This window comes from Tinamus guttatus, unplaced genomic scaffold, assembly GCF_059628265.1.
Source record: "Tinamus guttatus ecotype Peru unplaced genomic scaffold, ASM5962826v1 Tinamus_guttatus_pri_ptg000212l, whole genome shotgun sequence".
NCBI lineage: Eukaryota > Metazoa > Chordata > Aves > Tinamiformes > Tinamidae > Tinamus > Tinamus guttatus.
In genome coordinates, this window is record NW_028288746.1 from 561,396 (window position 1) to 705,574 (window position 144,179).

Here is a 144,179-nt window from a genome sequence, read left to right on the forward strand (position 1 = left end):
GGCAGTGAGGACAAAGGAGTCAGGTGAGCTCAGGTGAGAACAGGTGGAAGGAGGCAGGAGTTGGGTGCAGGTGGGCTGGGAAGGCTGTAACTCCTGAGTGCCTTGGCTAACGGGGAAAAGGAAAAGGCATCCTTCAGTCAGGAAATCAGGATAAAGGGGAGCTGCCTCCTCCAGCCATTGGAGTGACCCCACAGGGATATGCCTGGTGGCTCTCCCCTTATTCGAATACAGTTTTAGGACTCCTCTGTCTCCTTTTTGGACATTTGATTCTTGACAGTTAGATTTTCCGCACACAGGTGAGGGGCAAGGGCTGGGAGCAGCTGCTGTGGGATGTGATCTGTTAACAGCGGTGCTCAGTAGAGGGTCTTAAAAGGTTAAGCTTCTAAAAGAGCTACCCATATGTGCTTCCCCTCATCCCCTCATCTCTCCCGCTGCTTTAGGGAAATCACTTTTTCAGTTCTTTTGTTTATATATATATATATATATATATATATATTTTTAACTCCGCAGACTTCCCAGGTGGGCTACTGTAACCCCCACTGCCGATTGTTCCCCCCTCACTTCCCCCTGTTCACCACCAGCTTGTGGTGTGGCTGGAAGAGCCTCTGTTACAGTATTGTAAGCGCTTTACCATAAGATCAAGAGATACTCAAATTCACCATAATGTTGAGTAGTTACAAAAGCATGTACTGATTTATATATATTCATATATATATATATATATATGAATATATATGAACTCCTTACACCTCTACACTCAGGTTGGAGTTCTTTTAGTGCCATGGGTGTCAGGAAAACTCTGCTGGCTCTGGACAGTGGTGTCGTATGTGAGACTAAGATAAACTAAGTGGAAAACTTGCTATGAAGTGTCACATTTATTTAAAAAGAAGCTTATTTTGGCCACTTAGGTGCTACACGCTGGGGAGGGGGGTCTGAGCATGAAAATGCTGCATGTACGTGGCTGATATCGGGATATGCAGTTCTTGGGATAGTCATGATAAGACAGAAGTCCCTTTTAATGCTGGTTTTGATATTTCTAATGACTATAGTGTAAGTTTCATCCTATTAAGTAACCCAGCAAAAGCTATAAGAAATCTATATATTAAATTTATTATATAAACAATAAAAAGGCAGACTCCCATGGAGAACAGGCAATAATAGTATTTTTTTTCACAATATAGCAGTTTATCTGCTATATATCTGCTAAATTCATCATGTTTTGTATATCTGCACAAAGACTAACTTTTGTGCTTACATCCATAATTTCTGATAAAGAGTTGAATGGCTGCAGGATTATTTACTGAACACTTACTGTTCCCATATGAGCTGGAATTTAAAATGAAAACTTACAATGAACACAAAGCTATCTGAATAATTTATAGCAGAGTTGAATGAACTCTGCGGAGTGGTTTCAATCTTGAGATTTAACATTCAAAGTTAGATGTTTAACTTCCTGAAAAATTGCAATGGAGGCAGAAAGAACCTTTGGCACTTTGGCTTTGCCACGTCTGTTTTTCCAAATCTGCAACGTTTTGCATCAAGTTTCAGATCTGAGCCCTCCCTGGGTCTGGTGTTTGGTAGATTTTGAGTTTTGCTAGAAGAATCCATCTTTTATCATCAATTATTTTAGACATGATTTTCTCTGACCATTGGTCATTGATCTTTGCAAAGTGTATTGAGAACTTGTGACAACACAGACTAGTTGAGAATGTGGTGCCAGTGGCACGGGTTGTTGGTAACTGATTTATATTTGTGCATCTTGTTAAACCAGAGGCTTGTGGTTAGAGATTAGAGATGATGGAGGGCGAAAAATAAATCTTGTGTCCAAAGCAGAGAAGATGTTGAAGTGCCCGAGTGACTGCGTTTGATGTTGCCTTTGTGGCACAGGTGTTCAGCGATCCTGTTTGTGTTGAGGAGAAACATGGGAATGTTGTGGAGGAAGGGAAACGACACATCCCCAGGAAGATCTAGAAGAACATGTGGGTAGGAGATGTGCTTGAGCACGGCATGTGCTCACAGAGGAGAGGAAGGGAATGCCAGGAGACGGATGCTTGACAGACCGCAGGAAGCTTTCACACCTCTTAGAGGTAAGACTTGTTTGCTGCACTGAACTGTTCCCATCACTCACTGTCATCTTTCATTTTGTGGCTGCCAGTACTTTTCCCTGAATTTGTGGTTGATTTCCAACAGGTTAATAATGCACACACTTTCTCACTCCCTCTTTCTTTGGGAACTGCAGCTTGGTGAGTCGTGTCTGCGTGTCCGTCTGCCTCTCCCCCTCACAACAGCCTCACACCCCCCTCCGTGGGATCCCCTGCCGAGCCCCTCCCCTGGCCGACACAGGGGTTTGAAATAGGGAGCTCCTGCCTTGGGAAAGCAGTTTCCTTTCCCTGCTGTGCTCAGAGGTGCCCTGGAGAGCAGACCAGATGTGATTCTGTTAACTTCAGGCCTGAGGAGGTGATTTTTGTGGACATGAGGCTGCATTTGGTCATATTACTATGTGCCATTGTTGCAGGAGCTTCAGGGAGTAAGTAGCATAAACTTTTTCCTCTGCTAAGGTGCCAGTCACTTAATGTAAAATATTTCTGCATAAGAATGATCTCTCTAGCAAAGCATTTGAGATTATTATAAATTATGTGACTGCTTGCAGATCTGCAGTAATTATTTTTGCAGGATTGTCTTTATTTTTTTCAACACAGCATAGCAGCTTGCTTTACTGAGCTCTCAGGGCAGGTGGGAAGGCACCCTGTATTTAAATGAGTGCAATAAATAGTGCATCTTCCTTCAACATCACTGGGGAAAGCAGCAGAAAGAGTGAGATTGGGCCAGTTAATCCTTTTCTCACTTGAAAATAACATGTAAAATATTTGTGACAGTTTGGCATCCTGAAATTGTGCTTTCAGGTATTCGGACATGAAGGATTCTTGAAAGAGTGAAAGTTCATGAAAATGTTGTTCTTCTCGTTTGAAAAGAGATCAAATGCATGCTGCCTGTAAAACAAAAGTAAATGACAGAAGAAAATATAAAGCTTAAAATATCAAAGCAAAGGGCAGAAACTCTAAATGTAGACATTTTAGAAAGTGCTAATTGGCAGAAGTGCTCAGCCTGCCTAGGGTCTGTGCTAATCTTGCTCATGGCATTCAGGTGTGCATGAGGAGCTGAGAGTGCTCTTGGTCATGAAAACAGGTGCTGAACATCTTAAAATGAATGTCCTTTAGATATATGGGGCATACAAAATACCTGGAAGCACAGAAGATGATTAAAAAGGCACTTTCACCTCTTGTCCCTGGTGGGTGGCAAACCAAAGACTACCAAGGAGCTTCCTTAGGGCTGCCTAGGAAGGTCCATTAGCACACAGTATAGCAGAGATTTGGTAGGGGTGAACAATTATACTGACTATGGATTTTTCTTCCAGTTCAAGTACTTGTATGTTATCTAGTAGCGCTTGAAATAATCAGATGAATATAATTCTGTCAGGATTTGTTTCTTAGTCTGCTGGTGCTGGAAAAGATTTCCTTCAGCAGTAAAGCTTATGCTTTCTTTGGCCTGCTTTTTTGTTTTGTTTTTTTCATTTTTGATTAGGAATCCCTAGTTAAGTAGGTATCATTCACCATTGCATAAAGCAAAACCTTGCTTAGTTTAAATACTGATGAGAATATACAGAGGAAGGAGAATGAGGGCGTTAATTTCTTTCCTTTTCTTTGAGAATCCAGGTTATTACATTTCCATGCTCAGTAATATGCAAAAGCATGTCCTTCATTACTGTGTGCTACTGACATGGGAGGCGGTGGGAGCAAAGTCGAGTCCCAGTGAGCTCGGTAGAAAAACTCGGGGACTTTTTGGGCCAGGCTTTGTTTTCGGCCTGGAGCAGCTCATTGAACAGCTAAGGGAGGAGGAGGAGGGTAGAACTGCACTTAACCTTTGTCTCTAAGATGTTTCCATATAAAGAGAATATCTACTTTTTGTGTGTTTATTTCTACCTTTTCTATCTGGAAGCTATGGAATTAGGTTATAATAAAGAATAATGCTACAAAGATTTTTAGAAAGAGAATATGAAAATAAAGAATGGAGGCCGCTTTGATGAAACTCTTTCTTCCCTGCCTTTGCTTTATTTCCTCGTTATTTATTTTTTGTCAATGGATGTAAGACTTTGTTACTACAGGATACTGCCTCCTAAATGTTCTGGTGCATTAATCCCAACAAATATATTCACTGCTGGTTTCTCCTATCTGTATTTGTTCTCTTCATAGCTTAGATATAATCAGAAAACTTAATTTCAGTTATTTTTTTGGTTAGGAGGGATGTGGGATGAATGAAAACTGGAAAACAATAGCATAAAAATTAGGAAGTTTACCTAATTTTGTGGGTTTATGAAATTATTGGGATGTTCTGAAAGCCTTGACAGAGTTTATAAAAGTATTTGATCTTTTTTAAATTGTCATTATGCTTTAATAGTTCTTCTCTTTTATAAAGGAGAATTTTATGAGTGACAGGAAGTATCCTTGTTACTATTTCTTCTCTTCTGTGAGCTTTTCATGTGTTTAGGGCAGAAAGTGGAACAGGAGAAGAAAGGGAAATGATAGATATATGTCTATGTAAAAATACAAGTCACTGCATATTGCCTGAAACAACAACCTTGAGCTGTATCTGTCCTTCCTTTTCTCCCCTGATGAGCTGTAGTGGAACCAGCTCTGAGCACTGTGCCTGTCAGGGGCCCCAGAGCCTGGCTCTTGAAACTGCGTGTAGATGGTGTCACATCAGGGCAAGTGGTATCTCTAGTAGTACAGAATAGGTAAGAATCATTTGTAACAACTGCAAAGGCAAGTCTAAGCACCAAGCTGCGTGATGTGATCCTGTGATTTGCTCAGACATTTTAACCCTCATGATAACTATACATGCCTGCCCTAGGATATTCATATATTGCTTTTTTAATATTTCATGATACGTGCACTGTAACTGAACTGCATCAGTGTCTGTCATTAGGGCTCCACACAACTCTTCAATGTAATCTTACCTGTTGTTGCAGGATCCCTGGAGAGATTAGGGCATGGAGCTTCCTGTTTTGCAGAGTGTGGAGGTGAGTCAGGCGTGGTATTTAGATGGTATTCAGGCCCTAGGTGTGAAAAGGACACCCCCTCCAACAAGGGTGTTGTGTCACTAGGAGAATGTTACTTATGTCCAAGCTGGGTTTGACTGTCTGTGGAATGATCTGCATTCATTGTGACCTGCCTCAAGTTCACATGCTGTGAGCATTCATAACGCATAAATCTTCAAGCTAAATGAGCTATTAAACTAATGCAGGGCAAGGGAGAGTCATGTGGGAATGTCTGTCTTTGAGTACTCAGCGGACAGGCTCAAAACTTCTCTTTTGTAAAAAGGGGAGGAACAGACAGAAACATTGGATAGGAGAGTGACCTGGAAAGGTTTGATTAGGTTGTCTTGAGGCACGTGTAATTTAGGCTACAGAATAGACTACAAAAATGAGTTCTGTTGTTTGTTTGCTAGGACAGAGTACGTTGCACTTTCCCAAAGGAACCAGATACAGCTACAGGTATTCAACAGTCACCACCACATTCCTACTGGGAAGCATTTACAACAGCAGTGGTCTATCTCTGGAGAGCACAGTGACCATTGAGACACTGGGGAGGTGCCAGATGGCTTTGAAAGTGAGTATTATCATAACATCAGAGCAGCTGGAATGAGCTGACATGGAGCTGTGCCTTTCTTTAAGATGACTCATACATTTAAAATACCTTCCTCTCTTGTATTTAAAAGCCAATTAAATTCTTGAAGACATTTTTAGAGTTGTGGAATTGTTTTGATGCTATCGAGCTTCAAATTAAGTGTAAATATTAGCCTATTTTAAAGGTCAGATAACATGAATAATTTCTTTTTCCTAAATGGAATAACTGTTTCACTGGTTTGTCTTGTGTAGAGCTGAACTGACAATGCAACTAATCCCTTCAAAATAATTCACTGGATTTTCCTATGTGTAGCAGTAAATTAAAATATATCAAAGCTTTCAAAGAGAACTTGAGTAGCTTCTGGGATCTCTTGGATTGGTGCTATGGCTTACATAGTGTAAAATTCAGTTTAGTAACACTCCATTGATCTTGACGGGAAATATGTCCCATTGACAGAGCTCAGACCAGTTTTGCATTACAGACAATTTTTTTTTGGAGTGAGCGTGCTGTGGGCAAGTTTGAGCACTACAGTGTCTAGCAGGGAGAGTATAAAATAAGTTTATCTGCCTTAATTTTCCTTCAGGCTAACAGAGGGGCACGTTCCTAGGTTCTGTGCAGCAGAGCTGTAAAGGGTGCGTGTACATATATGCATGTATATAGGAGGCCAACAAAAATAGGATAGTTACCTGTGTAAAATAGCTGTGTAGATAGATAGATCTAACTGGCCAGTGGTCCCATAATTTTTATATGAAAGGTGAGAACTTGGGTAAACCATTTTCAGATTGAATCACTCTTGCTGCTTCCTTGCAGTACCAGTGGCCAGCCTGCTAGCACTGTATGTTACTTTGAGGCCTCCTAAAATGGACAAAAGAATGCACAGTTGCATGCTTGACTTTATTAAAATATATACAAATGTATATATATATAAAATATGTGTATATATAAAAGGAGAAGAAATTACTGACGATTGCAGTCTGTCTTGCAGGACATAGAGTCATCATTCTTGTGCTTTCATTTCTTCCTGACTACAGACAGTCAAGTTGCGAGTGCCTTAGGAAATTCTGTAATAAACACCAAATTACATTTTCTCCTCTGAATTCAGTAAGAATAAGCTATGAAATGTATACTGAACTTGGACCAGGTTTAGTCTCAAAATTGAACCAACTTGGTAGTCAGCATGAGTCTTTCCACCTCTGTAGAAGGGACTTTGATTCTGTGATTTTATCCGGCCGGGCTTGCTTTTTCCCCCAGAGTAGGTAACAGTGGCTTGAAAGAAAAAGGATATGATAATGCCATATAAAATGATTTAATAATCTGTGAAACTTTTTGTAGAGGAAATTATCTGGAAATATTGCAAATGTGCATCCTGCGCCTTTGGTAATGGCGATTTGGGGCTGTGGTGATGGTACACTTGTGACCTTTTTCATAGCCCACTTCTTCTATTTACATGTCCATCTGTGACAGAGTTCCTCTTACAAGTGATATTTGTTGCATTATAATCTTTGTTTTTAGGTGCAAGATGTACAAATCAAGAGAACCCTTGCATCCAGAGAGGAGTTTTTGAAGGAAATGGACGGTCTAAGGTAGAAGAACTTCTAATCTGGTTTGGTTCTTAGATTTTTTTTTTTTAATGATATTTGATTTAGCAGGATCTGAGCACCATTTACTATGAGTTTTGTACGCTTTTTCGATTTTAGTTATTTGTTTAAAAATCGAAGATGAAGCTAAATGAGGGCATTTGGTCAGATTTTTTTGAATCTAATTTTCATCCCTTTTGTCTATTCTCTGAACGTTTCATATGTAATTTAAATAATTAGGAATACAAATTACCAGCTATGTAGTGGTTCATGTGGATAGTTCCCTAGGTATCTGAGTTGCAGTTGTTACTTTGACAGACTCTTGAGGTTTGAAAGTCCATTTCAAAATTTTGGTTTGAGGGGCATTTTATTCCTCAAGATACAAAAAGCTCTTCTTTCTTCCAAGATATTTAAGTTGCACTTATTTTTCTAATGTCAACCTCCGCCTTTCTTGTTTTTGTTTTCTTTCCTTTTTAAGCTCATTCATAACAGTGTGTAGCCTTCTGACTTGCAAAGGTAGAGACACTTGTCAGGATGCCTGTTCGAAAAGGTCCCCTCAAATTGTGGAGGTCTCATATTTTCTCAGAGATCAGATGCTTCTTGTGTCTCAGAAAAAGCAGTTCTGTTGCCTGGTTAAGCTGAGTCTAGTAATCTCCCTCTTTGTCCTGCCACTTAGATTCTCAGCCTTTAAACAACGATGAGAACTGAGGTAATCGCCTCAATTCAGAGGGTCAAAAAGAGCAAGTTTGGAGTAAATTCATGGCTTTTTATATCCCTCAAGAAAAGCTTTGTGCTCTGCAATATGAGTGGTGCTGTCAGAGCTCAGATCATTTGAAGTTACAGACCCTTCTTCCTTTACAAATTTTTTTGCAGGATTTTCGTAGAAGAGCGAGCAGTGAGGCCTTGTTCTCTGTAGAGAAGCCAAAAAGAGAGGTAGCAAACAAAGCATTCAGTGAAGCTTGACTATTGAAAATGATTATTCAGACGAGCAAACCTTATTAGCATTTGCCTCAGCCTATTGTGAATATGCTGTGGTCTGGCTTGTCCTGTGAGCATGCATGTAATTTCCACAGATAGCAAGAGAAATGCCCCCAGTTGCCTAGGAGCAGAGACCCACATCCAGTGTGCAGTCTCCTGTTCAGCAAAGACTTCTTCCTGGGGTTGGCACATTATTATTATTATTTTTTTCCTGTTACGTTGCCTTTATCCCCCCATTTATTTACCAAATAGTTCCACAGTTAATATGCAGATGATCTGTGTATCTCCCTTCATAGGAACTGACTGTTGGGCTGTTGCAAAATTCTTTTCCTTCATCTGGGTGGTTTCTTTTCCCCCCTTTAAAATAATTCTTTGCAACCAAAATACATAACAGTAAGAATGAAAATCAGTGTAAAATGTGATTTTTTGCAAAAGTAGAACTGTCTGTACTCTCAATAGACAAAGCTACTGGGACAGAGAGTAAACTAACAGTGGGGGGATAACATCTGGGATAGGGACCAAGTGTGTATACTTAGCAAAGAAGGAAGATATTAACCATGGCTTGATTGGAAAGCAGTTGTGTTTGTGTATATCAAGGCTTATCAAAGCTTAAAACACCCTAAATCAAAAGACCTCCTTGTTAAATGGAGTTGCTTTCTTAATGACAAAGATTTTAGTTTAACACATAATGACTTGTAAAGATTTTCTGAAGAATTGGCCTAGTTCAGTGGTACAAGTATGAAGAGGCTGCTGTGACCTTTTAAAGGCATTTTAGAGTCAGAGTGAAGTAGTGAAGAGTAGAGTCTTGTTAAAAAGAACAGATAAAAATAAAACAGATTAATTGTGGGGAGGAACTGTTCAAAATTTTAAGTCATAAGTAATGTCATAAGTAATAACCTGACTTGCAGTCACTGTTTGAAGCAAGAAATGATAAACTGTTTTATTGCAGAGAGATACTAGAAGAGCATCCTCTTTACTTTTCTCTCCACGATGGGAAAATTCTTCAGCTCTGTCCTGTAAAGGGTGAACAGACTTGGGCGCTGAACGTCAAACGAGGCATCCTGAGTGTCCTGCAGACATCACAGGCACCCACTGCTGCTGGAATCGTTGAAGAGGTGAGAGTGTCGGTAGCATCGTGCTCTGGGGTTCCTGTTAGCCTTTGTATGTTTTAAATCTACCCTGTCTTTAAGCAACTGAAAATTATTGCCACTTGGTGACCAAGTCAGCAGGCTACAATGCTCTGATTGTATTTTTTCTGAAGTTATTAATTCGCCTATATTTTGCATTCTTGTTAGGAGTTTGTTCCCTGAGGAAGAGCTGAGGACTGCAGTTTTCTTAACACCGGAGCTTGAACTTTACCTGTGCTCTGGGGAAGGAACAGTGTTTGTAAAGGGGCTGATAGCTTCACCATTGAAGTAGCTGGACTTTTCTCATTGATTCCGAGAGGTTTAGAATCAGGCTTCTCCAAGCTCTTGAAACGTTGTTTAGAAAACTTAACCTCCAGCTCTGCAGTGTTACACTGAAATAAGTACCCCACTGTAGTCCATGTGTGTATGACTGTACTTGAGATATCTAAATGGCTCTGCTGTTGTGAAGAACAGTGACCATTGACAGAGTGTGCACCCTCATTTTTGTGCTTCTGTTACATACTCATGTTTACAGAGATGTTTCTCAATAGCATTTAGGACATCCATATGTAATTACCTTTTTTTTTTTTTTTTTTTTTTTCCTGAATAGAAATGCTTTTCTTAGCTAAGGCTTCTCTGGAAACCTGGAAAATATGAAGTGAAAAAGCCTGTATTTGTAAATGATCTGTCTTGGGATAGAATGAAGTTTAAAAAACAAGCAAGCAAAACCTTTCATCTTATAAAATATGACCAACATCCTTTGTCCTGTTTTTTGTGTCAAAGCCAGTTACTTGCTCGGGAGAACTTAGCTCTCTCTGCCAGTTACTACAACAAAGCCATGATTTTAAGTCCCTGTAATAGTCTATAATGTGTGTGTTCTTGTGTGATTCAACATTGTGTGTTTGTTACTAGATGGATATTCTGGGAATATGCCAGACCAGGTATCAGCGCAAAGGTCCTGCCCTTGTCAAGACAAAGGACTTAAACCTCTGCTCTCATCGCTATTCTGGTTTTGCTTCCGTGCAGTCTGTTCCTCTTCCTCATCTGTCAGTAAGTGGTGGGGAATTATGCTGATTCTTCCACAGATCCTCTTAATTTCTTCGAAGAGTCCAAGTACCAGGTTGGCCATTTCTGTCACGTACTTTTACTAGTGGGAACATTTTGATAATGTAGTCTTGTATTCTCAATAACATCTGTGTTGGTCTGACCTAACTGGAAGCTTTAGCAATGAAATGATGAATGCTATTGTCTATATAATGCCTGTTAGACATCCAACTTTTTTTTAATGTGAATTTGCATAGTAGTTAATGAACTAAAGTATAAGTGTAACACTTGGACACCTGGATTAAACTCCAGAAAAACAAACTTTTCTTTATAGAAAACTTGCAGCTTTCCACTGTTTGTCAAATGCAGTCAGTGTTTGTATCTTGTATGGTTTTTATTATGTGAAACTTACTTCCATTGTACTCTTTTGTCATCATCTACCAGCCTCTGTGTTCTTGGCTTTCTGCTGACCAAAAAGAGCTGCTTAACTCTGGAGCTTTGCAAATGGAAATCATTTGAGACAGTTCAACTGTTACATTTCAGTAAAGGATAGCACAGACAGAAAATAATGAGTGTATTCATGCTCCAGAGGCTATCAGAGGTCTGGGCAGGAGAATTCCCTTTGTCAGATAACTGGAATTCTCCAGGAAGTTGGGAAAGGCAGGCAGATTGACATAGGTGTTAAGGCATTCCCTGAAATACTTGTTCTTAGTCTGAGCAGCAGATCCTGTCATCCAGCCTGGAATGTGTTCAGAGCTTTAAGGATGGAATCCTGGCAGAGGCGGAATGCACCGAATCCAACCTCGTTGCACCGTTCTCCGAGAACGGGAGTGGGGCAAAGACACAGACACAGTCATCACTAAAACTCATTCAGGTGGAAGCAGAGACACTGTACAAATGGGGACCAAATAATTGTAAGTACTAACTGAATTCAAAAGAATGTGTCGTATCTGAGAACAGTATTGTTTTTTATTACATCTTCACTCACTATCCCTCACTTAAGAGAAAGAAATTTACTGATTGTAATGCGTGCTTGGGCAAAGGTTTAAAAACTGAGCTAGAAACTTTAAGAAACATTTTATGGATGTATGACTATAAATTCCTTGTTTTTTTTTTTTTCTTAAAAAAAGGAAAATCCTAATTTCCTGAGCACTTTTTGTAATGCTGATGTGTGATGACAATATTCTCTCTCATGAAGAAATTAAGTGCCCCATCATTTATTTCTCTTGGCACTTAGATCTCCTAGTGAGGTTTTGGTAGTTTGGGAGTGTGGGACTGGATGAATTGGTTGGAAGTTGGAAGGGTGATGAATATATAGCAGTAGGACCATTGTTATGGGCATGCTGGTGTAAAAGGGGATTTTTTTTTTTTTTCCAAGTTCATCTTTGTTTTGTTTTTCTTACTCTTTCTTGTCTTCTCTTTCTTTGTCTCCAAGCCAAATTTGCCTTTAGGCAGCATTCTCAAATTCAACCACAGTGCAAGTGTGTTTATTCATTCCCTATTTTTACTGACATTAGAGTGATTCTTACATGTACAAATAAATCCTGAGAGAATAATTTTTCCCTGTCATTTAGTTTTAGCCACAACAAATAGCCAACAACCAGACATGCGATTTTTCCCTATGTTTTTTCCAGTGGATTCCAAGGATCTGTATGTGACCAATATGCTATATGAAAAGGAACAAATTGAGAGACAATTCACTATAGAGGAAGCGACTGAATTAGTGCAGAAGCTCTGCTTAGCACATAATGTGGGATTGGAGGTAAGCTTTTCCAAATACTCTCAGATTGTTCTCTATGCTCTGAGAGTTCTCCTGCACACATAGGGTGACTTACTGTGGCACTATTACTGTTATCCCTTCACTATCATTCTGTTACCCATAGCAACAAAGTCTCGAGAGAAGAAATGGGCCCGCACCTGAAATTTAGGAGATCTGGATTTTCCTTCTTGAATCTCAGGGTCTGATATATAACCTTTGTACTACTTCTTATTCTTTTTTTTTTTTAAAAAAAAAAAAAAAATTTCTCTGGTGACCCTACGAGTCATGGTACAGCAAGAGAAAGAGGGAGTAACATAAGTAAAAAAGAATATAGTAACAGAAGGAGGAGGTACATGTTGAAGCCACAAATTTATAGAGGTCCCTTGTTTATTTACTGGGTTAATCCAAGTGTTGTAAAATAATTTGAAAAATAAATCAAGTACTCTCTGACTGACTATCTGGCTAGCTTCTTTCTGTTTACCTTTTTCTGTTATGTGCTTGCTTTCTATACTTACTACTGTTGTCCATCAAATGTGATCCATGAGAGTTAATTATGTGGGATTTAATTTTTTACATCTTTAACTGTAATATGCAGAAACTGTACCCAACCTCATACATACTGTCTGTCTTGCTAATTAGATTAATGGTGGCCTCCTTTATTTGGAATATTTGAAGGAATAACTGTTTTTTTTTTTTTTGTGTGTGTGTGTGAGGGAAGTTCAGACGCTTTGAGGCAGTAAACTTCATGAATCTATAGTTTAATGGTCATAAAACCTTAAGCGCTCTGGAGCACGTATTTTGTTCAGTTGAGTTATAAAATGCTTTTAAGATTATTGTGTTGGCTGTAACAAGAAGGACACGGGCTGTAGCTGAGGTCAGCTATCTTAAGATGATGGTTAAATAATACTAAACTGTTCTTATTGAGAGTATAAATCGTAATCAATATTTTGTTAATAATTGAAAACTGGGTTTTGGTGCTATGCAATTTGGAAGTGTTGATAGATTTGTGGTATGTTGTAGTCAGCACATTTGTTCCTTGTAAACGAGTCTTTTGGAAGAGGCAAACTGGTTAGTTATAACAATTCTTACTATCAACTTAATACGCAGGTGTTAAAAATATTATTATTTTCCAAAGTATTTATTAGCTAAAAAGTTTAAAAGCAGAAAGAGTTTATAAGATGGAATTTGTGCACAGGCAGTTGAAGTGTCTGCATGGCCTGTTATTGTGAATCAGGCTTTCAATCCTTGTTTGAGACTATTTGGAATAAAGGAAGACAGAGCAGAAATATGTCTCTTTTGTGCATTGCACAGGTAAAGCTTATAGTGAATAGCTACATTAGCATCTAAAACTGCCTTAAACTGTGATGTGATTTGCTTAGTTTTTTAGTGTTAAGTCTTTTACTGTTCTTCCTAGTGAATTGGAGTCCTGTCTCTGTTGGCAGATACATAATGATGTAGCAGAGGCCTGATTCTAGGCGTTAGCAGGAGTTTGTCCTGAGCAACATTACGTTTACCCTCCAGATCAGGTGCACACAGTGACATGTGATGAAGAATGTTTTTTCTGGAGAAATATTGGGAGTTACTCGGAGTTACCGAGCCTGTTAAATGGTGCTCACAGTTTGACCTTGTATCCCAGCTGAGCCGAGACGTGCAGGACAAGGCGGCGGGAAGCCTTTCTGGGTGGTGCTGTGGGGCAGATCTCTCTCTCCGAGCTGCCCCTGCCGTGTTTTCAGCAGCCTGCCGGGGAGGCTGTGGCAATAGAGAGCTAGCAGATCCAGGAAAGTAACTCTTGCTAATACAGATTAAAAGCAGAGGCTTTGGATATTATAATGCTTAATTCTATATGGCTGCCATTGTAGCAGCAGTATGTAAGGGTGTTTAGGAAAAGACTGTATGGGCTAAATACAATTTGGAAAGTGTAGCAAAAAAATTGTAATTGACCTGAGAAACTTGCCCTAAATCTTGCACGTTTTGAGCGCTTGTATTTCGATATCTTTGAAGGAGTGGGACTTGTTTCTTTCTCTCTCGCCACTATAGCTGTGGGATGTCCCTTCTGTCTCCAGAGAGGCCTTCTGCCTTCCTGCGTGGGAAATGTGTTTTGCAGGTTGCTTAGATGAACAAGCAGCTCCTGTCTGTGCCACTGCCCCAAGAAGAGGTGAATTATTCATCACATGCCTGTCCCAGCATTCAGACGGTGGGGAGCTGTTTTCACTGTTCCCCCTGTGTGACAGGATATTTCCAAGAGGATCTGTATTATCCCTCATTCCACCCAATAGTGCGTCCTTCGGGCAGAAGCTATGGGAATGCCGACTGTGTTACCTGGGAGACAGCCCTGCTATTAGGCACTTATAGCTTGTTTGACCCCTTTTTGTCTGTCTCTGAATGCAGCAAGATTATGCATTTTATTCGGGACACAAAAATAAGAATAAATGGAAGGGAAAATCCCTGGCTCCAGTGAAAAGAGTGAAGAGTGGAGAAAAGGCAGGGAGGAGACTGTGTCATTTCCAAGGAAGCAAAATTGTTTAATTTTCTAATGCTCTTAGGAGACAGGATTGAATTTCAATGTGCACGTAGATTAGCTAATGGACCATTAAGTGAACAAGCTGCACACTGACAGAATGGTGCACGGCATGGGAGGAGTGACCCACGCCGGAGAAGGGTTTGGAGGAAGCTGTCACACAGCCTGGAGCCCTTGGCTGCATTTTGGTGCTGGATTGGTAGCTTGGTGAATGTTCATTCAGCAGGAGGAGTGCGGGCCAGCATGCACGTCAGACCCACGCTGCCCTTCTCTGGTCTCCAGTCTGACCCCAAAGAAGGGATCTTGAGGGCATCGTCTCTTCTCACCGCTTGCTTTTTGGCTAAGATATTCCATGGCCTTGCTGGTCATGACTGCTCGTGTGTTGTTTTTGATGCTTCTAACTTTCATAAGGAACATAACAGAACTATTCCCAGGTGAGGAGGCTGTTCTGATTTTCAAGGTGAATAAAGGTGCTGTAGTTACATCAGTAATGCTGCTTTCATTAGACTGTTGTTTCTCTGTACAACTATGATAATGACTTTGCCAGGAGCAGAAATGTTTGCCTGGTATGAATTGGAGAATTGAATGTTGGGAATGGCCTGTAAGGTCTCTTAATTTGACTCATGACCAGCACAATTTCTTCTTACTATGCAGCTCTTATGCTGTGGATATTCCATGCAACAGAGCTGCTGCTGCTTCCATCAGCAGATTATGTCCTAGTACAACAGTCTGGGTCAAGATATTGAAGATCCCTTCAGTAGCTGCTCTCAGACCCTGAGAGAAGGTCCAGCTGGCAGCTGGCTCCCCAGTGCCAGGTCTCCCCAGCTGCTGGCATCGAAACAAATGACCTCCCAAGGCCTCCATGCCGCTGATATTCTAGTCTGCTTGCACACACACTGTGGATTGGATTGCTTTGGGGAGCTGACCATTTGCCTCAATATCCATAGTCAGTCTGGTAGAATCCCCAAGTCTTTTCATGTGGCCCATCGTGTGCTGTAGCCCTCTTGCTGACTAAACCAAGCCTTTCCCTTGGACTGAGCTTGCTGGGTTTCCCGCCTGGGCAGCACACGGCTCCTTCACCAGCAGTGACCCTGGGGGGCCTGGTCAGGGTGCTTGGTTTTCTCCAGTTAGCTTATTGGGGTTCTTTAACCTCTCCTTGTCCCTCTCTGCTCTTCTTTCTTTCTGAAGATGAGCCTGTAATCACATAACCTAGTGTGTATCACTTGGAAAAATCGATTTAAAGTAGTGTTTTGCTGTTAAGGAGCCAACTCTGCCAGTCCCTGTCTTAAGTTGCTGCTATTCTCTGAGCAGAAGAAATCAGGCAGCTGAAAACTACAGCTAGTATGGGAGAGAATTTTGTAACTCTGAAGAGTTTTAGTAAGTTTATTGGAGGTGATGTCTCTTATAAAGTACCTTAGTAATCAAACATAAATGTTCATGCTACCCTAGACCAATGGTGTTCCAGGTTTGGATTTTATTTTTAAACCATAAAGCTAATGCTGGAATACATGTTTATCAGGATGAAATTTAGCTATGAAGCGATAAATGTCATACAGGTTAATCCTTAGTTTCTAGGGCTTCATATGTAAGAATAAATTTCATTTTGGTGAAATTAGTATATTATAGTATTGCTAAATAAAAGTTCAAAAAGAACAAATCCATAAGCAGTACTTATGTTGGATCTGAAGAATGATTCTCTTGGCCTAGTAAACTGAAGATAGTAAGAGATTGGGCCATCTTCTTCCTGGAAAATGACTTCATTTTAGTGAAAGCCTTTTGGCAATCTAAAATCAAATGTTGGCACTAGCGTATTCCAATTTTGCAGTGCTGGGAAGGAAGGGCAGGAAGGTCCATTAGGTCTGTCCCCAGGTCTCGGGCACTCCGACTCAGTGGAATTAGACTTTGTTTGCTTGTTTTCTCTGTGATGAAAAATATTTGGGAGCAGAGTAGTAGTCTTACTTCTAAGCAAATAATTACATCTGAAGTAAATAATTGAAAAGAATCTGTATGAAACAGGACATGACTAAAGCTTGTACGTTATAAATCAATATACAGGCTACTGTATTTAACATTCTAATAACTTTTCAAGTGATGATAGCAATCTCTCAACTTATGCAACTATGGATAAAGTCTCAGAAGAACATATCTGTATTTTATTTAACCTTAACCTACCAAAGGCTTCTACTAAAAAAAAAAAAATGAGAAAAGGAGAAAAGATTTTTCAACAGAGCACAGATGTAATACAGGGCCTAGCTTGATTCAGGAATAGATTGACAAGCTTTTACTTAATAAAAATAGAAAAGTTTCTTTATTTGATAACATTCAGTGAACTCTTATGTGCATTTCTTTAATATAGACTATGAACGAGAAAAGCCTATACTAAACAAAATGTTTTAGCAACATAACTGCAAAACCCTGGCAAAAAGTCTGACATTTTTGAAAATTACTGCTTTCAACTGTAGAAAACTGATACGGACAGATACGTTGTGGACTTTGTTTTTCTTCTTTACTGTAAAGTTTAGTACAGGTAGCTGCTTCACTTATTTAACTGAAAAATATGGGTGGGTTCCAAATTACACTAAGTGCTTTCCACCATGCACATGCATATAAATTATTAAAACAAATAAAAAATTATTCAGATTAAGTGCCAATAACATCACCTCAATTAGTTATTCAGCCTGGTCTGTTTTATTTGATGAGAGCAAGAGGCAGCTTGTGAATCAGCACTTCTTTATGCAGCAAAGCGCATGGGGTAACACACTGTTCCCAAAGCAGCAGCGATGCAGCCCAGGCAGGCAGAACATCTCTCTTGCTGCTGTAGTTTTTAGCAGTCCCACCTAGTGGAAGGACTTTCCTGCAGGGCTGAGTGTGTGTTGAGCAGTTCAATGATCCTGTCAAGTTAGGAGTAATGACAGGCTGTGCGTGGGCCTTGTGCTTTCGGTGCTAAACTTGCATCCGTGGTGCTAGTGCTGGAGAAGGATCTTGCTGGGCAAATTCAGAAGAGGTGAGAGCCTTCTCTTCCAGATCGTACCCGCCGGGTATTGTTGCTTATTATTTGTTTGTATCAGAATGCTGTGCCTGGAGGTTACTGCATTATTGCTGCAGGGAAGGCTGCACATCCTCGGTGAAAGTCCTCGTCCCTACGTGTTTGCTGCCTGAAGAAAAAAAAGGGAGGGAAAGATGATGCTACAGGGAAGAGAGGAGGCTGTTGCTTGGGTTACACTGTAAAATCAATCCTTGTTGTGCTCTGTTCTCTAAAGCTGCTTTTCAGCACAGCTGCACCATTGCCTTTCCTGTTGTGCTCTTTTGCAGACTGCAGGCCTTTTCACGACGCTTGTGTTTGAGCTTCGGCATCTTTCTCTTAAGGCCTTAACAGCACTATGGCAAAGATCTTCATTTAAATGCAGAGATAACTGGTAAGGCCTTTGGCGGCTATACTTCTAAAAAAATTAAGGAAATAACGGTAATAAATGTTTTAAAATATTAATCTATTCAAAATATTTACAAGTAAACAAAGAAGTGCTGCTCTGGTGTTGTATTTTAAGCTACATTTAGAGCTGGAACACTTTAAGGGAAGACAGTATATTGCACATCTTGGCTATGTGACAGAGGATGATATTCTCTTCTTACTGAGTTAACAGTATATGCAGAATTGACTCTCCTGTCTCATGTCTTTTCCACAGACAGATTTCCTGTTTCAGGAACAATGTTAACAGGAAACTTGGGTCATGGCTTAGATGTGCATCAGGGTTGCTGTTTTTAAGCAATTTGTTTTATTGCAATTTGATCTGAAAAAGCCTATCTGAATTGGTGTCTTTAGGACTAAGGTTGCACCTTTGAGGTGGATTTTTGTGCTGCTGATGCAACCAAGCTGATCTAAAAGCTAGTGGCTACTGAAAAAGATGGTCCTGCTGACTAGAAATCCTGCTGTGCCTGTTTCCTGCCAATTCCTTGCTCGTTGCTCCCACTGCTAGCTTTGTACTGCTGCTGATGGTTCATCTCTTCCACCTTCTGTGCTTTGGTATTCATGATCGTGCTTGTGAGACATGATGTTGAGAGTGAAACTGGAGAAAAACTGATCTTATAAAACAGAAGTTGATGGGATGCTCCTCTCCTCCTGTTTTTGCCCTGTGTTTTGTAAGAAATAGTGTGCTGGCTCCTGATCTGACTGAAATCTAAACCTGCCAGAAGGAAAAGAACAAAAAGGAAGTGGTTCTGATTTGCTTATGGTGGCATGTATTTGCTTATGACAGGGGAGAAGAGACATGGAGGCCGTGGAACCATGCCTGTCAGCAGCAGCACAATCTTAGATTGCTTTATAGTGGTTATGGAAATGCAGTTTTTGAAATCAAGGGCCTTCTCTGCAGACAGGAAAAGTCCCGATTCAAGGGTTTGGCTCTTTCAGAAATACCAATGAGGTCAATTAACTAGAGCAGGACTTTTCTCTCTGCAAAATCAGAATTCTGGAAAGCATAAACAAGCAATTTTCTGAAGTATTAGAGCATAATCTAAAATACTCTGCCTCTTTCTGTTTTAGTTTTAGATTAACTTGGGACAGAGACACGTGTCTCTGCTACAAGTGTTTTTATTCTGTTTAGCTTAACAGCTTCCTAGTTAACACAGATATGTCCATCTACCTGTATAGGAAGATTTCACATTTACAGAGGGACTCCTAGGGATTTAAATGGGTACTCTCTATCATGCTGACATAACCTTCCCACGGATAAAATCTAAAACAGCATAGGAAATGAAAATAGGTTAACTGCGTTTTAACTGCACCAATAACAAATGAAAGTATTAAATAATGCAAAGTTAAGAATTCAAAGTACTGCAATGCTGCTTCTTTTTGTGGCTGAAGTGCTTGTCTCTTGGGCCACTGAACCAAAGGATAATGTAATTTCTAAAGAATCCAGCATTAGCTAGGGTGTGGGCTTTTATTAGTTGGAAGGTAGCCCAGCCTCAGTATATTTGCTGTTTGATTCTTGGGAATTGTGGCTATATTAGATTTCGTGTGCTTTTTTTCCTTGTGTTACAGGCAGCCCCTAATAGATGCGCTCCCGTCGTGTGCGACGGAGGCATGCGTTCTGCTAATGAAAGAAATCATATCCTCCGGAGAAGCCGAGGAAGACACAGTGGAATCTTTCCTTTGGTCATTTTCATTCATTCCTGAGCCCACTTCTGGCATGATCGAGTGCCTTGCTGTGAGCAGACCAGTTTTCTAATTTATCTTTAGATCTAGCTAGGTCATAATTTTTGTATTTTACAGTACTAGTCTTTATTGCAGAATTATATAAAGCCCCATCTGCACAGGTAGCTTGAACAAGGTAGAAGTGAAAGTACTGGCTAATTTAATCTTTATTCCAAAAGAGGAGACAGTGCCATTTGCTCACTGCATTTTGACACCATATGAAATTATGTAAAATATAAAAACTGTAAGAATATGTATCGAATGACAGATCTACTACAGTAAGTGTGTGTTTTCCCATTTCCTTTATGCCTGCATCAAAAAATGTATGAGATTGTTCCCAATCTCATACTTTTCTGATTTGGAATGCAAATGGTATTCGAAGTATTAATGTTTTTGGTCAAAGAAAAACAATTCTGGCCAGTTCCAAGAGTAAGTCCAGGTAAATAGCCCAGGCTGTTTGTGCAGCAGGCTGGGATGTCACGAAGTCTCTGCAGTAAAGCACAGTACTTGATCATTCCTGTTGAATACAGTTACAATAATAGAGTTGAATAGAGTCACAAGACTGGACCTCAGAAAAGATACATTAATTATAAGATATATTAAAGGGCCATAATTAATGGTTTATAAAAGGCAAATGCATTCTTTATGGATGATGTAATTATGTTACCAGATTCAAGAGCATGTTCACATATGAATATAAACATTTTAGTAGATGACGTTGACTATTTTGTATACTCTACTGTTGGACTAGAAAGTTAATCACAAATATTTTTGTTATCTATTAATTTTTTAAAAGTAGTGCAAGAGTATTATGTATAAATAAATCTTTATGAGAATCTTCATTAAAGCATAGTTTATTACAAACTTGTGCTTCCTTTAAATGTTTGTGATGAATGTGTGTGCCAGCTTTTGCTCCTTTTTCTTAGCTACTTGCATGCCACATTGAGGAACATTAATTTAAAACACTTCTGAGTGTTCTGGAAACTAGTTTAGATTAATTTTCATACCCCTTCCTAATCATGTAGGGTATGATTTCCTGTGGAAAAAAAATCAATTCTATGTCATGCTGATGCCTTTTTAGTCCTTGTGTATACACATGAAGGTAGAATTTTCAACCATTTCTCTTCAGAGTTGTCCTCTGTGTTTCTGAAATCATTCAAGGGCCGTTTGAAAATATGTGTTGTCCAGATCGAATAGTAGTATGCAAGCCTGCTTACCTTCTATGAAGTGTGTTACAGTGGTTGTGAAGATGACTCTCTTTTTTGAGAACATCCTCTTTTTGTGCTTGTTTACAGCCTTTGCTGCAATCAGCAGGAGCAAGGCAGAGCTCCTTCCTAGGAGTGAGTGCTCTTGTACACCGCTTTTGCTCAGCTCGCCAGCCCTGCGATGGTGTTCCCGCCGTGCAGAGCGTGATGAGGAGGCTCGGGGAATTTCTGGGAGGAAACTGCTCTGTGCAAGATTCGGCAGGACTCAGCCAGGTATTGGCTGGACAGAAGCACATGGCATAATGCTTTACCTCTCTGTACTAGTTTCTATTCTGACTTCATGGTGTAGAATTTCTTAGATGAAAACGGCATTCAGTAAATTTCCAGAAAGCTATGATAAAATGGTTTTTTTGAATTGTTGAGTAGTTTTTGATAGGATGAACATATAACCTTACGATTCAGCCAGTGTTCCTGACCTACCAGCATTTTGTTATATGGTGTTAAATAAGGAAGTTCTGCATCTATCTTCTGATGAAGCAAACCTCACAATCCTGAGGTTAAAGAACAGGTCCCCCTCTCCACTATTGACTGTACAGTTAGAGTTAGCCATGGTATCAGTGGCAAGTGAACCACAGTGCTCCTGTCTGCAAATAAGCCATGATATTGGGAGGCCTAGTGAGAGAGGGAAATCCTGTTAATTTAATTGCTCTGCATGATCCATTTCTTGGATTAGGAGTAATTCCTACCACAGTTCTGGGATTTTTAACTGCTCACTCAGTACTGGAAAAAATCTTCATATTTTCTGCTCTCTGATCTACTTAATCCTTTTCATGATTCGAATGTGGAAATCCCCATTATGGTGTACCAGATAAACCTAGCTCCTGCTATGCTATCTCGTGTAAAAGTGTGCAGGCTACACACATGGAATTTGTTCATCCTGCTGTTTGAGCAGTCTGTTCACTCTTAGTTCTTTGACCATTTATTGAAGGAATAACTTAAAGAAAACAAATTTTATGTATTGAGAGTCTCAAAATTTGATATAAAAATTCAATTTCTAAACTTTTTTTGTCTTCCCCCATCAGCTGTAGAGTTGTGGTTTGTGTGCTGTATGAAATTATCTAGATCATTCTGGCTTTTATATGTTTGGAGAATACCTGACTCTCATGGGAAGAAAATGGGAACAGAGTTTTATAGTCTGTGTTCTCTATCAGACAGAGGCACCGAGCATGGGTGAGTGGCCCAGAGGTGCCTCACTGGTCTTTACTAAGTTCTTAGAAGGGAAAAAGTATTTTGAAAATTAAAACAGGCTTTTAAAGTTTCTAAAGATGAACGTAGAGTGGGATTTTTCAAGAGAAGCTTTGAAATGAAAGCTTCATTAACTGCGGAAAAGAAGAAAACTGCGGTAACATTGTGGCATCTGTTGACATATTGCTTTGTGTTAGTCATTGTGTCCAAAAATCCACATTGGATCACTATAAAGATCAAATCAGGTGTGATCAAAAGGGTTAAAATGTAGAAATATTGGAAAATGCAGGTACTTCAATGATGCTATAATCCATCAAGTTTAAGCCAGATTTCATTCACAAATGTTACGTGACATTTAAACAGCAATCAGTGTTCATACAATCCATATTTATTCACTGTCCTTACGCCAAAGGCACTGTGTGGGCTGCAGTGGAATCCCCAAATGAGCCGTGATCCATTTTAAGTAGAGAATTTTGATGGAATTTTGACAGAATGTCTGAATGCTATAGCATTCCATGTACAGCTGGCAGGTTGTAGTTAATTTTTGATTCTGCCTTACTGTGTTTGCAGATGCAACTAGTGTTAAAAGCTATTGGAAATGCAGGACTGGCAGCAGTTTCACTAGTTCCTGTTTTGAGCACTTGTGCTTCCCTGAGGAGCAATCCCATTGAAATTCGTCTAGCTGCTATACAGGCATTCAGGCGTGTTCCCTGTTCTGTCAGGGTAAGTAATTTGTTGCCAACAGGTAACTGATGGCTTCCTGGTGGATAATTTAGTTTATGGATAAGGTAATCATGGATAAGGAGAATATATGCAATTATGGATAAGGAGAACATATGCATGCTTTTGTATACCGGTCGGATGAAGTGACTTTGGCAATGTAATTATAACAATGTCTCATTTTTTCAGAGATGAAACCCGAGTAATACCCTGAAGTGCATGCGTGAAGTATTTCAGGAGAGCAAATGCCATAATCCTGTTTTTCTTTCTCTGTAATCTATTTTTTTCTTTTTCTCTTAGAATGCTGTATTAGTTCAGCTTTATCAAGCAACCAGTGATGAAGTAGAAACAAGGATTGCTTCTTACTACATAGCAATGAAATGTCCAAGTGAAGAATTATTTAAACAAGTACAAAAGACTTTGCAAAAGGAAACATCGAGTCAAGGTTAGCAAGCAATCACTGAAGTCTTAAACCTTCCAATTTAACACAGTATCCCTGAATCTTGATGTTTTCTTTTCTTTGGTTTGATGTACCACCTATGTAATGTGCATAATAGACTTCTGTCTAACGAGTGTTCTTTAAGATATAGAGCACATGCTAGCTTTTAGTCACCTTGTTCACAAAAATAGTATGGAAAAAATAATTTGTTTTGTGGAAAAGAGATTTCTATTTAGTGGTGTGTGCTTTGAATTAGCACTGGAGCCTGACATTTGTTATCTACAGGGAGAAATAACTCTCCCTTCGAGAAACAGATTTCAAAGCACATGGAATATGTAGACCCCTCTGAGCAGCCCATATGCAGCCAAGCTATGACCGACACATCATCTTGCAGGAGGATTAATCTGGAACTCAACAGTATAACTGCTTGTGCTTTTTGTTTGGAAATCCTCATGGGCTGCACAGTGCAGATGGTTCTGTGTACGAGTATGGTTTGTTTGCTGCATGTAAATCACAGAATCATAGAATGCTTAAGGCTGGAAGGGACCTCTAGAGGTCATCTAGTCCAACCCCCTGCACACGCAGGGTCACCCAGAGCACGTGGCACAGGACTGTGTCCAAGCGGGTTTGGAAGATCTCCAGAGAAGGAGACTCCACAACCTCTCTGGGCAGTCTGTTCCAGAAAGAACCTCTATTGCCAGTTTTCTCTCTGTAATTCCATATCCGTTAGTGAGTTCCCAGAGAACTGATAAATCACATGCCAAAATTTATGCAGGAGATCTGTTTAGTGCAACTGTCTTATGTTTAAAGTTGCTGAATACCTGATGATAAGCAGCTTTGTGTACAGTTGCTTATAGTCTTTGATGTCGATTGCAAGATACTTATGTGCTTGCTGTCTATCTTAGACTTTTTTTTAAACAGTTCATTATACTGAATTAGAGATTTTTAGTAGCAAAAAAATGAGTGATGCTGCCAACATGAAAGTTTAAAACCATTTTTTTAAAGAATTCTGTTGCATCTGTTCTTTGAAGAAGGCACTTGAGATTTGGCAAATGTGAGAGTCCTACCTTAAGAGAGAGATCTAAGACTCTATGAAATCCTTCCAGTTCCGGTCAAGTTACAAGAATCTGAAAATTCACTGAGCTTGCTCATGTTCTTTAGAAATTTTTAGAGTGGCTCTTACAGCCCCATCCACTTTATCATTCAGGCTCCTAAATGTGTGTTAGCTGTGCAGCCTGCCTCTGCTTTGTGCAGTAGTGTTGTGTCTTTATTTGAAGCCCTCACTCGAATTTAACATAGACCCTTCACAAACAGTGAAGTACTTGAAGAAAACAGTGAGCCTTACTTACCCTTGCCTAGTTAATTGAGAACTATAAATGTGATAAATGAAATTAAGGAGAGAATTGCCCCTCACATGCCATATTGGAAAGCAAAAAGACAATATGAAGTTGATTATGGGAATGATAAGGATGCATCAAACTGATTTTAATGCTCTTGAAAATGAGCAAAGTCCCTTGCAGTCAAAGGAATGGTTTAGATTAATTCTGGTGTGAATAAAATGGTCCCTTGCATCTGTTTTAAAAATTCATTATTTTTTTTCTCTCATTTCCAAATGCTTTTCTTTGTCCAATTGAAGTGGGTTCCTTTGTTTGGAGTCATCTCTCCCAGCTTCTGGAGACAGAGGACCCGTTGAAGGAGCACCTTCGCGATGCCATTCCTGATGACATCCTTGGCAAAGATTTTGACTGGGAGTCATGGAAATACTCCTCCTATTCAGATGTCACATTCCACACAGGCATGTGCGGTTCTAAAACTTGATGCTTTGTAGAATATGCGTGATTAAAAACCTATGTTGCTTTCCTTGTCTATTACATCTTATCTTAATGACTTCAGAAAAAAATGTGCAAATGTAGACTTGATCTTGCTCTGATCTTGTTTAGAGCATACGAAAGCAACACCAGCAAGCCAAACAGCATGCAACTTGTCTCTTGTGAGAGTGGAAAATGTGAAGCTATTTTTGTGTTTTGGGGATGTTTTTTGTTTGTTTGTTTTCTTTTGATGTAAATTCTCCTTCCTAGTGTTAGTAAGACAGTATGCTTATTAAAGGCTTTGTTATACTAAAAAGTTAAAACATTCAGCCAAAAGGGGGTATTATTTATTTACCATCTTCTTAATGGGCATATTAAATTGCCTTTTTAATGGACAAATTTGCAATTTTGCAAAGAATAGAATGATGGATTTTGAACAGGTGTATGAGAAGACCTGATCTCCAAATGACCAACATCTGATATTTTATATTGCAGCTGGTGCAGGTGCAAATATGGAAGTGTCAGTGGTCTTTTCACCTACATCTTTTCTACCACGATCAGTTGTGACAAACTTGACTGTTCACCTTATGGGGCAGGCTGTCAATCTGCTGGAGGCAAGTTCTGTTTTTTTGTGTGTGTGGTGGTGGTGTTTTTAATAATCCCACAATTCCCATTACAGTCCCTTAACCAAGTATATATTTCAGTGCTATTGCAAAATTGCCTTCTGATTGACTGGAAGATTACTTGTTTAATGCACATATGTTCAAACCACTTTCACTCTGATAGTACTGTAGACAAGCCTAGGGAATTATATTCAACTGTAGTTTCCAATTAAAATAAAAATAAAATTCTGTGTTGCTAGCTTCTGAGAACCCTGATCTGTCTGTTGTTTACAAGTCAGCAGGATTCCATCATTTGACTTCAATGGAAACTGGATTGACTTGGATACACTGCCCCTTTACTATGAGAGGGAGAGTCATTCATAGCTGCTGGAACTCACAGTATTAGTCCCCTTGTCTCATGCCTGGGATAATTAAATGACCTGCTTGCAACGAGGAATCTCAGAAGCTTGTTCTGTACAATGGATGCATTCTTGTTTTACCTTAGTTTAACATACAACCAAAATACTGTGTGTGTCATCTCAGATGTTCCCTGATGGTGTGCATGAATTGTTATGAGATTAAGAAAGGATTTTTCTTCTATACTGAGTTTCACATGATCAACAAACTAGGAAAATAGCTAATACTGAAATACCCAGTATTGCATGCTGCATGGGGTAGGATACTAAATTTTATAAACTGCTCTTAGCTTGTATGGTAAATCTTTGTTCCTGCACAAAGCTAGAGGTTACACCCTTGATGTATTTTTAGTTGAATTTTGAACACTGTATTGCTTCTTCTAGGTGGGTGTGCGGTTAGAGAATGCAGAAGTCCTCATGAAGAAGGTTTTGGGACAAAAAGCTACTTTCAGTGACTATTTTTTTGCAAACACCAATGAAAGAAAGCCCAAGTCAGCAAACCCAGTGAAGACAGCAGGAAGGGTCAAGCGGAGGAAGCTCGCTTCGCAGCGGTACAGCTATGGGGATCATCTTGTGACTGAGGCTGGCAGGCCAAAGCCAAGAAGAGCTAACCACACTTGTCCTGGTAGAAAGTACACTAAGATGAAGGAGTTAGTGAAGAAGGTAACGAATTCTGTAGATGTTGGGATAAAACATGATGTTTCCCAGTTAACCTTAGAGCTCCATCTAGCTCCATCTAGCATTCCTTAATGCTCTGTAGAAAGTGTACTTTCCCCACTCATACAGCATAGCTGCACAAAATACAAAACCAGGAAAAGCCAAGTCTTCTTTTTTCAGGAAGACTTGTCTTGGGAAAGTGACTCTGTCAGGGGAATGTGTTGCCAATATTTGGGGGTTTTTCTGTCAAGTGTTATGTTGACCCTTTGTGCATTGACCAAAGAACAGACCAATGCTGGCAGGAGCCATGTTCCATGTATATGACAGGGAATTTGTGTGGGAATTGACTTTAACTCTTGAAGTAATTTTAACTCTTTTTCTACAAAAGTTGGAAGCCATGATTTCTTTTGGTTTTTTTTTTTTTAGTCTATCTTTCTTCTTAGGGTTTATCTCTCTTCTAGTGTTTCTTGTTACACCTTAAACTCATGTCCCATGGGCCATGGTGTATGACTCTTGTATGGATTATAAGGAGTGAAAATTTAAATTTTGCCTCTTTATGCGTTTGCTTAGCAATTGTGTGTCCATAATGGCATAAGAGTGGAAAATATATTGCCCTGTATCTTTCAAGATTGTGGGTAATCTGTTTATGCGTGAGATTAGCATTTTCCTGAATCATTTTAGGAAGACAAGGTACCTGTGTTAAGTGAAAGCCAGTTTGTGTGATATGAAGCTAAAGGTTAACTATTAAGGACAAATATTAATCCAGGGTCTTAAATGGACTAGAAATATTTATCAAGAGGAGCCTGAAATGTGTTTGCTAATAGCATAAGCAGCAGTGATGGAGTTGTTTGTTATAGGTCTGAAAGGAGTTGAATGTAAACTTCCTGTAAATCTTTCTGATTTATATCTTTACCACATGCCAGTTCACTGAGAGAATGGTGAGGAAGAAGGAGCTGAAATGTGAACTAAGTATAAAGATCTTTGGAAATGAACTTAGCTTCTTGGATTGTGCAGATTTAAGAAAGCAGCTGAAACATTATTCTTTAAATCTGGCTGAGCTGGCTGTCAAACTTCTGAAGGTAAAAGGAACCTTTCTGCTCTTTGAGAAACTACTTTTTGGCAGATATGTAGAAGATGCAGAGTATTTTTTCTCTAAACATAACTTTAAAAGACTGGCGTATGTTGGATTTAAATAACATTGGGTAAATTGTGCTTTGAATAACATTACAGTTTATGAGTCAAGGACTTGGTCTATTGTCTGATGGTTCTTATCTCTTGTTGTTCAAAAGTCTGCATGCGTAAGTCCAAAATAATTCCTTTTATTAACCAGGAAGGGACCGGTGTCTAAGCTCATGCCCTGGTCAGACACAGTCTTTGGGCTACTTTCTTGCTTTTTTCCACAATCAGCTCAGTTAAAAATACATTGAGGGAACAGAAATGCAATACATAGTTTTGGGAAAAAAATCTTGCATGCAAAAGCATGAAAAAGTATATTTTATGCATTTTGTTTGTTTGCTATTTTTACCACAGGGACAAGAAGTTCAGTTTAATAAAAGACTGAGTTTGGCCACTGAAGAACTGCAATTTTCAGCAATTTCTGGTTTTCCTGTTCAACTGGCTGTCAATGTCTCAGCAGCAACCAATGTAAAAGTCAAAGGGAATGTGGATTTTAAACAACGATCAAATTTCTTTGTAAATGGATATATCAAGCCAAGGTAATAGCAGCTGGAAATGTGTCACTTCCACGTATTCCTGCCATTAAGCAGCAGTTCCTGATATGCAATTTCTGTGGTGATATCAATTATAATTGGTTAGGAAATTTCTGAAGAAGTCAGCAGTTTCCAGGCGTATATTGCTGAATGGTTGCTGTGCTGCAAGGAAAGCAGCAGTTGCCTGTCCTGCCTGTCTGATTTTAAACTCTCCCTTGCTGTGATTTCCAGTCCTGCTTTAAGCTGACCGTTCTCCCCAGTCCCTAGGTCCCCAGGTCATTCTCCCCAGTCCCTAGGTCAGCTTCCTGCATGTTTGCATACAGGCCATCTTTCAAATTGCTTCACCTGCAACAGGGACTTTAGCACCAGACGTGCAGTTATGAACTCACAAACCAGCTGATGGTTTAACCTTACGTTTCCTTACTTACTTACTATAGTAGCTTTTACACATACCGAATTGTTTAGGAACCTTTGCTCAGTGCAATATAACTAAAAATGAACTTATGCTAAGTCACTCAGTTCCCTAATTTTCTCTGCTTAAGCTTGGGTTCAAATCCATTACTCAGAGCATCTCTCATAACACTTGCTTTTGCAGCAATCAATTTTAAAAACTGCATATATATCCATAGAATGTTTTCAATTAGTGTTTGAAACAAAATATTCATAATGATTTTGATGTTAGTGTTTTATTTTGTAAAGCATCAAGTGTTACGCGTTTATTTGAGAGGGTAAGGAGCCTGTAATTTAAATCAAGTGCTTAGAAAGAAAGTGCTTTTATAGAAGAGTGTGCCTCTGCATCTTTCAACAGTGCATTTATCCAGATTTCTGCCCAAATGGGTACTGTGGGGACTCTGGGAAAAGCTGGGCTACGTTGGGAAACAGGAGCAAGGACGACTACTAGCCTTGATGGGGGAATCCAGGTTAAAAAGGGGAAAGAGCTCAAAGTGTTTTTGAACACTCCAGAAGAATCTATGGAGATAATTAATTTCAGGTAAGATGAAACAAGGACATCTTCCTGCAAATAGTAACCATGAAAAGCTTCAATCACAGCTTCACTGGCAGGTTTATTAATAGTGCTGAAATATTTTATCAGGAAACAAACTCTTTCAGTCTGACTCATAGTCCAAATCTGCAATTCTGAAGAAAGGAAGTGGAAATTATTCTGTGCATTTTACATTGTTTTACCATAAATGAATCCTTCCAATGAAGCCAAATGGTCAAATCAAAACCTGACAATTAAAGACATAAATTAATTTATCATACTCTCCTCTTGTACCTTACTGAATGTCAGGGTTATTTGTGAAAGTTTAGTGTCCACTTTAGAATATTAAAATGATGGGGTGAAAACTTGGCATTGTTTCCACAGGTGGTATTTAGCAAAAAGAAATACAGAATGGCATTTAGCAAAACACTGCAGTAAGCTGGACTGCGATTTAGTGTTGCGCTCATACCCTCCTAGTGCATTTTTATTTAGATTCTCCAATGTTAGTGAAAGCTTTTAGCACCTCAGCAACTGCCAGATGTTAAGCAGATGAGTTGCTTGTGTTGATACAAGCTGGACTTTTTAGCTTTCTGCCAGCTCTCTCTGCTCTTTGCATTCCTAAATTTGATAGATGACACACTGTAACGAACCACGTGCCTCTCAAGACGTGACAGTGGATTAATGAAGTGTTTGCAGTATAAGCATTGCTGTTCCTCTATTTCTCTTGATTTGAAGCTGTAGGATATTCAGTCTAGGAAAATCTTAAGAGCTAAAAGACTGTGGACTTTAAACCATTTAAACCATCCCTTCCCTTTAGCACCCTGGGAAACTTGGTGATGTGATTTTGTTTGTTTTGTGAGTTGAGACGGATGACAGACTATTCATCTTTTAAAGAATAAGTGCCAAACTAAGCCATTTTTCTTTTTCTCTGTTCATTTTAGGATTTTAGTAAAATGTTGGCTACGTTAAATTATATACTTCAACATAGTGGTTCATTTTTAGGCCCAACTTTTTTTTTTTTTTCATTTTTAAGTCATTTTTCAATTAGTATTATTTGCAGCTGTGGTTCTTTATGTTTAGGATTTACATCAGGCTTTTTTTTTTTTTTTTTCCGATAATGGAGTCAACATGTCTTTCTATATCCATAGTAGCAGGTCATGGATCTGATAACTGTCACCTGAATAAACACAGTAAAAACTGAAATGGTTTAAAGGAGGAGGGCTTGAACAGAGAGCGCCACAGGCCATCACTGAAGTTTAAATCTCCTGATGAACTGGATTACAAACCCCTCCACTAGTCTTTTGCCCTTTTGTGTGTGGTTAAACTGGGAAAGTTATGATGTGGAAGGCCTTAGTCATGGGAATGCTGGAAAAGCTTGGGTTTAGTTTTGATAACTCTTCAGCTGAGGGCAGAAAATCAAAATAATTACAAAACTGTATTTCACATTGTTTGAAAAAGTAACTGTCAGTAGAATATATTTTAGTAGCCATTTTGCTTCCAGCAAGGCAGAAACCATGGTCCTTGTACAAGCAGTTCAGTGAAGTTCCGGAAGAGTTTATGGTTTGGAGCAAGATTGATATCCATATCATATTCTAAGGAAAATGTATAGAAACCAGTGGAATTAGTCTAATCTGATCACGGCAAACTGCTTAGAGCAAAGAGATCTATAGCTAATTGTGAAGCCTTTTGGAACCGTATCGTAAGAGTGTCAGATTAAACATGGAAATTACAAATAAAAATCAATATTGATTCATGGAGCTGTAGAATGACCTTAGCAGAATGTCACTTTTCTTGTATTTCTCATTTAGAAATAGATGGCAGCCGAGGACTTCTTTTAAAACTTGCCCTAGTTTTAGCATAACCATTTTAAAGTGAGTGTTTGACATCTTGGTTGTAGTTCTAAACTCTACTTCACAATGGTGGATGAGGCAGAAGATATTGATGTCTTCCCAGACCACACAGAAACCAGATCTTGCACTAGGGAAGAAGGTGAGTCTAGGTATCATATTTGTCTTAGAAAGCTTAATTCTGAAATAAGGGGCCAGAGCTAAACCACAACAGAGATTGTTTTACAGAATAGCATTTCTTCTGGTTTCCTATTTCTTCTGATGAGTCTTCAGTGCTCATTATGTGGTTTGTGCATGTATTTTTGTGCTCCCTGCATGTCTAACTGTTATGTTCCATCAGTGTCCAAGGTTATTGGCTGGCAGCTGTGCTCTTCAGTGCTGTATCCCGACTCAGCCAGTGCTTTGTCCTTCCCCTTCACTGGACCTCTGAGAGTGGCTGTCACATTGGATAAGCAAGACAGAGGCCTGCAGCAATACCTTGTGGAAGCTGCATATAACTATATTCCTCAGGTAATTCTTTATTGTGCCATGCTTCACTTCACTTGTTATTTTTAATTTATTTACACTGATAAAAGAATGGTAAATCTCTGTACCATGTATGTGTCTGAGCTAATTTTCAAGGTCTACACTGTTGTTATTTCCATTCCAATTACAGTGAGAAAAAATTTAGGAAAAAAATACTGATGCTGAATAAATATTACTACCTGCATACAAGAGAGATACATAGGAATATTAAGTTGCTTAGGTAAAACTGAGAGAGCTCTCACTTTGACTTGTTTCTGTCTGTGACAAAAAAACAAAACCCCTCAAAATCTATTTACATCAACCACCTTAACGAACAAAACTCCTTAAAATCTATTTTCATCAACCACCTTAACAACTGAAACGAAATAACTAATTAAGTTCAAGTGGAAGGAGTGGTTTTTTGTTTGTTTTATTTAAACCTTCTGCAGAGGACAGCAAGAATTTATGGCTTTTTCTAAAATGATACACAAGTAAAATGACACAGAAGGGGACAGTTTCTGGAGCTCCTGCTTTACTCTTTTGATGTTGCCTTTGAACTGGTTGACCTGAAAGCGTTTGTGGGGAAACTGCAAAAAGAAAGAAGGTGTGAAGCACCAAACTGATCATTCTGTCCTTCAATAACCTTATGTTTTAAACAGAACCAAAGCAAAGACTCACATCTGCCTGTCCAGTAGGAAATTGTAAGGAAGCTTAAGATGTGTCACGTTGTGTGTATTTGGTGTCACATGGTGTGTAAGAAGATAAAGAGAGTTTTATGTTTCTAACCTAACTGCTTTTTTGTTAGAAGAAGCTATTGATGGAGATGTTGCAACTGCTGCTGTCATTTAGGCCAGATGAATGGAGCTTTGCTTTGTGGTGCTGTTTCCAAGTTCTTCCCCTTACACTTTCTCCTTCCAGATTTCATGCAGTTAATTGAAACTGCAGACTGCAGTTGGTGTGTGGGTGTGGAGATGGCAGCAAGGGGAGGCTCTGAATGTCTAGAATCATTTTTTTGGATTGAAGAGGAGTACAGAGACTTTCAATGGCTGGCCCAGAATTTTTGGACTGTATAGTTGTGCTCTGACTGTTGTACAGTGTTGTCTGTCGTTTATCGGTTTATTGCAAGTTCATATAGTTTGTTCATGGAAATGCAACATGTATCATCTCCCTTTTGTATTTTAAGAAATGCTTATCTAATTATTTTTCCTTATATTAATTCATAACTTCTTATGTCTGTCCAATGCATTTCTTATGGTTTGAATTCTAAGATTAATATTGTAGTGTTATAATCTCCTGATTTATGAGAAACATTGACTTTTATGACCTTAAAGAAAGAACTGTAAAGAGTTGAACCTTAAAGAAAATGCTGAAAATGCTTGTGACTTAAGCCTGAACTGTAGAGCTTACATTTATAACAGAAAGCATGCTGAATTTGCCTGAATTTTGGCAGGATTCACCATAACCTCAAGATGAGTTCAGGCTGCTGTGACATCCCACGTGTTCAAACAGAGTTTTACAAAAGAGGCTCTATACGGAGAATGGAAAACACAGATTGAGATCGGGAGAAAAAGAGATTGGCTGCTGTAAAGTTCTAAAAGTTGAGGCGTGAAAAAAAAATGGTAGCAGTGAAGATGTTTGAGATTATGCAGTGTAATTCAGTCTGACAGACGCCGTTTTGCACATTCTGTACCCATCACAGATGTCATTGTCCTTTCTTCTTTCAGGAGGATTCTTGGATCCCAAGTGAAGCTGTCCTTCACTTCTTCATTGGGACTCCAAAGTCAGACTTGAAAAGGGATGTTGGTGTTGACCTAAATTTTAATGTCCCACAGAAGAAAATCAGGATCAAACTGACACAACCGAAGAAAAAAATCGAGATAGATGGTAGGTTTTCCAACTAAGAAGTTAATGTCAATTAGGAGAACTTGAGTTCAATCAGGAGTCTGCTGAAGTCAGACTGATTTTTTTGTTTGTTTGTTTGTTTGTTTGTATTTTTCCAAATCAAAAATAGAGACTTTTTTCCGTTCAGAATTCTTTTTCTTGGAGACAGCTTGGTTGCCTCTTCACACTTTGGCACATTCTTTCAAAATTAGATGTGTATTCTGAGGATGCTTTAACTCCTTTGTAATCTGTATTCCACTTTTTTTCTCCTTTGTTCTAAGATTTATTACATTTTTATATTGTTGCAGAATTATATCGTTCACAGAAATAGCAACTAGTGTATGGGGATACATTTTTATTAAGTATTAGTGAATTATATATGTCCAGGAAAAAGTAAACAGTTTTATTTTTCTCTAAGGGAAAGCTGAGTATTTGCAAAATTCACAAATGGGACACCTGGAGCTGATAGTAGATGACCAAGATGTATACTATGTTAAGGTATGTTTTCAGTCCGAATATTTTCGTGATATGATGAATGCTTCGATATAAACACCCAAAAACAATTCCGAAAGAAAGCCAATGAGATACACATGTATTGAAAAGTGTCTGTGTGAATAACCCATCAGAGAAATAATCAGTTCTCTTTATTAGTTATTTTGAGATGATCTGCCAGTATGTATTTGAATCTAAATTACTGGGTTTTAAAAGATTTAAGATGTGGCATCTGCATGTAATTTCAGACAATTTTGTCATATTCAGATGTTGTTGAAAACCTTTGGGTTGGTTCCAGTGTTAAGTCATTAAAGTCTTCTTGTTTTCAGCATGATTACAAACCTAAGCACAATTTAGCCTTGCAGAGTATTGGATTTGCATCTAGTCCAACCTAACTCTAGTTTCCTACTAGACAGCCAGTGTTTTCAATAACACTGTGTACTTTTTTTCCTCGGTGTTGTAACATTTTTGGTGATTTCAGTCACAGGAAGTCAGTGGGAGATGAAGGAAATAATCTCACACTGCTACGGTTTTTGTATAATTGGAAAAATAAAGCCATCCTTCCTCCCCCTTTTTGTTAACAGAAAATTTTATGTTTTTTGGAGGTATATAGAAAAAGCTTTTTTTCTTTTCTTCCCGCTTTCCTCATTTAATTCTCCAAGTGCCCCCATCTGTAGGATTGATTTATCCAAACTTAATGAACCTGCACTGTTGAGTAACAGTTAGGATTTTTGTGGGGATGTTTTTGTTTGGATTCCTATTTTTCTTTGTTTTTAGGGAATGACAGATTTGCACATGCTGAGTGGAGAACAGAGATATGTGACCCAGCTAGAGGTAAAGCTGATGAGAAAAGGCAGCCCCATCATTCTGTCAGGAAACATCACAAAACAACTTGGCAAGAAGATAGTGTTCTCAGTATCCCTGAAGAATTTATTGAAGGATGCAGTATTTCTTTCAGGTTGGAGAACAATAAGTATTTGCCATATAAATGTGAGTTCTGGAAGTCTGTCTGAAGAACATGTCCTTGTTTTGGACATGTGTTCCTAGAATCCCTTTCAAATCAATAAGATTGCTTTTTGAGATGATTGTTCTTGATAATTTTTTTCTGAAATGTATATTAGTACTGATGGAAATTATAGAACAAGAACTCTGAGGATGAGGCTGCATCAGTTCTTCCTTTACAAAGGCCACATCTTTGCCAGCTTAATGTAGAAGTTGCAGATCTCTACATCTGCCCTAGTTAATTAAAAGGGTTAGTCTCTTTGGTTAGATTTCTGTCAGGAAACTACAGGCAGTATCTGAGCTGACCATTAGCATTAGTGTAAGTAGAGTAAGACTGAACATGTTCCATCTTTTTTGGTTGTTATAGGGAGAGCTTGCCAAGATTTCATGGGATTCTTCAGTTAGATGGGATGAGACTGGTCACATAGGCTTTTTATCCCTGGAGTATTTTTTTTGCTAACTAATGTGCAAACACAAAGACCTTGGTGTGTTACCTCTGCATGCTCTACTCTACTTTTTTCATAGTGTTTCTGGAAAAGAAGCTGGATGATAAGCTGAAGCAGTACTTGCTTGAAGGGGTGACTCACATTCCAGGTGTTCTTGGAGCTCATGCCAGCAGTCTTCTCCAACAACGTCAGAGCTTGTGGTCACATGCTTTGAGGATAAAATATGGATTCCAAGGTACATTGACAATGAGAAAAAGCATTTTGTTTGTCTCTGATTCTTCTGCAAGCTGTATGACCAGGACCCTCTCTTAAAAAGAAGGATTACGTTTTTAATCTGTGTGGTCAGAGGCCTAGATTGAATTTCTCTTTCCACTAGGATAAACTTTGCTCTCTGAATCCACGTATTAAGATTTTCCCCTAATTAATTCATATTCCCAGATGTTTGTGCAGATGAACAAGTGCATACATTCACTTAAAACTGTGAGGGAATGTTTCCAGAAAATAATTAGCTGTGTTTAACCATAACATATAAACTCTATTAATTTTATTAGACAAACCTGCTTAAAAATGTGGGAGATGTTTAAGTTCATGTCCTGATCAGCAGCTGATATTGCACATTCAGGGAACGTATATACAATATGAATCTTCTTAAACCAGCACAGGTAGGGCCTATCATTTTGCTGAAAATTGCACACTGATTAGAATATCTTACACATGCAAACAGACACCCAAACATTTACAGCAATCATAAATGATGCTTGTATATAAGAAAAGCTATTTTGCAATTATGTTTTTGGAGCTTGAGTCACATCTTGATATATCTTCAGTTTGGCAACTATTCCACCTGAGGTAGTCAAAAATAATTCCATTTAAAACTACTGGATTAAAAAACATATATATAGTCAGTGGTTAAAACTCCAAATTCGTTATTTTAAGCTTTTCTGAGCGACCATGAGGGCTGCTTTTTTTTTTTTTTTTTTTTTTTTTTTTAACTGGATTTGGCTATTTTTAATAAAAGCTGAGATTCTCATGTAATGTCACGATGTCAGGAGCTGAGTGGTAGAGTGGTAACAGAAAATCTTCAAATATTATGAGGCCCAAGAAAGTTGCAAAAGTTGACAGTAATCAATCTGTAACATTCTCTCTTTACCTGGGTAAAATTCTTTTAAGGAATGAACCTCTCCTATCTTTTCTCCTACCTTTTTTTTTTGTTTTTTTTTTTTTTTTTAAACCCCCACAGAAAAAGTGAGGGAAACAGTCTGAAAATTGGTCAGAGTAAATAAAAGCAAAGTTTTAGATTTTCGTAAACAAAATCAGCCCGAATATTTGAATCGTTTTCATTTATTTCCTAAGATGGACCAGCTGTTTCCAATTTCTTAAACTTGAAACAATTTTAATTTTTAGAATGAAATAAACACAGACCCAAAGTCTTACAGTAAAGCTTATAACATGGATCTTCTCAGGAAGAAGTGCAGCTTGTGGAAAAAAATCAGAGTTTCTAATGTCTAGCCTAGTTTTTACTAACGTATATCAGTTATTTTCCCTCTAAAGCATGTCTGCAGTCTGCAGTGCAAAGTTACTGATTGCCAGTAGATTGGACAGCTAGCTGGAAAATAAGTTCAAACAGAAACTGCATTTCGATATCAGCCTTGAGTCTGTAAAATATTTCTAGATCTTGGGCAGAAACTGTGGACAGTTGTTGAGCTACACTTCATGGTGCTGCAATTACAGCACTCCTGGTATCAGTCTTAATGAATTTATTCAGTGCCTTTAGACTGCAGAACACATGTACAGATTATTGCTGTAATTGAGTGCTCGGTGATTTTGATAAAGTTTACATTATCCAAAAGTAAACTCTGATTAACTATGTGATTAAATCACATAACTTTGTGATTTAATTTAAACAGGAGATGCAAAAAAGCTTCCTCATGAATGCAGTACAGGACAAACAATTGAAGGGGAAACTGGTGCACATGAGGTGTACAGACTGGATGCTGGGCATGAATTTCGCTGCACACAAACTCCAACCTACAATCACAAGGTAGAGATACCGACAAAATCACTCGTGCATTTTTCTGAGGTGCTTCAGCAGAGCAGGGTGTCATTTTTGGATTGGTCTTCTCATCAACTTTTTCTGTCTTGATCTTCTGCGTTCCTGTGTAGACCAAAATCAGTTTGCTGATTTGTGCTCTCACTTACACTGTAAGTCACCAGAGCCTCCAGTGATGATATTTTTTAATGTATCCATTCTCAGAATTTCTGCAGAGAGTTTATGAAAATGTTCATAGATATGTAAAGTAATATTATTAACAGCATGGAGTGAGAGAGAAGACGTGGTGCAGAGAAGGGAGATGGATTTTCGTTCTTTAGGTTCACCTGAAACATGAAGCGAGTGCATCTTGGCTTTCCTCACAGCTGGAAGTGAACTATGGGAAACACTGGGATGAAGTAAACAACAAGAAGAAAGTTCTGATCAGCCAAGCATTTAAGAATAGTTCCAGTTCATTTCTAGTCAACTATTTCATGGAGGTAATCGTGGTAGTTTTTGTGTTACATCTTAGAAAAAAGGTCTTGCTCTTTAACAAAGGAAAAATAGAGATCCGTGCCATGTGTTAGTAATACAATATCCAGATGTGGTAAACTTGAGAGTTAATGGAGCTCTTCTCGTAAGGAGTGCCTGTAAGTATAGAATATTATCTGTGGTCTTGTGGAAAGATGAGGACTGGATCTAGCGTGGTTAATTTTTTAGCCAAGTAAATGGTCAAAAAATGTTGGAAATTTTCCCTTTTAAATCCCTAGTGGATATAACAAATGCTTATTAAAGAAATGGCTATCTGTAGTTGGTCAGCATGCAGGAAAAGCAAAAAAGTAAATGGCAACAACACAAAGCAGGGGCATTTGTGGTCACCTTCCCAATTCCATGTGTGTGTTGTCTTACACAGCACTGAAGATGGGATCCAGTTTTTATTTGTATTTGTTTCTCTTGTTTTCCAGTTTGCTGTGCAAGTCCTGGACAAGCGGGTGAATTACAGAGCCCAGCTGCAGCACTCGCATAGTTCTCAGGGTGATGCACAGAGTAGTACCAGCTTTAAGGTGCAGTGTAATGACCACGTGCCATTTGTGGCCGGACTGCAGTGGAAAAATGCATCTAGAAATGACGTTAAGAAATGGGAAGGTGAAGTACAAATCAGTTCCAGTTAGCTGGAAAAGTAGGCATGTAAAGAAGCTACTGGGATTTTGTGAAGTGGTTGTATGTGAGTGTCATAGAAATAACAGCAATATGGCTTGGAAGAGACCCTGGAGGTGTCTAGGCCATCTTGCTGCTCAAAGCAAGGCTGTTGCTAATAGTATGGCACATCTGGTCTGGTTTGTCCAGCTGTCTTGAAAATTGCCAAGGATGTATGTACTGAATGTATTGCAGAATTTATTTTCTAAATTGCCATATGCCTAAATGCTTTGATAAAGCCTTTATTGTAATCATGGGATTAACACTTGTAGAACCAGGGTTCAAATAAAGGTTCTATATTATCTTGTAGAGTGGAACCCCCTACTGGCACCTTGCAAGTACTGGGCTTCATGAAACTCCATTCAATAGGAGCCCTTTTTGTGGATTGCATGGGTTCCCAGCATCTATTTCATTCCCATCTGGGAATTTGGGCTGTTGGAGGAGAATAGGCTGATAATGGCATTTTACCCTCATTCCAAAACCCAGCTTCTTAGCGCATTTCTTGCAGAATTAGAAATTTTATAGCTTGAAATCTCACTTATCTTTACATTTAATTTATCTTCTTTCCAGGTGGGTTAAATATAGACACACCATGGCTATATCTATATGCATTTCACAAACTAACTCAGCCTCAGCCTTCTGCCTATTTATTGACTGTGGAAGTGACAGCCAGGAAAATTGTCTCTATTGAAGATCTTGTAGTGGAGCTATTTTGTAAAGATCAAGGCAATGAAAAAGAAGGGAAAATTCACATTTACACCCCAGCTACCACATATCTGCAGGTTAGTACCCTGATGCTTCCCTTTGTGTACCCTTGCTCAGCATACTGTGTGAAGTAATTTATTTGAGAAACTCTTGCTCTGTGTGTTAATAAGACAGTATCTTGCCATGCCTGTGTTTAGCTGAGCTTGGACAAAATGCTGTTCCTCCTCCACACTGGCTTCTTGCAGGGCCTCCTTGGCTTGCCAGCACAATCAGGGTCTATTTATTGACTTGAATAAATGTTAGGGCCTCAAGCTGTGTCCCTGTCTGGAACGGGAGCTGATCTTTCCCTCTCTGAACCCAATGCATGGTGTGAGAGGTCTGCCTAGGTGTCTCCAAATAACTAGCCTTCCTAAGTTCTGAATTTAAGCTGAAAAATCCTTGGAGAAGTAGGCAAATCAGGCCAACACCTAAGAAATGTTTAAAATGTGTTTCCAGTGTTGTGAAACACCTGAGTTGTGTGGTTTTGCTTTTGTTTGATTTTTAAGAAATGTGAAGAGCAATAGCCAACCCCCTTAATTAAGAGCCCAGTGACTACAGTATTCAGCTAAATGTGAGGCATCAGATTCTTGCCTGATAGGACACTGAATGGTTCAGTGGTTAGGAGGTAGTCCTAAAAAATGAAAGGTTGTCTGTTTCGATTTTCATAGAGTCTTTCATAGCTTATGCCATTAAATATAGATTTTAATCCTCATCGAAGTTGCTGTGCAATAACTGTGTACACTAGATTTTCTGCAGAGGAACTTATTTTATTTATATATTTATTAGAATCTGCTGCTTATGTGGTACACCTTCAGCTTAGGTTGATCTTGCAGGTGTTCCTTTATTTTGAATTGCAGCTTTTCCTTGTTAGATCAGTACTGGTGCAGGCATAGTGTGAGATTGCTGATAGGTTCTTTCTTTCTCATTCAAGAATGTTTCTCACAAAGTTCTCTCCAAATACTTAATCCCTCCCTCTCCCTCCCTCCCTCTCTCTCCCTCCCTCTCCTGCTCAAATGGCTCAAGATAAACATTTTTTGAGTTTTTTTTTTTTCAATAATCAAGATGTTGGTGCACTATTTCTAGTAGTTCTTGTAATGATCCTCTCTGAGAAAATGCCTTCTCTTCAGCCCTGTACTGTGCTGTTACCAGAGTGGGATTCGGTCTCTCCTATCTCAGGCAGACTAGCATGTTTCTCTTTGTTTTTCAGGCATCCACTTTTAATCACCTTGGGAGGAATGTCCTGCATAGCTATAGTGAAGTGATAACTGTGTGGAATCTGTTTGTGAAGAATGAGATTCTTATGGAGAATAAAGAACGAGACAAATTTTTCTGCTTTAAGATAAAGAGTACAAAACAGGAATTTAATTTGACAGCCAGCTATCAGAATCTACTAGTGGTAAGGAAGAAGTTCAAATGTAATTTTTCTGACCTGGCATTGTGTTTCTTAGGTCTGCCACCTTTCTGAGAAAGGTCATGCTTAGTGTCCAGGCCTGAAAACCTCTAATGATTCTTGTATTTCTGTCTGTCTTGGCAACCTGCAAAGTTAAACTAATTTCATTAAAATAAATAAGTAAACAGCATTGTGCAGTGTTGTTGCGAGCACTTCTCACCTGTTTGGGAAGCCACCTACAGATAGAAATGCAGGGAGGAGAGGGCAGAGAGGTAATATGGAACTGAGAATACACCTGTAGATGTGATTACTCATATTTTGATGCAGACCTAGAAGATTCTGCCATCTTGCAGAATCAACACATATTACTTGCAAGTGTGCATGTTAACAGGTTGGTGTTATATGTAATTTAAGCCCCTGCATTACTCTCTCTCTTTCAGAGTGTTTAAATAATTTCTACTTTGCTTGGTGTCTCTAGCGCATAACTAGATAATCAACAGTTTGTCATCTAAAGAGATACTTTGGTCAGATATTTTGGTCAGTTCTTAGTATGTAAAATAAAGCAAAACAGAGTTGGTTTTTTTAGTCACAGCATTCTATGCTTTGAAAATTCAATTGGTTTTAATGTTCAAATGTCTTGGTATGAGAACTACAGCTAGTTTTTACTGCAGAACTTTATGCTCAAGCTGTACAGTATAGGGCATTTGTCTGTCTGCTCATGAAGTGAGTGGTTTACTACTAATGTCACATTTGATCCTATGTGAGCTGAGATCAGGATTTTGACCTTGAGTAGACAGGAGTTTTGTGAAGTGACAGTCTCACTGTAGCCTGCTAAGCTATGTCATTTCTGAATATGAATCCAGTAAATCTGATGCAAATGTCCTTTCTTTTCCTGATCCCATGATTTGGGCTGCAGCCTAAAAAGGCAGACTTTTCTGTGAAGGCTGTATGGACAGACCATCAAAGTCTGCCTGTTGTGCTGCAGTTTGAAGGTCAGCTAGAAGAGCTGAAGAAGGAGAAGATGCTCTATCAGAAACGTGGAACTCTCCATTTCAGGTTCAGTAGCTGTTTTTTTTTTTTTTTTTTTTTTTGTCGTTGTTGGTGGTGGGTTGTTTGTTTGTTTGTTTGTTTTTAACTCTGAGGAATGTTTTGGCGTAATTCAGCATGCATATTGATGGCCATGGAAAAAAAATGTACAAAATTGAAGTGCCACATGCACAAAAGTTGTGCATCCTACTCTCTTGTCTAAGCTTGCTCTAGCTCACTGACTCCACTGTCTGCATCTATTTAGCCTTTGCCCTTGTTATTGAAATAATAATTTAAAAAGTTGTCAAGAGCAGTAGACTCTGTGTGCTGTGGCCAAGTGTGTTAGGAATCCTATTTAAAATACAGCCTCCTTTCATGAGGACAGCAGGACATATGACGTGGCCACACTAAGTGCTAAGAAGTTCCAGAATCCCAGTCTGACCCCTGAGGGTCAGATGCTTTTCTTCTACTCCTTAGCAATGATCTAACTATTCTAAAGCCAGATGTTTCCCTCTTAAAACACATAACAAATGTTCTTATTTACATGTGAGAATGTTTTTTGTTGTTGTTGTTGTTTTTTTTTTTTTGGTAAGAATGAGTACACTGGTTCTAGGTATTGGCTACCAGAATTTCTCCCTTCATGACTTATTATCAAAACACATCTTGAAATCCTCCCTAAACATGCATGCTCAGACCTGAGAAATCCAGATCATTGCTGAGGAGAGCTCAGCTTCCTTAAGACATAGTAAGATGAACAGGAGTGCAGAGCTGTCTTAGGAGCTGCTCTGCATCTTAGAGATAGCTAAATAAAACAAAACTCTGAGATGCCTTTTCCATAATGGAATAAGTATGTGAATGAAAAATGAAGAGGAAGAGCTGTGCTAGGTATCCTAACATGTATAAATGTTGTCCAGTGTCTAACTGTAAATATTACTGCATTTTTCCAGGCAGCTAAGAAAAGGCACAAAAGTATTTAATGAAGAACTAACATGTTGCACTTATATAGTTCTCTGAGCAATTTACTACTTACTAGCTGAACATATGTTGCATAGAATTATCATCATGTTCTTTATGCAGAAACAGAAAATGTCCTTGCTAGCTAAAAGTTTCAAAGCTGCCCTGAGTATCTGGACATTCTGTCCCTGTGTGAAATGAACTTTTGGCCAAGAAGGCCAAGTGTGTATATTAAGTCTGGCACCCTTTTGCATGCTCTCTCCAGCATTTCTGAATCCAGGATAAAGAATTTTCACTAGAAATTCTAATAAATGTGTGTAGTTTATATGAAGCTGTAATTACAATTACACTCTTAAGTTCTTGTAGGTCCTGGTCCTACCTGCTTTGCTTTAGTACCTGTCATACTAGTCACATTTGGAATTGAAAGTTTTGGAGTTTCAGCTGAGCTTTGTTTTCTCTTTGTGGTTGCCTACAAATCTTTTACATTTGTTCATTCCTTATTTTGTTCCAGGCATCCATTTAAACTCCTTGTTCCACAGAGTTTCCTTCTCCAGGAGACATTTACCATCGTCAAAATACAAAAGCATTACATTTTGGAGACAAAAGCTTTGATAAATGAGCTGGAGGAACTGGTTCAGACTTTGACACTTGGCTACCAACTTGAAAACCCCTATGTGAGTAAGACTTGGTCCAAAAATTTCCTTGAATATGACATACCAAAAACCAACTGGACAGAAAATTAGTAATTTACTGTACATATCTTACATTCCTTGCATTTCCTTTCTTTTTTTAAACTTTCAGATTTGTGCTGGTTTAGCTCATCCTTATAACTACAGGTGGTTACCTAAAAATGTTGAAATATGCATTTTAACTCGAAGTCACCAAATGGTGAGTGTATTTCATGCTAAATTTCATTTAGAAGACGAGATTCATTACCTGTCTGTATAAATTGGCAATTTATTGTCTTTTCGGACCTAGCTTGCTTATAGGTCTTTAGATCTCACCAGGTAAATGCTACAAGCAAAGTTCTCTTTCAACTGATGTTAAAGATTAATAGTATTATAAGTAGCAAACATAGGTTAAGATTAGGTCCCTGAGTCCTTTCCAATCTAATCATCTTGCTTACCAAATACAGTTCTTTTCTTTCTCTGCTTTGCTTATTTTTCATTTTGAGCCACAGGGTAATAATTCTCAACTTGGCAATAGCTTCTCTTATCTGTCATAATACCCAATGAAGTTTGCTTACATTCTTAACACACAGGTGAAGCAGGAAGTCGAAGCTACCTTGAAAGTCAATAGGGAAGATGTTCTCAGCTTTCTAGGAATATACCAGGACAAATCCAGTGAGGCAGATCTCAGGCATCTTTTATATGTGGATGTGACTCATTCATTCCAGGTACTGATGCTGAAACTGGTCTTTATTTTAGGGTACATGGAAAAAGAACTTCCTTCTTCCTTTCTAGAGAAAGTTTCTGTCTTAATTTATATTGTTTTGATTTTCATGTCTTGGTGGCTGTTTCTCTGCTTTGCATTTAGAACTAATTCTTCTGTGTTTGCAAAATTTGTTTCCTTTTCTTTCAATAAAATCCTGATGGTGACAAAGGCTCCCGCATATCACTCAAGGCCAAATAACAATCAGTATCAGTACTACCTTTGTAAGTAAAACACTAATCCTTTGTTTTCATACTCTCAGCAGTGACTTGTGTAAACTTTTATCCATGTTTGTTTCTAAATGTTACTCACTTTATGCTAAAAGTTCAGACAGCAAATAACATGAAGCAACTGATGTGAATGCAGTTATTTTTTCTACATTTTGCTTTGTCAATAGCTCGAATTTCCACAAGCAGTAGCCCTAAGTGGGGAGCTGTTTTCTAGACAAACCAAACCAGAAGACTTTGACTACGCTGTGAATGTAAAGGCCATAATCAACAAGAACGATTCCTCACAGGTCAGTTCCCTGATTCTAGCAGTCACGTTACACAGACTTGTGACTTCTGCAGCTCACTCACTGTCCATTAGGGTTGGAGTTCTATCTCGTTTGGAGAACCATTACAAAAACTCCATTCCTAAAGATCCATGTTATGTCTCTTGCTTGCTGTATGCATTTGGCACTCATTTCAGCCTGAAACTTTGTACTGTAAATTACTGTGGAACCACCTGCAAGTTGGGGGAACAAATGTGCGTATGTGTATATGCTGTAAAGTTGTCCCTAATGCTTGTAGGGAATCCAGTGAGCCATAGTGGAGAGGCCAAAATTGTTAGGATGGCCATTAACTTTTTATGGATGGAGCTTGTTCTGGGTAGATGGCTGTGTGCAATGGGAATAGGTGGCTTGTGTTTTGGCTGAAATTAAGAAAACTTTGGAAAAAAATCTCTGAGATTTGGGTAAAATTGTACTTGAAATGCAGTATAGTTTTTCCATTTTAGCAGTTTTACATATATTGCAGCAATGTTTTTTTTTTTCAGTTCAGCTGAAAGGTCCTGGGATAACAGGTTCTGGGAGGCCTGTTGGCCACTAGAACTATTTGAGGTAATTCTGAGCACTGTGGTTAGGATGAAGAGAGAGAAAGCCCAGAGCATCCCCTGGGGAGTGGGGATAGAAAGCGCAAGCCAAAGGCAGTGTGGCCCTGTACTGGGTCTGGGACAACACTTGCTGTTCAGCAAGCACTAGGCCTGGTGGCTGCAGCCTCCAGACTGCTGGTTTTTGATAGAGAAATTGCAATTGTGCTACTCCGAGTTGTGGTCCAAGCCAGTGGCTTCAAACAGCTCTGCCAAAGCCAGCCTTTTTGTAGCAGAACTGGGAGCCTACTTGTGAAAACTGGGGAAACTAAGTTTGACAATATTTATTCAAGAAAGTTATTTTTAGGAGCATAGTACATGAATGATCCACAAGCAGCCAGGAAAAGAGATCCTGTCTGAGACCAAAAAAAAAAAAAAAGATCAATTTTATTTTTAGTAATTTCTTAAAGGAATATGAGAGCCTCCCCAAGCCCATCTTTATCTAAGTCCTCAAACTTATGTTTCACTGTTTGCATTATGATTCCAGATTCTTAATGTCCTGTGCTTATTTTCTCTGTGTGTAGGTCCAAGCAGCCCTGAAGATTTATGGTGAGAGCAACCTCAATGGATCTCTTTACCTTTATTCCAGTGGAAGGGACATGCTGGTGCTGGAGGTTGATGTGACCCATGAAACGAAGAGGAATGCCAGAGCTGTCGGAGTGAGCGCTTTCTTCCATCATGCAATCTTGACAGAACCAGAGTCAATGCAGTTCCAGTTAAGGGGCAAAATGTTTCCGTCGAGGTAGAGAAATCAGTCTTGGTTAACAGATGTGAGAGGAGAATTGGATCTGCTATATTTAGTTTAGAAAACCCTTATTGTACTTTCAAAATACACACTTTAAATTAATGTACTAAATCTTCACTGTTATATAACATTTTAAAGTCTTGTCATATAAATGGAATTTTCCACTTTGTAGACTTTGTTCTCACAATTCTGTAATACAAATGCCTCCAGCAAAGGAGACACATGGTCACAAAGTGAAATACAAGAAATTCTGTTTAAACATAAAAAAATAGAACCCTTTTACTGTAAGGGTTGTCTAACTGTAGAACAGATTGTCCAAAAAGGTTATGAAGTTTCCATTCTTGTAGATATTTGAAGCCTGACCAGACGGTCTATCATAATTCACTCTCGCTGACCCTGCTTTGAGCAGGGGGTTTGGGCTGGACGATCTCCAGAGGTGTTTCCCTTAGCTGTTCCATATATAGAAATCATTGGAGTGCATCCGTGATCTCTGACATCCAGTTTCTGGCTAACAAGGCAGGGCAACAGGTGCAGAAGAACCATCCAAACAGAAGCCCTCAGGCAGAATCACCCTAGAAACTACTCTGGGTGCAGTATGGGCAGAAGCAGTGAGGCACAGATGTTTTTCTTGGGGTTCTCAGCTATGTGTGCTAGGCTGTTAGACCATTTAAGCACAAGTCTCCTCTTCAATCTCCTGTACTGATCTCTTGTAAAATCTACTTCTCTTTTGTTGAAATACAGGATATACACTGAATATTGTCAAACAAATGGGATGGTTTTACTACAGGTTGCCAGATAGACTAACATGAATTCAGCAGTACTAAGATGACTTTACTGGTTTTTTTTTTGTCTGTCTTTTTAGAATTTTGATATCTTCTGAGCTAAAGCGTAATGAAAACAGGCTACATGTGGATTTCATGGGAACTAGGGAGCAGAAAGTTGGTCTTGTCTTGTCCGTAAATGGAAAAGTCCAGCACACGTTTACTGAATTAAAGGCTGTACCTCAGCTGCTTGCTCTGAATGGATTGCTGAAGCGCAAAAGCAACATACATGATGGTATTTTTTTTATTTTCTTTATTATGCTTTATTGCCAGTTCTGCAGCTATCCAAGGAAATTTATGTATTATTTTAGGAAAAAAAAAAGACACTCATTATTTCCCTTAATGAACAATGCTAACAAATAGAAGACACACCTGCAGTGAAAATTGTAGCTTACTGAAATGTGTCTTCACTTGACTGATCAACAGTTCATTTTCCGTGCCCTTCTGTAAGGAATGCACTGTGAATAGGTAGTGGATGTCTTTTTTTTTCTGTGACAGCCTTTGAAATGCAGAGGGGCAGCAGCGTCACGGATCTCGCCCTTGCAAATGGCTCCATGGAGTAGGGGGTGTCACTGCAGAGCTCCAGAGGAATTATTTGTCCTGGAGCAATGCAAGGAGCCTTTGTGGAAGGTCATAATCCCTCTGTAAACTTGCCTTTAGAAGAAAGTGCATTGTACTTGTTTGGGCCTACAGGCCAGGACTTCTTTTGTGAATGAAAAGAAACAGCTGCCGTAAATGCTATGTATTCCTGTGTAATTTTTTCTCAACACAGGCATTTCTGCTAGTAGAGAAGCTGTTCTCTTAATAATAACCCATTTTTCTATCTGGATTACGCTAAATTCTCTACTATAATCAGTGGAAATGCATTTGCTTCTCCACGATACTAAATTAATGATTAATTTGTATGTTGCTCATTACATCCTGGTCATTTTCATCCCAAAGGGCTCTCTGCAGTAATCGTTTCTGTCTGTTACAGGTAGTATCAATGTGATGATCAACAGAGCGCTGTATGGACTACATCTCAGGAGCAGAAATGTGTTTGGCAATTCCAGCGTACACAATATCACTTGGGCTGTGTTCCAGAATGGCAGCCAGGCAATGCCCATGGAGACACAACTGAAAGGACACCTGGAGCTGAGTGAAGAGATCAAAAGGGGCTTCGTTAGTTTCCTGGTGGATGATGAAGCCCTTTCTGTAGATTTTTCCAGTGTCATGAGTCAGGAATGCATCAGGATCAGTGGGAATTTCACACATAATATCAGCTCTTTAAAAAATACAGGTATGAAAAAGCTCTGTGTTTGACATACAGTGTAACAGTCTAGAGGTGAATTTGTCTAAAGGGGTGCAGACCTGTGGAAGTTGCATTTGCAGGACTAAAAGTGGTCTGGTCTTAACTTCAGCAACATTCACTTTAATATCATTAAGAAAGTACAGTAGAGTGGATATGGGACTTGGACTTCCAAGGTACGTATCATGCTTTAATTTAACAATCATTTAAAGGTTTGCATATGGTAGGTAATGTTCTTGCTTCCTATAAATACACAGCAGATAGTACTGTCTGCTATTATGAAAAGTGATAAAAACTCTCTCTCTCTAATCTGTAATTTAGCTTTTATGTATTTTACAGACAGTGACAGCCCAGCAGTATCAGTTGTGCTGATGTTGCTTCCTTCCCTGTTGTTAGGATTGCCCTTGGAAGGCATTCTCACTGCCGTATGCAACCATGTCATAGCAAATCACACTGTTGTGATAGCCCTACAGAGTGGCAGTGAAAGGATTACTGCTGTGCTGGAAGGTCAGAGGCTGTCTGCAGAGCCTCCTAAATCCCAGCTGTCTGTGAGATTACAGCACAACATCTCCAAGATAAAGAACCTTGGGATCCCCTTTATTGTGGCAGCTGCTGGCTATTACCAGGTAAGAAAAGTTCTGCCTGTGATTGTTTAATTTCTAGTAGAACCATTTCTAATCACTTTAGGTTATTTCTGTGTGCTGTTAACCACAGGATTCACTTCACTCCTAAAGTGGCTGCATTTTTGAGATGTGCTAAATTGCTGTGTCTTCCCAGTGGAAGGTGTCTTCATGGCTTCTAGTCACACAGATTGTGTACCAGTTGTCTGAAGTCTTGGAACTGAATCTAGACCAAGATAGTACAGTCAGTTCAGATTTAAGTGAAGTGCCTTACCACTTAGGGATGGTAGTCTCGTCCAGTTCTATTTTTCCTTTATAATTGGGAAGTGGATGAGCATATGTGTCCATGAGTCTAGGAACTGCATTGCTGCTTATACTTCTTTTTCTAGTTACAATATTATCCACCATGTCTGCTAAATAGCCAAGGAATGTTTAATACGGCTCTCCCTTCGGATATCTCAAAGCACAGGAACATCATGGATCGTATCTGCTAGTCCAGTGTGGGTACAGAGCGTTCAGAAGGTCCATCATGATAGAACGATCTGTCTTTGAAATGAAGCTGCATTGAGGAATTTGTGCTTACCAGGGCAGCTGCTGTGACACAGACTGTCAGGTTCCAGCACTGCCTTTACTTACTGAAACATTTGCTGCCTTTACTAACCATAACTGGGATGTTGTCATTTGTATGGTTTCCCTTGTATGGTTTCTTTTATATTCAGAATTTCAGCAAAGGGATTGCTGCAGAAATAACAATCATAGTGGAAAAGGAACAATTCAAAGTCAAAATAGAGAAGAAAACTACTTCCAATGCAATGGACATTTCCCTTTTGCTTCTTCATGATGTGGGAATACTGATGAACATTTTTCCACAGACCATCCAGGTTAGCAGAAACCCTGTTACATGCTGTATTTGATGTCACTTTCTGCTGTTCATTCTCAGTTGTTCAAATCAGCATCTTGAGTGCAAGATAGGAGATCAGAAGAGAGAGACTTTTTCCCAAGCAAGACCGGCACAAGAAAGCCTAGAAACTGCTTGAAAACCTGCTCTTTATTGATAAGCAAAATGCAGCAGCTAACAAAACATACACACCCTGCAGTTTCATGCCGTGTATCTAAAAGGGTGCTTGTCCAGCCACGACAGCGTCCAGTCCCTTTCCACCTTGCTGAAGTGGGGCTCGCAGGTGGAGCATGGTAGCCCTGTGTGGATGCAGTGGTGTGAAATGGAGAAGGGAGAATAATGGCAGTAGTTTTTGTACAGCCAAGAGCCATTGCAGACTGCAACACAGGGCACAGCTGATGCCTTTTAAACCACTGAGCAATCTGCTTGCGACAGTGGTATTTTCCAGGTTAAACACAGGCAATACCACTGTCTCATGCCAAAATCAAAAGCCAGAGCATCAAAATCTGTTCAGCAAGTGACAGTTTCCTACTGTTTGAAGATACTCTTTTTGTTGTCTTTCCTGGTAATATTTGGGATAATAATGTAAGATTAGAGACATAATTTAGCCTCAGATCCATTAAACATTTTATCTTTTTGAGACTGATTTCTGAACTTTAATCAAAAAGCTATGCTTTAATATTTTCCTGCTCTTTCTCTTGAGAGAAGCCATTTAGTTTGTTACTTTGTATTTTTGCCCCTTCTAATTTTCTCCATGTTCTGAATGTGCTATGCTGATGTGCCAACAGGTTGCTTGCAGTGGAGAAGCCATCTACAAAAAACTTTCTGGCCTTTGCAATGGAGACATTGCAAATCATCATTCTGAGGTACTGACTTCGTTCTTAAACTTTGCTATTAACAACATACTCTCCTAATTACCACCAAAGGAATCTCAGTACTGAAAAGTGTCACAGATGTAGAAATGACACTGAATTTGCAGGAAGTTGTGTTGCAGAATTTCAGATATTTCCTTTCCGTTAATATCTCCAAATTCAAGTGGATCAGATTGCTTGTTCATCAAGAACTAGACAGATCCATGAGGGAGACAGCATTTAGTTTCATCATCAAACAGTGTAATTTTTACTTTGAATCTGAACTTTAAACTAAACCTGTATTTGGGTGATACAGATCTACATCCTTAGTGCACAACTCTGCACCAAGTACAAAACATGTAGCAAAGCTAATCTGACATTTTCTTAGGAATGTATTAAAAACATATTTCCTGTGAGTGACATGAGAAGATTGCTGTTTGTCATTAGATTAGCAGCAATGCCACTGACTGCAGTTTCCATATACATTGCAGTGGCAAAAAAACACAGATTCCAGTTTTCTCATGTAATGTGGGTCCAATCTACATAAATCTGGTCACTCCTACTGAAGTCTGTGAGAAATTCAGTTCATTCTCACGTGCTATTTTTATGTATAGTAAAATCAAAAGTGTTAATAAAAGCAATAGCAGTTGCTTTCTCATTAATTGTCTAACAGTTCAGGGGGAAACTGTTATTTTTGTTATAGAACTCTAAAAGAAGACCTTGGGCCCTCCTCTCCATTCCTGTAGGCAATTATGCAGATGTAAGGTGGATACCAAATGTGTTTTCTCTGTAATTTTATAGACGCCAGCAAAAGTTTCCCTGAATGGGTCAATGTTTACCAGCAACTCTACTGTTGGCTTTTTTGGACGCGTTTCTTTAAATGAGATGTTTGCCTGCCTGCAACTCCATGCCACCTTCAACACCCAGCCCAGTTTGGAGCTTGCCTTCAGGCATTCCCTGCCTCAGCTTCAGTCTCTGGGAGTTGCCAGAGAGAACAAAGTGAGGGTGACAGCCGTGAGGAGTGACGACAAGTCTAAAGGCAACCTCGACGTTGTCCTTGGGCACTGCAGTTTAACAGCAGATGGAGAAGTGAGCCTGGCAAGCAATGAAACACATGCAGAATGGATCCTTACTCTTCAAAACGAGTGTGGCAGTCTAGAGGTAAGAGTCTAGATGTGTGGTGTCGTAGTCTTTGTATTTTATATCACTGTGAGTCACAGAGGACTCTGTCCTGATGCTTTCCTTTATGAGGAGGACAGTTGTAGTTATTAAAGCAGTTCTGCCAGAGCAACAAGTCAAATATTTGCAAAGATATTATACTTAAAAATGCAAAGTTGGAGTAACAGAGTTGCATGTACATACAATACAATAGTTGCTTAATCTCAGCTTTTTTAATAAAGTAAACTTTGGTCCTAAAATATAATGAAAAGTGAATCCTTTTGTGCAAAACTTTAGGGATTTCCTTGGGGGTTATGAACTTAATGTTTTCATTAAAAGGCTTTTTTTTTTTTTCTCTATAGTATTTATTTTTGGGATCATTCTTGGTTTCAGAAAGAAGAAAAGCTTTATCATTAGTTCAAAACAAATTAGGAAAAAAAAATGCCTTACCTTATGTACTTTGAATAATATAATCCTTTCTGTTGCAGATGGTGGGACTGCCTCATGCAGTAGCCTTTGAGGGCTCATTCAAACAGAACATCTGCAACGCTGGCTTGTTGATGGTCCTCCAGTGTGATGGCAAAACAGCTGATATGCAGCTAGACACTTCCTGTGAGCATGAATACACAGTGCAAGGGCTGCTAAAGCATTCGGTTCCCTGGCTGGAGGAGCTGGGGCTGCCTCATGAAAACTCTGTGCAGTTCTCTGCAGCCACAGATGCCAGCACTGAAAGCATTTTGTTGCTGCAGACTGGCCGGTGCAGCCTTAAGGCTAGGGGAGATTTCTATATTCAGAGCAAAGCTGAATGGGCCCTGGAAATGGAAACAGAGTGTCAGCTTCTGCAGGTAAGTATTTAAGGCCTTTAAAGAAGGGTTTGGGATGAAATGAAGGTCTTATGGGGATTTAGTTAAAATAACAATGTTTGGGGTTTAACAGTCACTCTACATACGTATGACTTAGAACAGACACTGTGGATCTTGTGATTCATGGAAGTTCTGTATGGACTGAGATTAGTTTTAAATTTTTTGCCGCTTGTTTGCATTAGGAAAACATTGGTGTACATTGGTGTGGTCTGACTAGAGCAGACATGTTCAATAATTTTTGCCATTTTTTTGCCATTACATTGTAAATATAAAAGTTCTTGTAGGTAAAGAGGTTGTAGATTTGGTGGGCTAGTCCTAAAATCTTCCCTCAAATACTATTGAGCCAAAATTGCCACCTGACTTTTGGGAAGGAAATAAATGGCAGTGCTGTGACTGCAGTCTTTCTGTTTGTGGATGTAACACAAAGTCTCATTTTTCATGTGCTAAAAGGAGAAAAAAAAACCCTCTCTTTTAAACCTGTGTGTGTAATCTAAAGGATTTTTTTATATATATCTTGATAGAATCTCGGTATTCCAGCTCAGTCACAGCTCACAGGATATATTCAGAAAGACATCTGCCAAGCAGGGTTTCTGTGCGTCCTTGAAGCAGACGGCAAGGCTGCCCATCTCGAAGTACAAGCAGAGTGCAAGCCAAAGATGACCCTGGAAGTTCAATTCAGGCATGAATTTCCTCAGCTGAAAGAAATCCCAAGGGAAAACAAACTGTCTGTCACAGTGCAAAAAGAGTCAAAATATCACATGGACATAGGGCTGAATTCCGGTGCTTGTGAACTTCAAATGAATGGGCACTTTTACTCTGAAAAGAAGCTTCAATGGAAGATGTTTATAGAAAACAAATGCCAAACAATTCAGGTATTTGAAAGAATCTTTTTTCTGTATTCTTGACTTACTACATCTAATTCTATAACTGGGATCTTTCTGTTGCACATACTGAAATCAAAAGAAAATAGTCTGATTATTGCAATGGTAGCAGATTCAGGTCTTAGAAAAGCAATCTCTTCTATTTATGATCCACCTTATATTTGGAGCCAGTTGTTCACTCCTATTTGTGCTGGCAAGTAGATCAAAGATATGGCAGACATCTTTAAAATGCAAAAGAGAAAGAAATGTATAAACTTCTAGAAAATCTGAAGACTTCTGAAACACTGTGTGGACATGCTGCCTGAGATAATAGTTTTATGCCAGGTGCTATTGCACCTACTAATTAGGAATGCAAAATTTCATATATATAACATATTTGTGGGTAAATGTAGAAGTGTTTTGTTTGCCTTTCCATTTTTACAGGATCTTGGAGCACCATTAAAAATTGATGGTTCAGGCTATGTTTTGATGGATAAAATGAACCTAGATTCACAGACATTGATGATTGTTGATGAAAATAAATTGCAAGGGCTCCTTATACTGAAAGCCACTGAGGTAAGGTTTCGTATTCATATTACAGGTCATTAAAATGAATGTATGAAGTGCCAGGTGACATATTGTAAGCTGTTTTATTGGGAACAAATAGACAAGCTTTAGTAATAAATGCCAGAGTAAAATATAGATCTTTGAGAATTTGACTGTAAAGCAGATGTATAGGAGAGCAGGATACAACCTGTGGCACTTCCTGAATCATTTTCTGGTTATATTTTTTGTGTGCATTTTTTTTTTAAATTTTGTCCTATTTGATGTTTATTATGTTGTATAGTAAATATAATATGACATGCAAAAGCAGGAATGTTAATCTCATTCCAGATATACTACAGATCTTGTCTATATAATCCAGTGTCTATATAATCTAGTTTAGTCACATAAACTTGTATAGCAGTGGCCATAAAGAAAAAAAGGTTGTGATTTACACAGTGATTTACAGGGCAAACTCAGGGGCAGTGGTTAGCTGACGCCCTGCTTTGTTTCTTCAGTAAGACACCACCGTGGCAAAGGCTGCCAGACTCTTTCTTTGCTGACAGTTACAAACCTGCTTCTCTTCTCAGCAGTGCAGGAGGGAGAAGCACACACAGAAGCAGCTCCTTCCTATGGAGTATTCACTTGCTTGCCACAGCTGGTAACTTCTGGGTATTTGTGTGCTGTAGGAAAAACAAACAAACACCAAACAGCTAGCAGGAGTTCATTACCACCAGAAAGAGATGGCTGCACCTTTCCTTCTTTTAGCCGAAAAGATATACTTTGTAGTCTGTCAGCCCTATGCTTGATTTCTCTCTGCTTTTTTTTCTCCTTATGTAACTCTGCTAAATTCAGTGCAATTGGATTTAAATGCATTTAATTTAGTTATTTTACATTTTAGTTAATTAGGTTTAATGAAGGCAGGTGAATTTGCTGAGTTTCTGTTTGAACTGTGTATGGCTGCAAGCTTGGGGCTCTCCACACACCTTGTTGTATGTCTTGTGAAATACTAACAGGGAAGACAGGAGCTGGATGCACTGCTAACCCATAACATTCAAGGAGCTACTGACATGGGCATTCCTGCAAGGACGTTAGTTGATGTAACATCAGAAAGGAACGGGAGCCTCTATAAAAGATTTATCCAGTTCTCTGTGAACAACAAGCAGGTATGTGTCTCCTCTGTATTAGTGAGATGTGGAAGAGAGGTTAGAGTGAGCTAGTGGGTTGGAAACTGCTGCTCTTCCATTTGGAATAACTGTGCACGAGGCCCTTGCAGAAACTGTTTGTGCAGGTGCTGGTTTGCTTTTAAATGCCTTAGCTAAAGGAAACCTAAGGCCCACGACTGTATTGTATGCTCTGTGCACATGCTGAGTGCAGAATAGCATGAGACCACTGAAGAAGTGTCTTCACTGTGGGAATCCATCAGGAGGCTAATTTATTAATGGCCTGAAGCTGTAGAAGAAATTGAATGAAGTCATGGACCCAATATGGTACACAGTATGGTTAGAAATTGACTTATTTTGGCTCCACTGAGTGTTGGGCTGGCAGACTACTGAATACCAACTCCCGTGTATTTTCCAGTCACTCCTGCTGCATAATCCCTTCTAACAACAAATTTGATACCAAAAATGATGTGTGATTCCCATTTGTAAATTGTATCCAACCTGTCTCTTCCAAGTATCTTCAGTTAGAGCAGCATGCTCCCTGTTAGGGTTCATAGTGTGGTGAGGAACTAACTTTGGATAGTCACATTTTTGAAGTTTTTTTATTCAGTAGGACAGAAACAGTAATTGCCACTTTTCTGATTAACTGCAATGAGAGCTGCGTCACTGTTAAGTTTTGTCGTATTTTATTTGAACTATATAGATTACCGAAGAACTGAGTTTTGTCCAGAAGTTGGATGGTGTGTCCCTTAACTACAGGCTTACTCACAACATAGAAGCATTGAAGACTTTGCAAATAGAAGACAGGATCGAGTTGCAGGTAAGTCATCAAACGATGGCAGAGGAGATGGGCATCCAGTCTGGAATCAAGTCATTATGAAAGTGGAAACTGCAGAAGTTGAATGGCAACGAGTGGAGGTTGTAGATGTAACTTTGTAAGCACTTGTTGTGTGGGGGTAATTGTTGAATTGTTGTCTCGTTGTCAAAGAAATAGGATTTTACTCATTCTGTTTTGAACTTTGGCATCCTTTGCAAATTTTCATTTGCGGTATGCCAACTTGCATCAAATCACAGGACAGACTTAAAAAAGTGGGAGTTCTCTCCTGTGTCTGTGATTGTGTTATGTTACAAAATGAAACAAGGCAAGTTTTCACTGGACCTTCATTTGAGCTGGAACTGCCCAAACCAAAGAAGGAAGCCCGAATCGCAAGAACTTTACTTTTTACAAAGATGCTTTTTCACAAATTATCATTGTATCACATAGGCTGCCTTGGATCTGAAAGCGATCAAGCGCTTTAGTATTAAAGAGCACTATGGTAGTTACCTCATGGTTCTTGAAGGACAAATCCAGGAGTCTGAAACAACTACAGACATAACTCTGAATTTTCAGCACACTTGGCCATGGTTGCTACAAGCCAGAGTGCCACCATCTTTGCAGGTATTAATTTTATTAAAAAAATATATATATACTGTCCGTTATAGTGTAACAGCCCATGGTTTGAATGAGGACAACCATTGTGTACGGTACACACTGAAAGATGAGATTTTCTCCAGGTATTTAGAAACTGTGAATGGGTTAAATATTATCTACTAAAATAGTAAGAATTTATTAATTGGCTTATTTCTGAACAAAGCCATTACATTCTGATCGGTGCTAGTGCAGCACGTTACATGGGTATTGTGACTCCTCTAGAAATATAGTTTCAGTTAATTGTATCAGGAACTGGAATATTGTTACTGTGTTCTTAAATGGGAACTTAAATGTTGTCTTCAGGAAAGTATAGAAATAGCTTCAGTAAATATTAGCAGCGTGCATGGATCAAAGATCCTTTATATAACCATATATAGGGTTTTTTTTGGTGAGGGAAATGAACCTAATGAGAATTTGACTTAAATCAGTAAGACTAAAGCAATTTGAAATTCACTCATTTGAATGGATTTGATATTAGAAAGTCATGCTTGAATAATGAAAGGCTAAGATATTTTTGTTAATGCATGTGCCGTTCTAGATAGATGTGTGTTTTCAAGGAAGAAACACTACTCAAGAAAGACGTATGCTCATTGCAGCTGGAGAAACATCAGTCCTGTACATTATAAACTCTTACCATGTTGATCACCAAATGGATATTTTCTGCCAAAGTGCTCACAACAGTGAGACTTTGCAGGCCTCTGGCTACCCCAAGGCAGTCAGTCTGAACCTGAGCTTGCGAAAATTAGGTAAGTACAAGCTATTCTTTGGAGTTCCTGTCATATAATAGCTCTGTGAGGATGTTTTGGCTGTTCCTTTAACATCTACAAACCGATTCACTAAGATTTGCTGATACTACCTAAAAAGGAACAATTTTTGTTGTCTGTGAATAAAGCTGTCGTTCTTAAACTGCCTGTATTATTAGTTAGGTTGCATCACTTTTTTTATTCCAGAAAATATTTTATGTGATACAATGCCTCGTAAAATTAGGTGATGCCAGGATATTCAGCTGCATGTACTAAGAAACTGTATGTGAATTCCAGTGTAAATTTAAATTCCAAATGACATCGTTTTGTCATTGTTGTTTAGAAAACAAAGCCAAGACCATCTGTGAAGTCCAGTATGATGACAAGGATATAACTTTGACTATGGCTGTTGACACAGACTTTGGACTGTATGGTGCATTTGAATTCATGGCAGAGGTGAAGCATTCAGTACCACTTCTCAGTCATCTGGGACTACCCTTCTTCCTTAAGGTAATAAACCATGGATTTTTTGCTGTGCTTCAGTTATAGGAGTCAGCTGAATTACAATATGCAATAAGTCTGTTAGGATCCAGGGAAATTACACCAGCTTTACACAAGTGTAGATGGGAGGGGATCTGAATCTTTAACTTAAGTATACAGCTAATGGTTTGTTTCCAAGCATAGTCAGGAAGTATCTGAAATCCCTGTTTTTTCATGGTTAATCATTTCAGGAAGGAACTCATTTACTGTGACTTCTGATGGCCTGGTACAGGTTGCTAGTAAAGTAGAAAGCACTTTTGGTAGACAATTCTTTTCCTTCATGTCTTGGTTAAACTATTTGTAAAATAGATGCCTGAACTTCTGCTCCAGTGACGCTCAATGCATACAATTAATAAACAGAAATAATTTGTATTCCCAAACTGTGAAAGGAGGTCAACAAAGTCTGTGCCTTTTCATCCCTTGGGAGAAATACCATCTTTTCTTGAAATAAGAGGGTTTATAGCTAGTATACAAGCATAAAAACAGACTTGTCAAAAGATACAGCACTATGAAGCCTGCATATTACGTGGCTGTGTTTAAAATTAACATTTAATGTCAGCATTTTATTAGAAAATAATACATATAACCCTGCTCCTCCTACCTTCATCTTTAGTGAAATGTCCTTTTATCCTCCAAATGTTCCAATGAGGAAAGGAGACTAAAGATGATGTGCAGGGTACCAACATATTCATGGGTCTTAAGACCACTGTTCTCTCTGACTTTGGTAAACACAGCACGTGTTGATGCCCAGGTGGAAGAGGATGTTCACCCTCCGAGAGGGTTTGTGTAGCAGTGTCAGGATGAAACCTGATGAGCCAGCAGCTGTGAAAATGCTAGAAGATTTCTGGAGCTCAATCTGTTTTCTGGAGGGGAAAAAAAAAAAGGGCAGAGAAAAGGTGATTTTTCAATACAGCATGCAAAAAGAAGATAGGACATTAAATAGCTTCTTAATTTAGTGGAGAAGACTCTAGGGGCTCTAGACTTAAACTGGCCAAGGGCACATTGACAGTATGGCTCATATTTGACAACCATATAAATGGTGTCTGTGGAAACACACAGAAAAAGAAAAGGGGGGACATCTGTTGATGTGGATTAAGTCTAGAAGGCACCTATGAAGCCTGTCTGTCTGGAAGATGAACTCCAGTCAAGATGGTACTTTTTGGTAAGTAATTAGACTCCAGTTAACCGAGATGCTGGGTAGAAGCTATGGCCTGTAATGTTTTTCCTCTCCGCAGATGGCAATTCATGAAGTGATGACTGAAAATGAAATTATGGGAGCTCTGGGGCTGACGAGTAAACAAAACACAAGCTTTTTCATAGCCATCAATAGGAAAAATGATCAGCAAGGGTAAGAGGGTCTTTTTGGGCATTGAACAAATGTCATTAGGCTGCTGGGATTCAATGGGAGTTATTGTTCTTTTTGCCAAAGCACTGGTGAGTGGGATAATAAATCCTTGCTGAAATGCACGGTCCCATCACAGGGTCCGTCCGCTTCAGGCAAGGCTGTGAGAGCCTCCCCTCCTGCACCTGGAGTTTGGGGCATGCTTGGCCTTCTGCCCGCCTGCACAGAATAGATGTCCAAACAGAAAGATTTTATATGGCATATACAGAAAATTGTAGGCTTTTGGAGGTGTTTTAGAGGTGAAGTGTTTTCTGACATAGAGCCCTGAAAGAGATCTCTGAAAGAATATCTCCTAAATAAGCCACAGCAAAAAAGATTGTAGCACTGAAAATTCTTTGATCTTCTGTTAAAATGCCTAGTAATTGTTACAGAGCATTCCAAGTAAATTCTAAATGTGGAAACCATTGCAATACTTGCAGTCAGAGATTCCAATGTATAAGCCTCGCTTTAAAGAAGCAGATGTGTCCACTGTGCTGGTCAAAGTAACTTGTGAGCTCGTGTGCCACGTGTTGTCCCGGGAGCGCGTGGGCAGGGTTCCCAGCGCCGTCAGAGGTAGCGCTGCTCCAAAGGCTCCATGGCCTTTGCGCGTGGGCACCAAACAGCCTCAGCCGGCTCAGCGGCAGGGACTGCTCTTTGTAAGGCCAGACCTTGTCCTAGGCTTGAGGGCTGCTCAGCTGAACTTGTGCAGCCAGTGAGGGCAGAGTTTCTGGAACACTGATGAACAAACAATGTGTTTCTTCCCTTTAGTGAAGAACTGATCTTCAAAGCCTTCCAGAACCTTCCTTTCTTACTACAGTACTTCCCCAGTGCAGCAGAACTTTCTTGCAAGGTAACTGTGTGCAACTTAACCATCACATCTATAGCTACCCATTAGCCTCAGATGTGGTAGCTGAGCTGCAGTTTATCTAGTACTAGTGTCTGACTGTGGTGGTGCTGGTGGGGATGTTGGTGCTTTCCAAAATCACCAACATTCAGAAGCTTTTGCAGGGGAGTTGTTCTAATTGCCTCTTGCATCTACAGTAGAAACAAGATCTGTTTGACTCATTGTTGTGTTTAATTATTCTAACTACTGTGATAAGAGAGATTGGGTAGAAGACAGTTCTGGGTCTTGGTTTTGTGCAGTGGAGCAGGAGGTCAAACAAGGTTGGGTGAGGGTGAGCAAGATGGACACGTCTCTTGTCAGGCCCACACAGAACTGTTAGTCCTGCAGTAAGTGCTCACATACACAAAACACACATTTCTTGTGCTCCTCACTCAGTGTAGACTGCTTCATGGCTCTGCCTACTACAAAGGGCGTAAGGAAAATGATAAAGCAGATCTCTCTTAGGTCCTGAAAACCACAGAATCACTGAAGGGTTGAGGCTGGAAGGGACTTCTAGGGATCATCCAGTCCCACCCCCTGCTCCAGCAGGGACACCCAGAGCACTGGGCACAGGGCGGCATCCAGGCGGGTTTGAAGATCTCCAGAGAAGGAGCCTCCACAGCCTCTCTGGGCAGCCTGTGCCAGGACTCTGGCACCCTCACAGGAAGGAAGTTCTTCCTCACATGGAGATGGAACTGCCTGGGTTTCAGCTTGTACCCGTTACCCCTGGTCCTCTCACTGGCCACTGTGGAGAAGAGTATGATACATTACAGCAAAAATACAAAAAACAAAAACGCAATGACAATAATTTTCTCATCCCCACCCCTCCCTCTCTCTCTCTCTGTCTCCCCCTCTCTCATTTTTAACTAAATGTAAACTTTTAAAGGTAAATTATGATGTGAGTGAAGCAGACGGCAAGCTCTTCTTCAGGATGGAAAATAAAGATTTCAATTTTACAGCTAAGCTGAGTTTCTTTGGGACTAACTATACTAACGTCGTTGAAATGATACACACAATACCTCAGGTTGGTACCGGCAGCCCCAATGGCAGCAGTCAGGCTGTGACTGTCCTGTTTCTGAAGGGACACAGGTATCGCAGTGCTGACAAACCCTGAAGGTCAAGCCCAGCTCCAGCTGCCTATTGAATGTTTTGCCCTTGATTTCTCCAGAGGCAGGAGCAAACTTTTTGCATGTTGATTAGTTGGGTGTCCAGCAATGTTGAACTTTTGTGCGCTCCATAGACACTGGATACATAATATCCATCCATACATTAGATATATAAATATATAGGAAATAGTACAAGCAGAGCTACTGCCAAACTTTATGATGCAGTTGCCACACGTTTTTTTCTTTCTACAAATAAGGAAGGAAAGAGGTAGCCATGTGTATTATTGTTTACTTATCTACTGGATTTATTCTTTAATGCTGATGCTGTTGATGTCGTAAGGAGGATATTATTCAGTAAGCTACAGAAGTAAAATATGTAATAAGTGAAACCAAACATTGTAAAAAGAAACTCTGTCTTCTGCGCTTGTTATGCGAGGAGATGACTAGGAATGAAGGCAAAGGGAATGCATGGCTGCGTATCCCACATCAGTGATCGCTCAGTGCTGTGGGTGGGCTTCGGATATCGTAGTACACCCTTGCAAACACATTCCTGTAGGCAGAACCCTTGGAGTGCTCAGTAACTTTTAACATTTAGGTGTCAAACTTCTAGCCAGCTTAGGATTTAATGTGTTTCCCTTTTTTCTTTTCAGTTAAAAAGTCTGCCAAGGCAGCTCATGTTCATGACAGTTTACCAAAAAAATAATGGAAGCTGCGTGCTGAGACACGTTGCCCTCTGGGATGGCAAAGAGGTGAAGGTGACGGGCACTTACACTGGGTCGTTCCCAAAGCTAACTGGAGGCCATAAAGTTAATGGTAGGTTTCTGAAGTCTTTTGCAAGTGTTGAGAGCAGACTGTAAAATAAACAAAATCACATAAATCTGATTTTAAAAGGTACATTGGAAAGGTATCAGACCAGTCCTTAGCAGATCTTCCTTGCTTCAATCATGCCTTTCCTTCAACAGAGAATGAGCAGTCATCCTTACCTTCCTCTTTCCTTCCAGTGGAGCTTTTCCATCCTCTCTCCATCCCTTTCCCTTGGCATGCCAGGCTCGACATGTATGTGGAGCACTCGGCACAGAGTCACCAGGATGACCTAACTCTTGTTTGGAACAACAAGGACCGGGTAGGTGCCGCAGCTCAGGGGATACATGTGTCAGGAGGATTACAGGAACTAGCAAATGGTGTGTGCTTGCTTTCTTTCTCTCTTTTTTTTTTCTTTTCTTTTCTTTTCTTACAAATAATGAATGAAAGGCATTAGGCAAGTCCAGGAATAAAACAGGAGCCAAACTCTTCTGTCTGGGATGTATAGGATATAATGACAGTGGAAGATAAGCAGTGTGTATCCTTGGTCGAGGTATTATTATTAATGTCATAGTATTTTCCATGCAGTAACCCCACATGCTGCTGTGTAACCAAATGCAATTAAATACATATGGTACAAAGCACTGAATTATGGACATCCCCAACCCTGTGAGAGGCTCTCCTTTGAGAATAGATGGAAAGAACAGCATAAAGTCAGGCTTAAACCAGGGCAAAAAAAAATCTAAGACAAAGGAACAAGTTGTAAGGAGGTCACAGCAGGATTTTGAATTTCCCACACTGATACTACTTTGAGCTTGACACAGATGAAGAACTTCTGGCTGCTGTTCCCTCCCACGTGCAAAAGTGCCACCCACCGTGCTGAGCACTTGCAGCATTGCTGCATTACTGATTTAATCAGTTCTGTTGTCTTTTTTTTTTCTCTTTATCTTCTTTGTCAGTAAAATGACTCCTTTTGTATAAAAGTGGTGTAACAGATAAACTTTTCCTTTTCTAGAAGTAAGCAAGCATTATTATTTTAAAATATAACAAAAATGCAGGTAGACTTAGGAAAGCTTTGGTTAAAATTATTTAGAAATGCAGTCAAATTGGGGAGCTCACTGACTTGCAACAAATGGTGCCTACTTTAAGTAGAAGTCTGAAATGCAGAAGTATGAAGGCTGGTGAAATTTTATTCTTTTCTGAATAAAAGAATAGGTAGTCCATAAAATGTTATCCCAGAGAAACATAAATTTATCTATAAAAAGAATCTGAATTCCTTAAACATTTTCTGTTTACAAAGTGTTAAAATTCCAACTTTTACTTTAGAAGTAGTAAACCTAACTATTTAGATTAAAATGTAGGCAGTTATTTCAAGGGGTGTATGTTACCTGCCACCAACGCTACAGAATTTGCTTCAAACTATAGTCACGCAGGAAATTCAGGTAGCAAGAATGTCCTGGTTTGAACATTTATTTGTCTGGCTTCTTTAAGAAATTACACCATAACATACCTTTTTCGAGGGGGAAAAAAATACAGAAAATTCTTGTTGCGTGTCAGTATGTGAGAGGTTTCTCATGTTCCTTCTACCTCTGTTTGTGCTGCTCAGGTGTCAGCATCGTCGTTGCTCAGGTTGGGCAGCGAGCGCGCGAGCTGCAGAGCTGCTCTTTCCCACCCGTTTGATTTCACTCTGAGGCAGCTGGAGGTCCATTCCCTGTCAGAAAGAAGAGGCAAGAAGTACAACCAGCAGGTGAGATCATGAGAAAGGGCACAAAATACAAACATGTGGTACTGCTTTTGCTGCTTGCAGTGTAGCTTTCATCCCAAGCAACTGTAGAATTGGGTACCATCTGAAAAATGTGTGTGGAAAAAGTCCAACACACCAGGCCTGTTTCCTTTTTAAGCATATACATGTGCTTTTCTCAAGCATAACTCTGTACAGCTCCTGTTAGCTGATGACATCTGCCTTGCAGCTTTAGCACTGCCCCACCTTGGGAGGTAAGAAGCAAGAAATGCACAGGTATCTGCCAAGCAATTAATGAAAGTGCTGCCCACAGAGAGAAGAATAAAATCCTGTTCTACAAAATATGCTAGAAATTCTTTGATATAATTCTTATTTATAGAGCCAAACTAAATTTTAGGGTTTTTTTTAGAAATTTGTAACACAAATGGGAAAATACTATGTGAAGCCAGAAAGACTTTAAAATACAATTGTCAGGTGCGCTTGCAAAGCATGTATGGGGAAAAAAACTACATAAATCTTAAGTGTCAGAGAGTGTTTTCTGACTGAAAATTGTATATGCAGTGCAACATTTGCATTGCTGCAACAAGACGCTTGCACTTTAATCCAATAAGTGAGGGTGAAAACTTCCTGCCCAAGGATAAGCTCGCAAAATGCAGTGTTCTCCTTGCTCATCCGCAGTCTCTGGTTCCCGTAGTGGTGCCTCTCAGGGCTCTCCCATCACATTCACTGAAAATGCCTCAAGTATCATATTCATAGGGGCAAATTCTCATGTCCTGCCAGTAACTGTAGCACCAGATAACTGGTGACACTAATTACTGTGGACTATAACCCAATGCACCTTCCAGAGCAGGCGATGGAAAACCTGCCCCTTCACGAGTTCTGGAAGACAGTTGGGTGCGAGTCGTGCAAGGCGGCTGAGCTCGCTGCCATACTGAACTTAGAGGCATTACCTCTTCTTGCTAGCAGCTCTGACTGGTTCTCTTTTTCCCCACTGTATAAAGTTCTTCCTGCCAGTGTGTTCTGCAGGCTTTTCTGCTGTTTCCAGGCCTGTTTCCCTGGAGAAATCCATCTCTTCCTGTGCTAGATGCAGCTCGTGTGGAACGGTGGGCAGCCTTCTGGTGCCAGCGTGACCCTGGAAGATAAATCAGGGATGAACGTCACGGCCTGGGCCGCCTGCGCGACGCTCTCCCCCGGGCAGGTAGGAATCCTGGAGACAAGAAGGGCTGCAGGGAGCTCCCTCTCCGCCCCTCAGTCTCTAAGATTGGAAACTTCTTCCATCTCCTATCATAGGAAAAGCTTTTCCTTGACAACTCTCTTTTATCTATATTGGAGGAAGAAGAGTAAAAGCTCTGAAGAATCCTGCTTCTTGTTGCTGGATAGGTTTGTATTTAGGACTCTGTGTCAAGCAAACCAAAATCATCGGCACATGAAGTTTCTCTGTAGAGATTGCAGCAGACAAGTAGAAACCTTCCAGTGGTTCTCCCAGGGGACATATTTTTGCCCAGAAACATACTCCTCTAAAAAATGTTAATACTGAACTACTTAAAAATATATATTAATATGTATGTCCTTTCTTTTCATCACCCTCTTTCAGCTTCAGACAGTACTAAATATAGGACACTTCAATGCATGTGGGTCTCTAGAGCAAACTGCAGTGTTGTTTAAAGAATATCTGGATCTGAACTGGGCTGACAAAAAATTTAAACACAATTTGACTTACGAGGTAAGAAAAGTCCATTTTACTTGGTAATTCACCATACATGTTTTTATAGAAGCTGCTCTCGATAGATATGATTTTTTAATATAATTGTGAATTGATTTCAAGAAATCTTCTGTAAAGCATCTTTTTTAATGAACTGTTGATGAAATGTTTCATCTTGCAGATGATCACCTATTATATATTCTCTTTGCATAGGAAGAAAGCTAAATGTAGAAGAATGAAGAGTAAATTATTTTTTTATGAAACAGAGGCCTTGTTTTGGCCTAAAATTGGCAAGTCTGTTGAGGTGATTCTGCAGAGTGGGGCCCAGTAACTGTTGCCAAGTGTTATTTTAACTGTTATTTTAAATCCCGAGGCTACAGGGGACAATGTGAGAGCTGGGGAGGTGGATGAGGAGGAGTGTCTGTGGCTCTGCTGTCTTGTTTAAACTTCATTTTATTGGCATATTGCAGAGAAACAGCTTCTTATCTCCTGATAAGTTTCAGTTAGAAGCCACTTTGGAAAACATTTTCCTGACTTTGTGCACTAAACAGAATATTCTGGGTAGAATAGAAACAAACTACTCATCCTGGCTGGACTATTATATAAACTTTGGATTCTGCGACCTTCCAACTGTAAGTGTCTCATGAACGTATTGAATCTACTTCAGATTTAATTTAACTACTGTTTTGGAGCCTAGGTTTTCCTCAGATCCAGGTTTTCACAGGAATTGCCATTCTTCTCTGGATTAAACCATAAGTTAACAATGTCATGCTGCATGGTCATGTTTTCCACTTCACTGTGACATTCTTTTCTGTAGGCCCTATTACAGTTGCAAACATTCCCACTTCCTCTGTGCTCTTTCTTTTTTATTCCTCTCTCAAAGGTCTTTTAATTTCATGTTTCTGGAGAATATCAAAACAATCTCACGGGTGATCAGAAAGGAAACTAGAGAAGAATAAAAATGCTTTCCTTCCCCTGTAGCTGAAACTTTACTTTTTTTTTTTGCCTGCTGTGCTGATAGTCATGGATTTTTGAGCCTTAGTGTAACCCTTAGTTCTCATTTATTTTTAGATTACACACGTACACTGAAAACCCTCCTCCCGTGGGCTTCCTTCTGTGCAAATTTTGCCCCGAGAGTTTAATGTAGATATTGACAACCATAAAAGGTTGAACTGGTAACCAGCGTGGTCTCATTGCAGTTCCCAAGGGCTAAAACATATCTCAGTTGGCTGCCTCGTTTACTGTCAGAACAGCCAGGGCCCTGTTAGCAATGGAAACAGCAATCAAATTCTGATGCTAGTGACTTTCGCTCCAATATCAGGGTGTTAGTTATTGTGTTTAATAGGAAAAAAATGTATATTCATATCATTTCAAAATCAAGCGCCTCTGAATCCTGTTGTACAAGAGCATCCAAATGCTAGCTGGAGATGTTGAGAAGCACAGGAAAAATCAAACCGACTTGTCTTAATCGAATACAGTTGTAGGTGAGCTGTTCCTCTTGTCTTAGGCTGTGATCAGTGAACATGCCATGTTAAACCTCAGTGTGTGCCAACAACCTTATAAAACCTCTTGCTATTTTGTCCAGAACTTGTTTCTGTGGAAGGATTAAGCTTTAGCACCTTTTTCCATACTTAGGTAATTGCTTTCTCTGGAAAACATCAGCTCAACAAAGGAGATACTATTTTGCAATCAGAGAACAGATTTCACCTTGCTGATGGAAGAGATGGTGGGCTGATTGGAGTGTCCTTTAAAAATAAGAGCACAGCTGATAGGAAGAACTATTACGTGGAGATTGAAGTGAGTTTTTCTTTTAATTTTACTAGCATTTCTTTTTCTTTTAAAGACAGACTGCCATCTAGTCTCTGAACTGATCAAATGCAGCTAGCAACTTCTAAAACGGAAGGTACAGACTGCATGGGGATTTATTTCTGATTTCTTCAGAAATTTTGTTTTTACATTGTACACAAAGTATGATCAAGAGAAAGGAAGGCACCAACATTAGTTACCTGCTGAATTCAGTGACAAATACAGCCAGTGTTTATCAGCTGCAGTCTGTGCAGTTTTTCAGCAGCTCTGTTATATGGCTCACCTTCTTCAGCAAGACTGCTGAGGCATGGAAAGGCACTGCTGCAAAAACAAGGGGAATTAAACAGGAGATTCAAAGAAAATATTGCTTACCAGAAAAAGAACTGGTCATCCAGAGAAGGGCACCAGATGTATGGAGGCAAATCTCTTATTTTGCCTTTGTTCTTAATTTCCTGTGAATCAAATAAGGTAGAGAAGCTAATGGTAGCAATGAGAGTGGGATGGAAGAGCGATGTGATCAGTGCCACCCAAATTTAATGAGCAATGTGGGTAGTTGGTCATAATTGAGACAGTAGGCTGTATGTTTTTAAAAAAAAAAAAAAAAAATTAAACAGTTTTTCCAATATAAGTCACATAATGAATCCCCCACCCACCCCCAGCCTTACAAGGAATGCTGTTGAAAGGGGTATAAGCTGCTTTACCTGGGCTTCCTTGTCTAGGAGTGAAGGACAAATTAAGCGCTTGGGAGGGAGCTGCTCCTGGAGTGTTTCTGGCACTGCTGCTGTTAGCAGCCTGCCCGCAGGGCTGTTTCGGTGGTCCCCGGTGTGTCAGGTCACTCAGCTCTCGGCGAGCAGTGCCGTGCCAGTGCCAGCGCCAGTCCTGGCTGAAGCACAAGCACTGGAGAACATGTCCTTCACCCCCCCAGTGCTGGGGGAGGCACTGCTATTTCTGGCTTCATCTGTCTATGTGGCTTCATTCACGTGTGTGGCAGCTTCAAATAAATGTGTTTTTCCTCTATGGCTGCAGTTAAAAGCCTTTGAAGATGTTTGGCTAGGCCTGACGGGAACTGCTGCTTCTTCAGCTGCTCAGAGCCAAATCCTGATGGAGGGGATTATTGATCAGCAAGAGAAAGTAAAAGTGGCCGCTTCTAAAGGCGAGGGGTGTCTTCAGTCCTACGTGGGCTATCTGCAAGGTACGTACCTTCACTGGCGTGAGGAGGAGGAAGAAGGGCTGTGTGAGGAAGGCGCTGGGGAGCGCCCAGGTAGCTCAGTTCCACGGTGATTCAAGCTACCATTTGGGTGATGCCGCTGTGACTGCGAATGGCTGTGATGGGGGCTGTGGGTGGGTGACTAACACTTGCGTTTCTGGTCTAAACACTTTGTCAACTTCAGCACTAGGGACAGTAGAACTCGCGTAGCAAAAAGCCTGCTGGTCATGCAGCTTAGAGAATTATTTTGTCTTCTTATAAATCCACTCTTTTCTGTGCAGTAGCAAATCTGTATTTCTAAAGAATTTGCCGGGCATGCGGAGAAAATCAAATAGCAAATCTACTCTAATTTTCTCTGATTTATCTCCTCTAGTTTTTCTCTACAAACATGTAATGCTCACATACACTCACTGAATACCTATGTAATTAAAAATATGGCTTTCAGACAACGTCTGTTGATGTAGTTCCTGTAAATGAAGATCTCTTTTTCACTCTCCAAGGAGATTTGGAGGAAGGGATAGAAATCAGTGCTTGTACTTCTGTGCAACAGATGGCTGCTGTGAATGCCTATGTTAACATTAATGGTGAACGGCAAGAAGAACTGGGACAGCTGACCCTAACAGCTCTTAATGAAAGTTTGAGTTTCTTGGCTCATGGATGTGGGGATTCACTTCTTAAGGCTGAGGTGAGACCCTTCAGTGGCACTTAATTGTGGTGTGACTTTTCCAAAATGTTTTTTATTTTTTACTAGTTTCATGGAGCACTCTCCAGATGGGTTTAATTTGTGATTTTTGGTGAGTGACCAGGCAGATAGGAGGAGCTGGTAATTCTTAATAACATTATCTTTGGCTTTGGTATAAAAAGATACTATAATGTGAATTAAAAAGTTCAGCCATTATCTACAAAACTGAGAAAATAATGGGACCCTCTCCTAAAGTTTTTATTCTCTAAAGAGGTTCAGGAGAGCAGTAGGGCTAGTAATTTGCCATGTTGGCTACAAAACTAAAATTAGAAGTCTGCAGTCTTCAGAGTCTTTCATCCTTGGTTTCTTTTGTTCCCATTTTTAAGTAATGAATGATGTGAAGGTCATTTTCCCCCAAGAACAGGAGGTCACCAGGGATCTTTACTGGCATTTAGGCTAGTACAGAGTATTTTAGACTCAGCATAAGTAATTTTAAATCATAAAATCCTGATTTTTGATCATCTTTTTACAGTATAAACTTAATGAATTTGGGAGCCTTCTAAAAGCCAAACTAGTGGAAAAGATGACAAAGTTTGATGGATATATGTGGAGACTCAGAAGATCAGTAAGTAATGAACAGTCTGCTGTCCACATCTTGGGAAAGTCGTGTGGCATGAGACATGCAGCCTTGCAGCATCTGTGAAAGCACCAGAAGATGCTCACTCAGTGTCAATTAAGAATCACTCACGTTATATGCAGTTGTCTAGTTTACTCAGATATTTAAATGGTTAATCCTTCGTTCACCTGCTATTCATGTATAGACAAAAAGCACATTAAAAATGCCGTCCATCTGACCAAACTCTGAGGTATTCAGGACTATCTTGGAATGGTGGGAACTCTGCTTTTAGAGATTGATGATATCTGCCTTCGTTCCTAATAAACCTGATAGTTCACAGTATCAGTAATGGGATTATTTTGAGGTCGTCAGTAAAAACATGGCATCTTTGGAGAGCTAATCACAGGGAAAACATACTGCAAAGATCTGTTTGTGATCACTGCATATTTTGACGTTTCTTCTTTTTGGGGAACCCCTGCAGAAGCAGAAAGTTGAGTTCCTGTCTGAAGCGGCGGGCTGGCCTTGGAAAGCCTTGCAAGAAGCAGCAGGATTCCTCCACAGTGTGGGCAGCGCTGTCACCCGGGTGTGGCAGCAGAGTGGAATCAGGGAGACACTGGGAAGCAAACTCCCAGTTTACCTGGATAAAATTCAAGACATTGTCCATCAAATGCAGAATGAATTGCAAAGTAAGCAAAAGCCATCTAAACCGAGGAGAATGACTGCACAGGCAGATTGACAGGGACAATGTTGTGGAGGGGAAGGGAAACAGTATAAAAGATGCTGAACAACACAGAAGTTTCTATTTTGATGCAGCAAAAATGCTGATGTAAACTCTTAGCTCTTATTATTTATAGAGAGGGAACTTGGATGCAGTGAGCCTCTGAGTAACCTCAATGTGACAGCCCTTCTAATGAAATAATTGAGAGGAAGAATTGTCTTTGACTCAGGACTCTCAGCTCCATCAAACGTGAGCAGAGCCCTGATTCCCATGCTGAAGCATTTCTGCTAACAGTGCCCTGGCACACACTTCTTTCCAGAGGGCTGTTCAGAGCCCTCCTTAAGTTTTGAATGTTTCTGCTCATCAGACTTCACACATGCTTAGACTGTTTCCTTGTCCACCCATCTGGCTGATCAGGTGGACTATAGTCCATGCTGAAACCATGTATGGTCGGCTATGATTAACAATTAGCTTCCATTCTCACAGCAAGAGTAGAATCATAGAATGGTTAAGGTTGGAAGGGCCCTCTAGAGGTCATCTAGTCCAACTCCCTGCACATGCAGGGTCACCTGCAGCACATGGCACAGGACTGCGTCCAAGCGGGTTTGAAGATCTCCAGAGAAGGAGACTCCACAACCTCTCTTGGCAAGAGATGTCACTTTGTATCACAGATCACAACCAGATTCTTACCAAAAGTGAGATTTAGTTGTCTGACTGTGTTTGAGATTAGTTTTGCCCAGACTGTCCCGTTATTTGCTATTCTTTGGTCAGGGGCAGGCTGGGTGTGCAGCTCATTGCAAAGTGTTCCTTGGTTTATTTCAGAAAGCAGGACAGTACACACAGGAGTCAGAATGTGAATGCATCAGAGCTATAGCTAAATGCCTTTTGTTAATGGAATGTGTTTTGCCCCAGATCCATTAGCAACTTTGAAGGATGCCTACTACGATGTAACACTGAAGCCACTGGATGAGGTTTGGCAGGAGAAAACAGCAGAGTACGTGAAGAAACTCCAGGCTTTTGTGCCCCGGATTGTGAAACATGTTTGGCTGATGGAACCGATCCAGGTGGCAATACGGGTTGTGAAAACAGGCCTGGATATGGTTGGTACAAGTCATGTCTGCCTCTCTAATGGCTTAAAGGAAAAGGCCTACAGAGTGGAGTCTCAGCTGTGAACTATAGATGGACAGACTATAGATAGGTCTAGCTAGAGAAATAAATAGAAACCTTTACTGAAGAAGTTCCACACTGCACGCATTGTTTTACCCTGTGTGACTTACTTAATGCTATTACCGTCCTTTTTTTTTTCCCCTGGACCATTTATGAGGATTCTTAATTCAAGGTGTTGTCTAGTTTGTGTAGCTCTGCAGGGCCAAATACCCTCGTCTGCTCTCAAGTAAAACACAAATTGGCACGAGAATACTGTATTTTTTTTAAATGATAATCTTTCCCCAGAAAGGCAAATATATTGCTCTTGAAACACCTGGCCTGCTCTGACAGCAGTACTTTTCCAGCTAGAGGACATGCTTTGCTACCTCCAGCAGAAACCACACCAGCAGTGACCAGTTGTTTGCATAGTCTGTGCTTTCCTTCCCCAGGGAGGAGGGATTGTGATGCCAGTCAGCAGTGTACAACCAGGCTTGGGTCCTTGAGCTGTAATGAGGAGCTTAAATGATTTATCATGAAATTATATTGACAGAGGTTGCCATCCTTTGGAAGCCAGTGCAGTACACGAACTAGTCTGGGTGCACAGTAGTGTTGTTATTTAGGAAGGGTGTATTTCTGTGCACTGTTTGGTGGGGACTGATGTCTTGTCTGATGGGTAACATCTTGTCACCCAGAGACAACTTTCATCTGCAAGGGATGCTAAAATGTTGTTTTGCTGAATGTTTTGTTAAAACTCACTGTCAAGTATGAACCTGCTTGCAAGTCATTGTAAGGGTCAGTTCTGTAATCTGCTTTTTCTCCTTTTGCAATAGGCCACGCATCCGATGCTGAGGTGGGCAGAGGCCACATTTTCTAGAGGCTTAAGCAAGATACGGAAGCCCTTATTCAACCTTTACCATTTTTCAGACAGGTAGTTTTTTTATTTCTTTTTGGAGGAACTCTGCTGCTGTGTTTTTATCTCCGTGTCAGTGTAGGTGCTGCCCTTCGCTGCTTTAGGCACAGAGCACTTGCACTGTGATGTTCATTTAGCTAAGCTAACCAGACAGCCTGTGTTTCAAAAGCAGATGTTCAGCAGCACACAGAGCAACACTAGCTGTAGTGCATGGCCTTGTAGGGCTGCTTTTTTTTTGCAGATCCTAGCCATAGTACATCTTTATTTTGCAGTTCTAACTGACTGCAGTTCTGGTGAATATTTCACTTCCACATTTCTAATAATAAATATAGCAACATATTGTGAATCAGCTTAGCAGATAAGGGCACATGCTGTTTTGTTTGTATTCCACAGGAACTGTTCAGTGGCAGTAAGACTGCCAGTACTTCCTAAAGCAGAGCACCTTCTGGGCCTGGCAAATATTACTAACTATCTCATTGAAGAAAAGCTAATGAGACCTCTCAAAGACCTCTACAACATCAACATAGTTGCAGAGTACTATAGATTCAAACGGAGGGTGATGGAGAGCCCCTTTGAACGTAAGCCCTTTCAAAAGTGTTGTTTTGTAGCTGGGTCTACTTCCACTTAGTTCTGAATTCCACAGTGTGATGACATAACCATTTGTCTGTAAGCATCATGTCTAGTGATAATCATATGTAGATAGTCCTGCTTTGGTTAAAACTGACTTGCTAGAAACACTCTAGTTAATAAAATGTTTGAATATTTGAATATTACAATTCCCTATGTTGAAATCAACAGGTAGAATTTATTTGTCTTACTTATCCTCTTGTAGATTAGTGTCATTGTTCCATGCCAGTCATACCTTGTAGTTCACCAGATATCTGAGTTTAGCCATGAAGTTGCTCTCCCACTTTGAAAATGATGAAATTAACTGCTGTTGACAAAGGGCAGAAAGCATAGCCCTTCAGAGACAGTATTGCCTGAAAAGCTCAGCTAATGCTGAAGTTATCTCCCGACTGCCACTTGGAGATAATGGATCTTCCAGAAAGAGACATTTTTGATGGCTTCCTTCCAGTAAGGAGACACTGACAGTTCTTCTAGTGACCAAATGTTCAGACTGTATCTTCAGAGCTTGTAGATGCAATGATCTGGTTTGGCAGGGTTTTGGGGGGATGCTTAATGCTGGTCTCTGAATAGGAATGTATAGTGTATGGTTGGGGGAGTATCGACTAGTGTGACTGTAAATCAAGAGTTTTAAAAATGATTTATATTTCCCAGATTTTTAGGATATTCAGGCTGATCTAAAATGGAAAACAACTATTGGATTCTTCCTTTCCTGGAGGAATTTCTGTTGCAGAGCAAGTTGTAGCTAACTTAAAATGTACTAATGGCTTGGAAAAATATTTTAGGAATAAGAATATTACATCAAGCAGATAGTAGCCTAACACTTCCTGCTCTGTGGTCAATCAGTGATGTTTACTTTAAAATGTCTTTATCCAGATCATGCTATGTTAATAGGGAACAAGCATCTTGTGACTTTTGATGGAAAAATTTATGATTTGGCATCAAAGTGCAGTGTGCTTCTTGCCAAGGATTTTGTTCACAATACCTTCACTGTAATACTGAACCAGGAAATTAATGGCTCAAGATCACTGTATGTGGAGATGAACCAGACTGTGATTGATATCTACCCAAGACTGAAGGTAAGAGGTGACGGTCAAAAATTCTTCTTTTCCAGAGCAGAAGTTAGCTTTGCCCAAAAAGCAAGGGAGAAGAAAGAAAAAAAAAAAAAAAAAAGGCATTTTTTTTCAAGATGTGAATATTCCAAGTGCTAGAAAGTAAGCAGTTTTTAATAAGGCCTAGTACCACATCATGAAATAACTCCTGAAAACGAAAAGTCCTAACCCAAGGGCTGCTGCTTTTCTCTCCACTTCTCAAAACAAGTGAAGCTCTATGAACCTTTTATCTTTCCTCTTAAATGGCCAAGAAAATGGCAGGAGCAAAAATATGGTGAATAAGCTGGACCCATAGTCGCATCTCATCTGGGAGGCTTTGTGCTTCCCTGCTCTCTCTGGAGTATCCCACAGCCCAGTCTCATTCCCTAACTTGGAAATGGGCAAAAATGACACCAGCCAATCTGCTAGATCATAACCAAAAGCAGTAACTCCCACTGTGGCATACTTGAAATATTTGAAACTGTATTTTCATTTAAAACAGATGTCCAAGATATATAACATCTCCATTACGGAACGGAACTGCCAAGGAATGGATCAGTCCCTTGAAAAGCATCCTGCTGAATCAAGGAGAGAAACCAACAAAATAGAAATGTCTGATCAGGATGGAGTTTCCATCTCTTGTGACTTTCAGTATGATCTCTGTACTGTCACCCTGGCTGGATGGCACCACGGTGAGTATCAGTCGTGCCAGTTGTTTTACTTCTAGCGCATGCATCGTCCCCGACTTCTTTTTCCTACCTTTGCTTATACAAACCTGGGAAATGGCACCAGGTGTTGCCAGGTACCTCAGACAGCACAATTATTCAGTAGAATATATATGTGTTATCTCATCAGAAGACACAGATGAACAACCAACAACTGTCAGTGCAGCTTTAGAAAATTCTGTAATATATGTCAGGACATCATTTCCCTGTTCTGCTTTACAACTGAGCTCTATCATGCGGGATAATCAGAGTCCAGAAATGGCATCTAAAATTTCCCTGTGTCTCACTCCAGGTATTTCAGCTGGGCTTTTTGGTACCAATGATAATGAAGCAGGGAATGAATGGATGCTTCCTAATCATTCCTTCACTGACAATGTGCAAGAATTCACACAAAGCTGGCAGGTAACAAGCTGAAAGTTTGTGTTTTTTTCTGTGCAGGTTACCTGTGGAGCTGGAGCATGAAGGGCAACATAAGACATACTGTTTTGGCTTACCTGGAGTATGCAGGATCTAGCTTTAATTTATCTATGTACTTTGTTTTCCTGTGCTTAAGAGTTACATCTAGTGATTTTCCAGATTATGTTCCTGTGCATGACAGGATGGGATCATGGTGTGACTGCCTGCTAGTCAATTTGGTACAAATACTGACTTCTAATGCGTTATTACCTTGCTTCACTCTATCTAGTGGTAAAATGCAGCCACCTAATGCAAGAGTTGAGCTAGAAATAATAATCAATTAAAAGCAATACATACAAAACTCACCGCCATAAACAGGCCGGGGAGGTTGACCTTTGTTAAGTGGCTGATGTCAGAGCGCTTCTGCTTCCACTATTGATCGGTGCATTTATCGTCTGCGTCTCCGCAGTGCCGCACGCCGCCAGCAAGAACTGAGAGATGACTTCAGTTGAACTCGGTGCTGCCCGTAGCCATATCCCATTCAGGGGAAAAAAAAGGATTAAAAAGATTGACTTGCTGATAATGTATGGTTGTCATACATCATTAAAGCAATGGCCAGGAATACAAACCTGCCAAGTCAGGAATTCATAGCGAGTCTTAGAAACTTTTCTGAAGAGGTAGGAAGAGACAATGTAACAGAAATAACCATTTTAAATAGCCCGATTGAGCTGTGCTGATAAAATGAGTGCTTGTAAACCCCCTTCCTGAACAGATTTTTTTACTGCAACTATATGTGCTATAGAAAGTAAGAGAGCAATCAAGTGAAATCTGGCCAGGTATCTAAGCTTGAAGTAAAAGCAGTCATTCCTCCTGCACTGTATGAGTTGAAAGCTGCACTGACCTATAGACTCGCCTAGAAACTCATTACCAGGAGTTTTATTACTATTTAGCCCACATCATTTAGTCTATCTTGGAAATAGTAAGTGAAATTCTGGTTTACAAAACCAGATGCTGTACAAATTAAAGAGGTTAATAGGAGAAGAGACTTGAAAATATCTGATCCCTTCAGGAAGAAGTTTATGTGGACATTAAACTGACATTTTTTTCCCTTAATTACAGTAACTGGAGTTTATATTTTTCTAATAGGTCTTTTAAATCAAATGTTTTTTGCATCTAAAGAAATGACTGATTAAAAAAATAGTAAGCTGCTAATGCAATATACAGTCAAAATAAATCAAACACACTTTTAGCAAGAGCAGCTCATTGCTCATTCTGTTAATATTTCGTATCATCAGCTCTTGACTGGAAAGGTAAAGGACCTGACCTGAACCACATGCAACAAAATTCATGCACATTTCATTGACTAGAAATGCCTGTAGTTCTGCAGTCCCTCGGTTATATATTTTTCTTAAAGCCCTCTTGCTATATATTGCATATTAATGCCCAGGGAGGATATACAGAATTTTTCTCCAACAGAAAGTTCTGATAAAAGCACAACTTTAATCTATCATTTATAAAGTCAAGCTTCCAAGCCAACTACTTACTGTGTCAGCAGCCACCCACCAAAATACTTTAACAAATAAAAAAATCAATAGAAAAAGGAAACAATGGCTGTAATCTGTAGTACTTATAAGCAAGATAAATACTTTCTTTGTTTCATTTATGAAGCTGGGGCAGGATAATGAACAATAAATGTTATTCAGAGCTGTGCAGTGACCTGCAGGTATCTTCTTCCTCCAAACTCGCTGTGTTGAGTGCTATGTTTTTTAAAAAATATTGCTTGATTCTGTTTTCGCAGGTGAACAAGTGCAGTCTTGTGCAGAAGAAAATGCAGCCATGTACTGCTACGGATAAGCAAAAAGCATGTGAAATGTTTTTTAAAGCAGCTCACTCGCTTCTTAGGAACTGCTTCAAAGTTGTAAGTATAACTGGCGTCACCAAAGGAATATCTGAATGCCCAGACACCATATTGCTAAGCTCTATGCATTAATCATTGCAAGGATCAAATTCAGAACAATAAGCTAGAACGAAGAAAGCGTTATATCACTAATAAGTAAGGTCCCCAAGAGCTACAAAATAGAGGGATATGAGTCTACGACTTGGAAAAATAAGTAAAAAATGGAAATCAGCTAAAGAATAAAGATATTCTGTGAATAGTGGGGGGAAATGAACCAGCAAACAACAAGCCCAGATCTTTTTTCAATTCCTGACCGCCTGGAATTTTCTATGCACACCTCAAGGGCAAGTGTCTGCTAGGAGAGGACACGTTACCCAACAACTAAACAAAACCCCTCTGAGTTTCAGGTGGACCCTGAGCCGTTCTACAGCATGTGTGTGCGCGACCGCTGTGGAGCCGAGGAGCTGAAGGCTGCCTGCAGCTCGGCAGCAGCATTTGTTCATTTGTGCGCCCGAAACTTTGTCCCCCTGGCAATTCCTCCTCCATGGTAAGTTCTTTATATCCCAAGTAGCTGCACTGCCCCATTACCATACATGGTAGAAGATCAAGATCACAGGAAGAAATCAAACTAATAAAACTGACTATACGCATAAGCAAAAAATGATTCTATTCCTGGAATTCTTCCTCCTCCTCTTTTTTCTTATCCTTTTTGCTAGGAAGGACACCATAACCTCTGATTCATGCTCCCTAATGGCTTTCTTATTTCCTCCTAATTAGCTTTGTAGAAGGGGTACGTATTGGCAATGTATAAACTGATTGTCCTCTTGGGCTGTACTTTTCAGATACCATTTTTGTTTTCAATCTTTTTTATCTGAATAATTTATTTGAGTTAATATAATCAGTAATTCATATAATATAGATAAACCTATATATGCACACACTCACACGTGTGTATATATACATGCACATACATCTATAATTCGTATTTTTGTACTTTCTAAATAAGATGGAATTCTATGAAAAGTTTAAAAATAATTACATAAGATCACTATTTTAATGGAGTTAACATCAGTTAGCTTTAGCTCTATCTTCTGGAAGTCTTTTTAAAATGTAAAGAAAACTGAAGAGCCTAAAAAAAAACAACAATGCTGATTTGAAATCTTTTACATTTGCAATAATTTCTCTTATAACTTTGCAATTTAGCTTTTGATCTTTATGTCTCTATACCACAATGAAATTCAGATCTGGGTGGTTTCTTGTAGGTAATAAATATTTCAAGCTCCAATAGTTTATATAAACCTACAAATATATAAAATTTAAATTCTTTTTTAAAAAAATTGAACCTAAATGTTCAGTTGATTTTGTGTCATAACCAGTGTTAGAATAGCTCAGTGGCCAAAAGAATGAAATCAGCTGATGCTACTAGTTTACATTATCACATTTCTGAGGAAATGGGGTGGAGAAGAGCATGTTTCTAAGAACAAGCAGGTATCTTGGGAATACACATGAATAAACATCTTTAGGTCATGAAATAATTATTCTCCTCTTTTTAGCTACTTTTATGCATCCAGGTTGAGACACTGCCTTTCAGGTAAGGTGTGCACCAATCCAGAAAATCCTAAAGACCATCTTGCTGTGTGAGGGAGGGCTGAAGGACTCGGGAAGACATGAGTTATGTCTTTAGCTATGTAAATATGGTGACGAGAAGGAAGTGTCAACACACCCAAACTGCAGTAAATTAAATTAAGTTTGATACTGTGGAACAGTTAGTAATGTTCAAGCTGGTCATCACTGTAATAGATTGCCATGTCACATTGTGAAAACAAAAGCTGTATCTGAGAAATACTTGTATCTGCACTACTTTCTATAAATTATTTCTTTTCAACTAGCTGATGGAAGATCTTTAAACTGCTCTTAATAGTCATTAATAGAATCCCATAAAATTAGTAACAAAATTATTTCATCCTAACTAGAATTTATCATCAAACATAAAGAACCTTACATCTTTATTTCAGTTGGGAATATATCTAAGATAAACCTGTAGCTAAAATTCTAATGTACCCTTTCTGACAGTGTAATAAAAACGTCTTTATACTGTTTTTCCCTTTCATAGATTGCTTTTGCACTACATGTCACTTGTTATTTTAAAATTTTTCAGAGCTTATTAAACACTTCTACTTACACTTTTACTATTTCATCTCTCTCTCATTTCAGCTTGAACTTGTTCTAAATGGCAGGTAGCAGCCCCCAAGAAGAAAGACCTTTCAGCATCCAAAATAAACCAGCCATTTTGGTGGACCAGCTAGAAGCAGCAGCAGGGAAACCAGCTCAAGTATTAATGAATTTAAGTGCTATGACTTTGAATATAAAAAACCTTGTCACACAGAAGAACGTGCGACAGAGTAATGATTTCAGTACAATGACAAGCAACTATCATCAGTCTGGAGAAACTGGACATGAAAATATCAATTACTTAAACATATGCTCCATCTGCACATGGCCTCCCCATTCAGTTGCAAAACTGCTTCTTCACAAGCACGGAGCCATTGTATGAATACACTTAAAAGATCAAAAAAAAAAAAATCGTTTTCCTCTCAGATTAGTACAAGTGGCTGCTTTCTGAAAGCAGCATACTGGCTCTAAAGCTGTACAGAAATGCTCTCTTATTCTCTAGAACTGAAACTCAGCTATCAGTAAATTCTGGAGAAAATGACCTTTTTTCCAGAGAAGTGCCCCAACATGCAGGAAGGCCAAAATAAAAATGACATGGCTTAAAAAAAGAAAAAAAGAAAAAAAAAAAAAGTAAAGCATTTAATCATTTGCTCATTTTTTCCTAGCTGATTTTTCCCTTATCAATGTGCATGCTGTTAAAAGGAAAAGAGCCTTCTTGGAATCTCTTTAGCAGTTTCACACTCTCCCCTTGTGTCTTTAGAACATCTTCTCAGAAGTCAGTTTACACGTTGGGAAAAGGTGTAACTTCTCTTACTGATAAGGTAGTCTTATAGTTTCACATAAGGTATTTACAGATATCCTTCTATCTCAGCTGTTACATTATTTTCCATGTTGTCTGTATACTGATTTAAAAAAGCATAAATGAGGCATAATTACAGATAGTACCAGGAATGTGCTTATTTATCAGTTGAAAGGTTACCATCATAAAATCCTTCATCTACCTTTGCCTAAGAATGCTTTGAAGTTCTGAACTGTCAAATGTTTATAACTTTTACTTCCTTGTTTTTACACTGAATACATTTTTACTGATAATTTGTAATAATAAAGTTGTCCTGATCCACAGAGTTAGTGTCTCAGTTTTTAAACTGCTCCCATGAAAAACTGCTCAGAGACAGAAAAAACAGTTGACCTCAGTTACTTTGAGCATGCTGCTTTAGCCATGTAACACTGTCCAGAGTGCTGCTGGTCCCCAGCCTCCTATGTTTGCTATAGTCACTGTGTTGTAGAAAATTAAATGTACTTGGCCACTTTTCTTGATTACAGCTGAAGCACCAGCCTGCATATAGCACCTGGTGATGACACATACACAAGTTCCAAAACAGCCAGTGGGTATTAGTTTTTTTTCGAGTATTTGGCTGTACATGTTAAGATTTGGTTTTGTACAACAGTTCCAAAAATTTACTGCACTCCACAGGTAAGAACCAAGTCCTCCTTACACCTACTGCTTATCTCACAGTCGCATTATCTCCTGGCTGCAACCTGGAGTGCACCTCTATTTGCAAACAGTTACTAAGTCTGGCTGGAGCAGCGAGACCAGAACAGGATCAGAACTGAGAACCTGTAAGCTTTAAAGCATAAACCCAGCCCCTTTACTCTTTTCCAAAGGAGGCCTTTCAAAGTTAATTTTCATATGCATATGTGCAAAATCTCGACAGTTACATTGCAAGAAGTGAAATATCAACAAACAGCACAAGAAACAGAAACGTTGCAGCACTGCTCGCAAGTAGCTAATGCTAATTGCAGCACAAACACAGAGCAAAGAAACCGAGCTTGTTTTATAGGCTAAGTGCAGACAGCAGTACCGAGTTGATGGCAGATATTGGGTCTCCTGGATGAGCTGGACATTGCTGTAGCACACAGCAGCCTGCATGTAGGATGCCACCAAGAAACAAAACACTCCAACTTACAAACACTTCAATTAGCAATTCATCAATGCTTCTAAAATATCCCATTATGTGAGTGAAACTCTTCTGTCCAGCTCTCCATCACTGATACAAACCAGACAGGCCCTCCACACCACATCTCCTCAGGTCCACACTGGTGTTGGCATTTACTTACACAATCATGTGGCTCAATGACCAGCAGGTGGTGGCAGCACCTAGTTCAAGAGCAAGCTCCAGCCCTCCTCTGTCCCTGGTGTTGCAAACAACCACTTTAGCAAGTTAACAGTAAACGAAAGTTAACAATAAACCATCGAACCAGCAGTCAAAGCACCAGGACTAACAGAATAATGATTGGAGGGCAGAGGGTGATGTGATTCAAAATCCTGTTCATCATTTGAATTTAGCAGTAGGGAGCTCTGGCTTCCAAAAGCCTTTTTACCTACCTTTGCCTTACCAGCCCTGCCTTTGTGTGCCAGAGGGACTACTAGTATGGTGAAAAGTCAACCTATTTTTCATGCCTGTATCCTAAAATACCTAGTTTGCCATAAAGCAAGCAGTGACACACAACAATCTGTCCTTGGAAGGACACGTTACAACACAGCCACTTTTCCAAGCATTACTATTTCCAAGCCTGAAACACAAAGGCACCCACACTCTTGGCTAGTGCCATCCCGCAGACAGAGGCGCAGGCACTCGGCTGAGCTCAGGTTTTTCTCAGATCTAACACCGTGGACACAGGAGCCTTTCTGCAACCTATAGACAATTTCCTGCCCTCTTAAGCTTTGAAATCCAAACAATGAAGCTTTTTTTTAGAATAACATCCAGCTTTGAGACCCTGTCCTTCCTGCAGCTCATGTTAGAGCTCAAGCCAGTCTCGCTCTCACGCTTTGACTTAATTACGTCTCTGTTTTACAAAAACCACAGACAAACCTGTGTTTTACCCCTGAACTTGAGACACAAGTTTCATATGAGGGACAGGGAGCATCCACGACACCCAGGAAAGCACTCTAAAAGTGCCACCAGCGCAGCACATTGCCTAATCAGCAGCCACTCACAGGTAAAGCTCAAGTTAAACTCCAAGGCATCACCAGAAGCCATTTGTTTAGCGGGTACCCATGCAGCTTTCCTAAGAACTTGTTTGGGTTTTGAGTTCCTAGAAAAGTGCTTCTTACTGTGAACTGTTGTAAAAGCATCCAGTCTTGGCTTTAAAACAATCAAAGCTAGTGCTTTACTGCTTGTAATTGCAGACTTTTTGGGAGCAGATGTCTTTCTGACCAACTGCCAAGCAATATTTATAGCTTTAGATTGATCAAATATGCAAAACCTTCCAAGGGTTTGGAGTCAGAATTTATGTTTGGATTTATGCAGATATCAAACATAGATACAGAGCAAGACAGTTTATGAAACACCCCAAATTAAACAATGAAGAACTCCAGACCTTATTTACAGTTAGGTCACAGGATTGGAATGATACATTAACAAGAAAAAAAAAAAAAAAACTGACTTACAAGGCTCTGGATAAGAGAATGTAGTAAAAGATGCAGAGAACCCTACACAAATTCAAAGCAGAACTATTTAATCGACCCTCAGTAAACCTAACTTTCTGTGAACATGCATCAGTGCCAGATGGATTAACAGATTAATCCCTGCCTCTCTACACCTGCACTGCATATTAATCAACAGGGCTACAAACCGCAGGTAACTCCTCTGCCACAGATTTCCAGCCACCAGCACAGGTGCAGAACAGTCTTCAGCTCCTATTTCCAGGGTTCTCTGCCTCATCAGAATTCATGAGAATTCATAGAATTCATGAACTCTTCAGAATGAGCTTCACTTCCATTCTTCTGAATGAAGAAAAAGTATAAATCCACTGTCAGCTGAAGACGGTCATCAGCCAATACGTTGAGCACACAGATTGTTTCTGAAGAGCTACAAGCTCTCCACAAGCATACTGTTCCCCCAACATTTCCAGATTGACAAAATTCTGTATGTACATATGTGTTTCAGCATCTCACTAACAAGGACTTCCCCTACACACCTGCCTCTGACGGGGCCTGGTTTGGAATACTAAGCTCCAGGATGGAATTGTATACCTGTTAAAAAAAAAAAAAACCCAATACTTAATCTCTAAAGATCTACTTATTCCCATATGATTTGAAAAAAATCCCACAATTCTAACATAATTATCACCACCTTAGTCTTCCCTTATATAAATTCACAGAGCAGAATTAGAGGGAATTTTCCCTTCATACATGCAAGAATGAATGTACATCTAAATGGATTGCTGATCTCCTTCTCCAAAACTATACCATATGGATAATGCAGTGCTCTTCTTAGGACTCAAATTCTCTTTAAATACAATATTCGGAAAAATAATAGCAATATTTTGCTTTTTACAGGAAGAAGCAAGAAAGATAATACATAAATTTAATAATGACTTAAATGACTAAAAATAGCATACACTGGAACATGAAAGGAGACCTTCATACAGAGAAATGCACTTAGGCATGGCAATCTTAATTTCAAAAGATGGTAGAAGTATTTGCATCTTGAACCTGGAGGACTTGTTCCAAGGAATTCTGCATCACAGCTTTTCACCTCATTTCACTTCACTGGAACACAGGGGTTATTACTGCACCACTTTCAAAATTTCAGAAACACAGAAACCAGACAGGTATTTAATACAAGGTTATGATTACAATCAGAAAGAGACATCTGTCTTACAAGTCTGTAACTGTCATGGTTATTACTGAAAGAAAAAAACAGGGATCAAGTTATTATTTCCAACCACAATCTAAACAGACTGAAACTTGTTCTGCCTTCGTTCCTGGGATCAAGGTTACCCTGGCAATGTAAGTGCTGTGCACCTTTTGCTGCCAAGAATACATCACTGTAGGAGTGACTATTTAAATCTATGCTGCTAGAAACAGCAACTGACCTTTGTAAAAACAGGGTAACATGTAATGGTAACACAGACGCGTTACCTGGAGTGCAAATAAATGTTACTTAATGTGATCTGTTGGTAAAAGAAAAGATTGTGAAACGGGAGATGAACACTGACTTCTTTTACTCCAGGGGTAACTGGCTGTTGTTCGGCCTCTGATTAGTCATACTGTTTTTCTTTAAACAGATAAATACTTAAAAAAACATTATTTTAAGTCTGCATTTGAAGGCACATATACTCAGAACAATCAAATTCTGTGCACAAGAACTAAGCAAAAATAAAAATAAATTTCCAATTCTTTCAGGCAGAAGAAAAAAACTTCTAGGGCAAGATCCTGTGCAAATCCTCCACTTCAAGGCTCCACATACTCTTATGCACTGGATTCTCAGAAAGATCCGTCATCTTTATTGCTCGAAGAAGAGGCTCAGGACTGCAGGATCGCAGCACACCCATCACCATTACATATTTCCCTGTAAAACAAATAAACAAAAAAGCGTCGCTGTTGCTTTTTTTTTTTCATTCTAACGCAGAAAACCAAACATTTATAAAGAAGTAGTGAGCACCCCCCACACTCCACACGTACGTGCCCGCTCGCACGCTCCTGTCCCACGGCGCCGTCCCCAGCCCGAGAGGGCTGCCCGGGGCGCCTGTCCCCGCACCCCTGCGTGTGACACATCCGCATGCACCTCGGGGCTCCCACGGGGGGATCCCTGCGCGGGTCACAGTGCGGGGGGGAAGACGAGACCCCCACATCTATGGAGGGGCAGCGTATGTTGTGGGGGGGATTCCTCACAGCCCCGGGAAGGGAACAATGTCGGGGGTGGGGGGAGACCCCTACACTTGGGGGGGGAAGCGGAACCTGGGGGGTCCCCACCGCTCAGGGGCGGGCAGCATGACGCGTTTGCGGGGTCCCCACTGGGCGGGGGGACACAACACTGGGGTCCCCCCCCCCAAACTGGGGCGGGCAGCACAACACGTTTGGGGGGTCCCCACAACTCTGGGTGGGGGGACACAACGCTAGGGGGTTCTCCCCACGCCGGAGCGGGCAGCATGACACATTTGGGGGGTCCCCACAACTCTGGGATGGGGGGACACAATGCTGGGGGGTCCCCACTGCTGTGTGCAGGCAGCACGACACGTTTGGGGGTCCCCACAACTGTGGAGGGGGGGACAATGCTGGGGGGGTCCTTGCCATACCGGAGCGGGCAGCACAACGTGTTTGGGGGGGTCCCCATAACTCTGGATGGGGGGACACAACGCTGGAGGGGTCCCCACTGCTCCAGGGCGGGCAGCACGACACGTTTGGGGGTCCCCACAACTGTGGGTGGGGGGACACAACGCTGGGGGGTCCCCCCCACTCTGGGGCGGGGGGGTGTCCCGCAACGGCCACGAGGTACCTGCGCTGAGGCAGGGCCGCCCCTTGGGCACCTCCTCGACGCCCAGCACGGTGAAGGCGCCGCTCTCGTCCCGCAGGCAGGCCGCGCCGCGCTCCACTCGCACCACGGTGCCCTGCATCCACACGGCCCGCACGCGCAGCGGCCCGCGGCCCGGCCCCGCGCGGCGCAGCTGCCACGCGCCGCCCGCGCCCCGCTCGGCGCCGCGCAGCTGCGCGGCCAGGACCTTCACGGGCGCCGCCGCCGCCTCCCCGGCCATGGCGCCGCCGCCGCCGCCGCGCGCTGCCGCCGAGGCGGCCGGAGGGCGGGAAGCGCCGCGCGCCCCGCCCCGCCCCGCCTGAGAGGCCGTTGGCGCCTAACGGCCGTAACGGTCGTAACGTTGCCTTTGAGAAAAGCGGCCCGAGCCCGCGGTAGGGATACCCTAAACACGAGGATATAGCTCTGCGCGGCCTTTCTTGGCGTTGTTGGACTGTATCCTCTGTGCCCGCTTGTACTTACACCTAAGCCATGGCGTCCCCCCTTGGCGGTCCTTCCAGCGGCTGGAATGCTCACTCGCAGCCTGGATGAACAGCTCCTCAGGCTGAACATCTAATCAAAGGAACTAGGAGCACAGATAGGCCCTCCCTGACTCCGGATGGGAATCTGCTTAACTTCATGTGATAAAGGCAAGAATTGCTGCTATGGACGAATTTAAAAGTAGTAACAATGTTTGGGGTTTTTTTGAGGCAAATTACAGAGAAGAAAAGCCAGTATCAGGTAATTTACCTGCTCTCAGAGAACCACCTATGTGTAGATACTGCAGATAATGTTGCTGAATAAACAACATGTAACACACCAGACTACTTCAGGACTATCCCTGGGCCAACACGCAGCCTTCTTCCACTGATATTATTTTATTAAATGCCCCTAGAGCATTTTATGCCACCTGGGTCTCATCTCACCCTCACTTAGGTCAGTGCTGCCTCCTCTTCACACAAAACGGGGGTAAATCCTGGCTGCGGCCGCATCCACGCTCCCCTCGTGTCCCCGGCCCGGCCGTGTCGGTGCAAAACTCGCCAGCGCCGCCCCTGTGGCTGCCCGCGCATCCAGGGCTTTTCCTCACGGCATTCTGCCTCCGGTTAGCAAGAAAAAATCACTTCCACTGATTAAAATCTTCTGGTTTCATGAGAAAAGACTAAGCAAGTAATGCTGATTTTCTCAGGGATCCTTTCAAGTTTTTTTCTTTTTTCTTTTTGTATTCTTGTGGAAAGGATGAGCACAGCGCACTGAAAGCACACACAGCCCTCCGGCTGGGAGCACTGCCTTTAGTTTCAAAACCTTTAAGCATTTGTTTTCTTTCGCATGTGTTTATATTACAGACAGGCTAATACACTTTGCCTCAATTTGAAATCCCTGAAATGCTCTGGTTTCCTTTGGGTGGGTGGGTTGACATTTCATTTAGAAAATAAGCCAAGAAATAGGCTAATGGAAAAGCAGGCAAATGGAACAAAGAAAAGTAACAGAATATGTAGAGAAATGACACTTCTGTCGTCATTCTTTAAAGCAGATTTTGTTCTTTGTTAAACTAGCTTTTTTTTTTTTAAGTTTTGTTTCTGGTAGCAAAATATATGAAAAATAATTTTTCCCCGTCCTCATGCATCACAGAATCATAGAATCCTTAAGGTTGGAAGGGACCTTTAGAGATCATCCAGTCCAACCCCCCTGCACACATGAATTGTGTGCACAGAGAATTTTTTTTCTCCAGAGAGTTTTTCTGTTTAGAGACATTCTGTAAATGGGGTCTATTTGCTTTTATAGTGTAGGGAAGCAGTTAACTTTTTGCTGCCATTTACAGTAAGGATAAAAGCTAATATTGGTAATAACAATAAAAACACTGACATCTAAGCACAACCATTTCGATACAGAATCAGGTAATCTGGCAATCAAATCATATGGCTTACAGGAAAAGAAAGACATTAGATAGTTACTGTATATGAATGCAAAATTCGAGCTTGGTTCACAGGAGAAGAATTTATGCCCCTAAGCTACAGTCATTTGACAGCATCAATATTTAGTTTCACATAAAAAAAAATGGTGCCAAATATTGATAAAAGTATTGTATTTCTATTTGTGACTATAAGATAGGAGGGCTTAAGCCTTATTAAACCATTAAATTTGTAGATGATGGCAAGACCCCTAGAAGACTGCAACCTGCACGGGAGAACTGAAAGGTCCCTTTTAAAATGATTTCCTTAGAGAAATCACATTTTTTCTCCCAAACCATGAAATCGTTTCTTCTTGGTAAAAAGCTGAACAATGTGCAAAGTTCTTATGTAACTACTGCCAGTCTTTGAAGCAGTCTTTAAGGACATTATTCCTCTTGCTTATCTGTACCTGAGAAAGGATGATTGTAGTAGGTGTTTAAAAAAAAAAAAAAAAAAAAAGATAAGCTAGTTCAGGAGCCAAGTTCTAAGTTCTCCCTCATTTACTCAGGCAGTTTTGTTGATATGAAGTCAAGGGAACTAAAAAGAATTTTACCCTAGGTTGTTTTACAGAGTGAAGAAAATCCTTCATCTTGGGCAAAAGTTAGGAGATTTTTAGTCCTTTATCGCCAAAGAGTCTTTAAAGAGCTTTTAGCCTCTTGTTCAATGTGTGCAGAAAGACATCTTTCAGTTCTCTTCCCTGATCCTACAAAATCACCAACCAAACTTGGACAGACTTTCTGTTTTCTTTAGGTTTGGACTCCAAATAATCATTTTTTGAATATGGCAGGTCCTGCAAAGTGTAACCAGCCCACACAGACCCTGGCCGCCCACAGCCACCAAGCAAGCACTCCTGTGTCTCTTGTGGCCTTCTGCAGTAAAAGGAAGCAGCACACCAGAGCAAAGCATGAGAAATGCACAATACCCCCTGCTTTTTAAAAATGCATTACTCCGTAGCTGAGAAAAGGGATCTGAGACAAACCATCTTCCTTTCCTTGGTAATCATCCAAGACTGAATTGGAGGAACGCTTGTAGCATGAACAAGGAACTGCAAAACTTCTCCGTTAGGAGAGTCATCCTGGTTTATGTTTATTTTCTTGCATTGCACAAGACACACTAAGCTATAAAAACACAAGGACGAGGCTATACAACACAGTCGTTTCCTGGTGTTTGTTTTGGTCCGCACGAAACTGCAATGTGAACTTGCTGACACACTACTGGACCAAGTCTGGGGAAAGCAATGCATCCTTCAGGGGAGTTTTTTTTCACTTTGGTTTTCTCTTCATTGATTTTCAGTTTGTTATTTTAAGTTAATGGGTTAATAGGCAAGAATTAACAGGTGAAAGTCAGACCTATTTGCATCCCTAATCTGAACTTCTGCTCCATCTAAGTTCTGCTTCGGGACTGATTAGTCTGACACACAGATGCTATGTTATGTTCTGACCCGGAGCCAGGCAAGTCATATGTTGAAACACGAAAACTGGAGGTGAAGCCTGCCAAAGTTTTGAGAGCAGGTCTGAATAAGTGAAATTTTAGAGGTTACTTGGACAAGCTGGGTGAAAGTGAGCAACACAAGTAACAACAACAAGAGTATAGTCTGGTGATGTGCTACCAAAACTGTATGAAAGTCACTCTAAGGTAAAATGAGCTAATTTGTACGAAAATGCTATCCAGGCCCCTTTCCTGCATCTTTTTCCTTTTCAGTTGCCATCCACTCCTACAACCTGGTAGCCAAGGGCTGTCAGAACCATGAGACCCTCTCCAACCCAGCTGACTCATTTCACTTACAGAGAATACTCAGGAAATGCTTACCAAGCTCCAGTCACTTTCTGCAGAAGTGGGAGTCACCTAGTTAGTCTCTTCCATGCTATAAACATGCTGGCATGTAAGCAAAATAAATCAGTCTTCTATGGAATATGACTGACACAATTAAAGGGGAAGGAAAAAAGGGCAATTAACCATAGGTTTATTTTACCAGTATTTTTGCTGCTCTGGAAGTTGACTGTAAATTTACTTCCAGATGAACTGATTCAATCTCCTGCATCATCATCAACAACAACAAAAAGAAATCTTTGTAAACAGGAAACACAAATGGCATCCAAAATGTTACCTCTTTCATATTGACCGAAGTGAAGCCAGGAGCTAGTAGGCTTTAGTAGGTCACTTCAGACACGAATTGGGTGTTCAGGAGGAGGGCCACTGTACCCAGCACAGGGGGGAACAGCCAGTGGTGTCCTCCATTGCCTGCAGCTGTGGCAGTGAGATTAGAAAGGAAGCCAGAAGACTGGCATTTGATTTTTCAGAAGAAAAACTAATTATGAGGCATCAAATACTGGAAAAAAGTACATTAACATAAATCGCACCCATCCAGAGCATGCATGAACACTGCTGCACGATATTCAAGGCCTGTTCTAACATGCATGAAATAAATGTAGTTAATAGGGAGAAGTAAGAAGTTTTTTAGCAGCCAGAATTTCAAGGAGACACGATCTTTCTCAGGTCCATTCAAAGCATAATCTCTCCCTACAAGCCTTGTTTAAGCTCAAGTGTTGACAGCTACCACACTATCAGTCAAATTAACTCCAAATTAACAAAATGTCAGAGTTTTAATAACGTAACTCAGGAATTTTATACCATTATCACACTCATCACATACCTACATTCATTCAGGAAAAATCTTTGGGCAGTTCTCACCAGGGAGACTTATACAGCTCCTTGAATGGCAAACACATTTTGAGAACTGACAGTCTCCATGTGAAAAAGCTGCATTTTCTGGGAATGACTGAAAATTTGCCTGTGGATGGTCAATAGACAGGACACAAAAAGGGAATGCTCTCTGAAAACTGCAGGAGCCACTTTCTCCTGTGTCACCTGCGTGGAGGGTAGTACTAGCCAGAGAGCCTTCACCATGGAGAAAGGTGCTTGGTGCGGAGCAGGATGACCTGGTAGCTTCGGAAAGCAAGAGCCAGCATCAAGGGTGAAGGATGAGCATGTGTGCACTTCTCTGCAGTGGGCAGCACAGCATGAATTTAGAAGGACCAGCTGAATGACTGGAAAAGCACAAATAGGAAAAATGAGGAAATAAACACCAATAAACCACCCACAGAACTTCTGAGGGAAGATAGAAACACGTTAAATAAACTCATGGAAGTCTTGCTAAATGAAGAGATTTAATGTATAATTGCTGAAATATGCTTTCAAAGTCTTAGGCTTCTTTCTGGGTTTATTAGGAAAAAAAAACATGAAAACATGCACTCCTCTATGAGTCAAAGCGGGGACATCTCATCAGTTCAGCTTATTGACCTCTTTGACTCATTTGGAAATATCACAGTTTAAAATATATTTTGACATTAAAATGTTGCAAACTGCCTCCATCTCTTGATGTAAGTGATTTCAATCACGGGCCCTAGTTTGTACTGTACCTACATATCTCTAGGTACCAGCTGTACCTACATTCCTCTGAAGCCCTAGACTAATTAACAGTCATGTCTTTCCACTACATGCAGAATATGCAGGGTCAAATATGAACTTGAAGGAATTAAGGTTGGAGTTTTATTGCCATCATACTAGAACTTGAAGAACTGTCACTGCTAATTGATCCATAAGTACTACATTATATACATTATTCAGAGACAGGAATTTGGGGGCTGGCACTCAGTTTCTGTTAATGTATATGTATGTCTTCTAGCGCTAAAAGACATTCAATAGCTCATTCCAGTGAGAATCTAGACCTTGTCTTATGAACTAAAACCAAAATGAACCAGAGGAACATAAAAAGTAATTGTGAAAAGGATCCACTTGGCATCCAAATGGCATTCAAATACCATTCGAAATACTTTTTTTTTTTTTTTTTTTTTTTGCTGGATGGCTAAAACATATATAGTTGTGCAACATAATGGCTGTTGATAAATGTAGCTTGTTATATAGCAGACTTTTAAACTGAACAAAAAACTTGGATTTGAGCTTTGAGGACAATTATTAAACCAGAAATGATTCTTCGGGGATTCAAAAGTATTGAAACTTATAACTTGGCAAGATTTTGACTTGTCATGAAAAGCATGAAAAAAGAAAATGATAAGCCCCAAACCTGGAGGCTTTGCTTTCAGAACAGGAGGAGCCCAGTGCAACAGGCTCGCAGTGGTGCATTCTGCAGTGAAATGCAGCAATGTTGTTTACTCACAATAGAAACTGTAAATATTAATTTACGAGTCATCTAGGAGACATCAGTTCAGTATAGGCAGTCTCTGAGATTCACAGCAATGTCACACAACATGAAGTGTTTGTGCACAGCGGGCACAAAAACGTGCAAACATTTTTTGCTTTCAGCTTTGCAGTTTTGATGTCTCAGACACTCAGACACTGAAACAATTTCCAGCTTTGCACAGGGACATTTGCAGCTCCAGAGCTCTCTCTGAGCTGACAGGAATTTCAGAAATTAGACACTCAGCAGAAAAGGCCAGTGCACAACCTTGGCTCTGCAAGGCACGCGTGGCTGCAGCTGCATTGCCAGGCACTGCCTCATTTACAGGAAACTCTGCAAGGTGAAAGTGAAAGGGCCGCAGCAGTTTCTTTTTCGTAACTACAGATCTCTGCACCTTCTCTGCAGCCCTCAAGCACAACACAGTGATTCCTAGCTAATAGATCAGCAGCAAACAGCAGCAACAGATATGAGATAGCTATTATCGCTCTCAGGGCTTTCACTGAATTTGAGAACTGTGATCTTCTAGATTAGCCCAGGGTTTGGCAGAGAACACCCCTCTGGCTGCATTTTGGGGCCTTGGACGAGGTCCACCCCATTGGGAGCTCAGCAGGGAGGGCTGCTGCACTCTCCAACACAAGGTTCTGCGGGACTCACCGGAGGGCCCCAAGAGGGGCAGCTCTTACGGTATCTCTGCTCTCCAACATGATGCTGCTCACTCACCTTCGCCAAATTACTTATTTGAACATCTAAATGATGGCAAAAATATCCTCTGGTGCCTCATTTTCCTGCATCCAAGATGGTCCAGCTACATCCAGCTACAGTTAACCACACTGATAAAGGATTTCCTAGATCGGGGGAATGATGGGGGGAATGGGCTAGCCCCAGTCACTCCTTCCCATTTCCACTGCTCCCCTATCCTGGTGAAATTAAACATTTAAGCACATAGGTTAGATTCAGCATACATAGTGTAGAGAGTGCAAAAAAATACTTTGCCTGCCCAGTTAAATCAGACCACCCACAAAAACAGCACTGCTCTCCCTGAGTCTTTCTGCCTCGGGCCCTGTTCTGAGAGGTTTGTGGTACCTTCTGAGAAATGCTCCGTGCTTGAAGCTTCCCTTGGTACCAGCCAGAGGGAGGCTTGTAAGTGACTTGCAAAATCAAGACTAGGAGGGACAGTCCTTATTATGAAAATCCCTAGAGTTCGCCTTCATAGCAGTGTGCATAGTGACACATTTTACTCAAAACTGCGAGTATTCAGTAATGTTCCCTCTTCTCTTTGTTATGGCTAGTTTCCCTTCTCTTTCTGATAAATGTCATTCTACTACCATGAATTCTGGCTGGACACATAATCAGCTGGGGAAAATAAAAATTCCACACAGAGGAAACAGAAGTGAAACTACTTGCCAAATCCTTCTCATTCGTCTCGCCATCGATCTGTGAAGCAGATGGAGGCAATTGCCTTCTCATAAAAGCTGCATTTCCCGCCTTAAACCAACAGAACTCCTCCCACCAGGACTTTTGCAATCCTTGTCACGTAGCTACTGAACGTTGCAAATCCGTAGGGTTTGTAAAGAGCGCTTGTAAAGCCACTAACGGGCAAGAAGGGCTGTTAGTGGGCACTCATGTTCTTACTGGTGACCTGCAAGGAGAGTTTAAGCTTCTCTTCCGGATCTCAAAGCAGTCCTTATGTTTTCCAAGTCATAATTTAAATGATCTCAAACTATAAGCTTTATGGTCTGTGATCTTTCAACAAGCAAAGCTGAGTTCCTGGCACATGTATAGGGAAGGAACTACTGTTGCCTTTGCTTATCATTTCATTATTAAAGTTATGGCAATGCTTTACTCGCTCTCTGTAGCCATCTGTCATTCAGGTACATACTGAAGGATGAGTTTCCATCATGGTTTTAATTCAGCTGATTTTCATTCACTTTGTGATAGGCTATAAAGGAATATAGAACATCTCAATAGCTCTGAAGCCGTATCTTACTGTTGCGGCTCCAAATATATGTATATTTCATCACAGGTTAGCTCTAACTGTAGAAGTAGGAGTCTCCTGTGAAGGAGGGATGAAACATCTGGACTGCAGATCTTGAGAGCTCTGAGGTTTACCCAAGCTTGGCCAAATGCCTCTTAGGAGACAGGCACCCTACTGCTAGAGAGCTGCTCTGACAGAAGATACTTCCTCCTCCTGTTTTTTTTTTTTTTTCTTCTTCTTCTTCCTTCCATGTGCCAATAGCCTGCAATAAAAGCTCCTCATTAAAGAGAAAGGGAACAGCTTTTACTCCCCTGCAGTTACAAAGCAACAGATGCCTTAGACTTGTGAGACAATGCAGCTGCGTATTTCAGTCAACAGGAAATGTTGCACAGTCACAAATGTTGCGTATGTCAAAACTGGGACTTGCATTTACCCATCTGTTTTGGCTCACTGAAGAGATGAGGCATAAACTCGGCACTGAGGTTACTTTGCTAACTTGTCTGGAACTTAGTAATAGGCTTCTTTCTGGTCCAAACCTGTTGTTACTTTTAGCATTTAATACCTATTACAGCTAAGAGTAAGTACTCATTGAATGTCACTAAGATACAAACTGTACTTACAGTGCATTTTAGGAATTTTAAATTAGTTCACATTTTCATCTGAAATATAATTATCTACAAATGTATTTTTAATATATCACACCAATTCAGTATGTTTTGCCTTTCTTTGGTTTTCTAGAGTTTGATTTTTATGGGACAATTGGCATCACTTTTCCAAACTGAATGAAAAATTACAGAACCACAGAATGGTTGAGGCTGGCAGGGACCTCTGGAGATCACCCAGTCCAACCCCTGCTCCAGCAGGGACACCCAGAGCAGGGGCACAGGGCGGCATCCAGGCGGGTTTGAAGATCTCCAGAGAAGGAGCCTCCACAGCCTCTCTGGGCAGCCTGTGCCAGGGCTCTGGCACCCTCACAGGAAGGAAGTTCTTCCTCACATGGAGATGGAACTTCATGTGTTTCTATTTGTACCATTACGTCACTGGCCACCACAGAGAAGAGTTTGGCCCCGTCCTCCCTACATTCCCCTCAGGTGCTTGTACATGTTGATCAGATCCCTCTCAGCCTTCTCTTCTCCAGGCTAAACAGGCCCTGCTCGCTCAGTCTTTCCTCACACGACAGATGCTCCCGTCCCTTCATCATCTTTGTCGCTCTGCGCTGGCCCCTCTATAGCAGCTCCATGTCCTGGGGAGCCCAGAGCTGCCCCCAATGCTCCAGGTGCCTCCCCAGAGCTGAGCAGAGGGGCAGGATCCCTCCCTCGCCCACTGGCAACACTCCTCCTGGTGCAGCCAGGAGCCCATGGGCCTTCCTGGACACGAGGGCACATTGCTGCCTCATGGGGAACTTGGTGTCAACCAGGACTCCCAGACCCCTCTCTGCGGAGCTGCTTTCCAGCAGGTCAACCCCTAATCTGTGCCGGTGCCTGGGGTTATTCCTCCCATGTGCAGGACCCTGCACTGGTCCTTGTTGAACCTCATGAGGTTCCTCTCTGCCCAACTCTCCATCCTGTCCAGGTCCCCCTGAATGGCAGCGCAGCCCTCGGGAGTGTCAGCCACTCCTCCCAGCTTGGTGTCATCTGCAAACTCATCAGGGTGCGCTCTGTGTCCTCGTCCAAGTCATTGATGAACAAGTTTAAGAGCACTGGGCGCAGTACTGACCCTTGTGGGACACCACTGGCCACAGGCCTCCAACCAGACTCAGCCCCATTTATTAGCATCCTCAGACCCATTTAACACCATTCTCTGGGCTCTGCCATCCAGCCAGTCCTCAATCCACCTCACTGTCTACTCGTCCAGTCCACACTTCCGGAGCCTCCAATGAAAAAAAAATGGAGCTTTGAAAAAAATCACGTCCTTTCAGACTTCTCTAGAAACATTTATTTTTAAGGTGTATCACTGGAGAATGTGAGAAATCTGTAAGCTGCAATCCTTTCCCAGCATGGGAGGGGACTCAAGGAGGTGCTGGTCAGGCTCTCCTCACAGGGCGACCTGGCCCCAGAGCTGCGAGAGAAGATGTCTCTGATTTTCTGGCTGAACTCATGTTAGCACAGGGAGAATCATCCCAGAGCCCCTGCACTTGCGCACTGGGGTAAAGATTTGGAGAGATGAGCCACTGAATTCTGGCTGAGCTTAAAATACCACTTCTGTAGAAACTGCTTATGTAAAATGTGTAAGAGCACTCAGAGGAGACATGGAATCAGTGTAGCAGCGTTCCTTCCCTGACACATGACAGGAGAGCTCTGTTTACTAGTTAGGCAGCTGTAAGAAGGGGAGGAAGCCAAGTTTGACACATATGCACACATACACTCCATGCTTAAGTGACACACGTCTCAGTTTTTTACATACTGACGAGGTCTCCCATATGACAATCAGCACCCCAACAGCTCTCAACTCGCTCTGTTTTTTAAAGGCTGACGACTGACATCATTGGTCAAAGACCCCTCTGTGAATAACATAGCCCTTGGAGCGCTCTGACTGACATGCTTAAGATCAAAAGGGAGAGAAAATTTAGATACACCTCTATAGGCAAGAATTCCTCACTGCTGTTCACACGGCATGCCAGCTACCTTGGATTTCCTTTGAGAGGAGCTCAGCTGTCAGTGTGCCCCATAGAGGCCCATGGACAATTCTGCGGGGCCATGCTTAGTGGTGTGGCACCTTTCCTCTTTTCTGCTTATTACCCATATTAATTTGTGCGAAGTTACCAGGCAGGTTGTTCCACAGCAGGGCTTAAATCCATGTCTGCACCAACTGAATTTAATGCCTTAACTCCTGGACTGCCTTTCTTTGCTGGCTTCATTTCCCAATCCATAAAAATAAAGCAGGTCCCTGCAAAGGCTTTGCCATACACATCTTAGCACCTCATACTGCCTCTCACCCACTGCACCTCCCTTGTCATACTTTAAAGGCATTCAAAGTCTGCATTTCCTTGCAAAGGTTTTTGTTTTTCTTGGACTCAGATTCTGATTATTTTCTGCACAGATGTTATGCAAATACAGTCTAGTTGCGTGCAGCCAGGTCACTGGCAAAAGATGCAGGAGCTATAGACGGGGTGAAGAAGGTGGACACTCCTGAGAAAAATGTAGTTTACAAAAAAATCAGGTGACAGGAGAAATTTTTAACAGACTGAATTAACAATCACTCATATTTAGGGATTTGAACATATTTTCAGTGATCATCCTAGCTCTTCTATAAACCCAGGTCATGGCAGGTAATAATAAACTGGACTGCTTTTACTATATGTCTTTGGCCAGGAGGAATGAAAACAGTATTTCCATCCAGTAGAGGGTGCTTGGCAGTAAGTTTTCTAAACAAACATAAGCCCAAGTGATTTCTTTGGAAATTGAGTAATACTATTATTAAACTGACTTTTATAGGAACTTGCAAAGTATTATAGACAGAAACAGAACTCCCTACAAACTCGAGCTACAAATATAAACACACATGATTCAAATGAAGTGGCTTTCAGGCTTCGTTTCCTTTCTGTTTTCAGTGAAAGCCATTTGAGCTACACCTGAAGGGCACAGGGCATGAGTGAGAAAGGGCTTGCTCCTAATTCCTGTGAAAAGCAGAGTCCAATTTCTGATGAAACTAGTTCCTATAAACTATTCAAATATATGTTCGGGGAAGACACTATGTTCAGGGGGACACCTTCCAAGCCACCACAGGCATGTGCACCTGAAAGCTGGCGAGCTCGTACCAGTGGGCTGAGGCTTGCAGCGCACTCAGCCAGGTGGTTTAGGGCACTTCCAAGGAGCAGTGGAAGGACCCGATGGCCACGGGAGCCAAGGGGAAGCTGGTGACATGGGTGAGATCCGAAAAGTGGGTGTCATGTGAGCTGACAGCCAGCGCTAGTGACTGGCTCACTCGGACGTCAATGTTTTCACCCCGGTGGCTCTCACTTATGGTGAAGGAAACACTGAAAAGGAGGCAGTGGAGCAAGCTAAGCTGAAATTCATGTCAGGAGTAGCAAAAGGCGCAAATGAGTCACGGTGGTGGCGCGGGCAGTCTGGGGGTGGCGGGCCCTGCCGTGTGGCCGCGCTCCCCCTTCATGGGTCTGAGGCGCCAGCGGGAGGCCGGACTGGGCAGCCGCCCCACACAGGGTGTGAGGGTCGCCGTGGCACCTCGCGGCCTCCTCAAGCGTCCGTGTGCTTGGAAGGTAGCGTGTGGGGAAGGCGGGGAGGAGGAGGAGAGCTGTGTTCATCGCTGGAATGCGCCCCGTGCAGACACTGGGGTGCTGCAGTTTCCATTTGAGACGGATGAGCTGCCCACCGTATCTCAGGGCTGGGAGGGCTATGGCAGCCCATGGGGAGGAAGCAGCAGCCCCATGAGTGTCCTCAGCCCCCCAGCAGGGTCCTAGTGCCACCCTCATCAATGGAGAGCCCTGGCTCTCCACGGAGCGCCCCCATCCTCACCACATTGCTAGCACTTGCCACCGGAGTGCCCTGGCTGCTGCTCCTGGAATGGGGAGGCTTCAAATGTTGCCAGCCTCCCCTGCCCAACGCTACGCGAGCAGTGCAGGGGCACTGGGCTGGGGGACAAGAACACGGCCCTGCATTGCGGGTATGCACCGGGCTGGGGAAGAGCTAAGGGGAGAAAGGTTGGTAGTTACGAGAATCTGCAAGAAGAAAAAGAAAGAGGGTTTGATGTTAGTGACCTGAGTCAAAATACAAGGAGGCTGAAATTCCTATAAAGGAAGTTCACTAGCAGGGAGCCACAGAAAAGCTCTCAGAAGCCAAACTGAAATCTCTGGAGGAGAAGGCAGACTTAATTCTCAGAATAACAGTGACTGTAATATATACAATATTGCAGAGACAGAGAGAAAGCAAAAGACAGTTCTGAAACTAAAAGAGTTATTAAACAGTATTTAGAGAAAGTGACTAGACAGGGTGGAGAGCAGGGAAAAGCAAAGGGTAGAGTATATTTTAAACCTGGGCTACAGATTTATTCACACAGAGAAAGATGGGAATGAAGTTCCAGGAGTGCTATGGAAGAGGCAAATAATGAGCCAAGATTATCACAAGAGAAGTACACTGAAAAAGAACTGGGAAAAGGAACATGAACTGCAGGAGAGGAGACAGGTTAGAAATGAAAGACAAAATAAAGAAGCAACAGAATATGTATAGCATAGGACAAAAAGGAAAAGGAACATAATACTCCAGTCCCACTCCAGTAATGGGACTCTGCACATCTCCCAGTAGCTCTACATGGTTATTATTTGCCAGGACCAAGACTAAATCTGGTGGGTACAGAGGGACAACTATCAGTGAAGGCTCATGGTTGGCTAAGGAAAAGTGTTACCTTTATGATGAAGGATGCCCAGAGGAGTAAGGAGATGGCATTTGACAGCCTCAAAACAAATACTGCAGGGCAAGTGAGACTTTACATGCTGCTGACCTAAAAATTACTAGGCATTGCTACTGCTGTTATTTTTCTGAGGGCACTGCTTTTTCCATGTCAGCTCATCTTTCCAAAGACACCAGTTCTCTGATGGAACAATAGCTACATTAGTAAACAAACTGTAACCAAAGACTTGATTCTCACCTACACATTCAGCATAATCATACACATACACTTCAAAATAACAAAATAATCATGCTTGAATCTCCTTGCACATAAAATGAGAGCAACCAAAATTTGATTTTTAGGCTATCATGATACATAGGTAAGAGCCCAATAAAGTCTGTGAGAATATAAGCCCCAAGAACATCCAAGAGCAAGTTTAATGAAGACTCAAGCACACCGACCACTCACAGGTCACCAGTAATCAAACTGTTTGCCAGGTCCCAACAGCCCTGTTGGTCTACCTTATGATCATTACCTTAAGACAACCAAAAATAATGTGTCATATTGACAATACAGTTCCTCCAGGGATGAATGGAGGCCCTCCTGAGATGCTGCAAAAAGAGAAGTAAAAATACCCGACTAGACGAGGGTATATGCACTGAGTTCCCAGTGACTGTGACAGTTGAGTCACAGCAGCTTCTTGGACATGCAAGGGAGTTTTCGCAGGAAACCGCCTACCACTTTACTTAGAGCTCCACTTCAGCTATGCCATTAGACTCAGCTCAGTAGATGATTTTTATCAGCTGAGATGCTGTTGGATGCACTTGCACAGAGGCACTTTCCAAAAGATCTCATACCTTCACAGCTGAATTTTCTTGAGTTTCTGTATATTCACTTCAGCACATCAGCTTTGGCAGATGGAAAAAAAAAAAAAAAGTTCCTTCTGTTGCCCACTGCACTATTCCCCAGTGCAAAACTACCTTTTCTCCATCTTCCTGGATTTGGATGAGTCGTAACTGGCCAGCATGTAGTTTTGGCATCTCTGAACTGTATCTATTCAGAAATTAGTTATGTTGTCATTGTATACCTTAACAGCATAGAAAGATGCAGTAGTACAAAAATGCTTGTCTTCAAAATGTGCATGATTCCAGTCTCTCCAATAGTCAGGTAAGTAAGGCAGGAGCACCTGGAGACCTGCGCTCTCATGTGCAGCATATTAGCCTTCTCCTGTAATTTGTAAAATACAGAATTATGTACATCAAGCTAGGTTTAAAATGTTACTGTGCAAATTCCAGCTCTTAAAAGTTAGAAAGGGCCTTCCTTGCTGCTTCCTGCAAAATTTGCCTTAGTTTGTGAAGAAGTAAAAGATCATGCATTTCACCAGCATCCTTGCGTCACTCAGTGCACAGATGTGTGAGTGGGCTGATTTCAGGTTGCATATGCAAATGTAAATCTGATATTGCCCAGTTTTTCAGTTCTTGGCTTTGTCAGCCCATAACGTCATTGCTGCCCGGGCACCCTGCGCGCAGGTCAGAAGGAAAGCTGCGGTCTGGGTTGCACTGCTGCACTGCTCACTGAGAGAGCACGAGAGGAAATGGGGTAACTACTGTCTGCAGCAACACTGGACTTCTCTGCACAGGTTTGTGCCTGCACTGAAATCTCCTGTTTTCAGAGAATGGCAGTTGAATGCACAGTGCTGAGGACTTTCATGGTAGCAAAGCCAAGGGAATGCATCTCGATCCTCCTCACAGCACCTCCCTAACTTCCCTGGTGTGTCACGGGAGCTCCCAAACCTGGGAAAAGGGCTGTGATTTCACCTGCGGACAAACACACACCGCAATAGGCTACTGTGGGACCCGCTTCTCTCTGTATACAACAGTATGTAAAACAGTTTATGCAAATCAGAATCATCCCCGTAATTTCTGGGAAGCTGCCAGCTCCACCACAATGTCACCAAGTTAAGGGTAAGCAAAGTTAAGAAAGGGAAGTCCCTTAAATCTGTCCCCAAATATCCATCAAAAGCATCCAGCTCAGCCCAGCAGTGTGGGTGAGTCATTTGCTACAGAGTAATAATTGCCTCAGCAAGTTTGGAGGTTTTTTTTTTTTTTTTTTTTTTGGCTTTTTGTGCTGCACAAAACTGTGATTGTGGCTCATTTTGGGGGGGGAGATCCAGCCCTAGCGCTTCCTCTCCAGGGCCCGCTTGCAAAGCCAAGCGCAGGCCAGGGACTGAGCGCTCAGTGCCTCACCCGACACTCTCTGGATGCCAAACCTTGGCAGGCTCTGCCGTGCTGGGAATTTTGCGCACATCTGTCACATGAAGAGGTTTCATGTGCGATCTGACCCAGCTCAATGGGCACAAAAGTTGTAACGCCGATGACTTGGGCTCGCGGGTCTCTCGGAGGTGGCCTGCGTTTCCCTCGGCCCCAGATCACGCCTCCTACCCCCCTGCCTCCACCACAACCACGTGTTGGCACCAGATTAGCAGCAAACAACCGCACTGCGATCTGTCTGCTGCTCTTAGTGGAAAGAGGGAATTCACTGGAATTCAGGGAACCGGAGGCTGGTCACATGAGTAACATTCTTTGTACCGCAGGTTATCTGCCCATTTCATATTTTAGAGTTTCATGTATGCTGTTCAGTTTCCCTGAAATTAACCTTAAAAAAAAAAAAAAAAAAAAGAAAGCAAAAAAAACCCACAGCCTTTCAGGGGGATCAGAAACCAGTTTCAGGAAACAGAACCAACTTTGATGGTAAATGCAGCCACTGAAAGTAAATGCATTCTTGCGTGTGTGTGTGTGTATATCTGATTAAGTGTTGTATGGAGCTGCATAAAGAACCAGATGACACAGTGCAGCCTGCGAAGCGCCTTGCTGCTGGCACCCACCGGCTCTTTGCTGCAGGCTATTTTTAGGAGAGATCCGTGAAGAAGCAACGAGCGGGGACACCACTTTTTCCACTGCTCAAGGTGCCTGAACCCTCAGCAGAGACGCCTGCGTCCCCAGCCACTGCTGCTTGCAGGGACACAGCCAGGATATTTTACTGCCAAGGCCTGAATCCCACTGCTCTGCTCTGGGTAAACCTCCTTTTCCATATGGATAAGCACATCTGTTTGGGAGCCTTCTCAAATGTCCAGTGCCAGCAGCTGGATGCTGGGCTCACAGTGCTGCTTCCTGGCTGGCCCCAGAGCACACGCAGCAAATACTCGTTGAGGAACAGACACACACACACGACACAGCAAAACCTTGACCTTGTTCAGCAAAGAGAAAAACCCTGAGAGGCATCCTAAGGCCACAGGCATTTTACTCCTGGTACTATAGCCCTCTGAAGGGAAGAGATGATGCTCCTTCTGACCTTTAGCAAAGAATTATCAACCCATGGAAGACTTCCTCTGGACCAAACACGTGCAGTGGGGATGGGTGGTACTGCAGCATCTTTAACATACCCAGAAATCCTGGGTCTCCAGCAGGCCACTAAATCTAAGCTAAACTGCCCGGACGTGGAGGATCTGATTTTGAAGTGCTCCACCTCCCTGTAAGTAATGGCATTGTATAAGCACTAAAAAGGCACAAAGCCCTCACAGACTAACTGGAAAATCCATACTCCCTGCTAGGATTTTAATCTTTCCCTATAGACTAAGGGAGAGAGGATATTGCCCTATTTGTATCAGTAATCATTAGAGAGAGCACAGGATTTAAATTAACATTCATCAGCTTATTGGTATTTCTTCATATTATTGTATTAAGCGCTTAATTGCATCTGTTTGCCCATAAAAAATCTTGAGGGAAAAAGTCCCATTACTCAAAATTTGGAAAATTATATCTGCTTTAGTTTTAAGAATTTATTGCCCATCTGTTCACCTGAAGTTTTAAATTGGTAGTAACAGAAATCCAGTTGCATTGCTTCAACTTGGATACAGACAAAAGCATCAACCACCTGAAGGCTACAGTAATTTATCGAATGGGTTATGCTATCAGGAAAAGATTAATTCTTTCATTTGAAGGTAAACCCAGCAAGTCATGGAAATAATGGTCACCTTCCTGGGTACCATTGAGGAAAGGGACAGTAACCTGGCCGTGCTGAAAACCTTGTTAGGAGAGACCAAGTCAGGACAGGACAGCAAACAACTAGACATGGGTTCAATCCAAGCTTTCTGCCTCAAAGAATAGCTCAGGTCAACTTCCCAACATTTTCTTCTGCAAGTCAAGCTTGTATTAGAATGATTTGTGGTTTGAGATCATCACATTTCACTACTAACATGTTTAGTAAGTTTGTGAAGGTCACCTTGACAAGTTCAAGTCGATTTGGGTTTGTGAACTTCTCTTAGATTCATCATCAGAAGTCCTGCTGTTATTTTGACATAATTGACATAGTTCTTAACTGAAAGAGAGCTGCAAGTGAAATGCAACATAGCACTTACTGTTTAAGGTAACTGATCATAGGGTTTCTAACAGCACCAGGGGAGAAAGATGCCCTTTGCAAGTGAGTCATCACACACGTCAAGGCAAGAGCGGCAGGATTCCAGTGAGAGGTCTACTGAACTCCAAGAGAAGGTCCTCCAAGCTGGGCACTCTTCCCACTTTCATATTCTCAATTACCTAATTCACTGACAGGAGACATCAGGCCTGCATGCTAAGCTGCAGTCACTTTACATAATGTAATATTTCTTCTTAATTAATTCAAAAGCATGGGTGGTGGTGTCTGTACCTAACTAATATAGATCTTTCTGAATTTAGAGAATGCTTTATTAATATTTTTGGATGATGTTTCTAATTTATCACTTTAATTACAAATGTCAAAAAAGTCTCCATTTGAAGAACTGCTATCTTATGTCAGAAATTGCCAGTGTATTCTCCTGATTCCTAGAAATTCTGCTGGAGCTGGAATATGGGGTAGCTAACCCACTCCAAATGCAGCTTGCTGAGGTCACATGTAGAATTGGCCAGGGTTTTCAATAAATCTGGAGAGAGAAAAAAAATCTTAAGAAAAATCCAATTCTTCTACTGGAACAATTATTTTTTTGTTTCCTGTTTCTTGGCAAATGTGCAGTTAATATTTCTATACTGAAAGAAACTGCTGAGAGGACCTACCATTGCTGGGATGGAAGGGGAGAGCAGAAATCTAGCTAATTTTGCAGAAAATTGCTTTGAAAAAAATAAGAAATTAAAATTCATATTACCTAGTTCTTCCTGTATCTTTGCACTCATAAGTATATAGCTAGTCAAGCCATAAGACAAGAATAGAATCTATATAGGATCTATACATTCCTATTTGCTGAGTATATGAGTCATTAGGTATTGCAGAATCCTAGATCCTTAATATTTCATCATCATTAGAGCTTGCGTGGTTTATGATCTTGAGATTAGAATTTGACTGTAAAAAGAACAGGCAATTACTTAAGATAGATAGCAATCACAGTAGGAGTATGGAGGTCAATATGTAATACAATAGGAAAGAACACAAAAGATGTTTTCTCAAGGCTGAGTTTAAGTAGTGATTTTTCAGATTCATTTTTAATGGCTTCAAGTATTAAAAACCCAGCTAAATAATCTGAATCTGTATCAGCACTTTGTGAAAGAAATAGGATTTTCCACCAATTTACATGAGAAGCTTCAAGATGCTGCTCCCCCTATGCCATCAGATGCTTTCTTTGTGTTTCAGCTTGCTGTTACTCCTGCATCCTGGTCTTTGTGTGCTTTTGGAACAAGGCCCCTTTTTCCTTTCAACTTGGGCTGCTGAGGCTCTGTATATTCAAGGTAATAAAGCCAAGATGGAGTACATTTGGTCATATTCAGAATGAATTTTCATCTGTCTCTGTGGCCTGAAAACCAAAGGTGAGGGAACAATTGAGTCATTTGCTCCACCTCGCCCCAGCCGTAAGGAAACCTCCTCCTATGTCACTTATGCCTATGACCAAAATGCCTCAGACACGGACTCCACAGCTGCTGAATTACCTTAGCAGAAGCTCCTCATGTGCATGTGATTTGAATAGGTGGGATCATGGGAGTGCAAGAAAAGGCACCATTGCCATCCACCTGCAGCAGCGAATGCCAAGCTGCAATCACAGGGCACAGTCTCAGCAGGTACTGCCAACTGAAAGGCAACGGATTGAATTATTCAACTGGATTGAATAAAGTAGTAACATAAAGACATGGGAGGACTTTGGGTTATTAACTGATGTTTTGTTTGATATCCTTTGATCCCCTATGAGGGATCTAAAGGTCCTCCCAGTTGTGGAACATGCCGGCACATGCATAAAATCAGGCAACCCCACCTGTGTCCTCACGAAAAAACCACCACAGAGCAGGCTGCCCTCCCACAGTGCTTTTACCGACTCTCAGGCTTTCATTTCTTTCCTCCCTTTATTTTTCACTCAATTAATTACCAAGAATGATGTCTAAACTACTGATACATAGGCAAGTCAAAATGTACTTTTGTAGGGTTAACTGTTTAGCATTTGAATTCAGGAGACTAACGTGAATCTTGACTTGGCTTAGTCCATATTCACAAAGGAATTGCGGACCTGGCAGCTCCGTTTCGTCTGGGCTCAAAGACACCAACCTCAGCTGCTCCAGATGAAGGAGTTGGCATCTTTTTAAATAAACAACTCCAGAGTAGCCAGTTTAGAAACTTTCTTCACAGCCTCAGATTGATTTATGACTGGCGCCTTGAAGCACAACAGTTTATATCTTCTACACAATTCCTTGGGAATAATCAAAGGGAGGGGAAGCTCAGCTCCCAATGAATTCCAACAGCTGGTTGAGCTTCATAAACCCAACTGGAAAAGCCACAGCTTGTCATTCTAGTTAGGAGATACATGCACATTCTCCTGACTAATACTCACAGTAATCCTTTTTGGAAGGAAAAGCCACCAATTTTATCATCCTCTCTAGCTGGATGGAACCTGAATTATGCAATATCTGCAAAACTGCAGAAATTCTAGCCTAGACATAAGTTATTAATTCTGTGCTGACTGAACAGCCCTCATCTGCCGATAGGTGCAATACTGAATACTTGGCGAAGGATTAGTGACATCTCAAACTGTGTCTTGCTCTTTGCATGATAGCTCACCTAATACATAACTTATCTATGCAGCAACATCTCTGCCACAGAGAACCCAATAAATACATCATTTGCAGGGATATCTAGTCTTTTAATACCAGTGTGAGTCTTTTATAGCCATTCAGCCTAGAAGAGTAGAAGTGTAAGAGGACAAGCAGTATTTATCAGGCTTGCTTTATCGTTATTTAGCTTCAAAGTGGACAGCATAGGGACAGCATGGTGTAAGGAAACGTCCAGCCACAAGAGTTATATCTTTCACACGTCTCATTTAAATACTTCAAGCTCTGACCTTAATACCCAGTTAAGGCGGGTGACAGACATTCACACTTGTCTTGCTGCTGCTGGTTTCAGTGCATCTGAAAGCAGACTCAAAAACAATGCGGTGTCTAATTTACTTGCAAAATCAAAAGAATTCCGATTTCACGGGTTTCATTTAAATGAAAATTTAGATTCTGGAGAAGAAAACAAAACCCACTAAAACAGGAAGGATGGTATTGCGGTTAAGTTTCTAGTATGGGGCTCTGAAGACCTGAATTTGGTGGTTCCATCCTCAGCCCTTTTGCAGACTCTCTTGCTGTGACTCTAAGCAAATCACTGAATTGTGTTGTGCTTCCGTTCCCCATGCCTAAAAATGGTCCTGCTTATCTGGTCAGTCGAGATAATGAGCCCTTTCATGTAAGAGCTATCATTTACAATACTAGCACCAGTCAGGCTCTAATCCCAAAGCACTAATAACAACATAGGTGACCTTATTTACTTGATTAAAAGAAAACAGCAGCAGATATTTTTGAATAAAGAAAATAACGATTTACAAGGCCTGCCAAAAGATGATAACTCATTGACAAGTGTCTTTATAAAAATATGTGATTCAGCTGATTTAGCACTCACATATTAATTCCTGCATTTGTTATGTCAAGCTCTGAACAAAATGTTATTCCACAGACATGCTGGCTTGCTGGTTAATTCACCTTTACAACAGATTCAGTGCTTTCAGTGCCTTCCTTCTCTGGGCCTCAAAAACAAGAAGCCAAGCTGAAATGTGCACTGCTTGCTGGTGTTCTAATTGCTTCATGTTTTCACATTTTTTTTCCACAGAACACTGTCACTGGGGGATGAAGGGGGGGAAATTCAGTAGGCCCTGGAGTGCCCCATATGGGAATTTATACTGGGAAATACCATAACCTCCTCACCCTGGGTGGTTTCACTGGGTGAAATAAGGCTTGGAGCACAAAATAAGGGAAGCTCTGTCTGCATTACCTTGGTGCTGGTATGGCAAATAAGGCTTTTTTTAAAGCAAACCAACAAATGAGGGAAATGTCATGTGTATCACCAACACATAAAACATTCCCTCACCTTCAAAACCATCTTCAGATCCACGCTTTTTCCCCAAGCTGCCGCGTGGTGCTCTCTCTCTCACCATTTCTCATGTCATACCAGTGAGTAAGTCCTGTTCTTGCTGCAGAAATTTCTGGAGATTCCTCTGAATCCTCTTTCATTTTCCAAGGGAATGTTTATGAATAGAGGTGAGGGCTTTGATTTAAAAGAAAAAAACAAAGAAGCCAAGTTTGCTCTTTACAGGAAACTGTGAGCTTTCCTGGTACCCGCCTTCTCTGAAGTGCTCCGTTCCAGCCCCAGGAGAAGACACAGAAGGGGGATGGTACATTTCCTCACAATTCCCTTATTTTAACTCAAACTTTGCCTCTTTTAGGAGACCACCAGCCACGTAGGTGGGGAACAGGCCCTGTTTCTCTATGTGGAATGGCAATTTGCATGGAGGAAAAGAGAGAGATGGGCACAGTTGCACAAGAAAGCTCTATTTATGAAACAGGCTGTCCTGAGTGACAAGTTCACCTTAACGCAGTAAGAGGGCAATGAGTAACGTAACATGTTCCACCTCCATTGCTCACCTCCATGCAGCAAGTCCTCTCGGAGGTGGGCGAGGAAGGCAAACCAGGCTCCCATGAGCTCGCAGAAGCGCCTCCTTGGAGCACCCTGCTCGCTGCGGGGAGCCCGAGGCCGGCTGCAGGGCCGCAAACGTCCTCTGAGGCCCACGCCATGGAGCTGCCCGAGGGAGCGCGGTAGGAAAGGAACCAGAAGCGTGAAAAGGCTTTGCAAAGAGAAATGTCATTAGGAACACTGCAGGCACATCAGGAAAACTCAGCTTGTTGGGTCCTCAAGTCAGAGGACTCTTCCTAGTGGAAAATCTTTACCCGTTGTGCCAGCCTCCTTCACACATGATTCGTGAAGCACTTCATGGGGAATCACAAACTATTCCCCTCACAGCTCGTGTGAGGGTGATGCCAAACTTACTTCATGAGCCTGGCAAGCTTCATCCCTTGGCTTTCCCCATCCTCTTGCCAGGCTCATGCCACCACTGCCCCCATGGCGGCCACTTACTCACTTGATCCCCGCCAAGCGCCAGTGCTTTGCAGCTAAATATTACAACATTCCTGCTGGATGAGGAAGGCGTTTTGGACATATCCTGTCATCTGGTCTAACTAGTGCCTGGCAGCCAACTGCCCATGCACCCGGAGGAGCTTTCCCTGGAGGTACATGGCCAGGGGACAAGTTGCAGCCAACAGGAGAGCCAAATCCTGCAGTAGAGGAAGGTAACTTGGCTGGGTGCCTGGCAGACTAGGTGAGGATTTAAAAACATTAGACCTGTATTTTTGGCTCTGGTCTATCTTGTGACACAGTCAAAGCACTTCATGTTACTTTCCCTTTTTTTGAGGAAAGGGAAGGGGAATCCTTCATTTGTCCTGCATAAATGGGCTGTTGGGTCAGAAGCAGGACAATTTCTGTGTCAAGTCTGAACAGCGCCCTGTGCAAAGCGGTCCAAGCGGCTAGTTTCATAATGCTCATGCCACTAAGGCATTTGGAAAAGCGTTTCTCGCTCTACAGCAGGTTTCAGTTCCACCATTCCCTAATACTTTTGTTTTACACAGAAAAGCAGTTGAGCTTCCCTCACCCACCTGCTCGCGGAGACCCTGCACTGCGCCCGGCCGCTCAGGAAGTCTCTATGAGAGAACTGTGAGCAGAAATAAGGGGAACCGCTATGCCAGTTCTTAAAACTCACGCCCAGTGTCTCCAAGTTCCCGATAACGGCGTCTCACCTAGCAGCCATGGCCAGTTTCGGAGCCTGACACATCACTGAGAATTTCCACGGCCGCCCGGCAAGCGCGGGCTGCGCGCCCGACGCCGTGTCGCCACCAGGTCAGCCCAGTCTGCAGCCACGCTGGGCTCCGAGCAGGAAATGCATTCCCTCAATTTCATCCCAAAGGACAACTCATCACAGGCCCTTCCTGGCCCCTGTCCCTTAACCGTCTGACAGAAAAAAAAAATCCTTTCCTCTCACTGCTAAGCAGAAAAAAATCATCCTCTTTCCGCTCCCCATTTAAAGCAGCAGCCCGACTGCATATCCCAAACCACATGTGCTGTGGAAGCGATAAATTCCCTGCACCGATCCCAGACTGCAGAGCAAGCTGAGCACTTCACAGCGTCTCTGTGTTTTGCATCCACCCGAGGAGGCGCATGACTGCACCAGGGCACTTGGCTTTCTAGGTGACAAGGTACAATCGGAACACAGATTTCTTGGCATCTAAACAGGCGCCAGTTATGAAAAGCAGCAGCCTGGGAGCCTGCCCCGTGACACCGCTAGGTGCTAGAGCTGTGCGGGTCCAAGCAGTGCCACCTCCGGCCCCCTAGCTACTTCGAGCTTGTCGCCAGCCGCCGCAGGCTGATCAGATTGTAGGAAACCCCAGGGAAATTCTGCTCTGAGAAGCTGAAAAGCAGCAGAGCGCCGGCAGAGCCCTCCCGGCGGCAGCAGACCGCAGACTCCGCGTCGTTTTCCTCCCTTGGACACCACGGCGGCCCTGAGCCCGCTGCCCTGGCGCTCCGCACCCGGCGCTCCGGCCCAGCCGTGCGGGGCCGCCGCTCTCCTGCCGCGGACGGGTCAGCCGGGACCGCGGGCAGGGGCGGCGCGGCGCGGCTCGGCTCGGCTCGGCGCTGCTCAGCAGCGACCGTGACTCATTGGGAAAGCGAAAGTGAAGCGACGGCCACGTGTTTTCGGGGAAGGCCGGGGGAGGAGCGGGCGGGCAGAAAAGCGCCGCCAGCGCCGCGTTAAATAGAAAGCGGAGGCGATGAGCGGCCGCAGAGCGCAGCAGGAGCCGCCCGGCAGCGGCGCGGGCCCCGCGCGGAGCGGCAGCGGCAGCAGCAGCAGGAGGAGGATGCTCGGGCGCCCGCCGGCAGCAGCCGCAGCAGCAGCCGCAGGCGCGGGCAGGAGCGGCGCCCCGCCGCGCCGCGCGGGTCAGCAGCGCTCCGGCTCCGCGGATGCAGCGCGCCCCGCGGGCGGCGCTCCGGGCCGAGGTAAGCGCTGCCGCCGGCCCGGCGCTTTCCGGCTCCCCTTCGCGGCTCCCGCGCGACGCCCGGCGCCTTGTTTGAAGCAGCCTGGGGACAAGGACGGGGAAGCAAAGAGGCGGCCCGAGTCCGCGGGACGGGGCGCCCTTGGCCGCGGCTGCTCTGGGGCCTTCCCCTTCCCCCAGCTCTGAAACTCCGAGCCACTCGCTAATCCTGGCCCGGCAACTGGAAAAACTGACCTCGCTTCCCAGCTGCTGGGAAAGGCAGGCCAGCGCTGCGTTCGGCCTGTTATTTGCCACCATAAGGATCATACAAACCTTTTTTCTTTTTTCTTTTTTAAAAAAAAAAAAAAAAAAAAAACTGCTGCAGGAGATAATGTGACCTTAAATGAAACCAAATGTCAAGTTGTTAAATGAGCGCAGACAGGAATCCCGCTGGGCGCTTTCTCAGAAATGTGCGTTAGCCGGTTCCCCCCAACGCGTAAGATGGCTGGGGATGCGTTTCTGAGAAGCCTTCAGGGTTTCTCAGCAAGCTGCCGCTGCAGATCTATATCTGACGGGGGATAAATCCTGAAATCTATGCGTGCCAGTAAGGTCAAGGCAGCCGCGGAGATGTATCGAACCATATGGTCGGCCGGGCTCGTTCCTGGAGCAGCGCTGCTAATTCCTTTGAAGTAACACGAGGGAGGAATCGAGTCCCTCATGCTGAAAGATATATCAATAGGAAGCAATTTAGATCGGGCCACTTAAAGTGCACGTAATAAGTGCACGTAATACGAACAGAGCGAGCTGGAGGAGCAGTGCTTCAGGAGTTCACACAGGTCGATTTGTGCAAGCTGGCGAGGTTGTAGCACTGCCGTCCCCAGGGAAAGCTGGGGAATAGGAAACTACCTTTTATGGCAGAGCCTCAGATTCAGAGGAGAGCAGTTCAGGGACTGCCAAGCAAAGGGCAGTGCTGCAGGCTGCCCCGCTGCGCGCGGGGCACCACCTCGCGCCGCCTCTGCGCCGTTACCCGCCTCGCAGCCGCTCGCGCGTCCCTCGCCACTGTCTCCTCTCTGCATGATGTGCCGAGAGGTGCCTGCCAAGCTCCGGCATCCGTGAGGAGGGATGGAGGCAGCTGGAAGGATAGGGGTAGCTGCATCTTAAATGCCTCGGTGCCTTTTTATTTTTTTTTCCTCCTCCCCTCTACTCTCTTTTCCTTAAAAACTCGAGAAGCTGCTGGAGCAAGTACAAGGTCTCCTCTCCAGAAGGACTGCTGCCATCTGACTCAGTCTCGCTGTTGATAAATTTCTATGGCTTGAAGCAGGGAAACCACATTAGCCTTTGCAGCTCATGTGGTTAATCATCCCTGCTGAGTATTTTTGGAGCTTTGGACTTTGCAATAGTAATAGCCTGTTAATCTTGTCAGGTAGCGAGCACTTTTTTGCCCAGTGTTAGCTGAGAAATGAATATTTTATTTTATAATGGGTGGAATGGATCTGAATGGGAGCCTTGGTCATTCAGAGGTTGCTCTTTCGCAGGTGATCTCACATCACGTCTCTCTTTGGCCTTTCAGAATAGCCCCGGGAACGCCGCTGACGCTATGGAAGACCGCATCCGCTGGCGCAGGCTGTAGGATGGTAGCGCACAGCAAGGTGTCAGCAGATAATGCCGTTGCAGCAGACCCGAGATGTCTCCTTGACCCTCCGGCGCGGGACCGTTCGCAGGCTCGAGCGTACCACGGCCCTGGGCGGCCCGGCGCGGCGCAGAGCAACACGCACTTCCGAACCTTCCGCTCGCAGGCGGATTTCAGCAGCATCACGCGGGCGAGCTCCCTGCTGGACGCCTGCGGCTTCTACTGGGGGCCGCTGACCGTCAGCGCTGCCCACGAGAAGCTCAAGTCAGAGCCCGAGGGCACCTTCCTCATCAGGGACAGCACGCAGAAGAACTGCTTCTTCGCCATCAGTGTTAAGACCGCGACTGGGCCCACCAGCATCCGGATAAACTTTCAGACTGGGCGTTTCAGCCTGGATGGCAGCAAGGAGAGTTTTGACTGTCTTTTCAAGCTGCTGGAACATTACATAAGCTCTCCCAGGAAGGTCCTGGTTACTCCTCTACGCAAAGTCCGTGTGCAGCCCTTGCAGGAGCTCTGCCGGAAAAGCATTGTGAAGACTTTTGGAAGGGAAAACTTGAACCGGATCCCACTCAATCCAGTTCTGAAGGACTACCTGAAATCCTTCCCCTTTCAGATATAAATACAGCATTAACTGTACAGGGGCGTGTAAGCACGAGATGTGTGAAGAAATCCAGCCTCCTGGGTTTTTAACCTTGTTTGACAGTGAGCAAACTTATTTTTGTAGCAACTTACTGTATCCTTGGATGGAACTTGAACACTTGACTCCTTATGTTTACGAAAACTGTTTGCACAAACCTGGGGTTTTAAAGCCCTGGCATCATCTTTCTGCTAAGCAGAATATTTTATTATTTTATAATATTTTTAATGATATTAACATAATAAATTTTATTGCGAAAGTTTTTAAAGAAAAGCATCTGCTCGTTTTGAGTTTTGTGGGCTCTAATCATGCTGACAATTTCTAAGTGAATATAAGTGCAGACAATGGGTCTTAGTGCGTCCAGCACCTTGTACTGCTGAGATAGCCTCTTGTTTTGGTGCTCATTTTGCAGATAGATGCCTCAGCTAACCTTAAAACAAACATGTAAAGGAGCAGAAAATAGACTCGGTCAATCTGCCTCCAGCTTGCTGGGGGCAGGAACAGTGTGTTAGGACTACAGGGGAGCACAGTTTGAGAGAGTGAATCAAACCCTTATCTCAACTAATTGCACTGACTCTAGTTTGCCTGATTTCTATTAAAAGCTATGAAACTCAAAGCAAGAAAAGGTTGCTGTGTGACATAACCAAACCACATGAACGTCAGTGAGGAAAAACTAAGAACTGTCCAGAAATGCCATTCACACACTTTAAAAGGAAATGAACAGTATATCATTGTGATGCCTTAGGGGAAGGGATGTTATTTCTATTTAAATCAACATCCACAAAAAACCAAAAGTGAACCGATCTTTAGACTTAAAAAAAAAAAAAGTGGTTCTAGTTTTAAACTGCTGGTGACTTAGAAAACATGGTGTTTTGTTTGTTTGGTTTTTTTCTCCTAGCTTTGCCAGCATCTTTTTTTAAAAAATAGTGACTTAGTACTCCATAATGGAAGCCAGAGAGCATAATCCTAAAGAGTACAGCTTTTATGTGAGGGTTAAACTGCATTCAGAGATAGCTGAAATACTCCCAAACAGCCTGATGTGTTTCTTGTAGGAAATCAGCAAGCTCCTCTAGATTTTTATCTGCTTCTAAAATGCAAGATCAATGGCCTATAGAGCTGTAAATGTGAATGACTGAGGCTCCGCATTTGGCAAAAAAAACTACCTGAATTATGATAAAATGTGATTTCCACCCCTGCTCAGCATTTACTGAAATCCATGAAAAATAGGCTTAGAAATGAACTGAGCCAAATTACTTCACAGAAGGCTCAGAATCTCTTGCAGAAAGGTGACCTCTCAGCAGAGCTCTGGGCTGCTTGCAGTGCCTAGAGGCAGTAAGTGAAGACATCTGCAGAGCTTGGAGGTTAACAGGTCTCTGTCTATACTGCAATTCACATTCCTTTCAAAACTAATGCCACCTTTAGGAAATTGAGTAGTTCTTATGCAGTGTTCCCTCCTGAGTACTTTGTGTAATATAACCTACTCTTCAAACAACACCCCAAACCTCACAGCTTTTCTGCTGTAGACACTTCTTCAGCATAAACAGGGCTCCTGCTCAGACATGTCTAAGGATTACTCACAGTGCATTGGACACTGTGAAAGACAGAAAAATGGAGCACAGGTGGGCAGCATCATAACACTCCTTTCACTCTATAATGTTTTTCTTTGGCTCTGTCCTGCCAAGCAGCCTCCCATCCCTTGTCAGCAATCCCTGGTTGAGGTGTCAGGCAGCAGTTCTGTTCAGTTCTAGAACTGGAGTTGGTTGCCAAGGCTGTGTTTTCCCACAGCTGCTGTAAAGAACCAATATAAACTGGGGAAGAACCGACTGTTTTGCTGTGCAGCAGACAGGACAACAGAGGAAAGCAATCGCCTGAATGCGAAGGGCTTTCAGAAGTTAAGCTGGAGAAAAACAGTCTTGGTAGGGTGCAGGCTGCCAAACTGGTTTGCAGAGCAGGGCTTATTGTGCCTTTCCCTCTCTTTTCCCAGACCTGTAAATAACAAGTTTTAACCCTTCAGGCCCCCAGTGAAAGACGCTTGCCTCAAATCCCAGGAATGCCCTATGACGGTATCAGTGGTAGAACAAACCAAACTAGAGCTAAGCATCTGGTGATGGGCTTTCCCGGGAGAGGCAGGGAACAAAAAGCACATGGATTCAGCCTCTGCTAGCCTGGCAGAAGCCAAGTTCCTTCCTCTCTCTCCCTCTCCTTTGTTTTACAGTAAATTTAGCAGAAATGATCCATATCCTCCCAAGCAAAGTGCCCGCATTCCTTGAAAGACACAGACATTTTGTTCTTAATAGGAAATGAAGACATGGGATAGCATGGAATAAATACAAGTAAAGTTACAGGACAAATAGGGCAGGCAATAAAAGACCACATACAAAAGAAAAGAGGAGTCACAACTGGCTTGTCCTTATGTATCCTCTCATCTGTCTAACTCTGCTTTCGTGCGTGCCCGCCTGCTCTCCCTCCCTCCCTCTCTCGCGGGGTGTTTTCAAACACGCTGCGGTGCCAGGCAGACCCTTTTTGCAGCACGTGCCTGCAAGCTGCTCCCAAAAAACAGGGCCACGCAGCCCCCGGGCCGTCCCGCCGCGCTCACCTGCCGCAGCGACGCCTCCAAAATCTCTGCTTCTCTCCCACAGCAGCAAGGGCACAGGGAATTCCCTGGATTCTCACCTATGCCAATGGAAACACATAACAGCACAGTGATTTCAGCTCTCTGCTAACAGCTACTGAGCGGTGGGTGTCAGTGCCCACATCCCCTCCAGCCCAGCCTCCCTCCTCTGCCCTTTCCACTCCTGGCTGCAACTGGAGAGCAAAGGAAACAGCTGATCTGTAAAGACCATGGCAAGATTCAAACAGTGCTCGGGCACAGAGCAAAGTTACATTTTCCAAGGAGGCTGCACGATCCTTGGTCTGCAGGGAACAGGCAGTTAAAAATAATTCCCTGAGCAGAAGCCACTCGAGCAGTTGGGCGGCTCAGTGGAAGGGGCTGGACGGTCACGCACGGAGCCACCAGGACAGCATTCCCAGGGACTGCAAGAACACCGAGGCCAAGGCTTCCTCATGTTTTTAGAAAGGAGGCAGCCCTGTGCTTTCCGAGAGCTTACAGAAGAGGCTGCAGCTGTAAAACACTCACAAATAGAGTTAATATAACTGCAGGTGTCCATCAAAACCAGTTAATGCAACGTGAAGGGTTATTGCATGCTCAGGAGGTGCCTCTTCAATGACACACACAACCTCACGCGCTGTGAAGCTGTGGTCACTAATTCTGTTATGACTGAAGTCATTTACAAGAAGTGAGGCTCCAGCTGCAGTCAGCACTGATGCTATTTTGAACAGCCAAGAAGAAAGTGTCCCCTAGGGCAACATGCTGATGGTATCTAGATATCAATACTCCTCACCCAGCTTGTACTTCATCCTCTCCTGAGCAATTCATTCACCTCCTGATGGTTCATTTCAGACCCAGTGTCACCCTCCTGCACTGGGCTCTCGTTCAGTCCCTCGCCCTCCAGCTGTCTTCCCATTACAGAGCTGCCAGCCATCAAGCCAGGCACTTACTCACACACTCAGAGACAGAGCAGCTCCGTCCTGACGCCCTATTGCCATCAGTGCAATCAAAATGCAAAGTGACAGCACGTGAAGCAGCTGCCAGGGTGCTTCTCTTGACTGCATAGAAGCCCCTTTCAGACCTTCTCATTGCCACTTAATTGTGTCCTACCCACATCATCTCACTGTATATGACTTGTTCCTCAACAGCCGTTTCAGCTTAATAGCCATATTTGCTACACCTGGCTTCAATTTTTTCTTGCTGTCACCATGGAAGAGAGGAAAACAGGCCCACAGAGAGCATAAAGGAAGGACCAGCCCCTCCTGCCTGTTCCAGCAAGTACACTGTGTTCAAGTATGGCAACGCAGCAAATGTCAAGGAGTCAGAATATAAAAACCTGACTGACAGAATGAGTGAGCTAGGCACATGCCTGGACGTCAGGAACATATTTTGGACTTGGCTACTGAGGAGAGAATGGTAGAGATTATGTTTGTGTATTGCAAAATAAAGAGCGTACACTCTTCGGCTCTGAGCGAAGCAGATAGCACGAGGATGGAATAGCAGCCAGAGTAAAACAATTACACAACAGGACACGCTGCTTAGTTTGCTCAGCATACTTCATTCTACTCATCTTGAGAACGTTAACAAGGAAAAGTAGCATCACCCTTCTTTTGTCACTTCAGTCTCAAATACAGGTTTGTTTTGTAGCTCTCAGCCATGCAGAAACCTGGTGTCTCCAGCCATCGCGCACCAAGAGCTCCGTGTCCTTCCATAAAGCCATCGTGCCTGGCCTGCTTCTGCTCCGGCTCGGGAAGGTTCCCCTTCCTTAGCACAGAGGCTTTTGTCTTTTGGTTCCCTAACTGAAAAAAAGCCGCTATGAAGATTGGTTCAGATCTTATTCTGAACAAAACCCCGCAGCTACCGTGCTACCCTTGTGGGTATGCATATTCCCTCCAAACTGGCCTGTGGAGGTAAAGCTCTGACCGAATGGTAAAAAAAAGGGAATGTTCTTTACCCCGCTATTATATTTGTAGGCAGAGGCTTTTAACACACCGATCTATTGCTGCTTACTGTGTCTTTCACAGAAATATTTCTACAGTTTGCATTACAGGTATGTCCAAAATATCTATCAATATCTAGAGTGCATGAGTGATGCATGGCAGAGAAAGACGTGCCTTTCTCCCAATATAATCCATGCTTTTTAAGCCTATTTTTGTTACCATTTTGCACTGAATATAGTGGGCCAAAATGTGCTCAGATTTACAGTGCGATATTGGATGGCCACCAGTGTACCCTACCTGAGCGGACACTCTGAGCTAGACACCTCTGTGCTCACAGTGTGGAACTGTTACTTTTCTGAAGCCCTTTTATTTATATTATTTTACAGCACCTTTGCTGTAGCACTTGAAGCCCAGGAAAAATCCACACATTTATCCAGTTTGACTTTATAAAGAAAAGACTGCTGCATTTTCAGCTCACGAAGTCTTTTTGCAGTGCAGAAGTTATTCCTGCACAGCACACAATTACTCCTTGTGTATAAGTGAACTTTAGCAAAGCCCGTTATGAGCAATTAAACTTTAGCAGAATTTTATACAGACATCCAAGCTCAACTGAAAGACCTCAAGCAATAATGAATTTACGTTTTCTCTCTGTGTTGTTGCACAAGTTCCTACGATCCTTTGCTATTACAAAGCAATTTGTTTTTTCCAGTCATTAACATGTCAGGCCACTCACAGGCCTCCTTCCATGTGGATTACAGTACTGGGGTGATCTGACTGCCAGGGCACTGTCTCATTGACTAAGCCGTGTTTCTAAAGAACATAGTGGTAAAAACACGACAGAAGATTAAAGACTTCCTTGGAGCAGGATGCTATGAGCTGTTCGTAACAGCATTATGAAGCAGAGAAGTCTTAATTTAAAGTAAAATTAAAGACCAAATCACAACGAATGTTCAAAAAGAGTCTGTCTACCCATTAAGGTACACAGTGCAAGCACGGCCAATAGCCGCCATCGGAGCGTGCCGTATGGCAGTGCAAGTCGTCAGTGCTTGTAACTCCGAAAAAAAGTTCTGTTTGTTGCCCTCTGGTCACAGGTAAAAGCTGTTTGGAGCCCAGCTCGCTGTGCTAGCACCAAGGGCAGTGCAGGGAGGAAAAGCCCAAAGCACATCATGGAGAGCTGCTGCTGTTACCAGAGCGACTGGAGCTGGGCACAGGACTGGCTCAGTTTAGGAAAGGTGGGCTAGGAGCCACAGCGGACACACTGAGGTTGGCAACAAGGGAGCAAGGGAAGCCTTGGCCATCACTCCTGGGAAAGGAGAGGATTTTGAGGTCTTTATAAATCAAGTGCCTCACTCTCTCAGGCAGTCCAAATGCACACATAAAGCAGCAGCATCCACTGTACTAAAATGAGATGTGGGTCACACAGATAAAGGCCCAGAGAGTTGCTCTATCTGGAAAAGGAACTTTGGCCTTTACTAAGATGCTGTCACATTTCCTGGAATTCCTGTGCTCTATTTTAGTTGCCTGGTGGTTCGTAATGGGACATCTTGGCTCTAGTAAAGAGGCAAACCGCGATAAGTTGGTCCTGCTGTTTTCCACCGCTAACTTGCCTCCTGCTCTAATGAGGACATGGGGTAGAAGAAAAGGGTCAGTGGCTTCAGCAGTGAAGACACTAACGGGTACACAGATGAGCATGGTAAAAAAGGGAAAGAGTGAACTTTAGTAATACCTGAAACAAAATATGAAGAATAATTTCCAAGTTTTCAGAGGAGACAGAGTGCTAAAGGGTGACTTTACAGTGATGGGACATTTAGGGAAGCACCTTCTGCGTAGCTGTAAAGCAATCCCCTGATTTGAGTGCAGTGTTCCCAGGTTAAATCGGTTAAATCATTTTCCATGGGACATCAACTTTTCTGTGGGTAATATTTTAAAGAAAAAAAAAGAGTACCATTTTAAAATTAAATCTAAGAGCTATGGTTGCATCATGAAGATTTCTGACTTGATAGAGCTCCCGCTAACTCACAGCTGGAGGCTGATGTGAAACCTTATCTGCACTGTTCGGTTCTGATATTGAAAGTGGATAGTAGAGGATTATGCACAGTTCCTCCCCACCGTCCTCCCGGCTCTGCACAGCACCGACAGGTCTCTCCTGTGCCCGTCACCCTGCGACCTGCACCAGCAGTGGGACAACGTCACCAACAGAGCTTTCCCCAGCCCCACTTCCCTAGGGCGGCAGGAATTACGACTGGCTCCAGGCTGAACTTCCAGGCAGAGACAGGGCCCAGAAGTGCTTCATGTTCCCAAAGGACTGAAAACAGAAGTGAACATAAAACATTCACACAGTAAGGTTACACCACGGTCTGGCCCAGGGCTTACTTACTTGGCAACCTGTGGTGAAATAGTCTTGTTTGCTTATTTCTTGACCTACAATAAAGACGTCAGTGAGGCTCAACAAGGACCAGTGCAGGGTCCTGCACCTGGGCAGGAATAACCCCAGGCACCAGCACAGATTAGGGGTTGACCTGCTGAAATGCAGCTCTGTGGAGAGGGGTCTGGGAGTCCTGGTTGACACCAAGTTCCCCATGAGGCAGCAACGTGCCCTCGTGGCCAGGAAGGCCCATGGGCTCCTGGCTGCACCAGGAGGAGCGTTGCCAGTGGGCGAGGGAGGGATCCTGCCCCTCTGCTCAGCTCTGGGGAGGCACCTGGAGCACTAGGGGCAGCTCTGGGCTCCCCAGGACATGGAGCTGCTATAGAGGGGTCAGCACAGAGCGACAAAGATGATGAAGGGACGGGAGCATCTGTCGTGTGAGGAAAGACTGAGTGAGCGGGGCCTGTTTAGCCTGGAGAAGAGAAGGCTGAGAGGGATCTGATCAACATGTACAAGCACCTGAGGGGAGTGTAGGGAGGATGGGGCCAAACTCTTCTCTGTGGTGGCCAGTGAGAGGACCAGGGGTAACGGGTACAAGCTGAAACCCAGGCAGTTCCATCTTCACGTGAGGAAGAACTTCTTTCCTGTGAGGGTGCCAGAGCCCTGGCACAGGCTGCCCAGAGAGGCTGTGGAGGCTCCTTCTCTGGAGATCTTCAAACCCGCCTGGATGCTGCCCTGTGCTCTGGGTGTCCCTGCTGGAGCAGGGGCTTGGACTGGGTGATTTCTAGAGGTCCCTGCCAGCCTCAACCCTTCTGTGATTCGGTGATTCAGTGCTCAGGCAGCTTTCTGTGTGACCTGCGGATGGTACCTACAGACCCTCAACACTGAGGTAGGATCAATATGTATGTCCCATAGGGAGCAAGGTCACTAGCAACTGTCATAGGTCACTGCAGATGAGAACCAGGACATCCCTCATGCTAGGCCCTCCTGGCAAGTACTCCATGTACACAAGCTGTTACAGAAGCAGTTTCAACAAATGCTTGAGGTTTTTGGTTTTTTGTTCCCTTTAGATTCTCACTGACCCGCGCAGGCTAGGTCACTCACAGTGGTTACTTTAGGCATCTGACCTAGGTGCAAATCAAAGGTTTTTGAAGACATGCCACATTGCCTCATGGCTCTTCCTGCGTCCCAGCGAGGCCACCTATCCTAAGTAAAACGAAGAGAGACACAAAAGCTTTATGAGCATGACACAGCAATTGTCACCTGCTTAAAACAAACCAGGGTTTCATACCTCACATCCTTGCACCAAGGGACAGGAGTTTCCCTCTTCAAGCACAGAGGTCTCTTCTACCCAGTCCTGCCCAGCTACAGCAGAACTATGTGATTATGGAAAATCTGCTGCTGTCCTGCGACCAAACGCAGCCTGGGTGAGGTCCTACCTTGGGCAAATGCAGGCTTTTTTGTCGTGGAAAACCAAGGAGATGGAAGAAATAGGAAGACTTCTGATACGGGGGAAGAGGAGGAAATCCTTGCGTGCGTGAATGACTTGATAGCTGGCAGCCACTTGAAGCTCTCCCAGAGCAGGTAGTTCATGTCCATCTGCTGCTCTAACTCCTCAGCTCTAATGCATCAGCTCAGCATAAAAAACAGCTCAAGTCCTCCATAGAGTAGATGATAGCTCAAGCAGCAGGAGGGGCACAGCTTGGAGGCCTTAAAGCTTAATGCTGAGCACATGGGCACCACCTGATACGTTACAATATGTGGAGTAGAGCAAGGGGACCATGTGCCACTCTGGCCTCCACTTTTATGAAATACAAGCTATGGCCAGAAAGATTTTCTCTGGAGTTTAAAATCAAATAAAGGAGGTCAGGTTTTGGTTTAGAAGAAGAGAGAGACAGAGGGCGAAAGACAAGAAGAATTACGGAATTAGCAAGTCAGGAAAGATGCTTCGGTTGGCCACAAAAGTACTTGGGAGAGGAAAAGAAAACAGGAATGAACAGAAATTCAGCCTGCTGACATGAAGCTTAAGACTACCTCTACAGAACTGCGACTCGATTTATACATATTTATATGTAATTTGTAACAAAAACAGCCTGAAAGTTTTGAACATTAAGTAATTTCTCAAACCAAAAAAGTAGCAACAGTTCCACATATATACCTCCTAGTTCTATTTAAAGCATAAATGTGTTCTAAATAGTATGAATGCCTCATTAGACAATTTCTGAGCACAAAGGCCAAGAATCACATATGCCATGTTTAATATACTCTCCCTAGCAGCACTGAAGCTCTGTTGACTTTAATGAGCCTTAGACTGTCATTTCCATACGCAGACGTTGACGTATGCCCACCATGCATCTCACGGCCATGCCTCCTCATGAGGACAGCAGCTTCACAGGCTGCTTAAAATGTTCCTGACACCACTAATAGCACTGTGTGTGGCAGCAGGAGGTCAGACTACATCTTGCATTACAGATGTGCTCTAAATATCCCTTTGTAAGGAGCTAGCACAGAGTCCCATCCATCACAGTCTCCTCCTCCAAAATACCCCACCACCCAGATGCACATGCAGGAAGAGCCTTTTACTCTGGAAACTAAAAGTACAAAGGCTTGGGCACCACGAAGTGATTGCTGGTTATTCTCTTGTAGCTCTGAGTTTCATTTCACACGCACTTTTTAAGCAAATGCACCTCATGAGGAAGAAACTGCCTGTGTGAACCTGGCAATCTCTGTGGCTGTCTATTTTTTATTATACTTTGGAAGCAATAAAACCACAGTAAACTTTCTTCCTGATAAGTGTAATTTAGACACTGTATGCAAAATCATAGAAGCTTCTTGCTAAGGTGGATACAATGAAAAGTTCAATCACAAAATACTGCAATTGTTTATGATTTCTACACATACGTTAACACACAGGAGAAGAGTGCAGGTAAGTCTATGCCTGTGCGCTGAGTATTAAGAAAGGACTCCACAGACCAGGGCTGCGTTTCATAGCTGTCCCTGTGATTTTTTTCCTTGCTTTCCTACATATCTCATTTCCTTTGTAACTTCAATATAGCTTTTAAGATTATATTTTTAAAATACAGTAGATTTCACATCAGTCCAGCATGTTTTGGTACTGGAAGCCCAGGTAGGTTTAAGTAGTGACATTTCTAGCAGGACAAAACGCTCTCCAGGCTGCTCTACATAGGCTTTGTCTTAGTGCATGTGCAGTTCAACTAGAGGTAGAGCCAAAGATCAGGAGAGGGTCAGCTGCAAGCAAACACTGAGTTTAACTGATGGCCTTTGGGTTTTCAAACAAGGTCTCATTCATTTTTCAATGAATTCATCAGGAGCTGAACTGAGCTGAAAAATAACCTCGAGAGATCATATTTGCTCTCTAACAGAAAATCGTCATGTGAAATCTGGGAAGGCTATAGCAGGATAGAGGAGGCTGGAAAGCACCCTGGAACGCTGAGAAAATTTGGAAGGAAGTGATGAGTTCAGGGGAGACAGAGAAAATGTGAGCTGGGCCTCGAAAGCCGGGAACGAGGGATTAGCAGCTGCAAGGATGTACAGGTGCTTCTACAACTTCTCTTTCCAGCCATAACTGCTATTATGAAAACGAAGTCCTAAGCTGCAGCACAACCATACAGCTATTTTGGAACTATTTACTTCAAAAACCTGCCACTTCCCAAAATCCAGAAGAGTCCTGACACTGCTAAGCTTCCACTGACAACAGCAGAGGCTCTTACTGCGAACTAGGAGGAGACAGTGAATTAATTGTCATACCAGTTATATTACTGGTGGTCCTATTTTTTTGAGCTTGGAATTATTGTAGGTCAGCTTTAACAGCCTCCAGAACTTGAGCTGGAATAAATGCATTCTCTTTTATTTGAGCTGCTTTTAATAGCTGCTATTTAATCCACATTAAGTGCACAATTCTGCAATTAAGCTAATGTGCTGATTGTAGAGAAAAAAAAAAAGCGAGGTGGAAAAGACACCTATTAAACACTTTCACATGATAATGCCTTTTAAATAATCAAGAGCAAAGTATTTACGAACCTCCTCCAGTCTCAGTCATAAAATCTTCATGTAGTAGGAGCTCATGAAGGTAGCTTGGCTTCACCTGCTATAAAATTTACAGAAATGGTTTAAGTTAAAATACTGTCTGTTGAGCTAGGTGATCATTTGTACCTTTATATTCGGGCAACTCTGGCCAAAGTGCAGCTCATGAAGAGCTGTAAAATAGCACCTTGCAAAATCCTCCCAGAATCTAGAGGTTTCACTGGTGAAGACCATGTCGCACCATGGCAGCGAAGAGGACAACTACACTCTACTCACTTCTGCTGCTTGGGACCTGGACTTCTGCTGCTTAACAAGAGGGCAGGAGCATGCTGAAGACACACTCCCATATCGTTAGTTCAGGTTACACTCTGGACCCACAAGTACCAGCAGAAAATGTCTTCACCTGGGCTGGGTAGAGGCAATCACTCACTGTACTGCACTGGCTAGCACCAAAGCTTGTGAGCTTTGCACCATTACAGGCAAAACAAATTGCTTGCAAAAATACCCTTCTGTGCAAAGCTATTTCCATATTTAGTGTTGGAAATTATTTTTTTTCCCCCACAAGTACTGCTACATAGAGACCACTGACAGATCTGAATCATTCATTACCTCAATTTGGGGTCATTCTTCAGGAAAAAAAAAAATCCATTTGAATTAAATTCACAAGGGAAGGATGAGAATTTTGGATAGTTTATGTTAGGAAAGCATGTTTGTCCTCTGAAAAATAAGTTTCTTTCCTGAGAACAGCACTTCTCTGAGCTGAGAGGAAGATTTTACCAATTGGTCTTCTTGGAAAAAAAAGACAGTTGTTTGTTATGGCTTTTTAAAAATCTTTTGCATATCTCTTTTTTACTTAGCTGCATAACAAGAAGCACAACTTATACAATATATCATCCTAGCTCAATGGGCACTGGCATCCAAACAGAGGAAAAACAAATCCTTTCCATTTAATTCAAGTCCGTCCTGCTTCCCATGACTTCCTGTCCTCTGGAGCAGCGCAGTTCCTAGGAAGAGTTGCACAATGCAAATATACTGCTGCCTGTGTGAGCACAGTAATTGACCTTGAAACAACTGGCACAAATATTATCTCCTCTTGGTAACTACTAAGCACTCAAGTTGCAGGCAGTAGTGCTGCTGGCTACTACACACTCGAAGCCATCGGTGTCATTTTGAAGGGACCTTGTGTGCAGAGAGCTGCATGGTGCACCAGCCCTATCCCGCATGGGAGGCGCCACAAACTGCTCCACACAGCCTTTATCACAGCCTCCTTTCTCCAAATTTGCCATTCAAATACAACCCTCCAGGAAATTTTAAAGGCAGGGAAGGGGAAAACAGCACCAGCAATCACACTAAAATTATGGATGCAGGGGAACAATCAGGTTTGCACTGAGCTCTGTTTTTGTTTTACAAATCAGTTCAGGTTTTCTGCTCTGAATGATTCAATATTAAGAGGTTTGAGGAGCTAATCAATATCTGAAGCTGGCCCGATTTTATTAATTTACTGTAAACTAAAATGAGGGAAATATCACCATATGACCAAGTTGGAGCTCAGACTTGCAAACATTAGTCCTGCCTTGGAATTATTCCAATCCGTGATCTCCAACTTGTCCACTTAAGCAAAAGGAGCTGGTAACGCAGAGCAAGTGCGAACAAGGGAATTAGGCATTTGAAGACTTAGGTGCCTAGAGGAGGAGGAGGAGGAGGAAGCATTAACAGTGTGTGACCCCAAACAGGGAGCAGCAAACCAGCAGGGACTGCCATCTGCTTGGCACTGACGGGCACTCCTCAAGCTTGATTGTGAAACACTGGGAGAAGGAGACCGAGGAGACCACCCAGAAGCCTAAGACAACCATTGCCAAAGAGCCAGTTTACCAAAGGGAGAATTTTTCAGGAACCAAATATTTCTGTGACTTTGCTAACCTGTCCTACTGAAGTTGACAGAGTTTTGCTACAGGCTGTAAAGGCAGCAAAATCAGAACGGTGCACACACCAGGGTGACAACACAGAGATGCTCCCTCCCAGGACTAGTCAGAAGCCTTGATTTCATCAGAAAGGCTTACTCACCATGTAATGACCCATCAAATACTGCTGCTTGGCCTGTTCTGATCAGCGATGACTGTAAAGCGCATCAGTGGCTCTAACAGTAACAGAAACAGGATGCTGGTCGTTGACAGGAAGTTCAGGTGTTAAAAGTATGAGAAATGAAAAACTGCTTCCTCGCGGAGCCCTGTGTTTGCACATAGACAGAAAGTGTATGACCTAATTAAGAGAAAAAGGCTGCAGATCAGGATATTAATCTTCTATCTGCCACCTCATCAAAGCTCAATTTGAACTCGGTTGCTCTCGTGCCTTAGCAGCTTGCCAGCACTCACAGTTATCGGCTCCATTCTGCTTTCTGGAGCCTGGTATGCACAACACTGAGTTTCCTTGCAGGATTTTGCTCTTTCCTTTGATTTATGCTACAAATTCCAAAGGCCATAGCTAGCATTTAGAGTCATAGCTGGACCAGGATTCTCGTATTTGATTATTAAATCTCTCGGGAAGATAGTTGGCCTGGAAATAACACCGTTTGAATGAGTTTGTGATAGTGAGGGTTTTCCTCCCATCTTCTGCTCCTCTATTTCACAGAAGCCTCTTACTCACATAATTGTAAGCCTTTAACTTTTGCTTCATATACCCCCTCCCTAACACACAAGGAACTTCAGGTTTGACAGGTCACTTGGAGGGCTGCTTGCAATGTGATAGGCAAGACCCGTCAGATCTTGTGTGCTGAGGATAAAGCCCATGTTCTTGACATTTTCCTGCAGAAATACTTCACATATTTATGCCAATCAGCATGAAGATTTTATTTCTGCTCCACAGCCAAGAGATATACTGGGAGACAGCTCTGTAGTGAAATGCCTTGACTGGCCTTGGGCTGTGGGTCGTGGAGAGCTGCCCCTCACAGCGGAGTAGCCTTTTCTGCCCCACCATCCCAGTGCAGCCCTGTGCATGGTTCCGCATGTTATTTGCCGCACTGGGAGGAATTCTAATCCATGACGGCCTATTGTCCTCTCTTGTCCATGGAGGAAGAGAAAAGCAAGGAGTAATTTGGGTATTACATTTCAGTAATCCTATAATTGGGTATTACTCTTAGTAATCCTATAATTCTAAATAACAGGGCTGGATTTTGACCGATACGCCACCCACAATTCCTGTGAAAAGGGGCTGTTTCCTAGTGAGAAACCAGACTTTGCAGAGAACTTGCTACAGGGGCAACACAACAACATTAGGTCTTAAACGCATTCCCTCTTTTCCTGCCCACCACAAAACACCTAGCGAGGCAATCGCACACACTGCCTGCAAGATGGCAACCAAAGCTCTAAAACTGCGTTGTCAAAGAGCTGCCCTGGGAGCAGGGAAGCAAGGTAGGAGCAAGGCAGAGGAAGGCAGCGAGATCAGGCTGCGGCCGCCAGCTCCTCGCACAGCGCCCCAGGATAGGTGAGCTGACGGGGACCGTGTCCTGCCCTGCCCTGCAAGGAAGGAAGCCGGGGACTTCCCCCAGCTCCGCATCACAGATCTGCAAGGCAAAGCTCATAGCACTTCCCTCCTCTTGTGAGATTCCCAAAAACATTGTTAGAAATTGCGAAATCTGCCCTTTCCTGTCAGAGGGCGATGGGCAAGTACAGCCTTGCTGCAGCCGGGTAAGGAAGCGAAGGACAAACTGGGCACATTCCCTCCCTCTGCGGCTGCCCAGGCTCCTGCACGCAGTTCCACAGCGCAGGGGGAGCCGCGTGTGGGCCAAGGCACTCCGGCTGTGCAGGCCATGGCGCTCTGGCCCCGCAGGCCTCCGGCACGTCGGCTGGGCCGCGGTGTGAGCGCAGCCTCCCCGCTGCCGGGGCCGGGCGGGAGGCCCCGGCCCACGCCGCCACCTTGTGAAGGCTGCCAGAGCCACCAAAGTGAGGAAGCACAGGCGAGGAGGCGGCACGAGCGCACGCAGCACGCGACGCGCTGCTGACACCGCTTCGGGGCCGCTCGCGCCTGGTGAGCGGGAAAGGGTCCCGCTTCCTTCAGATGCGTTACAAGGTAATTGCTTTAAAGTGATTCCTACACGACAGGTCGTGCTCCTCTTCCTGCCCGTCCCGGGTAGCCTCTCCATCTCCCTCCTAGAGTGCCATAAAGAACACATTGCCCTCAGCATCCTGGTCTGCCAGGTACATGGTGCTGCTTGTTTGATCTTCAAAACTGAACTTAGCAAGCAGACAAATGACAATGCTGAAAGCAGATTCTTCTCCAGACTGTTCATGTAACTCCCAAACTTAAGTTTTAAAGGTAACTCAAGAGACTTAATCCAGGTAGCTTGTTCCCCAAGAGCACGGCCAGTAAGTCAGAGAGAGTCCTCAGCTCATGGATCAAGCCTGGGAAGTAAAACCAGTCCCGACAATAGAGATTTTCTCAGTAATTTTAGCTCTTTGCTTTGTAACTAAACCCTCTTCTGACAGAAACAATGCGGGAAATGTGCTTTTAAACAGCTGCAAATCTGGTGTTACCAACAGCTGAGACAACCCAACAACCTACCCCACAACTTGGCCTCTCTCTTTCTCCATCCCTTGCTCCAGTGCTACCTAATCCCTCCCCATTCTTCATGGTGGCTCTAGAACTCTTTGGGAGCCAAGTTTAGTTTTCAAATTTAGCAAAAAAGAAAAATCTAATCTTGTGTATTAGTGGGCTGACCCGGCTAAAATAATTAACCAACAGATGTCAGAGTCAGTGCAAAACTGGCAGGAATATATGATGGCATAGGTTTGTATTTTCTGTATCTTAGGACCACCAGTTGTTCTGTTATTTATTTTAAGCTACATCCTGCTGTAATTAAGAAAGGCTCTTACGTATTACAGGAGCTTCTAGATATACCAGTTCCTGTTTGTTTGACAAACGATTTATGCAGAATGTCAATAAAGACAAAAACTTCCCACGTAGACCAGCAGGAAGGAGCAGCAGGAAGAGTCAATGAATGGCCGGTGTAAGAGCCTGCTCTTGAGTTTGACTGGATGGAAAATCCTGCACTGAAAGCGTGTACCAACGGCTAATGGAAATCGTGCAGAGTCCATTAATAACAGAGTCCAAAAATTGGGATAGCGTCTGAATTTGCTAATTTTGTTACAGAAAGAGAATGGTCCTATTGATAAGAAAAGCCTGCAGAAATTTGAATGCAAAATTCTATCTTTGTTAATGCTCAAAGATGGATGAGTTAAACCTAAGTGCTGAATTTAGATTTCATTGGAACAAAAAATCAAAACAAAACAATTGTAATTAAGGCTGAATATTTATGGAGTAAGCTAAAAGACTGATTGAGACAAAAATACCATGCCACTGACTAATGTGAGAAGATTTCAGATTTGCAGTGAACTGCATTAGCAAACAAGCCAGAATTAGGGCCTCAGTGGTTTTCGGGCAAAATTCCTGCTCAAGTTGCTGCAAAATTGTAATTTAAAAACAAACAAACAAACAAACAACTCAGAAGAGACCTCAAAAGAATCTGCATTTTTGCTAAAGCATTGGAAATCTCTTTGGCACAAAAAGTAGTTAAGAGGTTGAAGACAGACAGCTTGTTTTCTCTGCCTAGATACATCCACTAATGTGAAACCACAAGCCTTCTCAGTCAGGTCTGATTTACTACGTGATTTCATTGGTAGGGTGAACTTTCCTCAGGGAAAAAAATGCAGTTGGATAAGAGTCTTAGGATGTGATCCAAAGGCCATTGTCAGTGAAGAAAATGTTTCCACTGCTCTGCATAGATTCAGAGCTCAGAGCAGGAAGAAACAGCAGAACCACTTCTGAGCGTCCAAAGAACCCCAACCTTTTGGCCAACAGCAGAGACACACAGAGACCAGCACAAGCCTCAGTACAGGTGACTCGGACATATACTTCATCACTGGTTTAAAGGAGACATATGAGCCCATAATGAATTCTTGGAAAAATGGGAAGAGGAGGAAAGAAAGGGGGAAGAACACAAGAGTAACTTTTTTTACTTACTGGAATCCAAATTCATTTTCACAGTAAATGCAGTTAGTTACTATAATTTAAGATGGTGATCACTGTAATCTGCCTTTTGGTAATTCCCTGACTACACAGGCTGGCTTTGGGCCAGCACTTACTCATTTTCTTGCACAGGAGCTGCTCAGTTCTTCCTTTCATCTTGCTGCAGAATACTTGTTTAATACCTATTGAAAACTTCATCTCTCTCACCATTTGGAAGCCCCAGACGACCTTGTATTGTGCACAGAACATCTCCAAGACACAAGGACAGGGTCTGCAAGAGAAGCCTCCCCTGGGGTTGTTAACATCTCTCCGGGGGAAATTCTCTCCCAGGTAACAGAGAAGCAGGCAGACTTGAAGAGAACAATTTACGGATGCAAAACAGGGAATTATTTGTGCCCGTACACTTGAAAAAAAAAAAAAAAAAAAAAGACAGCTCAATAAATCCACAGAAGCAAACAGTGACTTAGAAATCCAAATTGGAAAGGAGCCTACAATACCCCAGCAAAATGCTCCATAAGATCCAAGCACTTTTCTGGATAAATGCCCACTCAGCTAGTGAACACTGGATATGCACAGTTATTGTCAAATGCATTTAAAAAATATTGGAAGAGAAATATGCAATGCAGCACATGCAGGTTGATGTCACTTTTAGTGACGCCCTCTCTGCACCCTCGAATTGTCCTGATGCTGCTGTGAGAGCAAAGGGTGCCAACACAGTCGTTTTTAGATCAGGTGCAGGAGGCCAGCGGGACAGAGGGATGAACCCAACTTTCAGTGCGGCTCCCGTTTGGTAAGCCAAGCCGGGGATGTGTTGTGCTTTTGTAGTTCAAAGGGAGCACGTCTCTGTGCGCGCCTGGCTTTTAACACCATCCCTCCATGTGATTAAAGAAAGCCACAAGAAAGAGGTTTCTACATTATTATCTCTTCCTGGAAAACAAACCTGACTGTTTCCCCGAAGTTTGCTGGTACAGAATTATGCAGCTTTAAAGGCACCCAGACGTTTTGGCCGCCCATCCGCTCGCCTTGCAGTCATCACTATCGCTGTTTTCTTTTACCTGGAACTTAACAATTCCTAACTCCCTTTCCTCCTGGTTTTCAGTAACTCTTCAAAGTGAAAATCAATAGCCTTCTTTTTAGACCAAGGTACAGCCTTTCAGATAATATGTCATATCGTGCAGCTGTTGTTTGGAGTATACACTGCAGAAATAGCCCTTGGAAGAAGAGTTTCCAGTAAAGCAGCTGCCTTTTTCTAGCATTTCACTGTTTACTTGTAACATTGGTTTAGATCAACATGGGGCTTTTATCAAGAGATTCAAGTCATTCACTAGTCACATGGCTAAGAAAACTCAGAAATGTTTTTTAAAAATTACATTATTCTAAACAGACAGAAGATCTTCACCACACAATTTCATTCCTGCCAAAGGACTACTGAATTAATACAAAATCATCACACAATTCTCATTAGCAGAACTGCATGTGTATTTTCAGTTTCTGTTTTGCTATCAAAAGGCTTGTAAATGGCTTATAGTAATCCCACTTCTTTTTTAAGAAACTTGTCATCATGACAGATACCAGAGAGGTCTTAGGAAACCACCACCCTCAAAGTATTAACTTGGTGAGAAAGAGTTGGCATTGCAAAATTTTGGATGTAATTTAACACATTTTCGCTGAAGTAGCTGGAAGTGTCCTGGGCTGGGGGCTGCAGCTGGGCAGATCAGGGCCTGATTCTTACCTGGAATAAGGACTCAAATAACTGAGCATGAACTCAAAGAGCTGGAGGTGGGTGTACTATGGCAGAGAGTTTTCAGAATCCCATAAATCTGAGACAGCAAATGACCTCAAACAGAAACTAGACTTAGATTTACTGCACAGAAGTTGATTTCTGCATAAAACTTCTAAGGAGTTCACAGCATTAAGTGACACATGGAAAAGTTGAAAGTAGTGGGTTCTTAGAAACAGCAGTGACAGGGCTGGTGGAGAGCAGATGTGGGTGACCAGCAGTGAAGTTAACATTTTTTTTTTTAGACATTTTAACTGCTTTGCTTTTTGAAATGTGATATATGTCTTTGTATTTCTGCTACAAATAGGCTGAGGGCTTTGTGGTGCACTGCAGTAGCACAACACAAATGCCCATCCGCGCTGTGCACATAAAGCATGTAGCTAAGCTTACTGAAATCACTGGAAAACACTCATTTCCTTGGGTCCTGGCTCAGATCCAGCTCTTCATCAGAACTGTTTTACTACAGTCTTTCCCAGCAGCCTTTAAAGACTGCCATTTAAAAAAAATCACCCTGGTAAATATTTCCTATTTCCCCACCATCAACAAATGTCGACTGTTCCCTTAAGTTTTACTTGCCTGACATATCGTAATCATAGAGTGCACTATTAAGAGTAGAAATGGCAACTCAAGATGGTAGTTTTAATCATATTGCACATTTAAAGGAGACAAAGCTTTCCTGTAAGAGACTCATCTCCTAGTAAGAATTATTGAATGTTAACACTGTGCACAATGCAGTCTGTGATTAAGCTATTTTGGGTAATCTTAAAGATTTCTAACAGGAAATTTTTGTAGCTTTCCTTTCCTTTTCCCTCAGCCGCTTCTGCTGTTGTGTTAAGGAAACCTAGGTTTACAAGCGAAGCTAAAAAAAAATATAGCAAGAACAGTCCAACTTCTCAAGTGTGTAATTTGGCCAAGAGGCCACATTTCATGCTGACAGAACCACAAAATCTTCACCGCCAGGTAAAAATGCTCTCATTCAAAAGCCCTGCTGCGAGGAGCCCCAAGTGCGCCACGACGGTCCCAAACCCCAGGAAAACTTGTCCTTGATGGGACATTTCAGGATGGCACAGATGCATGTAATGTCAACAAGGCAAAGCCTGGGAGGAGGCTGCAGGTTTCAGATTCTCGCCCTCCACCAGGTCTGCAGGTTTGGTAGGCAAAGGAGCTGCAGCTGGGAGGCAGCTGGGAGACCCTTGGCAGCCACAAGCACCCTGGACCTCTGCTCTTTCGAGTTATGGGGCTCCTTGGCTGCCCAGGTAACACCAGCTATTTGATTGAGCCTTCACTGCCTTCTGCAAGAAGAAATGGCAGATGAGAAGCAAGTATCTTGCAGGCTAAATCTGACTAAAAATGCCTTTACTATCATGGAAATATTTCTGTAAGGCTTCCCTGCAGAAACAGAGGAAGCAAACCTCAGTGTAGCCTACACATGGGCTGACTGTACAATCTGCTACCAGAAACACACACTCAGCTAGAGATATATGTAGCAATACGTCACCTAGCTTGACCTCTGCTTCTTCAAACGAGAATTGCTTGACAATTCCCACAATCCATTAGAGACACAAGGGCTTAATTTAAAACTATCTGGTGCAAGCATGTTTCTGCCCAGAAGGCAGCAGGGGTTCCAGGTCCCCAAATAGCTCCATTAGTGCTCAGGAAACTAGGCGAGCATCTCTCTGTGTCTCCTTCTGCAAACACAGGGCTCAGAAACCACCACCGCTGGCAGCCCTCTAGGACAGCGATGACCATTGAGATCACCCAGCTATACAAATATCAGTGCTTTGTTCTCACATCTGCTTTCTCACCAAACGTATCTTGTCCTGAGCCTGGGATGAGTGTTCCCAAGAGCAGGAGTCATCTCTCTCTTCTAAAAGCGCGACGGTATGAAACCCCCAAAGCCCCAACGCAGCTGAAGCTGAAGCAGGGAGGGAATGTCCCTGCTGCCCCAAACACTTTTCTCCAGCCTTTCAGGAATGCGCAGGACTTCTAACTGGCACAGGTGAGGCCATATTTAAATCAATATGCTCTTTATACAGCTTCCAGCTATAAATCGTGACACAGGTGCCAACAGATGACAATGACAATGCCAGCAGTCACTCATAGCTTTATATAGCATTTCATTTCCTGATGCTACCAACAAACTCACAGGTAGAAACTATTTCCAGTCCTTAACAGCTTGGCCCACAGTCAGCTGGGAACCTAGAAATGAAAGGGCCTCAATCAGCCGTTCAAACAGACTCCTGAAGCACTGTGCCAGTAAATGATCTCAGCCACTTACTCACTTCTATTCACTAACAAGACATTGGTTCAAACATCCTTGATAGTGGTCATTCATCTTTATGTTTTCCTCAAGCTACGCAGAGCAACAGCATCTCTTGGCAAGCTAATTAGAGAAGTGTACCTCCTGGAATCAATACAGGGCACGGGGGAAGACAAGGTAGGGCATAGCTTGTCTTCTCACAATAAGCTTTTCTGAGCAATTTACAACAACAACAAAAAAAGGAGCACAATGATAAAGCTGGGGGCTAGGGGGAATTAGGGAACTCTAATCCATAGGGATTTTGAGGCATATCCAGACACAGAGGATTCCCTTTGGTTCAGGAGGTAAGTACAACATAGACATTGGCAAAATGTATCCCCTCTTCTGCAGCACAGACTGACAGGGACGGCGATGAAATCCTTCTGATGGAAGCATTTGAGGTATTGATTCTAAGAAGTGAAGTCTTTATCTAGGATTCGAGCCCAGCTTTCTCCCAGCCCAGCCCCTCTTTAGGCCTGCATTCAAAATTCATGCTTCTTTGAATGGTTTTATCCAGTACATCCCCAAATCCACGCATTTTGAATGAATGCCACCTCTATTAAAAGCAGTTTACATCTGACTTACTTACATTTTACATTCTTCCTACATTCACATTCCCTGTTCTGATCCCCATTTCCAGTTCACACTCATCCAGCTCAGGAGGCCAGTACATTTGCCAGGTGAAGAGATGGACATTTGGATCTACGCACCAAAACCAGGCAGTCAGTAATGGAATAAGGACTTGTTTTACAATCAAAAAGAGCCAGCCCGGAAAAAATACCCTCTGTGACTACTGATCCAGTCTGATCAACAGTGGCAGAAAATAGTATTGTTCTTCCCAGGTCCTTGTCTGACAGACTACAGTGAAAATGAGCAGGAACTGCCAAGAGCTGCATGCATCCTGGTCTTGGGAATATGCAGTAAGTTCCAACGGTGGCTGACGTGTTAAACGATAATTGGAGATACAAAGAAGGAAGTATCTGATTCACTGTAAAAGGACAGAGCATTTCCTTTAAGCCCTATCACCAGGAATAAACAGAAATGTATTGCTGCAGTGTCTAGGGCTGAGGCCATCCAAAGCCATGCCATTCTGGTAGTTAAAATTATTGGAAAAAGCAGCAGGAAGCATCGTGAAGAAAAGGGGAAATCCTGCTATGATGCCAACATCAGGTCCCTCCACTCTTGGGATGCAAGAAACCAATAGACTGTCTGTGCCCCTCGTTCCTGCTGTCAGAAACACATACCTCAAGCAAGATCACATTCAGCAGAAACCCGCACAAAATCTAACTCTGTTAAATCACAAACTGAAATCACCCATATGGTAAATACCCCTATTCAGGGCTTCCTGAATATGTTTAATATAGTTGGATATTTATACTCTCATCTGACAGATCTCAATTTCTTCGCTTGCTTATATTTCCTTTGGAAAAAGCTATATTTGTAACAGCTTTTTATAGAGCATAGTCAATGAAACTAATATACAGTACTTTTAGCTAACATACATCTAAAAGGAGACTGCTTTAATATTTTAAGAGCAGGGGAAATGCACATAGGTCCTGAGAAGCAAAAAAGGAAGCTTGAAGAAACCGATAATATGGAAAGGGAGGATTTGATTTTGGAGTGTCACCAGTGAGCCACAAAGCAAAAGGCTAGAGGGAACTGACAAGAGTATCTATCCTCCAGACATGGCTTGACTGACTCCTGCTCCACGTGCTCTGCTGTTAAACAAGCAGGAGGTTAGCAAAACGTTTTTGTCTCCTTGTAAACATTCTTTTTTCGAGACCTAATCTTCAAAACTGGGTGTGGGAAGACGCTTTAGATCACTAGCTCTAAGGTTCAAAGTCTTGGCCTGGTTCCGATCGTATGTTAACAACACGTGGGCCTAAACGCAGCTCCTAGCGTGGCGGCCGGGCGAGCAGAGCACTGCAGAAGGGCCACTGTGGCCCATCAATAGTTCCGTGGCTGCTCCAGACTGGCACGGGTCTCTGACAGGAATGCTACATTTGATACCAGCTGCAGATGCTGCAGAAGTGCTAAGGGGTATGGTTTTAGGTGAAAACTCATGCCATTAGCAAACTCTGCTTCTGTAGATAACGTTTACATTCTTTTTTGATATTAGGTGTGAAGAGCTGGCATTACTGCCCTCCCCCACCAGGCAAGATCTGACTTCTTGTTACAGGTTACACCTAAGCCAGCAATTTGCTGGTACAATTTAAGTCTGTTTCTCCAGCCAGCCTGTTCCTCTTATCATGAGACTGCCAGTCTGCAAAGGGTAAGTCAGAGATTTTGTCGGGGATGAAGAGATAAAGCCATCAGCAGAGGCTTCGGCATTCAGCTTGTACAACCCTTTTTCAGTTTCTGAACCTCTTCTGCTAACAATTTATTTTCTTCCTTTCTCATTACTTTAACCTGGGCCTCACGCAAGAAGCAAATAAAAAAATGCATCCTGTGGCTTGAGGGGAGAAGAGAAAATGTGTTTAGACCATTTTAGCCGGATCAAAGATAACAGTAACAAAAGCCTGTCTAAATTAAAGATATGCAAACAGCTTCCTACCTGCAAAGTCTTTGTACAGCCTTATGTTTCTTGCAGGCAAGGTGGCCCCTGGAAGGGCCACTGTGCATGAGCCAGGAATTGATTGAAGCACCATCTGTTCTGCCAGGCCAGCTAGTCCTAATCAATACCCACATCCCGGTCCCTCCTAATCCAGTCTGGTTTTATATTACTACAACTACTTGGTCAAAACAGCTACACCAGTGTGTACCCCAGTATGGGGTCAGTGTCCTCACCTGCTGAAATTAGGGGTAGCTGCACACCAAGGCACATCTACAAGAGTGCATTTCGAGTCATCTGGTGCTGTTCTACTCCTTGAGTTATAACCAGCCCCATGAACAAGGACCTCTGTGTGTAGATGGACGTTAGTCTCTATTCTAGAACTCTGTGTAGAAAGTAGCAGAGATAACAATTTGATACTTCCAAATACTTTAATATATCCAAGCATGTGGATAGAACTTCTTCTTTCAACTTCAGCATAAATTTGTTTAAACTAACAAGGGAAGAGTTTATACATGCAAAATTAAACACTAGATATGATCTTTGAAGAAAAATGCATTATTCTTCTCCATCCTGGGATGCCACAAGGTTCATTTCATGCTATCAAATTGCTTTCTGTGTACTTCATCTTCATACCCAGCCATCCAGGCAGAACATCCTTGCCTTAGTGAACCCCATGTTTTCCTCTGTGCCTCTCACTCATGTTTCCTACTCCTACCTGTGGCAAAGAAGGTTGTTCAAACTGTATTTTCTTTTCACTGGCTGGAAGGTCATGTTTTTGCAGCAGGGTAAGACCAGCCTGTGCATTAAAAGCTGATGGTACCAACTCAAAGCCCCTTGCATGCGGGCTGCAGTCACGACATGGCACAGGTTATCTGTTTGCCACAGCTTTCCATGTGTTCTCCTTCAAGAGGACATGGAAAATCCCAGAAAGGAACCAGTGCAGGGCACCCCAGCAGTGTGGGGCAGGGAGCTTCCTCCACGCAACGCTGCTCAGTCTGTCCTGCAGGAAACACACACTGTTCCCGAGCTCGGCGGGTACTACCGGGAACGCTGGGCAGGGGGGCACACTGTGCAGGCAGCAGCGGCTTACTAGATTTCCTTCTTGAGGGAAACATTGCAACACCCTTCAGAGATAAGGTTAAAGATACAGTGTGTGCTCGGTGATAAATGGTTTAGGCAAATCTCTTGCAGGAAACAGTTCATGTCTTTTCTTCCAGGAATGTTTCCTGGGAAAAACAGCCAGCCACTGAGAACAGCACATTTGCAGGCTGCCTCCACGCAGCTTTGCTGGGAGCACAGAGAACAGGAGCTAAATCACCCTCAGAGTCTGATTCCACAGCCACAGAGGAAAGGCAGGTGGGAACAGGAGCAGCATAAATTCTCCAAGCAGAACTTGCTGTTTGGAGTTAACAGTGAACACACCAGCTCAGGAGGAACGGGAGAAAGCGCAGACAGGCCTTCTGGGGAAAACTCAGTCATCTGGCAACCCAACTCTAGCCAGTTCTTGCTGTCTCCAGGCTGTATTCTCTTCTCTCTAATGCCTTTTCAGTACCTGCAACTGCCAACAACCTGAGGGCATGGGAAGCTTCTCCTCTGCATTAGTTACACTCAGCTTGGATGCAAGAGCTAGGAAGAATTGAATAAGTGAGAATTACAAGCAGCTCTGCAGATGCTTTTGTGGTCCTTGCTGCTCTCTCTTTGCTTTTTACTCGGGTGATGGCAAGGAAGTGAAAGGAGGGAAATGTAACCAAAGGGGTTTGCCCCAACAAGCTGCTTTTTCTTATGCTTTTTTACCCATTTACCATCAGAACATATGATTTTTTTTTATGATCTCACTTTGAAAGTTGTTCGTAGAATGAGTTATCAGGGATTAAAGTTTCTGCAGACCTCCCTGGCAGGCTTGGAAGTGCCATCCCATGGTATGTTGTGCAATGCCGAAACCATCCTGTGTTATTTAAGCACTGATGCTCTGATAGGGACAGGTCATTTTCATGCTTGTGGTCTAACCCACACCAGCTTGACTCGTACCTCTGAGCAGCCCAGTGCCGTGCGGCGACGCTTCCAGCAGGGACACGAGCAGCAAGTGCTGACCCGCTGCAAAGCACCTCTCCCTGCAGCTCAAAGTAGAGCAAGATGCTTTGATAGAGCTGCTGGCGAGGAGGCCAGTGCTTAAGGAAGCAAAACTTAAGCAGAAAACTCTCACTGTCCTCTATAGACCCCTGGTCCTTGAGACAGTAGCAGTAGCCTGGAAGGCGAGGGATTTGGTACTCACTGGACGATAGAAGTGGTGGCCTATGAAGAAAGGGGTCTCACAGTCTGATCCCTGTGGCTGCCAATGTTGGACCAGGCCTTGCCAATTAATGTAATGACACAGCTTCTTATTGACAAAAAGTCCAAAGGTTAAAAAAGAAGGCAAAAGTAGCATAGGATAACAGCAGCGCACAGAGCCAAAGGCTGTTGCAGCTAAAGTAAAACATAATCATGTTATAAACTTTAGTCAAATCACGGTGTTACTTTACAGAATGCTAAGTGACTTGCCAATGTCATCACGTAGGTCAGAAATAGACTCAAAGAAGTGCAAGACATCAGTTAAATATAGTTATGACCTTCATAGATCTGAACAATAAAGGCAACAAAGTCTATGGTGTTTTATTCATCCTAAAGAATAATGTAAAACAGGTCAGGAGATTTGTACCCTCAAAGCTCTTATTTCTCTCTGTTGATTATAAAGGGCGCTTAGGGTACATATCCCCGTGCTGTTAATGGCAGGGACGTGACCTCCACCTTTGGGAGCGTTTCCTGTGTGCCAGCATCCTGCCCAGCGATCTCTCCCGTGCCCCAAAAGCATGAGCTTTGTGGAGCTGGCAGGTCTCTTCAGCTGTAATTTTTGAGAAGGGGAGAAAAAGGGGAGAAAAAATAAGGGAGTAGGAAGAAGGAGGCAGTTTCCAAGAAGAAAAACAAAGGATCTATTCAATCAAAGGAGAAAGCGAAAAGAAAGTAGCCTGGGGAAAACTTGGCCTTCAAAAAACAATGGATCAAGCTAAATAAAAAAGCATGGGTAGCAGAGGCATACCATTTACTTCAGATTTGGTGTTAGAGCATATTAGGAATTTAAATTTAGAAATTTAAATTTAATTTCAGGGGAAAATGCTATTCCTAACACTGGCCTCTTTCTTCTGAGAAGTTTTCCAAGCTCCCAACAAGGACATGCCAGCACCCTGCTCCTTGGAAAGGCCCTTCCAGATATTTCTGACTGCTTGTTTTCCTCGGAAATCCAGTAATAGGCACCCACAGAGCTGCCTGCTGTCTGCTGCAGCTGGTACACAGGCACATTCCTCCATGTGATCTTATCAGCTCCTGGCTTGACATATCATCTGACAGATCCACAACGGCAACTCCATGGCTCTGGGCAGAGGAGAATGTTTTGTTTCTCTAGGTGTTGAAACTGATGTTCGGAATGAGAAATCCAGTTTCCATTTCCTTACATCCTGAATTGGTAGTTATGTGTTAATTAAGATGACACTGGGCCCCAAGAGGACACTTTGAATTAGGTCACACATGTGCAGAGCGCAAGCAGCAGCACAGATTGCGCACGGGTCCTAGGACCCTGTAGGGAAGTTTCCCTGACTGCTGTTGGAGCACTCTCAGCAGGACAGCACCAGCAGCGTGGGAAGCTCCCACCACTGCCATTCTGTCAGCAAGGGACAGGGTAATTATTGGGTGATTAGCTGGAAGCAATCTTAATATTTTCCTGGTAACAGACTGCTATGGATGCCTGCTCAGAGTCACACGTTACCTTCTCCGATCACGTGGAGAGGCAAGACTTAACGCAAGGCAGAGGATGTTGTAAATCTTCTGCTTCTTGATTTCCTTTCAAGATTGTTTGCTTTACTGGTTTTATAATGCGCTCTGCTCTGCTTTCCTAGCTCCCCTGCCTTCACCTTCTCCTCTGATTTGGTGTTTCCACAGACAAGTCATCTCTTCATGTTAATTCCCTTTTCACTTAAAAAAGTAGTAATTAGATGAGTGTTCACAAATAGCCCTTGAAACCAACCTGCATGAATTCTGCTTATGAACTCTGTTCCAGCCTAGGTGACAGGGATGCAAAGAATCAACACCCACATGTGTCACACATCCCTGTTCCCACACAGGCGCTGCCAGACCCTGCCCTTGCCTCTTCCTTTCAAGAGAAGAATGCTGCCTTAGCAGCCTCCAGCACGCTCGGTATGGCACATGTAAATCATTTCAGAATGTTATTTAAAAAAGGCTCATCAGAGCCTTTGTGTCCTTAAATTCTGATTCAAGGGTGGGGATGTTATTTCATTAGAAGACAAATCACATGTTATAACTTGATGGCAGTCTTTAAAAAGAATCCACCCTAGAGGGGTTGGACCAGCTGATCAGCTGCTTTCCGTCTCATCCTGCAGAAAGGCAGCTACGAAACAGAGCTGAGCACACACCAGCTCACTGTAACACCGGCACAAACACGAGCTCTCCCCGCTCCTGATATAACACATCCCTGCTCTGACCAGACGGCTGCACAAGCCCCTTTCCAGCCAGGAGAAATCCCAAAACATTTGCGATGGCTGTTCCCAAGCAATCAGACTATTTCCTGCATGTCACCAAAGATTTGTGCCTGGTTTGGGGTGAAGGAGTTGAAGCCTCCTCCCTTTCTGCCCTTCACCCCCAAGAAACGCTGATAAAGCATAGTAAGAAATCTAAGCGAATTCCAGTGTCTCAAAGTTATTCATGCTCATAGCACCTGGATTAAGGCTGTTTTTGTTCCCGATGATGAGCTTTAGAGTAGATAAACAAACCTGTTAAGAACAAGGAGGAGGCACAGTGTGGTGGGCCCGAGCATCACAGCGGACACTAGCACTCGCTCCCGCTGCTGCTACTTGTGGCCTGTGGGTAGACTCATCCCCTTGGCCCGAACTCCTTGTTTCCTGGGCTGAGGTTCAGAAAAGGTCAGAGCTGGAGCTTTAACTTGGAACAGGAGGAGCTAGTTTTTGCCTTCCTCCACGCCTGCCACGTCCCACCTCTCGCAGGGGCGGCTGCGTGGGGGCTGCAGCCACGCGCGGCCGTGGGGAGGCTGCGATCCACGGCCGAGCTGGGCAGCCCTCCCCTGGCGCCTGTGCCAGCGGGGCACGAAGCTGCGAGGCAGCAGGAGGAAGAGCGGGAACACTGTCAAGAGCAGAGGTTCCAAGTGCCTCAGAAACACTCGGCAAGGCAGGGAGTGACTCATAAGCGTTAGGAACAAACCCTCCTAGTGAAGCCACGAGGGGCAGAGCCCAGAGGCAGATGAGCCTGGCTGCTCTGGGCTGTCCCTGACTCACCGTGTCTGGCCAAGGGGTCGGCCCGCTGCGTCAGTGAGGACGGAGCCTCGTCCCCGCGCGGCCCTCGCTCCTCCCGCTGCCTCCCATCTCACTTGGGGCAGCTCTGCCTGCTGAGCTGCTCCGGCTCCTTCACTCGCTGAGTTCAACCCCTCACAGCTCTGGCGCATGGGTGCCACCACAGGATATGCCCAGTCTCCAGGCTCTCCTAGGATTCCCTCCTACTAACTTTACCTCCCTCCAGCTATCTCCTCACTTCTCTTTAAAACCAGGCTGCTTCAATTTTCCAGTCCTTCTGCTGCAAGGAAAGTTCTTTTCAGGTGAAGTCACAGAATCATTATAGTTGGAAAAGATCTTCAAGACCATCAAGTTCAAACATAAACGCATCATCTGCATGCCTGCTAAACTATGTCCCCAAGGGCCTCATCTGCACCTTTAACTGCTAGGGATGGTGACTCCACTAGTCACCTGTGTTCATGACTATTCACCTGCATTCACAAAGTCCCTGAACTCAGGATGCTTTCATTGCAACTCACCTGCAGGAAGACCTGCTCCTGAGATTGCTTTCAAGCAGAATTATTTAGCTTGGGAGATTATTGTATGTCTCCGTGCCTCACGCTTCTCTGTACTTCTACATCTGGCTGTCAAACCTAACTGTAGATGCAAAGCACTTACCATTAGCTCTTGGTGGGCAAGTATTAGAGAGGTTCATCAGTGAATTCTCACCCTTTCCTTCACAAAGTTTAATTCATAAAAGAAATGTTTCAAGTTACAGTTTTGGACTACCATAAATATATTAAGGAGATTTTAAGGTCAGTGACTTGGCTGCTGCAACTCAGGGTATTCACACAGCTGTGCAGTGCCCTGTCCTTGCAGCACAGTGCCGGCTCTGGTGTCTGCACAGCCCTGCAGTGCTCCAGTAAGCTCTTCCACTGAAGGCATTTCTGTAACTCGTTCTCATTTCCGAGAAGCAATCAGAAGTGATCTCTCAAGTACCTCTTGAAAAACAGCGATGGTTTTAATAGAAATGTGGTCTACTTATTAATATGTGACTGAGGCAGAAGCTCTCAGATGTGACAAGTAGGCAGCTGAGAAAAGGGAAGTGGAACAATAAAATGAAAAGAAAATCGCTGTGCCTGTGGCAGCTTGCAGGTGGCATGCTGGTGAGCACTGAGAGGCAGCAGGGATTGCTAATACAAAGGTTTAAGACAGAAAATCCCTCCCCATTTACTGCCCTGGGAGGAGAAAAATGCTGCCTCCTGCAGGAAGGCTAGTTGAGGGTCCGCACAGACTCCCATGAGCTTCTAACCTTGGAACCTCTGAGTTTCCTCAAATCCTGTATACACTGCTGTATGTACAACACTGTATGGATACACAATATAACACTGCGTCCCCCCAGCAAGGCCACAGCCTTTACTGGCACCAATGCCACCACAGCATGGGAAGTAGCAGAGACAGGGCTTCAGAGTGAAAGGCGACATAGGCCTGGCAGCAGTTGAAGGTATATTCTATATTATTAATGTATATAGATCATACCTTATACAGACATATGAATTACCACATTTCAGAATAGCAAAAATGCTTGGTTCCTCCAGGGTAATGTCAGCCTGGAGCAGAATGCAGTCAGATTGCAAGGCAGAAAGCAATCTCTGCTCCTGCTTGCAAAGCTCCTTTTCCCAACAGGAACGTCACAGAATGACTTATCAAGCCTTAACATTTGTTTGAAGAAATGCAGTGTGTAAGAATCTGTAACAATATCACATGGTGACAGCAGCACCTGCACATTATAAAATGATAAGCACAAATGTAAGTCTAACCACACTTAAATACATTCTAAGAAAATAATTCTGTCATATAAATTCTATCACACAATTCCCCCTTAGCTGGAACCGAGCAGTGAGACTATTTCTT

The 144,179-nt window shown here is 42.3% G+C and overlaps 3 protein-coding genes across 4 annotated transcripts; 2 read left to right on the forward strand and 1 right to left on the reverse strand.

Moving 5' to 3' along the window:
- Positions 1-2,472: 2,472 nt before the first annotated feature.
- On the forward strand, positions 2,473-79,366 carry APOLTP (apolipoprotein lipid transfer particle homolog). The gene is made up of 73 exons (XM_088524604.1): positions 2,473-2,527; positions 5,027-5,077; positions 5,506-5,666; positions 7,197-7,267; positions 9,189-9,354; positions 10,279-10,416; positions 11,123-11,324; positions 12,045-12,172; positions 18,000-18,103; positions 19,723-19,888; positions 21,171-21,353; positions 22,896-23,048; positions 23,346-23,490; positions 25,121-25,279; positions 25,788-25,906; positions 26,695-26,973; positions 27,891-28,046; positions 28,498-28,682; positions 29,485-29,667; positions 31,556-31,647; positions 31,846-32,015; positions 33,734-33,893; positions 34,309-34,388; positions 35,160-35,340; positions 35,910-36,065; positions 37,738-37,871; positions 38,201-38,359; positions 38,825-39,005; positions 39,627-39,838; positions 41,008-41,196; positions 42,107-42,246; positions 43,682-43,844; positions 43,972-44,064; positions 44,438-44,566; positions 44,999-45,118; positions 46,254-46,471; positions 47,337-47,530; positions 48,272-48,574; positions 48,980-49,209; positions 49,923-50,084; positions 50,890-50,967; positions 51,754-52,113; positions 52,599-52,955; positions 53,495-53,845; positions 54,278-54,409; positions 55,393-55,542; positions 56,243-56,359; positions 56,804-56,977; positions 57,549-57,756; positions 58,097-58,263; positions 59,529-59,641; positions 60,443-60,524; positions 61,444-61,581; positions 62,314-62,476; positions 62,665-62,786; positions 64,071-64,211; positions 65,290-65,403; positions 65,800-65,928; positions 66,378-66,539; positions 67,543-67,704; positions 68,740-68,905; positions 69,421-69,605; positions 70,135-70,227; positions 70,700-70,904; positions 71,849-72,036; positions 72,913-73,010; positions 73,386-73,570; positions 74,493-74,695; positions 75,210-75,399; positions 75,725-75,834; positions 77,627-77,746; positions 78,133-78,272; positions 79,279-79,366. Exons 1-73 carry the CDS (start codon positions 2,473-2,475, stop codon positions 79,364-79,366), a joined length of 11,661 nt encoding a protein of 3,886 aa, XP_088380730.1.
- Positions 79,367-84,286: 4,920 nt separating this feature from the next.
- Positions 84,287-86,437, reverse strand: RMI2 (RecQ mediated genome instability 2). Of its 2 annotated transcripts, XM_088524610.1 has the most exons (3): positions 86,182-86,437; positions 85,023-85,254; positions 84,287-84,589 (listed from the first exon to the last, which is right to left on the reverse strand). In XM_088524610.1, the coding sequence occupies exons 1-2, from the start codon at positions 86,435-86,437 to the stop codon at positions 85,106-85,108; spliced, it is 405 nt and encodes a 134-aa protein (XP_088380736.1). In that variant the 3' UTR covers positions 84,287-84,589; positions 85,023-85,105. The 2 variants fall into 2 exon arrangements, 1 of the variants encoding a protein (XP_088380736.1); XR_015913360.1 differs by lacking the exon at positions 84,287-84,589 and having other exon boundaries at positions 85,093-85,254; positions 86,405-86,435.
- Positions 86,438-112,645: 26,208 nt separating this feature from the next.
- Positions 112,646-113,597, forward strand: SOCS1 (suppressor of cytokine signaling 1). The gene has a single exon (XM_010214974.2). It carries the CDS (start codon positions 112,689-112,691, stop codon positions 113,304-113,306), a length of 618 nt encoding a protein of 205 aa, XP_010213276.2. The 5' UTR covers positions 112,646-112,688; the 3' UTR covers positions 113,307-113,597.
- The last annotated feature ends 30,582 nt before the right edge of the window (positions 113,598-144,179 follow it).

Coding starts and splice junctions, on each gene's coding strand:
- APOLTP (XM_088524604.1), top strand. CDS start 2,473: ATGAGGCTGCATTTGGTCATATTACTATGTGCCATTGTTGCAGGAGCT. Junction 10,417..11,122: donor TTCCTCTTCCTCATCTGTCA/GTAAGTGGTGGG, acceptor ACTTGTTCTTAG/TCTGAGCAGCAGATCCTGTC. Junction 74,696..75,209: donor ATATCTACCCAAGACTGAAG/GTAAGAGGTGAC, acceptor CATTTAAAACAG/ATGTCCAAGATATATAACAT.
- RMI2 (XM_088524610.1), bottom strand. CDS start 86,437: ATGGCCGGGGAGGCGGCGGCGGCGCCCGTGAAGGTCCTGGCCGCGCAG. Junction 85,255..86,181: donor GCGGCCCTGCCTCAGCGCAG/GTACCTCGTGGC, acceptor TTTGTTTTACAG/GGAAATATGTAATGGTGATG.
- SOCS1 (XM_010214974.2), top strand. CDS start 112,689: ATGGTAGCGCACAGCAAGGTGTCAGCAGATAATGCCGTTGCAGCAGAC.